Here is a 134,133-nt window from a genome sequence, read left to right as displayed (position 1 = left end):
GTGCCTTATATTTGGACCAATATAGTATGTAGTTATTATTCTTTAAAATGGCTGGGTCACACTTCAGGGAAAATCTTAAACAAAAACGTTTCCAATAGCCAACTCAATATCAGAACCCAAGGTAATTTTCTGATTTCAACATGTAACTATTATTATTATTACTTATATATATATCCTGCTGTTCCTCCCAAAAGAGCCCAGGACGGCGACTGCACCCTTAATTGCCTTGAGAGGGTGTGTGAAGCATCATAACACAATGGTGGAGCTCCACTCCAAAAACAGCTGTATACACTGTAGTGCAGGTTATTTTGCCACATGGAATCTCTTTGACAAAATCCCTAAGGTAAAAAAAAAGTCTGCTCTGACCCAGGACTCTAAGAGAGTCTCTCATTACCCTATAAACTTAAAGTGGTGCAACAGTCATTCCCACCTCCGCAGGAAACATTGGGAACTGCACTTCAGTCAAGTGAGTTAAGGGATCTTTTAACAGATAGTTCTCAGTATGCTCAACAAAATGTCCCTAGAGCTTTTGGGAACTAGCATGCATAGTCTTCAAAGAACTGCTTCAAAAAGTAAACAACACTAAGGGAGGGGGAGAGCAATAGCCTTATCAGTCCTTGAAAAACTACGATTCCCAATATTCTTTGCAGGAAGCCATGGTAGATGAAGCCTGATCATGAGACATATTCATCTATATGAATGCATAGAGGGAGAGAGCAGGATCATGAACACTAGTCTGCTTACTGACCTCTACACATGCATCCAAAGCTGTAAATCATGTCTATGGGTGTTAACCAACTAAGTACTACTCAGAGTAAACCCACTGAAATTAATGACCCTCAATTAGTCATGTCTCTTAACGTCAATGGGTCTACTCTGAGTAGGACTAGGAGTAGATACCATCCTATGTATATACAACCACAGCCAGGGCTCAGTTGCCACTTCCCTGCTTTCTGTTATCCAGTTCTGTCCTTTCAAGCTAGAAACTCTCCTGTGATACACAGATGTGTGTTTACAAAGGTGCTCCTGAAACTACAGTTCTTTGCCAATAAACAGTATAAAAAATAAGAGACTGTTCAAGAGCAGCCTTTCAGCAGTTGAAACTTGCTTCACTGAACTCCCCAAGCACCTCTTAGTAATTTCATAGTCCCAGTTCCTTCACAAGCCACAAGCAGGCTTTTAAAAAACCAATTACGTTACACTCTGCAAGCAGAATGAAAATTAAATAATAAATTAGAACTGCAGCCATCATGAAAATGTTCTTGGATTTCATGGAAAAATCAGTATTGCTTTATTATTTTACTTTTTAAAAACACACACACAAACCCTTTAGGTTACCGCTTTGGGTGCACTATGAAAAACAACTAAATATAGCTTTAGATCAGGGTGGGTGGGGATGGAAAACAGTGGAGGCAGAAGCTGAGCTCCTGCTGCTGTTACGTCATTCATTATAGTATTATTGTGTACATTGCCCTCTTCAACTATATCTGGACACCACTTGAAAATGACACAGATCTGATTAATAATATCAGCTCAGTTTCTTTGATGTCTGTATATGCAACCAACAATTCCTTCTAGGACAATGGGGGGGATGTTAGTACTGAATGTTAGAACAATTAGGCATTAACAGTTAGGACCCACAATCTCATGTTGCAGTGTGAAGGGGTTCTGTTCTGTGTTCTGGTCTGCCAACCAAGCCCTCTTCCAGGATATTCCATTCCACTTCCACTCAGTTTTGCCTCCCGCAACAGTCCACAAGCATACCTTGGTCACTGAGCATGCTCAGTTCTCATTAGGCTATTTGGGGGGGGGGATTTAGCAGCTTTTTTTCCTAATTTTTTTTTCTACATCTGCAAACCTTGGAGTTTCCTCAAGCATGCTGATATACCTCTGTCTTGGGTAAAGGTGGTGCCTGTCTGGGCTACATAAGGTTCCACATTAACAGACACATCTTAAAAACATTGTTTAAACATCTGCACTGGCTGCCCATCCAGCCAGGTTCAAGGTCCTTGTATTAATTTACAAAGCCCTGAACAACCTAGCCCCAGGGTACCTTAGGGACCAACTGAATCATTATATCCCAGCTCAATCACTGAGATAATTTGCCGGAACATCATTGGTCATCCCCTGAGTTGGCGAGGCTCATCAGACAACAAGAAATCAAGCCTTTAGTGTGATCAGCCCAGTCCTGTGGAATGCTCTGCCAAGAGAGATTCATCAGGTGCCTTCTGTTTTTACTTTTAAATGTCTGCTGAAAACTTTTCTATGCCGCCAGGCTTATACAGACAATTGAGACAAATATCTTTCTGCTGTAGCTAGTTCATTGCTTTCTGATCTAAAACTTTTAGATGGTTTTATTCTGTTTATATATGCTGTAAACCATTTTGATATTTTAAAATGAATATATCAATATATAATATATAAATATATCTAAGTATATAAATATTTTTATAAATAAATAAATGTAAACTGCTTTGTGAGATCTGCCTGAATAGCAGTATATAAATGCCTTAAATAAATACACAAATAAATAAAGGAATGAGTTTGCCATTACTATATTTATATTTAGATATTTATTTATTTAGGTATTTCTATACCGCCTTTCGTCATACAGCCATAGGGTGATGCACAATGAAGGATGGGAGAAAACTAACTCATTTCACATTAAGGTAAACCTCCCTAATTCACACTTTACAAAATAATATACATACCAAAACACAGTCATCTTTTGGAATTCAGTTTTCTGAATTTTGCAACAGTTTTCCAGTTAAGTAATGTGTACAAAAATTCATATATTAGGATAAAGTGTATATAGAAATGCATACATTAGTGAAAATAACATGTAAAATGGATTATATTAGGGAACATTACTTTGCAAAAATGTGCATCTTAGGCAAAATTGCATACAAAATTGCATCTTAGGAGAAACTTTCTCTAAAAGGCTAATGAATTTCCATGAAGACTTTTTTTAAAAAATTGCAAAAAACTGCAAATTGATGTGGAAATATCACATCAGAACTGGACTGAGGACTGGAAAAATGAGAAATCAAAATTAGCGGATGTGGCCATCCCTATGTACAACATGTTAAAAACACATCAGCACGTATTCCCAAAACCAATTAAAACATCACTACAAAACAGACTCAGCACAAAATAACAGAAGATAGCATAAAAACAGCAACAGGAATCATACGAAATGATCTCAAGAAATATCACTTTCCTCACTCCAAGGTCAGGTGGAGTTAGGTGGCTACTCCATTTCTTTGTTAATACTCTGTGCTAAATGAAATGGGACAAGATCATCAGTCACATGTTTTACTTCCACTCCCTCCTCCTGCTGTTGATCCCTCCACAAGGCAGGATGAAGCAACCTGTTTCAAGCATCACCATGATGTGGGATGGGGGGAGGGAATAGATGAAGGGAGGAATTGGTGTCTGAAGGATGCAACAAGAGTTTTTAAGGTGCTATCCCTACAAGTTGGAGGTACTGTTTGGGCTTTTTTTCAGGCAGCAGTATCTTGGATCAGCACTGCCCTTGCTTTATATGTGAGTATGGCAGAAATGGAAAAAGAAACACATCTCTTACTAGTTTGGGGTAGCTTTTACGGCACAAATGGAGATGAGCAATTGGAGAAAGGTCTGTAGCTCAGTGGTAGAGCATCGTTCCATACAGAAGAGCACAGGTTCAATCCCTGGTATCCTCAAGCAGAGTTGGGAGAGAGTTGCTGCTGTTAGTGATTGGATTTGAGAGAGCAGATGGGCCAGCTGAAGACATCAGACCAGTGATGAAGGTATGACTCTGGGGAGGAACAATTCACATGTGCTGGCCCAAAACATACCAGTACAAACCTTGGAATCACTGCCTCTCACCTGCTCTCTTAAAGACAGACACTTTCTGTTTGCCCATCTGAGACATGGGAAACATGGTGGCCTACCCCATTAGGGTTTTTTGAGAACAAACAAGTTAATAACTGAAGAGTACTTTGTAAATTAAAAGTGATTTACAAATGATTGATAACAGCAATAAAGGAAATAGAGTGACAGAAGTACTTGAGCCTTGATATACCATCGGATAACTTAAAGTGAAATATCACAACTATTATGCCACAACAGGACAGTTCAAGATTAAATTGAGGTTCTAAGGCATGTCATGAAGTTGACATGCAGAGACTGCAAGGCTTGGGTGGGCACTGCTCATACTAAAAACGGCTGCTGGCTAATCCTTGGAGTGTCACTTACATCAGCTCCAAAGTAATCTGCTAGCCTGCCCTTCAAGCAAGAGATAAGATGTCACGATCAGTTAATAGGAAGTGGCAACAGATGAGGGGGGGATTAAAGGTACTTTTTCTTCTCCCTTAACAGCCTCATTTCTCTCCAAAATTGTTTTTATATTAACTAGCTCAGATATGCTAAAATTAGGTACTGGTTCATGTTAGTCTTGAACAGAAGATAACTTACTGTCAGGACTGTTAACAGCTTTTCTAACAGATTCATATAGATAGATATAGATATAGATATATAGATATAGATATAGACAGTTTGAAAGCAACAAACAGAACTTGATTGATTGGTTGAGTTTATTTATACGCCACCTTTCCACAGTGAGCTGTGCCCAAAGCAGCTTACAACAAACATTCAAAATATCAAAATACAAAACAAAGAGGTAGAGGAAAGACGTCAGTTTACAAAACAACCAATGCATTCAAAAAGGACAAAAACAATTTAGCAAACATTCCGTATTACAAAAGAAATAATCCAGACTTTAAAACATAAGTACAAAGCAAACAGAAAGCTAACAGACAATAGAGCTTCAGGTGCTCATCTTGTGGCACTTGAAGGAGCCTCAGCAGCCTGTCTTGAATACAGTTCAGAGCGGAAGGGTCCTCCCACCAGCTAGATGACTTACAGTTGGCTGCCTTTTAGCTCCTCCAGAAGAGACCAACAGCAGCAACAGGGACATGCTGAGGAGGGCAGTGATGACAACTCCTCTTTCCCAGCCTCCTGGAAATTCCAACTGCTGGTGCAGATTTTATTGCGCCACAGTTTTTCATGTCCATCCTGCCACTGCCTCTGTGTCCTCCAGCTCCTTTCTCCCTCCATTCTTCTCCACCACCATCCCAAAGTTGGCTCCATGCTGTTGTCAGCCCAGGGTCATCTCTTCGCTCCGGGCTTGCCCCTTGGCGGCTGCAATGGCGGCTGCTGCGGCTTCCCCTCTACTCCTGCTCCTCCTCCACCTCCTCCTGCCCCGGCAGCGGCGGCGACTTGGGTGGGCCTGGCATGGGCCTCAAGGGCCTTGCAGAACTGCTCAAGGCTGACGGCGTGCTCCCCACAGCCCAGGCAGGCCTCCAGCCAGCGCACTAGGGCGGTGTGGTGCTGGGAGAGGAGCGGCTTGGCCGGGAGTGCCTCGTGCAGGCAGGCCACCTCCTCCCCCCGCAGCCTCACTCAAACTTGCTCTGGATCCCTATAAGGATTCCATTAATCACCTAAAATATATGCATTTAAAAGTGATTAACAAAACAGAGGTGTATATATATATATATATCTATCTCCACACATAACTGAAATACACAATAAAACAATTTCATCAAATCTAATTTTGTTCATATGTCAGTAGTTGACTTATGAGGGCTCCATCCAACATAATACTCAGAGTATTACTCATAATACTCATAATACCCATTGGAATAAATGGGCATGACTAACTTAGGTCCATTAATTTCAGTGTGTCTACTCTGATTAGAACTCGATACAATCTGATACTCTTGCTGCCACACCCACACTGAGCATCCTGTACCTTACCCCTCCCCCTCTCAGGAACCAGCAGCAATGCTCAACATTGAATGTCCCCTGTCCGCACTGCTCTGCTGCCCACTATTGAAAACAAAGATATTCAAACTTACTTCTACAACCATAAGAGATAGAAACTTAGGCTACAACCCCTGAACATTTGGAGGAGAACCCTGTAAGGATCTATGGAGACCTTCTCCATCTTCCCTTCCTTCCTACCCACCCTGCCGGTCAGGAGATCCAGCTATCTCACTCCTCTCCAGGGATGCATTTGGCAGGGAGAGAGGAAAGTAAAAGGGCTCCATCATGTCCCCTCACTAGCATACAGTTCTATATGCAGGAGGACCTGGAGAAGACACACACAGGGTGGCCAGATGCAAAAGAGGACAAGGTTCCTGCACGACCAATAGTTGTTATTGTTAGTAGTAGCTGTAGCATTATGATTACAACTACTATTTTTATTATTACCCGCCCTTTACCAGCAGGTTCCAGGCAGGTTAAAACAATTTAAAATTCAGTGTTAAAAACAGTTAAAACAAATTCTAGGTGCAAGAAAAGTGTGGGTCCTGAAAACACACGTCTTAGGTGTCAAAAGCCAGGGTAAAGAGGTGTGTCTTCACCATTTGCTGAAAACTGTATAGAGAAGGTGCCAACAACACTCTCCCCAGCAGCTGGTGTTCAGAGGCATAGTGACTTCAGTCCTGGAAGTTGAGCATAGTCATTGTGGCTAGTAGCCATTGATAGCTTTATGCTCCATATATTTATCTAATCCTCTAAAGCCATCCAAGTTGGTGACCATCATTACATCTTGTTCCATAAGAACATAAGAAGAGTCTGACTGCTGGATCAGGTCAAAGACCTATCTAGTCCAGCATCCCATTTTCATATGGTCAGCATGCAGAAACCCCTCCTGCCAACTCCTCTGCCATTGGCTTTTAGGGATGAGAAATCTGTCAATTTTGTTTTCTCTCCATTTTTTTGGATCTTATGTTCAGTTCTCCACATTTTAACATGAATTTGTGATTATTATTTTTAAAAAAGTCCTCATGAAAATTTATCAGTATTTTAGTGCAAATTTATGCTAATATACATATATTGCATTTTTGTATGTTATTTTCCCTAACATAAATTTTTATACACATTTTATCCTACTGCATTCATTTTTGTATGCATTACATGGCTGGAGAATTGCACTGCAAAATTCAGAGAAGTGCAACTTTCAAAGGATGGCTGTGTTTTGGTTTGCATATTGTTTTGTAAAGTACAAATTAGGTGAGTCTACCTTTAAAAGCAATATTGTATTTCTCCTCCATCTTTATTGGCTTACGTCACACATGCAGAAAGCTGTACTATCCCAATGGTGTGCACAGGGGCCATACTGGATTTGACTTAAAGTATTTAAATAGGTTGTCCATTCTACCTGTTCTGCTTCAGCTTCACAAAGATAATGGTGATTTTTTTTGAGAGAGAGAGGAAGAAGCAATGAAGTAGAAGTGGCCTATAGGTTTTAGACAAATTGTTTGAGAGCCCTTAAAAATAATTATTAGAAGCCACAACCAAAGTAATATATAATACAAGCATTCTTGACTGCTTATATTAAAAGACACCATAAACCAAGACTCTAAAAACAGAGAAATTAGCATCATGTCAAAGTACGAATGCCTAATTAAAAGTTCTTGGATGAAAGAGAATAAAGTTCAAATCAAGGTCACAAAGGGAACTGATTGGGGAAAGCTGTCATTTTTTTGCTCTTGATGCGGAGCCGTTTTAGTAACACAGTTTCCTCTGAATCAGAACCTTACAATGAAAAATTACACTGCCAGGGTTAATAATGAGGGTGCACATTTGCTAATGCAAACATCTCAATTAAAATAAAATGGCTAACGTCTTGCTCCAAGGTGAAATGAATGAATGGAAAATAAACAAATTCTCATATTGCTGATAAATTATGGGCCAAATTCAGACTCCCGATTCCAAATACTGGGTCTGTTTTAGATTCTCCCTAGGGAAATCTCACTTTCTTCCTGGGAAGTGCAGTTAAAAATTCCAGAAAGAGATTCACAGAAGCCTTGCCAAAAACATGGTGTCAAAAGAAAGAATAACAATATGGAAAGGAATCTCAATTCTAATTGTATGGGTATTACTAAAAATGCAGCTACCCTCTACGCTCTCCAGTCTTAGATTCTAGTGAGGCACAGAAATGGAAAGTCATTGCCAAAAGAAATGGCTTCCCAATTTACCTAAAATAAAGTGATTCTCAAATGACAAAATCACCAAGTATCTCCTACTGCATTACCTGTGGCTAGACTGCATTCCTAGAACACTAGCATTTCATTGATAGAGCAGGAATAGCCAGCGTCACAGAGCTACAATTCCAGAACTCCCTGGAAAGAGGAATTCATTGTTAAATCCAGAGCTTGGAAAAGTTACTTTTTTGAACTATAACTCCCATCAGCCCCAGCCAGCATGGCCACTGGATTGGGCTGATGGTAATTCAAAAAAGTAACTTTTCCAAGCTCTGGTTAAATCACTCAGAGAATTATCTCCTAACTATTCTCAACACCCTTAACAAACTACACTTCCCAGAATTATTTGCGGGAAGTCATGACTGTTGAAGTGGTATAATAATAATTTAAATGAAGACCACACACTCAGCATTCTGTGGTCATTCAGTGTGCTCAGTCTTCATTTGGCTACTTGAGAGGCAAATGTCCCTCATTTTCTCTTCCCCTAAAGGTTCTTTTTGATTCATAAAGGAAGCCACGGACCTGAACTTACAAGATCTGAACAGGGTGGTTTATAACAGATGCTATTGGAGGTGGCTGATTCATAGAGTTGCCATGACTCATAATCCACTTGAAGGCATAGGGTTGCCAGGTTCAGGGCCTGAGTCTGATCCTGTATCTTTAGGAGAAGAGAAAGTCAGCCAAGTGCAGGTGTTCTTGCAACATTGTAATGGGAAAAAACACAAGGTGGAATTCTCCCTTCCCCCTACACAACTTTTAAAGATACAGAAGACCTCTTGGAGGCCGGGCCTGGCAACCAAGAGGTCTTCTGTAGCTTTAAAAGTTATGCAGGGGGAAGGGAGAATTCCACTTTGTGTTTTTTCCCATTACAGAGTTGCAAGAACACCTGCACTTGGCTGACTTTCTCTTCTCCTAAAGATACAGGATCAGTCTCAGGCCCTGAACCTGGCAACCCTATAAAGGCATATAACAACAACAACAAAGGTTCTTTTGATATGTGTGCTTTTGTAAACCTTTGTTTTCCCCTGACCCTGGTGATATCTCGCTCTTCTATCTCAATGACCCCAGCTGAGTTTGCTAGGAGAGGGAATGATACACCTACAACTCACAAAGTTCAAAGGACACATGCAACTGGGGAGCATATTGAGAAGAAAAGCTGGCGATTAAATGGTTAAAAAAGGCCGCAGCCACCAGCAGCAGCAACAGCAGCAGCAGCTCCAAATCTTTCTCTTTCAAGGAAAGCTACTTTTCTTTAAAGAAAAAAAAATACCATTGTGGCTCCTTTAAATGCATTTTGGTCTAAATGTATACTTTTCCTCTTAGGCAGTGTATTTTGGCCTGGCTTAATTCTTTATTGGAAGCCAGAAACAAAATGGCTGCTGCAAAAAGCTCCCTTCCCTAACCTGGATTCCTCCTTTTCTCAGCCAGTGGAAGTGCTCCCCCTGCTGGTCTATGTAGCTGATCTTAAAGAGACAGGGCACATTATATTACATTAGGGATGTACTGGATTTTAGCACAGGAGTAAAATCTGAGGTGACCTACCAACCTGGGGGACTGGCCAGGTACTGCCAGTCCCTGTCCCCAGTAATAATTCCATGACATTGAATTAAAAAGCAGGGGGTGTCGAAGGCAGGATGTCTCTTGTATCCTCCCTAGGCAGAATTAGCAACTGATAAAAACCAGAATGGAAAGTAAAACTAATAAAAGCCACTGCTTTGCCGTTAAGGGGCCATATCAACATAACAATACAGTTCAGTAACAGAATGTCCCTCACTTCCCACTTGACCACAAGACATAAGCTTGAAAAGAAAAGAAACGGTTTATTGAGGCCTTGTGCGTTACCAGTCATAATGTGTAGGATGTGTTGGGCTACAAAGAATAAAAGGGAGTGTTGGAAGTGTTGTTTACTGCAACCACTTCAGTATCAGGCAGGCAGGAATTATAGGAGAGCATATTATAAAAGAGCCTGTTTCAAACTCATAAGAACCTAGGAAGCTGCCTTATACCAAGTCAGGCTATTGGTCCATTTAGCTCAATATTCCCTACACTGACTGACAGCAGCTCTCCAGGGTTTTAGGCACAGTCTCTCTCAGCCCTACCTGAAGATATCAGGGATTGAGCCTGAGGACTCCCCATGCAAAGCAAATGTTCTGCCGCTGACCTATGGCACTTTTACTCCTCTGTGTTTCTCCAGCTGTCTTGCTCTATATCTGCTGTTGGGCTTAGGGTTGCCAGGTTCAAGGCCTGAGACTGATCCTGTATCTTTAGGAGAAGAGAAAGTCTTACTTAAAGCACATGACTACTCCCCAAACAATGCCTACCCCCTGGTAATTGTTGTTTGTTAAGGGTGCTGGACCTTGTAGCTCTGTGAGGGGTAAACTACAGTTCCCAAGATTATTTGGGAGAAGTCCTGTGTTTTAAATGTGCGTTAAGTGCATGGTGTCTACACACCTTGGTTCTGAGGTCACTTCTTGGTAGCTATTCCCTCAATATGTGCCTTCCTTCTGTGTCACAGAGCTGTTCGTTGCATGGACGTAACTTTTTTGTTATAGGGGAAGTCTAAGCAATGCCAGACGTCTGTCCCACTACTACCGCCGCGACATGGTCTTGACAAGAATCCTCCCCCTGACCCAGCTGCTCTGCCATAGTCCTGACAAAAATCCCTACCTTCGATGGAGGCTTCTCCCCAGATACAAACAGCAACTGAGGGAGTTCATACAGAGTGTGGCAGGGTTAGACCTGTCTTTCCCACCCCCGTAGTCCGGTGCTGCTCAGCCATCCTCCTGCAGCTGCTTTCTACAGAATAACAAAAAAGTATATTCCTGCAATTATCATCCTATCTAGTTTGACACCAAATTAATCCTAACTATTAAAACCTATTTGGGTGTTTCCACCATACAGTTAACAGTTGTGTGAAAGGCTGGCCCACCTTAGCTCTCATGTCCCCATTGTCTCCTCCCCGATGTTATCTTCCTATTCAGGGAACCTTCTGTAAAGGGGAGCCTGCTCTATGTGCCTAAGGCTCCCCCAGTGTGTGGAACCAGGGAGTCAATGGGGATATGAAGGGGGACTAGTGGGCCATGCTAATGTGTGAAGACAACACCCAAATGTGGATACATTGATACATAGAGGTGGCCTCAGAAGTTTCACACTAGACAATCTGAGATGTTTTGGAAAATAGTTTTGGTTTCCCTTTGGGAAAAAACACACTCCTCACTCCCAGGGAAGAGTCGTAATATCCAAAATGTGCCAGGCTATAACATTTTGTGTGCCTTTGGGGCCACCTCCTCTTTCACTTCTGCACTGACTGCCCTCTTTCTTCCCTCCATCGGCCTGGTGGTCCACAGGTTCTGTAGGCCTGCTTTATAGGGTGGCCACTTAAGCACCACCCAGAAAGAGGAAATGCATCACCAAAGGAAAAGGACAAAAGACAGATTTGCATACGGTCTATTGATGCTAATTCATATTCATAGAAGCAAATTGAGCAATGACTGGAATCTGAAGAATAACACAGTGGGGAAGACTGTGAGCCATTGATTGTGCGCCTGCTCAGTCTGCTCTCCAGGTGCTAACTCTTGACTGGCAACTTCAAGGCCCCTCCTGCTTTTCCTTCTTATAGTTCTTTTTCTTAAAACCAGACTTGGACTGGGCAGTCCTTCAAATAAAGATCTCCTTCAAACACAGGACTATCCTTTCATATAGACTTCTATATGACTTCTGTAAAGTAGGACAGATGGTCACCCTACTATAGTCTCATTGCTTATATTTTTTTCATATATTTTTGCCACCCTGGGCTCCTACTGGGAGGAAGGGTGGGCTAAAAACCAAATAATAAATATTTTCAATCTCTGTAACCTGTTGTATTTCTATATTCTTTCAACGTACAAATACAAGATTTGTTTGATCTTTTTTAAAAAAATGCACACCTAATTTATCTCCCTGCACTCCCAGCTCCCCAGATTGAAAGAAAATGCTTCCATTGTGAGCACAGGGGTGTGAAATGAGACGTGTTGCTAAGCCATGCTCGGAGGGTAGGAGAACCTAATGGCTGGCCAACTTAGTCATTCTTTTCCCACGAAGCGTCTGAACTTTTAGGAAAGCGACTTGATGTGTTAAGGGACTATTAATTGTCTGACAGTTAATTATTGACAGATTTGGACAACTTTATCTCTCAATCAAAACCTGGCCTCAGACCAAAACAATAAGCAATTTACAGCCAGAAAAGTCAATCTATCCACGTGCCCTTTTTTAGTCTTTCCTAAGGCTTTGGTTCCTTTGCCCACCCTGCTACTGCAAACCCCCAGTGCACCCACCCCAGTCCAATATATTCCTCTCAGGCAGAACCAAGCACAGAGGACCCTTCTTTCCTCATATGGTGCATTGGCTGTCTGGCAACATGTTTGTGTGCAAAAGGCTCCGTTGCAGGCAATCCCTCGGACGAAAAGGGAAAAAATGAACAAGGGAATGGAAAGCAAACAGCAAATTCTTGCCAAAGGAGAGTCCCTGATCTCCTGGCAAACTCCAGCCCACGTCAAGGTGGCTACCCTGCTTAACCCCACTTGGCATGGAGCAAGAATTACCAAGGGGGGATCCATCTGGAGCTGCCTGAGATAAGAGGTGTCCAGTGTTAATAAACAGGCTTCCTCTACACCTCAGCAGGTCCTTCCTTTTCTAAACAGTCTTCCTTTAATGTTGTAAAAACTTTTTTTCCATTTATTCAACAATCACGCCTTTGGTGGTAGTAGAGGGAGAGTGGAGGAGAAAGGTGTGGGGGATGCATAAGGAAGGGGAGAATGCTTAAAAGAGCAGAACATGGTCACATCCACACTGTACATTTGAATCACCCCCATGGCTTCCCCAAAGAATCCTGGGAAATGAAATTTTTTAAGAGTGCTGGGAATTGTAGCTCTGGGTGGGTGTCCACTAACAACTCTTAACAAACAGCAGTTCTCAGGATTCTGAGGGGGGGGGGAGCCACAACTGTTAAAGTGATATAAGATGCTGTAAATGTATAGTGTGAATGTGAACCATGTTTCCAAATAAGTTGCTTGCCTGCTTTTTCCTTTCTAAATAAATTTTCATTCTCCTAGGCATGCTGATTTGCATACCCACCTCCCTCCACTGCCATCCTCAGTTCCCACTACCACCCAACCCACAGCAAGGCAAGAAAGGAATCCAATAAATATTGTCAACGCTTTGTGCAATTTGTGGAAGGACACACATTTCACATCCCACCAAAGAGAGACAGCATCCAGCTTCAGTTAATGAATGAGTGAGATGCCCTTGAAGGTTACATGTGCCCAACCGAAAGGTCAAGGGACATCTTCAAAACAAAATATTGATTAAAGCAAGTTAAATGTTTTGACTTGAAGGAGACATGAAGGATTTTTTTTTAAAAGCACCAAAATGAAGCTGCCTGGATAAGAAAGGGACAGGAAAGGGGTGGTGGTGGAAGGAATCTACCCCCAGACACAAAGGAAATGGTAGAAAACATATCTGAATCAGCTAGTCATCTGCTAACAAGCTGTAAAGATTTCCAATGACAAGTTGTCACATTAGTTTAGTGAAACTGAAGCAACACTTATCCCTTTTCCTGTGCTTAATCTCTCCCTGCGGTCCACAGAAACATGCTACTGCGTTTAATAGGATTAGGAGAGTTCACTTTCCCCACTCCTGAGCTCTTCCCTCTCTTCCTCAACACCTCTTTCCTTTGGTAATTCTATTTTCACTAGTGCAAGAGTCATGAATTAAACCTCCTAATGTCCCTCCTTTAACTTATCCATTTCAAGATGAATGTATCTACCTATAAGAAAACAAAGAAAATCTGGAGAGTTTTAAAACAAACAACCACAACACTTTGGACACTGGAGATTTACAATTTGGGACTAGATTGCTTGAAAGACCAGCTGCCCCTTGCAGATCTATAGTTCATCTGGGGAAACTTTACAAAATAACACAGGACAGGGACCTGAAAACTGGCATTTTCTGCTATTGCCCATGCACTGTGGAATGCCCTTTCCTCTGCCCTATGTGAGAGATGTCATATATTGGTTGCTTCAGGTGTCTTGCGAAGACATATCTTTTCACCCAGGCTTTCCCTGACCCATAAGATCAGACCGTTATTTCTTAATTTTTGTTTTTGCTTGTTTTTATCATTCTGTTTAACTGTTTATATTATATTGTTATTACATTATTTTAGTATGCTGGCAGGGGCAGATGGGAGTTGTAGTCCAAAACATCTGGAGGTCACCAGGATGGTAAAGGCTGGCTTATTTATTTATTTTATTTATTATTTGATTTATATCCCACCCTTCCTCCCAGTAGGAGCCCAGGGCAGCAAACAAAAGCACTAAAAACAGTTTAAAACATCATAAAAACAGACTTTAAAATATATTAAAACAAAACATCTTTTAAAACATTTTTTTTAAAAGCTTTAAAACATATTTTAAAAAAGGTTTAAAAACATATATTTTTTAAAAGGTGTAAAAACATTAAAAAAAGGTTTAAAAACATATCAAAAAGCAATCAGACTGGGATAAGGTCTCAACTTAAAAGGCTTGTTGAAAGAGGAAGGTCTTCAGTAGGTGCCAAAAAGATAACAGAGATGGCATCTGTGACGTGATCTTATAGCAGGCACGTTTGGGATGCAGTCAACTCCTAGATGTCACAACATAACTACTGGGTACCAGGTGTATGAAATACATAGCTTCTATTCACACACAGCTAAACCTAGCTTTATTATTATTGATCCTCTGCCACTCAAGAAATCCAGGGAATGATGACAATGCCAAATTTAACTGAGTGTTCTGAGGCTGCAGGTTACCCTCCTCAGTCTACTCACGGGTGGTAAGCGTTTAAGTGGCTACTGAATTCACCCTTTGTGTCTACCCCATAGCAGTCCACTTCCCGCTTCCTTGTTGTCTGACTCATCTCTCACAATGGCAAAAGAAAAAGCAGTTTCGCCACCCTCTTTTCTCTCCCTTCCTTTCGCCTTCTCTTTCCTCTAATGAAAAACAAGGCCACAGGCAGGAGACTATTCACTATAAGAGGCTTCCTTTCTAAAGTGGAAGGCAAGCCTTTAATTATACCTCACCGGCTCACTGCAATGGCCCTGTCCAGGTTTCCTCCTATGCTCAGAAGTTGCAATGGGGGCATTGCTGGAGAGAGGTCACTCCCAGTCAATTGCAAAAGCACAGCAATTTCGAAGCTTCCCCAGAGTGTCCTTGAAAGGCGGGGGGTGGGCAGGGGGAACAACCATGCAAGGAAGGAATTCAAGTGTCTCTCAGCCACCCTGTATGACCTACTTGCTTCAGCTTCCACGTACACTTCGACACCTTCATACCTCACCCACTGTTAACAAGAGGAGACAAAACATGTCATCTCTATGCAGACTGAGTAGGTGTTTTAAGATGGAACTTCCTTTGCTGGGTAATCTCTTTTGCTCAGTTGCCACAATTGGCCTTTATAGTGTTGAAACATTCCATTTTAGAGTATCCAAACCACAAAGTAGGGAGGGGCAAAATCTGTCAATTTCAGTTTCTCTCAGTTCCTAATTTTTCCAAATTTACATTCTGTTCGCCATGTTAGTTGGTGATTTGCGTTTAAAATCAATATCACAATTCACCAGCATTTTAGTGCACATTTCTCCTAATATACACATTTTGTACACAATTTTCCCTACTATACATATTTTTGCAAAGCAATTTTCCTTAAGAGAATCCATTTTTGCATGTCATTTTCACTAATATATGCATTTCTATGCACATTGAACCCTAGCAAATGCATTTTTGTACACATTACGTGGCTGGAAAACTGTATTGCAAAATTCAGAGAAGTGTGAATTTTGAAGGAGGCTGTATCCTGGTTTGCGTATTGTGCAAATTAGGTAGATTCGCCTTTAAATGCTAACTGAATCAAAGTTCTCCCCCATCCCTACCAAAGGGGAACATTTGTGTTAATGATAATAAATATTATCAGTCCATACTACATGATTATTCATTAGACTGAGTCCCACCTGTTTTCACACAAGCTTTAGGGAACAATGAATTTGGGATAGACAAGAGGCCATTGTGTTTCTGTCTCCTTGCAGAAATCACCTTTTCATTTTTAAAACAACCAGTTGTCCTGGATTTTGTTTTGGATTACCTACACCAGGGATGACTAATACCCAATCCAATCCAGTCCCAGTTTGCCCCCTCCCCAAGACAGTGGGGCAGCAATTTTGGCAGCAGTGGCAGAAAGAAAAACAAATCAAAGTAGATGGGGTGAGCAGAGCCTGGTGCCCTGATGGAGACACAATTTGCCCCCTTCCTGGTCACTAGATTGCTCATTTGATGAGCAAAGTGGGTGTGACAGCTCCCCTCCTCAGCTGATCTGCATGCACGCATTCATGAGTAGATGCAAAATAAGGCCTGCTTCATAAGTAATCATAGGCTAACATAGTGGCAAGCCAGAAGGGTACAGTCTATTGAGTGACACTATATTGTCCCATAGTGACAGTATGATATGGCACTTTCCAGATATACTGGCAGCTATATTTATTTTGGATTCAGCCTGTGAAGTCAAGAAGCTAGGCAAGTTTGAGCCTTCATATCACTTCACCATCAAGAAGAACACTGCAAATCTATCATCCTATGAAGATAAATGATCTCCATAAAAACAAACAAACCCTGTCCTTAGTCCAAACAGGGAAAGACATCAGCATGCATCATATTTTGTATATTTCTTTATGGTCATGCTGGATTTCATAAATTATTGTTAAATTAGACCTCTGTTGGAACTGCAGTAATGAAGGAACACTTGTTGCCTGGTTTTATGGATGATACCCACCAAATCCAAATTGGCTGCCGTTTTTTCCCTGGGCACAATTCGAAGCAGTGGTTTGGAACTTTAAAGCTTGATACATCTTAGGACCCCTATACCTAAAGACCACTTTTTCTTGCATGAACATGCCCAGAGCCAAAATTGTCATCTGAGGCCCTTCTCTGCTTGCCACTTCCAAGAGAGGCCCGGAGGATGTCAATGAGAGAAACGGCCTTTTCTATAGTAGCTCTCCATCTATGGAATGCTCTCCCCAAGGAAGCCCGTCTTTTTCATTTGGGAAGAGTATTTTTACTCCATGTTTTAATATATTTATGTGTTTTTATTTTTTATATTTTATTCTTATTGTAAATTGCTTCAGGACCTCCATCGTAGGAAGCAATCCATAAATTCAGTAAACCGAACCGAACCTAGCCAGATCAGCAAACCTGGGGTGGTGGGGCAGGGAGAGGGATCAGGCTTGCCAGTTGTCAGGTGCCAGTTCTGCCAGAGTGAGAGCAATTGTAAGGGAGGATAGAATTTTGACAAAATAAATTCAGCCAAGGTCAGGTGCAAGATGCCAGGCTAGTCATGTTTAGGGCAATGAAGGAAGCCAGGAAGCTGCCTTATATCAAGTCAGACCATGGGTCCACCTAACTCAGAACTGTCTATACTGACTAGCAGCTGCTGTCCAGAGTTTCAATCAGGGGTCATTTTCCAGGAGATGTCAGGGGTCGAACCCTGGACCTTCTACAAACAAAGCACTGGCCAAACAGGCTGTATGGCCACACATTAAAATGTACATAAAATAAAACTGATAAAATGGAATGGATTTTATTATCTGAGTCCCTCTGCTCTTTGCTTAATTTCTGGTGAGTACTCGCTCTGCCTGCCAGAAGCCTCTTCTCATTTCCTTTTACTAGGATTGGCGAGTGGCTGGGGCATAGCAAACCAAATATAGAGTGCCTTGCAAAAGTACTGAGCCCTGCTCTCATATTACTGAATTACAAATGGTACATTGTAATTTCATTCTGTATGATATTTTATTTTGAAAAACTGAAATGCAAAATCAGTTATTGTAAGGTGACATTGGTTTTATGATGGAAAATGTTTGTAAGGAATATAAAAAACTGAAACATGTTGCTTGCATAAGTACTCAACCCCCACACATTAATATTTGGTAGAGTCACCTTTCACTGCAATAACAGCTCAAAGTCATTTGAGGTAGGTATGTACCAGCTTTGCACACAGTGTCGGAGAGATTTTGGCCCATTCTTCTTGGCAGATTCGTTCCAAGTCATTCAAGTTGTGTGGACCACTATTTTCAAATAGTGCCACAGATTCTCAATGGGGGATTGAGATCAGGACTTTGACTGGGCTACTGTAGGACATTCACCTTTTTGTTCTTGAGACACTCCAATGTTGCTGTGGCCTTGTGCTTGGGATAATTGTCCTGCTGAAAAGGAAATTTCCTCCCAAGCTTCAATTTTTTAGTGTATTGAAACAAGTTCTCTTGCAGTATTTCCTTGTATTTTGCTCCATCCATTTTTCCTTCAATTTTAACAAGATACCCAGTTCCTGCTGATGAGAAGTATCCCCACCGCATGATGCTGCCACCACCATACTTCACTGTAGGGATGGTGTGTCTTGAGGCATGGGCAGGGTTAGGTTTGCACCACACATAGAGCTTAGAGTTTTGGCCAAAAAGCTTTAGCTTGGTCTCATCTGACCACAAAACCTTTTCCCAGGGGCACTCTCATGCTTTCTGGCAAATTCCAGACGTGCTTTCAGATGGTACTTTTTGAGTAATGGTTTCTTTCTTGCCACCCTCCCATACAGGCCAGTGTTATGCAGAGCTCTTGATACAGTTGACTGGTGCACCATTACTCCACTCCCAGCCACTGAACTCTATAGCTCCTTCAAAGTGACTATTGGCCTCTCTGTGGCTCTCTTACAAGACTCTTTCTTGTTCAAGCACTGAGTTTTGAGGGACGCCCTTTTCTTGGCAGTGGCTGGGTGGTGTGATGCAGCTTCCACTTCCTGATTATTGATCCAACTGTGCTCACTGGGATATCCAAACACTTGGATATTACTTTGTACCGTTTTCCTAATCTATGCATTTGTATTACATTATCTCTCACTTCTGTAGAATGGTCTTCATTTTCCTTCATATCCACAGCCTGAACAATGATCCTTCAACAGTGGGAGTTTTCTCCTGACATTGTGACAGCAACTTTAATGGTTCACAGGTGGAGGCCGCTGGTGAGGTAACTGTGTCCTTGATAGGGCAATTTCTTTCATCTGTGTAAACTGGGAGCTTCCACAGCACAGGGGTTGAATACTTATGCAAGCAACATGTTTCAGTTTTTTATGTTTCTTACAAACATTTCCCAACATAAAACCAATGTCACCTTACAATGATTGCTTTTGCATTGCAGTGTTTCAAAATAAAATATCATACAGAATGAAATTACAGTGTACCATTTGTAATTCAGTGATATGAGAGCATTGGTCAGGGGTCTGATTACTTTTGCAAGGCACTGTATATCCCCTTGGATGAAGCCATGATTGCCAACAAGCAGTTTTCATACTCTCCTCATCAATCACAGTGTGAATCAAATAATTTGTAAGAGAAGGATCTACATTGGGAGACAGTTTTATAAAAAATATTATTAGGGCTACCACCTGATTAAATGTATACAGTCTCCTGATTAAAGGTTTTAATTGTATGAGTTTTAGTCAGAGGTGTAGTCGTCTGAGGTCACAGGGGGGATCATGGACCCCTTACTTTTTTAGCAGCCTGGTCCCAGCAGGATCCCTATGTTTCCAGTGTCCTATGAGCCAATCAGCATGGAAGGGGAGTGTGTTAGCCACTGAGAAGAGACTTCTAACATGCTTCTTTGTCCTCTCCTACTGAATGGACCCAATATCTCTCACAGTGAGAAAGGACAGTCAAATGGTGACAGTGATAGAGAAGCAGAAAGTAGTATTCAAGTCTGGTCAGATTATTTTATAATCTTAGAAGAGGGTGTGGCTGTGAGGGGCCATGGCTATGACTATTATGAAGGGACCCTGAACTACTGAATTTGCCACTACACTAGTGGTTTTAGTTGATTAACAGAGCAATCCAAGCACCAGCCAGGCAGTAATAGAGTGTGATGGAGCAGCATGACTATCACCACATCTACAGCCCCATCACTCATGCTGGCTGAGGCAGAAGATGAGAGCAGGCAAAAGTATCTGCAGTCCCCATCACTTACAGCAGCTGGGGGAGAAGGTGGGGGCAGGTTAAAGCCTGCTCCGGCCCCACCAGCCAGGAGATGGTGTTGTGATTCAGCCCATGTTGGGCCCAATCATGTCAATTAACAGCAGTGTGAATGGCTTGGGATCAGGTGGATCCTGGGCTGTCTCAGCCCTTCCTTGTTGCCAGAATGCCCTATTTCAGGGCATTCGATGGACTGTCTTCAGCAGGATACCCACCAGCAATACTTCCTTCTCTGGGTCATGCCAGCCTGTGGGTGATGTGGCAATTGGGCCCATATTGGAACAGGAAGGTCTGTGCTGGCAGAATGATGCTAGCATTACTCCATGGATGGAAGCCATTGGAACCATTCTGGGCTGGGCAAAGAAAGATCTGCACCACATCCAAATTTCCCTACCCCACCCCAGCATGGTGGATTGGGGGTTTGGGTTCCACCCAATCACTTGATTAAATTTGCACAAATTTGCATGGGTAAAAACAACATCTCCGAAGCAAGAACCATCCTTTGTTTCAGGGTGATGCACACATGTACCATTGAAGGCATCATTCCCTCCTATGTGTGAGAAAAGTGGAGAGGTCTCCTTTAAAATGGTGTTTGGCATTTTCATAGGTGGAAAATGGAAATGGACTGCCTTTAAGTTGATCCCGACTTATGGCAACCCTATGAATAGGGTTTTCATGGTAAGCAGTATTCAGAGGAGGTTTACCATTGCATCCCTCTGAGGCTGAGAGGCAGTGACTGAACCAAAGTCACCCAGTGAGCTTCATGGCTATGTGGGGATTCGAACCCTGGTCTGCCAGGTCATAGTCCACCACCTTAACCACTATACCACTTGTGCTAAATAATATACCCACACTGCAAAACAAGTAAAACTCAACGAACAAACATCTCTGCCCAGATGGCTGATGTCCGACCTGCCCTAGATGGGGTTACACTCCCCCTAAAGGAGCAGGTCCGTAGTTTGGGGGTCTTATTAGATCCGCTCCTGTCTCTGGAGGCTCAGGTAGCCTCGGTGGCACGGAACGCGTTCTACCAGCTTCAGCTGGTAGCCCAACTACGACCCTATCTGGACAGGAAGAACCTTGCCACAGTTATCCATGCTCTGGTAACCTCTAGATTGGACTACTGTAATGCACTCTACGTAGGGTTACCTCTGAAGACGGTTCGGAAACTTCAGCTGGTGCAGAATGCTGCGGCCAGAGTTCTTACTGGGATTAAAAAATATGATCATATAACCCCTGTCCTGGCCCAGCTGCACTGGCTACCAATATGTTTCCGGGCCAGATTCAAAGTGTTGGTTCTTACCTATAAAGCCCTTAACGGCATTGGACCGCAATACCTGGTGGAACGCCTCTCCCGCTATATACCTGCCCGTTCACTACGTTTGACATCGAAGGCCCTTCTCCGGGTTCCAACGCATATGGAGGCCCAGAGAGTAATAACCAGAACTAGGGCCTTCTCAGTGGTGGCCCCCGAGTTATGGAACGCCCTCCCTGATGAGATACGCCTGGCGCCTTCTTTGTTATCCTTTCGGCGCCAGGTAAAAACCTACCTCTTTGCTCAGGCATTTTAATTTAATTTTATTTTAATTTGTCTTTGTCTTGATTTTGTTTCTATATTTTACAGTGTATTGTTATCATGTTTATTGTATTTTAATCTGTTTTTACCTTTTTGTACACCGCCCTGAGAGCTAGAAAGCTATAGGGCGGTTTAGAAATCTAATAAAATAAAATAAAATAAATAAATAAATCAGAGGTGGCCCTTTAAACATGTATTATTTTCTGAATCTAACTGATTAATTTTTCAAACTTTGAAACCATAATTATTGTAGTGTAAAAAAAAATGTTATTTGAATCAATTCCGGACAGAGGTGGGGAAAGTAATATTCTGGATCCATTTCAAGCTGGCACCAGGCCCAGTTTCAGAGCTGAGGCTCTCTTCATTGCCCTATGCCAGGAGGAGTGTGGTCTTGCTTGTTCTCCTGGGTATCACAGCTAGCGCTGTACTGAATCCTATCCTCTAACTGCTCGAAAATTTTCTTCTCCTACAAAAGAGAGTTCAATTTTTCTGGCTCTTTCTCAAGGCACTTTAGAATTTCTTTAGTATTTCAGTGAGTCTGGGATTGAGCTTTCCTTATCATTGCAAGGCTGCTTTGGTTGTGCTATGTCAGGAAAAGGAGTGTGATCCTACTTATTCCCCTGGATATTCAGAATAGCATTTGATAGTGACCAGCAGTCATGGAATATGTCTGAATAAAAGCCTAACATGGAGAAAATAATCCTTGACCAAAGACCAAATGTAAAAACAGCACATAAAGTCAAGGTCTAATCAGACATGGTATGATTCTGAAAACTATATGTAAAAATGAATGGTGGAAAATTATACAGCCACGAGAGTGGCTGTATACTATAGCCAGCATGGATTTTTCACATTCCTCAATGTTAAATTGAAAATACCCCCATGCCATTCTGATGCTTCCCATAAGCTCGTTTCAAAACAAACCCTTACAAAACTTATAGTCCTGAACTCAGAAACACGTGCTTAACAACCCTCTCAATTTTCATGGCGATACACAAAACAGTCAGAGAGAACAGAGAGTTCAAAGTGTAAAAAGAGAAGAAAAAAACCCAGAGCCATTTTGGACTTTTTTCTCTGAGAGTTCTCATAATCTATTGAAATTCATTAAAAATCAGCCATATTCACAGAGTACCTGTAATCCTAATATTTACCTTGCCCCATACTCTGACCTTCATCTTCTGCAGTTTAAAAGTTTAAAAAATGCCTGGCTGATTTTTAATTAATTTAAGAAAGTTTGGCTGGAACCCTGTGATAATATCAGGCATGCTCAGTAAGAACCAACTGTCAGAGTTCTAAAAGCCAGACTCACAGCTGCTGGGCTTGCCTAATCAGGGGGCCACACCCACACCAGACTTTGATTTCAGTTGAGACAGTCATGGCTTCCCTCAGAGAATCCTGGGAAGTGTAGTTTGTGAAGGGTGCTGAGAGGAGACTCATATTCCACTGACAGAGCTCCAGTGGCAAGACTGGTTTAACAGTCAGCCACTCTGATTGAAGGTCTGTAGTAACCTCTTTAATAGCAAGATTGAAAGAAGGCAAGGCCCCTGGTCCGGACAATATCCCGCCAGAAACAATCAAGCGACACACTGAATGGTGGGCCCCACGTTTAGCCGCTCTTTTCACGGCAATCGATCATATGACCAAGATTCCAGAAGATTGGGGGCTAGCTACTGTAATCCCAATCTATAAAAGAGGATCCCGATCTGACCCAGCTAACTACAGGCCAATCAGCCTGCTGAATACAATCAGCAAACTATATGCCTTACATCTTCTGGATAAATTACAGACTTGGTTGGCTCAGGAGAACATATTGGCAGATGAATAAGCAGGGTTCAGAGGAGAACGCTCCACAATTGACCACCTATTTGTTATACAACACCTGGTGCAGAAATATTCAACTAAAAAGGGGAGTGCCCTCTATGTGGCTTTTATAGATTTCAAACATGCTTTTGATCTTATAACCAGGAATAAACTATGGGGAAAGTTTGAGATAACCAACATAGACAGCCGACTTTTAATGTTGATACGTTTACTCCATGAAAATACCAGACTACAGGTCAGTTGCGATAACATAGGACAAACAGGGATGTGTTTTAGCCCCCTCTTTATTTAACTTTTATGTAAACTCCATGGTCGATTCCTTGGCGCAGACTGCATCACAACCACCGACTCTAGCTAATAGAATGATATCGACATTACTTTACTCTGATGATGCAATTCTGCTATCACTAACTTGCAGTGGATTACGACACCTGTTGCGTGCGTTGGCGGATCATTGTGCCAAAGACCACCTAATTATTAACCATACCAAAACAAAAGTACTGGTGTTTACTAAAAGTAAGGTGAGACACAACTGGCAATTGAACGGATTGAAAATCGAACAGGTTTCATCCTTCCGATACCTGGGGGTGACTTTCCACGCTTCAGGTTCATGGCATTTCCATATCAAGAATACCATCTTGATCGCGCGGAGGACCTCCAAAGCACTTCTCTCTTTCTTTCATACGAAGGGTAGACAACACATCTCTTCTACCATCCAAGTGTTTGTGGCGAAGGTTATTTCCCAATTGATGTATGGCACACAGATATTAACTTTTCCAAAATCAGTCCCTTTCGAACCTATACAGACAAAATTCCTGAGGGCTGTTTTTGGGATCCCATCATGTGTCTCAAATGCGATAGTAAGAATGGAAGCCGGTCTCCCTTCCATCAAAGCTCGAATTTGGAAACTTAAAATAAAATTGTGGCTAGAACTCCAATTCTCGCCCGTAGGCTTGGCTCCCTTAGTACTCTCTGACACCTTTCAATCGTCCTGGCACAAGTTGGTGATTAAGAAAGTGTCATCTCTCGGCTTTTCGCCTGCCAACATTTACAACTTAGGATATGTTAAAGCATGGTCAGCTATGTCTCAACGCATAATGGACATAGAACTACAAACCCAACTATCTGTGTCATCTAGCAAGCTCGATACCATCACCTTTTCCAGGGGCTTTGCCCCTGCTCAATACCTTAGTAACCTCCTTATTGCCAGATATAGAAGAGCTTTTATCATGGCGAGATTTAACATGATGCTGTCAGCTCTACTTGAGGGTAGGTTTCGTGGGGTCCCGCGCTCGGATAGGCTGTGCCCATCCGGGACTGGAGAAACTGAGACAATATCCCATGCCCTTTTATACTGTACTTTCTACCAAGATATCCGCACTTGCAGCATAACTCCTATCATTTAATCGATACCTGGCCGCGACTCATTATACTATGCAAGACATTTACTGCAAGATCGCCACCCTCACATTACATACATCATTGCTAAATTCTGCGCCACGGCAATTATAATTCATAGAACACTGCTAAATCAAAAGTCCATATAAAGAGTATCGACACTGGTTTTAATTTGTTTTAAAAAATGGTTTTAACTGTATGATGATTTTGTATTGGCCATCAGCTGCAATAAATGAAATTATTGAAGGTCTGTGAGGGGAACAGGGCATCTCCTAGCAACTCTCAGCACCCTTCACAAACTACACTTCCCAGGATTCTTTGGGGAAAGCCATGACTCTCTAAAGTGAAATAAAGATCTGGTGTGGATGTGTTTTCCTTTTGGAAAGGAAAGGAGCTTCCCTTCTGCCCAGTGCCCACCCACCCAATCTCCTCCCCTCCCCCTCCCCTCCCCCAGGTCAGTGTTGGACCACGACCTGGGTGACCTTGGGCCAGTCACTGCCTCTCAGCCTCAGAGGAAGGCAATGATAAACCCCCTCTGAATACTGCTTACCACGAAAACCCTATTCATAGGGTCAACATAAGTCGGGATGGACTTGAAGGCAGTCCATTTCCATTTTCAAACATGATTGCACAGAAATAAATCCCATTGAACTCAAAAAGTATGCAAATGATCAAACCCACCCTCCCTTCTCCTCCCTCCTATCCCCTCCCTCTTGCCCCTTCCCTCCCCCTTCCTTTGCCCCTCACTCCCCATCCCCATCCCCTTCCAATCCCCTCCTTCCCCTTCCCCCTCCTCCCCCTCCCCTTCCTCCTCTCCATGGTCAGTTTTACCTATCTTAAGAATGATTGCACGGAAGTAAATACCATTGAACTCTTTAAGCATGCAAATGATCAGACCTGCTCTCCCGTCCCCCTTCCTTTGCCCCCTCCAATATGCTCCTCCCCCTCCCCCTCCTCCCCCACTGTCAGTTTTTCTTTTCCTAACCATGACTGCATAGGAGTAAATCCCATTGAACTCAATAAGCATGCAAATGATCAGACCTGCTTTTCCCCTCCTCTCCCTCTCCTCTCCCTTCCTCCTCCCCTCCCCCTTCCTTCTTCCTCCTCCCCTGCACACTCCAGCCCTCCCTCCCTCCCTCCCCCTCTGGTCAGTTTTACCTATCCTAAGAATGGTTGCATGGGAGTAAATTGCACTGAATTCAATAAACATGCAAATGATCAAACCTGTCCCCCTTCCCCCTCCCCCTCCCCCTCCTGCCTGCTTTCATCCCAGTCCTCTCCTCTGTGTTTCCTCCCCTCCTCCCCTCCTCTCCCCATCCTCTGTGGTCAGTTTCACCTGTCCTAAGCATGACAGCGGGGGAGTAAATCCCACTGAACTCAATAAGCATGCAAATATTCAATCCATTCTCAGCAAACTTACACAGGATCCCATTTCTTACCTCCCGGATTAAAAAGCAGGGAAATTCACTAATAGGCAAAAAACCTTGCACTTTAAGAATGTACCTATAGCCCACATATATTTCTATGAAACTTTAAAAAGCAGGGAAATTGGGCAGCTATAGTGAATGCATCAGGTGAGCAGCAGACCTGACCTCCTCTCTGAGATATTGGACTGCCCTACAAATTGGTCAAAATGCAAACACAATTTGGATTGGTCTTTCACAGTCCAATCCACTTCCTTTGTAGCTTGGAAGAATTTGGTAACGTGCCTCTGAGCATATGGTGAGTGGTGGCAACACCTGCAATCAGCCCAAATAATAGAAAGAAGAGATGTGCTGTGCTGATCTTGTTTTAGCAGGGAGAAAGCAACATTATTAAGACAGTTGATATAGTTCAGATGGTCACTTTAAATATGTCTGATTTCCTTTGCAATTTTAGTGAAGTTTCCTATAGGAAATCATTTTCTTTTGTTTCTATTTCTGTGAATATGTGAAATACAACAACACTTTGCGAAATTTACACTAAAAAACACTCCAAACATAATTGTGGAATAATGGCACTGACTTCTGCAGAATAGTCTCCAGTGGACCTCAGGAGTGTCTCAATTTGCACAAGATAAAACAGTGGGAGGTGAAATATATTCTAGCAAAATTCTAGGTGTGCTCTATGTTTTTAATTGACCGTGCCCACCTTGCCTTAAATGAAGTGGTTTAAACATAGCAGGCTGAAAACATGCATCCTCTTTTTCCCAACAGCTAGAGTCATCGCTGAAGTAGCAACATATTGTAATCAGTCTGATTTTACATCAAACTGCAGTTTCAGATTCAACGGTTAATGCACCCAAAATAGAAATAGAACATAACCTCCAATTTGAAACACAAAAGGCTGTCTTCACCATCATATGACATTGACCAATAAAAAGGCTTTGAAATTAATAAAAATAAATTTGACACAGATTTCTAGGATGAATAATGAGGGAAATAAAATTTGCTAGTTTAGATTCTCTGTAGAAACATTAGTAACACAGGAAAGAAGCAAAGTAAGAAGAACACCAACAAACATACAAAAATATAATTCTCTATCTTTGGAGATGGCAGGTGTTGCCACCACTCACCATATGCTCAGAGGCACATGTTACCAAATTCTTCCAAGCTACACAGCAAGTGAATTGGACTGTGAAAGGTTTTTTGCCTATTAGTGAATATAGTCTATAGCTGATAGCCAACAGAATAAGCAATAATGCCCAATTTCTAATGCACATACACTTTACTACACAGAGTGTGATGTGAAATGTTAGCTCTGTAGACATGATATACATATACCCCCAATGACAACACGGCAATAAAATGCAGAGGTGTACTAATACAGAAATATAAAATGAGAAGATAAAATGCACAACAAATCTCAAATAATATGCCAAATGCGTTTTGACTTGAAACAAGTCTTCTTCAGCGGCATCTATTTGGAGAGCTTCTCTTTGTGCATGGATTTAGATTATACAATGCTTTAAAATATAAAAAATTATATATATATATATATATGAAAATGCTTTTTATTAACCTAAAAGAATGTACCAATTCATATTAAAAATATGTTAAAAATTAAAAATCGGGCTTACCATGTGAACTATGTTGCTGCTGCAATCATTTATGAAAATAACTTTACAATTCTTCTGTAAAGCAGCATAATATAAGCCTCTATATACATAACCACTCAGGATTATATTCCAATTCAAGCAAGGATTTAAAATAAAATTTGTCTCAATTATCCATGAAAAATTTACTCATCCAAATGTACTAACGTCTTACTCTTATAGTCACTCTTATACAGCATGCATATGCTACCTGTTCTAGGTCCACACTCAAAAGTAAGTTTGTTAATATATATATATATATATATATATATATATATATATATATATATATATATATATATATATATATAAATACAAAGACTCAGACCCAGTATGAGGATGATGCAAGGTTGAGTTGTCCAGCGCTGATGCAATACTAACACCTTCTGCCTGCAGGAAGAGGAACATTGCGCTGCCAAGGAGGGAGAGCCCCTTGTCATCTGCTGCTGCTGTGCTGCTTCCCCTGGCTGTCACCACCACCACCCTTCCTGCTGGACTGCTACTATTAACAGCTGCCATGCCCTGCAGGACCAGGTCCCAGGTACTCAGCCAGCTGTGGCTAACCTTTTCCACCTGTCCCTCCTTGGAGGGATATATAGGCTGGCTGGCTGGCTGAGAGGCCTGGGAGACCTTCTGCCTGCAGAAAGAGGAACATTGCGCTGCCAGGGAGGGAGAGCCCCTTGTCATCTGCTGCTGCTGCTGTGCTGCTTCCCCTGGCGGTCACCACCACCACCCTTCCTGCTGGACTGCTGCTATTGTATTTTATTGTATTTTAATGCTATTTAATTACTTGTTCTGTTGAGTTTGCTATTTATTTCTATGTTTTTGTATTTTATGCTGTTTTACTCTTATGTACACCGCCCAGAGAGCCTTTTGGCTTTGGGCGGTATAGAAATTAAATAAAATAAATAAATAAATAAAAATAACACCCCTGTATATGGGCTTCATTCTGTAAGTACTTAACATATTTAGTACAATGATCTGAATTTACAGAACTTGGCATGTAATACAATATATAGAGAGGTGAGTAAATTATACTAAAAAACCCTCAAATTACTTATCTTCAAGTAATTGTATTGGAGTTAATGATATTTCTCTCATCTAGAAGAAAGGCAGTGTACACACCATACATTTAAAGCACACCAAGAATCCTGGAAACTGCAGTTTACCCCTCACAGAGCTACAATTCCCAGCACCCTTAACAAACTACAGTTCCCAGGATTCTTGCGGGGGAAGCCATATGATTTAAATGTGATTTACCAGTATGGTGTGTACACAGCCACATAAATGTTGCAGGCTTCTCCCATTTGGGGCGACAGTATTAAACATGTTTACCTAGTTTAAACATTTTACTCAGAGCTTTTCTAAAAGGCTGGAAAAGCACAGAGGCTTCAGTACTCAAACAACTTATGCCAGAGTCCAGGGAGCCTAGCATGTCACTCTGTAGCTGTCCATTTCACAAAGTTATTTTGAGTCATTTATTCAATGAGTTGGCAGCTTGCCATTCCTAAATAGCATCTTTCTATAACATGTCATGAAAACCAATTGGCAGGGAAATTCAGTGCTTGACAGACAGCTGCATATATACTGCAACTGTTATCAAGAAGTAATGTGGGATTCAATATGTCACAGCCTTGCTTTAGATACTATGAGATTTTATATATATAACCTGCTTCCCCTTAAAATCAGACTATTTTCAATAAGGAAAGTGATGGGAATATACAACGCATTGGATAACAATGGTTTGATGCAACATCTCATAACCTCCCCACAAGCAAATTAGAATGAATGCTCAACAAACAATTGGTATCTAACATCCCCCCAAACTTTGTGCAAACAAATCAAACTGCATGCTCATTAAGCAGGTCATCTGAAAGTGACAGGAAAGAAGGAGGTAGGTAGGCAGAGCCCACCAGACCAAGTTTAAATCTGTTGTAAAGAGGCATTTCAATCATGGCTTCTGGGAAAGAACATCTGCCACAACAGAATATTCAGTAATACCATATTTGCCTCTATCTAACATGATGAAGAGGACAGAACTCTTAGCCAAATGGTACATAACCGAGTGCCAGTCAATACTCATAATCATTAAATTTCTCCAGAGATCTAACTTTCTATGAATGTTAGCATGCCGGTTGGCCTTCAGATTGTGTTGTACTGCCTTGCTACAGCAAACAAAGCAGATCCAGTCCAACTCGATTAGAAAATCAAGTGTCTCCTACACCCTTGGACAAATCGGGGTCAGTGGATAGAGGAAAGAGAAGTGTATGAGATTACATCCAATCAAGAAGCTGAGTCGTGCTACTTATGTTATTAATATGGCACAAAACACACTAGAAATATTTCTGCAGAGAGCTTTAGTAAGAAGGAGGCAGGAATACAAGTAAAAGACACTTGGGTCACAGGTCAATTGCACCTTTATTTATGCTCTTTGGGCTCATATTGATGATCACAGTAAAGGTCTATTCATGAAATCCTACATTTACTTTATAGAGGCATCAGCAAAAGATCTGACCTCTATAATTTCTTCTCAACTCCCCCTTCTTCTTTGATGTAATTCACACTTCTTTGATACATGAAACAACCAGAAAGTAGAATGCAGGACAGGAAGTCTCTTTTCCAAGGATTCCACGTACACATCACCCCCCAAAAGTGGAAATGCATCACCAAATCAGAGGACAAAAGAAGCACCAATTTGCATTCAGTTTGCATATGCTAATGCATACATACAGATGCATATATAGAAATAATATCATTTAAATGACACAGAAATGCAATACAATTCACCCTAATGGGAAGACTGTGGCCAGGTGACCTGTGTGCTTTTGCAATCTGCTGTCCAGGTAGGCAATTTGGAGTTTCAGGTAGGAAGCTGGATAATGGGGGGCAGGATCGAGGCATTACTGTTTATACTGGATTTTTATTGTCTCATTGTTGTTAACCATTTTGATTACTTTGATGGCTTGTATGCTGCTTTCTGAGGCGATTGTCCTAAAAAGCAGTATACAAGTCTTTTCAATAATAATAAATAATAATGTCAAGGTTGCTGCTTTCCCTACTTAGGCTTTTTTGTGTTCAAACTGGACTTGATCCAGACAAGTTACTGATTCTGCTTGGACCTGTCCTGCCATTTATTTATTTATAAGTATTTGAAGTAGTGGCAACCTACTTGGGTCTGCTTTCATCCCTCTGTGTCTTGTGGCTGTGTCAGATGCATAGAATTGTCATGCCTAATGTTCAAAAACTCCCTCTGGAAGGACTCTTAGCAGTAGGGATGGAAAGATGTGTCAATTTCAGTTCTCTCAGTTTTGCATTTTTCCAGTCCTCAGTTCCCCACATTTCTGCAGAAATTTGAGAAATTCTTTTTTTTAAAAAATCCACATGAAAATTCTTCAGTATTTTAGTATGAATTTCTCCTAACACTGACATTTTTGTGAGTAGTTTTGACCAGTGTGCTCATTTTTTTCAAGCAATTTATCCTAATATAATGCATCTTTGTATGTTATTTTCACTAATATATTCATTTTTATGCAAACTTTTATGCAGTTTTGTAAGTACTCTGTGGTTGGAGAACTGCATCATAAATTTTGGACATGTGCAAATTTTGAAGGATGGTAGTGTCTCAGTTCTCGCAGCATATCATTTCAGAAAGTGTGAATTTTGATTCGGCTTTAAATGCCAACTGAATAAAATTTCTTCCCCATCTTTAGTCAGCACACAATTGTATGGAAATAACTATCACACTTAGGAAAGCACAAGTCTTTTAAGATAGCCATCTGCCATTCATATAAATATTTGCATTAAAAATTATGAGGAACTGCAACAAAATGTTGCAATATAGAGTGGTCCTGTTCAGTACATTCCATTCCATTTCCCCTCCACCCCAGTTTTCTATCACCCCACCTACCTCACAACAGTCACTCAGCATTCCCTAGCCATTGAGCATGCTCCATCCTCTTTCAGCTGTTCTGGTTTTGTTTGATTTTCCTCACTTAGCATTTCCCCCACTAAAGATTCTTTGCATAAACTTTGGCGCTCCCCTGGGCCTGCTGATAACTCCCTTTTGTGTGTGGATGATGCCAGTTTGGCTACATGAAGACTGGGGCTTGAAGGATTGACTTCACTGTTAGTATATATTTAGAATATTTTTTAAAAAAAATCAGTCTGCTGCTGATTAACTGGTAACACCTTTTTAGTCAATCCAAAAGGTTTTATAATCAGTTCATTAAAACTAAAATGTTGTATCCCTACCTGTTTGAAAGTGCTGTCCATTTCAAGCTTGTTGGTCTAAGTGTATGATTCTCCCCTTGGGTGCAAGAGGTTCTGGCTTCAATTCCCAGACAAACCCTTTCACAGACAGAGGCCATGGGCGCAGCACTGACCTTTGAGGGGCGCAGTTTTATACAGATTCATTTTTTTAACTTTTGGAAAAAATGCAACTAAAATAAATTTAGCAGTTTCAAGTTTTGTGCTTTTCATTTTTTCTGCAAGTCATCTGTTTTTGAAAATTGAAGTTAGCAATTTTTGGGGGGGTTGCAAGTAGTTAGCCTTGCCTAGAGCGCAAAATAGCCTGGCACCGGCACTGGGGATGGGGAACATGTTTTGCCTACAGAAGATCCTGAGCTCAGTTCTCAGCATCTCTAGTTAAAACAATCAAGGTACCAGATGATGTGAAGGTCGTCTTTTTGGGATCCTGGAGAACCACTTCCAGGTCAGAATAGATAATACTGAACTAGATGGGCAGACCTGGAATAAGGTAGATTACAAGGGAATCACAATAGAGAAGGCATCTTATGCTGGTTTCACTGGGATATGAAGTATCCTGACACAAACAATAGGCCAGCCCTATCAATAGGCAGATGGAGGCAACGGCCTCACATAGCAGATGCTGGGGACAGCAGCATCCCACCTGTGTGCCGTACAGCCTATGCTGCACCTTCTGAGCTATCATGCTGTGCTCAGGTGCCATGGAGTTCACGATACTATCCCATTTCCAGTGACATTTGACTGCCAATCTGGTAGGCTTATGCATGGAATGAGGCCAGACCATCTCCTCTTGGGCCAGTCTGGGCTGATTCTACAGTAAATGATCCAAAGTGGCCAATTATTGGAGACAATACTTTAAAAGCAAAGAAAGAGACACAAACTAGAGAATATATCTATATCTACTTCTATATCTATTAGCAGGAATAGGGAACCTGAGGCACAGGGGCCAAATGAGGCCCCTAGGCCTCCCTATCTGGCCCTTGGGACTCTCCACAGGCCACATCCCTCATCAACCCTGCTTTGCACCTTTTTTGAGTGTGAAAATGGGCAGGCATGCGATTCCCAAATGGAAATGTAGTCCTCAGGCTGAAAAAGGTTTTCAGGATTTTCAGGTGGTACACATTTGGCTACAGAAAACTGTTCACTAGTCAGAAAATAAAAACTAAAGTAATTCGTTCACAGAACATTAGAAAGCAAAAGTTGGTTTCATGTACAAAAAGAGAAAGTATATCCCCAGCATAGCCTTCAACTCGTATAATAGTTATTCTTTCTATACCCCAAAAGGATCCTTACAAACTACCGTTCTGTAAGGGGGTTAGCAATCTCATGGAGAGATTTCTCTGCACCCTCACCACACTACAGTTCCCAGGATCCTTTGGGAAAAGCCATGACAGAAAAATTGGTTTACAGGGTATTTTTAAGTTTATAATAGAGATATGGCCATAGAATGCGTTAGCCGCCTGGACATTAAATATCTGTTCAGCTTATTGTCCTTCACGTTCAGTAAAGTTGTGGGTTTTTTAACAACTCTCAGGTAGTTTTCTCTATAGGTAGGTTTCCCTTTAGAAAGTCCTTGTGATCCTTCCTCATTACAGGTGGTAATGAAACATGGGAAATAATTCCAACAGTGAAGTCAAACAAGGGTTTATTATCCTAATCTCAACGCTTTCCAGATCTAAGGTTTGTGATCAGTTTCAGAGTTACAAAATAACTCTTTTCTCCAACAACCAGGTGGATCAGTGAACTAGACACAGATCAAGTTCACATAGCCCCAGCAAATTACATTGTACCGCGCAAATTCATGTACACTGGCAAACCATGGCTTTAAGGAGCATTGTTTTTATTTTCCTTGGGATGCAACAATTCTATCCCAGCTCCTGAGCAATATTATTAGCAATAGTTTGTATTCATTTCCTGGCCTTTTTGATGGAACATCACCTCCTTTTTTAACCCTTTCTTTCTCTTTTTAAAAATCTGTTGATTTGTTCATATTTAGATAGATCTTTTCAGCAGCACAAAGAGAGATCTTTGAGCATCCTTAATGCTACACAAACACTTGGTGGTCCACCATCCTTCTCAGGAAGCTTTTTTTTAATTAAAAAATTGAATTTCTCAAAAAAAAATAAAGCTAATGAAACAGGAGCAGAAGGGAGAGCGATAAGGATGGGCCAAGTGCAGAACTCTTCAGAATACATGGTGTCCTTCTGGGATTCACTCTTTATCGGCTTGAGTGAAATGACTAGATTCTCTCTAAGCAACATCATCTCTCCATGTGGTTGCCACCATCTGTTAATGTCTTGATTTTTGGAAAGTTTGGTTGCCTGAGGCAAAGCCAGTACTGGCTAGATCTCGAGTACCAATCAATTGTGAGTTGCTGTTGCATTGTAACATTCAAAAACATTCTTCTTTTTCCACATCCCCCCCCAAAAAGAGCAGTGTGGCATAGGAACACAGTGTGGCATAGGAATCCCTTTTCAGCTACAGATGCTTTTTATAATTTAGGATTAGCCCCCTCCTCCCTCTCCCCACCCAGGGTGCCTCCTGCACCTTTGAAAGCAGCACAGCAGGCAGAAATTCAACAAATTCAGTTCACAGCAAAGCATTTCCTAGCAGTGATAGAAAAGCAGCACCTGTTGAATGTTGACCCATCATGCCCTGCCACGAGATGGCAAGGCAGAGGTGATCACTCTGCCATGAGCTTGGGCAACTCAGTCTTTTTCAGCCTTAGTTTCCCCCATCTGCAAAATGGGCAATACTGATAAACTTTGTGGAGAGGATCATAAGATAATACCGGGACCAGTTAACTCCCAGAATAATGAAGGGAAAATATATATTTCCATCTGTTGTTTATAAAGGAAAAATTGCTATAAAAGTAGAAATGCTGCATTCTTTTGCACCATATAGAGCCGGATAAAAAGAGAACCACGTGGTCAGTTGCACCGGAGGTGGGTCGCGGGGTTATTCGTCTAGAATACGCGCAAAGAACTTGCACGGTTTTTGTCTTTTTTAAATTATCTACCGACCATTGCAAGTTATTGTGGTTATATTCAGTGGGCAATGACGGGAGTTTGGGGAGGGGGAAACGAGGAGGGCGAGAAGAGACGGCGAGAAACTTTTGGTGCGCAGTATTAAACGCGGAGCCCAACTTGGCTTCGATGTAAGTTAGCTCTTTTTTTCTGTTTAGACTGCAGCCGTCGGTTAAACAAACAGCGCACTTCAGAGAGGTCAGAGCAAAGCAGTTGGGTTCCCGTTAGGGAATTCCTTCTCGCAGCTGCCACTGACATTGCCGATCGTGTGGTCTAAATAATTTCGCTTAGGGGACGAGGATGCCCCGAGCTGCTCCGCTGTGGGGCAACCATTGGGTTTGAAGAAACAAATGGGGAGTAACCCCTGACAGGCTGCACGTTAAATGGGGGCTGCCCGCTTCTCAGTTTGACACAAAGGCCACCAAGCAGCCAGGGGAGCCGGGCCTGACTTTTATGTTGTTGTTTTACAAACAGGAGATTTACCCCCAAAAAAATCATCGAGGGAGTGGTGGAGAAAAACCAACACCCCGAAGCCGTCGAGCCTTTCGCAAGTTATAAAATCGGCCAGGCGCGCGCATGGGGGCTAAATTATCTGGAGCCAGAAGTCCGAGAAGAACTCTGGAATCAAAGGTAAGGGCGATATATTTTTTTAAAGGGGGGGGGGGAACGGAAAAAGCAGAAGTTACTTCCTCAAGAACAACTTGCCGAGTTCAAAGACCAAGGGCCTGTTTTTTAAATGGTTATTTTATTTTTTTATGACAGTCTCTCCAAGAGGTACTAAAAACGTTGATTTCCTCTTTTCTAAGAAGATAAGGAGTAGGAAGTGGGATGGGGGATACGCCCCAGTGGAAAGTGAGGATCGATTCTACTTCCACCACTGTGGGGGTTTTTTCTCGCCTCCTGACTCTTCTGCCTCACCTCACAGATTAGGAAACAGATGGGGAAGTCGCATCAGATATTCAGGAGTTTTTCTCCAGGGAGGAGACGGGAAGAGAGAGAGGGGGGGGGGGGAGAGATTTGAACCAAGTGTATTGGGGGGGGGGAGAGACTCCTGACGGGTCGCACTCCAGCTGGAATCCATGCGCCCCGTGGATCGAGGTGGCTGCTCTCCTTCGCGTAGCAAATCTCGGAAAAACGACCGGGGGGGGGATAAGTGACCACCAAAATAATACCTCCCCAAATGAAGTACAGCAGCCTAGAAGTTAGCAGTAGGCAGGAAGGGGGCGTGGACCATTTCAATGGGAGAGTTTCTCTTTCTCCCTCTAACCCCCCCCCCATTTCGGTGCCCCTCCGAAGTAACCGGACAATGGAAGGGCTGGGTGTAAAGAGAGAAGGGAGCCGGCTTGATGGAGCCGGAAGGGGCTATTGCCTTCAAGAAGTGTTCAGTACGATGGACCCCAGCAACACGTCGATACTCTCTCCTCTGTCATGCAGTGGGCTGTCACATTTGCTTCGGTAGTCTTTCTCTCCTTGCTTTTTTTTTTTTCCCTTTCAAAAAGGTGCTCTCAGATTCGAGTTTCTGGTCAGTTGTGGGTTTTTTTTAATTGTCCTCTGCTTTTCCCTTAGGGTGCCAGTCTATTATAATAGCAGTTTGCAAGCTTTTCTGAAGCTGGGTAGGGAATCGGGATGGGAGAGAAAGGGATGGAGAGGGGGAGCCCTCCCGGGGAGCTCTCCCCCCATTCCAGAATAAAAGTTACAGAACGACCAGAAGGGGAACGCCAAGATTCTAGAACCCTGCTATCCATTCAAGCTAACGCGGGTCGCTGGAGTCATCAGAATCCTGCGCGTTCTCTGTAATAATTAAACTAAAATGATAATAATGACATACCTGTGCATCGGCATCTTTCTTACAGATGCCATAACTAGTACAGAAAAGGTTAGGATTTTTTTTAATCTGTATTTTAAATATTTTACACAGTTACCTGTTCGAAATAAAGGTATGCCTGGTATTTTATTTTATTTGCGCACATCTGACAAGCGCCGCGCCTCAAAGCGGTTTAACTTGCCTGCTCTGGTTTTTTTTTAAATTTCCTAGAAAGCTGATCTGCCCGATCTAACCCTAAATATAATAATAATAATAATAATAATAATAATAATAATAATAATAATAATAATAAAGTTACCATCAGTATTCTGCTTTTCGAAGAGGGAAAAGAAAAGAACAAGTCTGAGGAGAGTGGTGTGAGTTTATTTGGGGACGCACGCATCGTAAATCTCAACCACCTATCAGAGTTTTTTTTAAAAAACTCCCTGATCATCTGATTACTTCCAGAGACATTGAAAAGTGATCATGATACCTCTACCCCCCCTCGATTGAAAGCAGGGTTTAACGTAAGGCTCTTGGTTTGATGACTAGTATAGACTATTGATACAGTTAGGCTGATCTGAACTTTGGGTGAACGCTTCCTGTTGTGTCTGCGTCCTTATAACAAACAGGAGATTGTAAAGATACGAGGCAGGTTCGGAGCAATCGCCCTGCTTTTACTTCAAGACTCCGACTGGATCCTCCCCCGCTTGTCTTGTTGTGTCTCCCCTGAGGGCGGGAAAAACAACAACCGATGGCTGAACTTCTTTAATTCAGTACCGAGTGAATTTGAATTTTAAGGGTTTGAGGGGGTCTGCAAAAGAAAAAAATTAACTTATTTTAAGACAGCCACTTGTGCCTTCTGAGCTTTTAAGCGGTCCCGACATTGGAGTTATTGGGTCTAATCTAAAGGTGTGCGTGCGTGCGTGCGTGCGTGCGTGGGAGAGAGAGAGAGAGAGAGAGAGAGAGAGAGAGAGAGTATGTACCGTGATTAAAATTGACCTTTTTGATGCCCCTAATTCTATAGTTTAAGGGTCTGTGAAAGACTGAGAACCAGTTCCTAGCCCATTCCCAATCATGACTGCCTGGAATGGATGGAATGAGAGCACCTTGGTTTTCACCAGGGCAGCTTATTCAGTGCCACCTCTCCCTCTGTCCTCACAACCCATGCCATTGCCTGCAGTCCAATCCACCACCAAGCTAAACTGAAGCAATGGCAGTCAAAGGAAAGGGAGCGAGTTTAAATCCGAATATTTCGGCTTCACTGGCTCGTGGATCGGGCTGTCCCTCTGCCACAGTGTTAGTGAAAAGGAAATGAAGGCCCCGTCAACCTAACGATGCGGTAAACTGAGTTTGGGGATATCTTTGCCACTACAGTGTGCACATCGACAAGCAGCGTTACAGGCGCGCGCCTTTGCGCCCATTGCTGCATTCTATGTGCGGATGGTTTACTTATAATTAGCCTGCGATCCTGAGCACTCTCGCTTCGGAATGTCCTATAATGCTCAATGGGACTCCGATCATCTCCGAGGACTAGCATACAGTCGGGACTACAACAATTTTCTCCCCCCCCCCCAATTATCTCTGATGACCAGATAAATGTGCGTGGATGCTTCCCACTTGCTTTTGATCAGGCGCACCGTTGTGCCTTTCTTCTCTTGCCGCTGCTGGCAACATCGTAGCCAGACCAAAAACCCCCAGACTTTTAAGTACAGTAACTGATCCCACCGGACAAGGCTGAACTCCGAACCGGGCACAGATGGCTTGCCCAATGCGCCCTCCCCCAAATTTGGTGATAAAGTCTCCTTCCCATCAGCAGTGATATGGGTGAGGGGTGGAGAAAGGGGATGGCGAGGTGGGGGGAGTAAGCGGGGGAGACATCCACTTTCTCCTCCTCTTCTCCTCCCTCATCCATTCCCCCCCCCCGCGTCTCTCTTTCCTCCCAAGTTCTCCGCTCACTAACCCCCCTGAATCCGAAGGAGCCTCCCGATTGGGCGCTGGGCCTGGCGCACGTCACTCAGACCGTGACGTGTAGTCTTCCTGTTTCCTTCAGCTGTGTCTTAAAGTAAATCTTGTTGTGGTGCGGAGCCCTCAGCTGAGCGAGGCTGCTCTGCTGCCTGCAGAAATAATAGACAATTACAGCCTGGGAGAGAAGAGCGGCGCAGAAGAGCTGGGTCCTCCTCCTCCTCCCCCCTCTCGCTCTCTCTGTTCTCCCTCTCGCTTTCTCTCCGGCACCTTCGCTCGTTCTCGCTCTCTCTCGCACCCACACAGACATACACACGCGCGCATATACACACTGGCACGCTCGCTTTCACCCTCCCTTGGCCAATTACAATATTCAGCAGCAGCAAAACATCGAGACTGTCTGTGTATTTGTGCGAGCGTGCGTGCGTTCCCCTCTCTCGTCTCCTGTCTCTCTCTCTCTCTCCTTCTATCCAGCCAGCAGGGGAAAAGAGAGAGGGAGGGGGGAGAGAGAGAGGGGGGCTCAATTTCATCGTCTTTGCAACTGAGTAAGTATCCGTCTCCCTTCTCTCTCTTTTTTTTAATGGGGGGGCGGGAGTCATCCTCTTCTGAACACTGACACGGGCTTGTTTGAAATACTGGATCTAGTTGGGCCGGGATGTATGTGAGTGTGTGTGCTGTTATTTTTTAATTTTATTTTCCCCTCCGAGGGGAACCTTTTCCAGAACTCTCATTCTTGCTGATTTCCTGTACCACTCTCTTCTTCCCGCCCCTCCCCCCCCAAAAATATGAGGTTTCGACATGAGAGTAATGCCGCTAGACTAATAAAATACACCGGTAACATTTTTGATTTTTTGAAGAAGAAAAAATCCCCTCCAAACTCTCAAGCTTCCGTGGAGTCATCACAATAGTTTGTCCAGTTGGAAAGGACAATGTCTGATGTTGGGAATGTTTTTTTTCTTTTCCATGATTGCCTCTCTTCTGCTCTCTCCTCTTCCCGTCTTTTTTTTTAATTGATTTTTTAATTAAGAATCTTAAAAAATGGGGAAATGGTTTGCCTTTGTATGAGTGCCTTTCCTGAGGCTTCCTTCCTCCTCTTCCATCCCCTCGCCGCCCCCCTCCCTGCAACCCTTTCCCTCTCTAAACTCCTGGTCTGGTCTTTCTCCTTTGTCTTGTGTATTAATCGCTGCCTTTCTTTTTATCGATTTGCTTATCATTTGCATGTCCCTGACCTTCTCCTGTCCCCCCTCCCCAGTTATAAATACGCGGAAGGAGAAGATTTATAAGGGAGGGGGAGGGGGAAAATGCAAGAGTGTTTGAATACTTCTGGGATTTGGGGGGGGGGGTGGACCGAGCCCTACGAATGAGTGGTGGACGGCAAGGATGAGCTAGAAGGGTTTTTTTTAAGGGGTCAGGTTATTAGGGCTAGGTTGCCACTTGACTCACTTTTCGTTGGAAGCGAGCTCTCCTGTGGGCGTTGGAAGTTCCAAGAAAATGTATGGAAGGGATTTAGGGGTCGTGGGAACATGGGTTAGTAGCGGGGTTGGAACTGCGCTCTCCGAAGCAGAGCTCCGCGCGTGCTTAGGAGATCCTCTTCGGGAGTTTTTTGTGTGCTTGGTTTTTCTGGAGAGGCGCTGGAAGTTGATGACCAGCCTGCCTCTCTGGCTCTGCCACGCGTCTGTGTGTGCGTGGTATGAGTGCTTCTTTCTGAATGAGGAGTCGCCTCTGTAGCACGTTCTCCCTCAACCCGCAGCCCGGTTTGCTCTAGTGTCGCCCCATTGAACTTGAGCTGAAGCGCTTCAGAGCGAGCGGATCGCGGAAGAGTGCAGGCTGGGCCGGCGGGTGTGTTTGAACGTTAGCTTTGAAGAGGGGGAGCAAGGAGGAGAAATCTTTGCCACACGGAGAAGCCTCGTAGCGGGACATCTCCCCGCTACCACCCCCGTCGCCGCCGTCTTTCTTAAGGGCTTTTCGGGCGAGTTGGTGGGATTAGATGCACTTCGAGCGCAAACTCAGTCTGGCAAAGCTCTTCTCGCCTTACCTCCCGACCACCCTCGACGATCTCGCTTTCCTGTTGCAGACAGTGCCTGGGTCGGACGATTGCGCGCGCCTGTGTGCGTGCGTGCTTAAGTTCGGAGCACAAAAAGAGAGCGAGAGTTGCAAAAAGTGCTCTCTAGAATGGAAGGCTGTGTCTTAAAAGAAATAATGCCCGGCAGGTGTAGACGCTGGCGGGAGCGGGGGGGGGAGAGAAGCGAGGGGTGTCTGGCGATCTTCATACGAGGGAAAGAGAGTAACCAGTTGTAAAGCAGCGATCGAACAGCAGTTTTGGCTATAAAGCGGTTGTAAAAGCCCCCGGTGGCCTCTTCTAACAAGGGCGGGCTGGCGGCGGCGGGAGGGCGGGGGAGAAGAGGCTGTCCGTGCGCTTCTCTTTCTTCGCCTCTGCTTTGGCAAAGCTCTTGAAATTGTGCGAGGGGCGCTTCGCTCGAAGTGCGCATGGGCAGTGCCAGACAGGTGTGTTGTGTCAAGAAAGACAGGTGCAAGTTTCTCTCTCTCTCTCTCTCTCTCTCTGTTGATGCTCAGCACAACGACTGTTTATGAATTTATGGCGCTTTGTCAGGAGATGGGTCTTGCTGAGTAAGGGACTGGGTGTGGGTGTGTGGAACTGGGAGCTCTTCTGAGACGTTTGGAGGAGCGTATGGGGAGGGCGGCGTGGGGGGAAAGTTGGCATCTGTTTTTATGAACTGGCAGGCGCATGCCATGCCTCTCATCTGCCTGATTACTTGGAGATTTTGTGAAATGGGGCTCGATGGGGCTCACCATGAAAACAGAAAGGTCGTCTCAGAGAGAGCGTTTTAACAGTTCGATCCTGCACATGTCTACTGAGGAATAAGTCCCATTGTCTTCAATGGGGCTTGGTTCCAAGGAAGCGGGTGCAGGGTTGCAACCTAAAGTAGCATCCTTTGTTGAGGAAGAACCTTTCTAAAACGTAAGGAACCCGTATGATCCTAAGACTAACTTCAGTCCATTCTTACCCGTGTTTACTCAGAAATGAGCCCCTCGAAATTCGGCGAGGCTTACTTTAAAGCGAGTGCATACAGAACTGTGACCGAAGGCTGCAAGCTTACCTGGGAACAACTCCCATTGAACTATGTGGGGCTTATTTCTATGGGTTTAGGATTTGGTCATAGGTCTCGAACCTTGGTGATGCCTTTTCCATCTCCATTAGAGAACAGAATAGATGTAGTTTGAGCCATGATCATGGGGAAGGCAAGACTGAACAGCCTCAAAATAGAAAGAAAATATATGGTTGGTATTTTGAGTATTGGAAGAAAAATTGTGAACAGGCTGTTGGATATTATTACATTCTAGTGTATGAAAGATGAAATGCCCATATTTGATTTTTATCATTCTCTCCCTACCTTGCCTTCCCACAAGTGCATGTCTCCAAAGTTGTGGGTTTGCAGTTTGCATTTGTATATGCATGCATAGAGGATGACAGTCTGCATGCATACATATGAGAGTCTGTAATTTGTTCCAAGTTAGTGTTGTCTATTAGATTAGTGGAGGGGGATGTGAAACATAGCCGTTGAACTATTAGATTAAAAATGGAGCACTGTTGTTTGGTGCTTGCTACTATCGCCTTGGTAGGTTTGACAAGTTTTAAAATTCATCTCGTTGTTTGCAAATGAATTTGCATGTGTACACATGCTTTTTGTGTCTTAGATGATCATTTCATTTGCTAAATCTGAACCCAGTATTTCATAGGTTACATCCTGCGAGGCCTCTACCATTTTATTTTGCCTGCTTTTTCTTCTAAAGCTCACCTCTAGCTGATCAAAAGTGCTTGTTAGAACTCCACAAAGTGAAAATGTGAGTCCAAATATTTGAAAGAGTTGAACTTTTGTTGTTGTTGCTGTTAAAGCCATATAGTTCATATTTTGCTGACAATTAGGGTTATGTATCACCTCACACATTCAATGAAATGATCTAATATGTAACTTTGCTATAGTTCAACACTGAAAGGAGGCTCGTCTGTTACCATTGGAGGTTTATTTTAATGATTAGCTCAAAATTAAATCGGTATCTTTCAGATTATCGGACATTACTATTGATGGTTTCTGCAGCACTTTTCAGTGTACAAAAGTGTCAGATGATGGATACCTTAATTGTGCTCCTTTACAAAATGCTTGAGTGATTCCTTAAAGTGTGCTTTGTGGGTGATTTCACTCAATATTCTGGTTGGAGTTTCTATACTTTGTGTGTGTGTGTGTGTGTGTGTGTGTGTGTGTGTGTGTGTGTGTGTGTGTGTGTGTGTGTGTGTGTGTGTGTGTGTGTGTGAAGAAAGTCTATGATGAGCCTATAGTGGGAATAATGTGATTGTTCAAGCATTGATTTTCCTGGTGTGCTCTTTTTTCTAATGATACCTTGAAACACTGGTTTGTATGGAGAATATGCTGGCACATTTGTGCCTTTTGTGTATTGCTTATACAAATGGCTGATCTATCTAGTGTAACCTGCAGATGCATTTATATAGGATAGCTTCCCCCCAATTTTTTAAAAAGCCAACAAAGCAATAAGATACCCAACTCCTTATAGTCATCAAGACACTTTGTACTTTCTATGTTATGGAGGAGTGAGAATGCTAACTACCTCACAGCAGCTTGCCAGATTGGTCCCCATGTGCCCATGATGCTAAAGAGTAGTCTAATTTCTTTCTTTAACTAAAGATGGGCATGTATACTGCTCCTTGTTTTATTTTAGATAATGCCTTAATTTAAACGAAGCTAAAAAGGAGGAATCAGTGCTAGAAATATCCACTACGTATGCTCTTAAATTCCTTCACAACATTTTTAAAAAAGATGGAGTGCTTGATAAGAGTGTATATCATCTATCTTGCATGTACTGAAAACTTCGCCATTGCAGGAATATTGATGTTACATATTCCCACTCCTCTCCATTTCTCAGGAGTGCAGTAAAGTGACTTTAATTTCCAAGTGGGTCTGTACAATGTAATGATCTCTGCATTTAACAACTTGTGTGTACCACTGTCAGTTCTCATGTTCCTTAATCTATTCTACCTAAGCCCTGTACAGTTAGAACACTTTAATTATGATGGATTTCCACAAATAGACAGTTTCATTACAATTTTTTAGTTGCACATGGGATATGAATACAAGCCTGTGGACAATGGAATGAGGAGAATAATTGGGTTCTGTAAAAAAAGAATGAACAGTTTTGAACATTGCAGATTGATTCTTCATTCCGATTTTTCATTGGCTAGTTTTCATGGCAGCTTTGATTGAGAAATCACATCAGATAATAAATGCTGCTCTCAAAGTGATCAATTTCTTCTACCAAAGTAAAAATGTTGCCCAACTTTAGTTGCACCTACTAATTTGATCATTCGCTTTTCCTGAATCAATCCACTTTAGCCATATGGGAAAGCATTTTAGTCTACACTGTCCAAGGCAATTACTTTGCCACAAGCCCAGCAACTTTTTTTTGAGCCTTTCTAAACATTTCTATGTTATACATCTAAGCTAACTAACATGAACAGCTAAGGATTTGAATGCCTTCATATTAGATACACGGTTTCCAAGCATTTGTACTTGTGGGCACCTCATCCTCTCTGCAGATTTTTGTAAACTAACTCATATATTTGCTATACTGCCCATATGTTCTCAGTATAGCATTTTTGAATGTTAGAGATGGTGGTGAAGTGGAGGAGAATACCAATTATTGGTCGGCAAGGTGTGAGCTACTGCATGGGACATTGCTAGAGGAGAACAGAGTTCAGGACATGCTGCAGGTCACGGAATCGGAGAAGAGGTGTTCTTTGGCTCAAGACGTTCAGTGCCTTTGAAAAACAGAGCCTTGACCAAGCCCTGCATATGTTGAAGGCTCAAACAATGGAAGCCACACCAAGTGCAGAGTAATTTGTAAGGTGTATTGCATTCAAACTATTACACCAATCAACCACATTTATGTAAATCATTAACAAATTTAGAATTCTAATGATTTCTAGATCTTCATTGATGGTGTATTCCAAAACAGAAATCTGTTGAAATCAAAGCAATTTCCTTCCCCATTTCAATTCGAAAGGAGCACAGTCTATAAGCCTATCCCCGGTTCATCCTTCCTCATATCCCCCCCCCCGCATATCTAATAGGAAAGATTTCATCATATCGAATGTGTGTACTCTTGCTGACTCAGACTCTCACATTCTGCTGGATGCAGGATTCTGTTTCTCTCAGGATGTCGATTCATGTTGGCATTTTTGAAACCAAGAGGTTGAACCAGTGGCATTCTTTGGCTGCAATAAAACATTTCTCGTTATTTAGGCTTAAAATGGAAAGCCAGAAACTCTGCAGTCTAAGGAGGAGTATAGTAAAGATGGGCATTAGCTCAGAGGGTCAATGGGAGCAAGGGGTAGAGTCCCAGGGAGAGAGTGGTGAGTCAAGGACTAATTGTGCCATTCATGAGCAGTCACTCCTGAGGCTTGCTGTCTCCGTTGAGACAGTGTGGCCTTCCCTCCTGCTGGCAGAACCATAGTAGAAGTATTAGTTAGAAGGGATATGAGAGGTGAAAATGGATTTCCTGATAGCGGATCTATGATTCACATGCTTCACATGTGCACTAGGCCTCTCTCTTTCATAGTAACCTAGGATGCTGCCTTGAACCAATGCAGACCATTGGTTCAGTATTGTCAACACTGACTGTCAGAGGCGCTCCAGTGTTTTAGGCAGGGGTCATTCCCAGCCCTACCTGGAAGACACCAGGGACTGAATCTGGGACCTTCAGCATGCACAACATGTGCTCTACCACTGAGCTACAGCTCTTCCCCAGTGTCTGGCAGGAAAGAAGCAAAGAAAAAGTTTTCTTTTTGTGGAACCCTGTGATTGGGTTTGGGGGCTAGTTGAATGTACATTAATTGAAACATACAAAGTCAAATCACAACTGAAATTGCTACCAAATGGTTTGATTTCCAAGCGAAACACTATTATCTGATTTATAGAGAAAGGTAACAACTCAACCCCCTGGCATTTTGCTGCAACCTTAAGTGAAAACACTTGCATTAATGTTGCAAATGCTCAACCCCATTCTACTTCTCACAGTCTCCCGTCTCCCCCAGGAAAACCTCTCTTTCACTACAGTGAGGCTTATATTGATGAAGCACTAGGAGGATAGGTAGAGCTAGCCACGGTGAGACATTTTGATCTGTTGATGCGGTGGATCTTGTCCATTCAAAGGACTTTCAGCACTGCACATTTTTGCCCTTCATGTTTCTGAAAGTGGTCATTCAATTACACTTAACCTAAGGAGGAAACGAGGCCCTGAGCTGCTAAGCTGAATTTTTGCTCCTGTTGGAATACATGGAATAGTGAATAACCAAGAAAGGAACGACATCTGCCTACTCCACAAAGGATCTGAATTGGCTCCACAATCACATGGAGTAAGCAGAACAATAAGACCATTGCTGCCTATTATCAGAACTTCGGTTATCTGAATCTCCTGGCTTAACCAAATTCATGGTGAACTTCTTCCATAGAAATTGCAACTCAGTATTTAAAAAGCCTCCTGTTTTTACCTAAACTTTTGATTATCCAAAGCTAAACTTTGTCTCCTAGGCCTTTAGATAAACTGAATTCTATCGTGTGATAGGAGATTAATTTATTTCATCTCAGGAAGAGATATTTGTTTTTTGGTTTTTTGTGCATGTGGATAAGATGGCTGTGGCAAACCTGGTTTATTTGATCAGATATGCCAGACCAACAGTTTAATCCGTTTTTTGTTTGGTTGTTTTTTCACATCTTCTGTGTGTGTGGAATTTTTAGTGGAATTTTTGCCTAAAAGTACAAACAATACTTTTACCTTGTGATTCTAGCTTCACAATTTCCTTGAAAGGAAACCTATACTTTAGCCTCTCTTGCATTCAAACTGCAAGAAATGTAGATGAGCATCCTGTAACTTGCACAGAAATAAAATTCTCTTAAGAGTTTTTTTAGTATGTCCAAACTAGTTGAGGGATGGGTGCCCAGCCTTCGGATGACAAAAACAAGAACCGTGATTTTTGTTCTTTAAAAATATTTATTTCCTGCTGCTACTGAACTTACAAGCACAGGCTGCACACTGGATTGTACAGATTATTTCATGCTGAAATTATGCTTATTTGCATGGGTAGTCATTCTTTAAAAACTAGCCACAGATGCAGTCTTAGGGAGCACGTAGATGTTTTTACAGGTGAACCGAAACAGATGGGAGCAGCTCCAAAAAGTCTGCATGCTGCCTTTGGCAGGAGACCCTGTTATTGTGAAAACTGTGCTCTGTTAAGCAAACGTGAAGTTTAATATTAGATAAACACAGTATGGGGAAAACAATAATTTTAACTTGGTATAGCTTTCAACATGAAGGCACCGGAAGAAGTCTGTAATGCCTCATGTGCAATGTGAGTTTAGCATCACTAGTTAATAAGTCACAAATGATGTCAAGCGCCCTTTTTATAAAATGCAAGGAAATGTGTTATCTGCCTTCTTTTTTTATACTGTATTCCTAGGAAACAATGGTTGGTTCCTATAAAAGAGAAGATATCTTCCTTTCTCACGCTGTTGATTGATGTTGCTTTCTTTCATCTCTTCATATTTTTCTTTCAGTCTTGCTCTGTGTGTTTGTGTGTGTGTTTTACAGGAAATAAGGTTCTGTGTAGGCAAAATGTTATATGTAAGAATGGTTTCACTAGTCACCTGAGATATTATCTTTGGAAGGTGTTCTAAAGGAAAGTGTCACAGTGCTGAAAATGCCTTGTTTCTGCTTACCCAAACAACTGGATGCCATATATCATAGCTTATGAAATGTGAAATGCTCCAGTCATCAAAGGTGACAGTCCTCCCCTTTCCCCCACCCTTTAGGACAACATATGGGGTTGTTATAAAATGACACATTTTCAGTAACTGTATAGGCTGGGGAATATAGAAACTATTTTCTTTAAATTGATTAGCTGTATTTTTGAATATTTAACATTAAAAGCAAAATGCAATTTCTCCCCTAAACAAGTAGTTTCTATAAACCATTTCTGAGATTTTGGGCAATCCAAGGATTCAGCGTGTCATTTTTATATGTACCAAAATCCTTGTAAAAAAAATAAATTCTGATTTTGACTTTAGCCTTAAAACTGCTGTCACTCTTCTTGCAATGAAATTGATTTTTTTAGTTCAAATTTGATATTGCTGTCTTGTTTAGCAATAAGACCTATTTTCATCTTCTTTTGTAACATGTATCTCAATACCCTAAATGTAATCAATTGGTTTTCAGTTCTGTGTTCTTCTAATCTACTGTTTCTTCTGAAGATAAACAGTATCATTTTAGGCATTTGTGAAAGAGAATCATATATTACTGGTGCTTAAGCAGTTTTCTCTCTCCTTTCTCTCTCTTTTTAAATCTTAATCCATCTTAAACCAGTGGAGCAGAAATATTTAAAATGTTTCATTTCAAGCAGAGTGCATAATAAAATACAATAATTGTAATGTGCCATAAATCCCAGAGCCTATGCATTTTGTATTTGATTCAGGATTGAGGTCAGGAAATTTGGAGAAATTTAAAGAAAATGATTCATCAGTCCTTTTGTTCTGTTGGCCAGGGTCCCAGGATTCTTGAGCTGTGCCCAGCTGACAAGCTTTTGAAGATGGCACAATAACAGTTCAGTGATGCCTGACCATGACAGCACAGCCCTCTTAAGCAGGCAAACCAAGAGAAGAAGAGTTGACATTGGAGTGAAAAGGACGGTAGGGACAGCATCTGCATTTTTTGCAAAGGCAAGAGCATCATTTTTTAGTGCCATGAATCCCCAAGGTTCAGAGCAGGATGTTGAGTATTCAGTGGTGCAGCATGCAGATGGGGAGAAGTCAAACGTGCTCCGCAAGCTGCTGAAGAGGGCGAACTCATATGAAGATGCCATGATGCCTTTTCCAGGAGCAACCATAATTTCCCAGCTGTTGAAAAATAACATGAACAAAAATGGTGGCACCGAGCCCAGTTTTCAAGCCAGTGGTCTTTCCAGCACAGGCTCAGAAGTACATCAGGAGGATGTGTGCAGCAACTCTTCAAGAGACAGCCCCCAAGAGTGTCTTTCGCCTTTTGGCAGGCCTACAATGAGCCAGTTTGATATGGATCGGTTATGCGATGAACACCTGAGAGCTAAGCGTGCCCGGGTTGAGAATATCATTCGGGGGATGAGCCATTCCCCAAGTGTGGCATTACGGGGCAATGAAAATGAAAGAGAGATGGCTCCACAGTCTGTGAGTCCCCGAGAAAGTTACCGAGAAAATAAACGCAAGCAAAAGCTGCCGCAGCAGCAGCAGCAAAGCTTCCAGCAGCTGGTTTCAGCTAGGAAAGAGCAGAAGCGAGAGGAGCGCAGACAGCTGAAACAGCAGCTGGAGGACATGCAGAAACAGCTGCGCCAGCTGCAGGAAAAGTTCTACCAAATCTATGACAGCACAGATTCTGAAAACGATGAAGATGCTGGCAACTTGTCTGAAGATAGCCTGCGCTCAGAAATGCTGGATGCCAGAGTGAGGGATTCTATGGGCAGATCAGATCATGAAATGTGTGAGTTGGATCCAGGGCAATTCATAGATCGTGCACGAGCCCTGATCAGGGAACAGGAGATAGCTGAAAACAAGCCCAGGAAAGAAGGCCCCAAAGAAAAAGATCACGGGCCACACTCTTTTCACCCAGAAGGCAAACACCTAGCTGAGACTTTGAAGCAGGAACTGAACACTGCCATGTCTCAGGTTGTGGACACTGTGGTCAAGGTTTTCTCTTCTAAACCCGCCCGCCAACTTCCTCAGGTCTTCCCACCTCTCCAGATGCCCCAGGCAAGATTTGCTGTGAATGGGGAGAACCACAACTTCCACACAGCCAACCAGCGCCTCCAGTGCTTTGGTGATGTCATCATTCCAAACCCGCTGGACACCTTTGGCAACGTGCCGCTGCCTAATTCCACAGACCAAACAGAAGCACTGCCTTTAGTTGTCCGCAAAAACTCATCCGACCAGTCTGCCTCTGCCCCTCCACCTGGCAGCCATCATCCTGCTCTCCATCAGTCTCCGCTGTCTGCTACCACAGGCTTCACTTCATCTTCTTTCCGTCATCCCTTTCCACTACCCCTTATGGCATACCCATTTCAGAATCCCTTAGGTGCTCCTTCTGCCTCCTTTCCAGGGAAAGACAGAGCTTCCCCAGAATCCTTAGATTTAACAAGGGAGACCACAAGTCTGAGGACCAAGATGTCATCGCACCACATGAACCATCACCCCTGTTCACCAGCACACCCTCCCAGCACTGCTGAAAGCCTCTCTATATCCCTCATCAAGTCCGAGTGCGGTGACCTACAAGATATTTCGGAAATTTCACCTTACTCGGGGAGTGCAATATCCTTTACAATACAAAGCCCATATTTTGCATGATTGGTTTTCTTTTGTTTGGTAATGGGTAACTGAGGAGCAGGGAGGAGGGAATTGTCATATACATGCTGTCCCATGCTTCTAAACCTGGAATTTGTCAATAAGCAGGGAAATCCTGTACTGATAGTAAACTGTACTTGTGCAAATCTGGTCCTCCTGTGAACAAGTAACACATTTTTCAGTGATATTTTAAATGGATTATCTTCTAAAGTTTATCTTACGTAAAAATATTTGCTTTTAATCTGAATAGAGAAGGATAAAGTTCCAATTCCTAGATGCAATAATAATAATAATAATAATAATAATAATAATATTTCTGGGGGACAGGGTCATCTCATAACTGTAACCAAAGCCATTAAAGCAGACCCAAATTTGGGAAAGAGGGGAAATAGTCCCGCTTTCCAAGATTCTACCCCAATCCATCAAACTTTATACATGATCTCTGAGGCAGAACATAGGCTGTTTTTTTAAAATTAATTTTGAAGGTGTTTCTGTCCACAGGCATCATAAGGGGGCAAATGGGGGGGTGCATTGAGTGGCCCATGATGAAGCAGAGAGTCCACTTGACTCTGATGACAGCCATATCCCAACCTTCTCCTAACCCAATTAGGCTCTGATTGCAGCTGTTGGCTTCACAGATCAGTCTCATGGATAGAAGTTTCCTATCATGTGAATCCAACTTTTGACAAAGGGAGGCAATCTTTCATGTTGAATAAGCTCAAACACATGATAAACCTCAGTTGCCTGTGTGAATTGTCCAACAGTGTGGAACTTTTATTTGTAAGTGGCTCTATGGATATCTAAGTTGCTCCTGTACTAGTTAATGTAGTCACCAACAGCAGAGATGTAGGAAATTTTCCATACAGCCTGCTGCTGTATTGTCTTTTTATTGTAAACAGTATCCACCACTGTACAATTCAGTTCTTGAGAATTTTCCAGTTCCCTTCCTTTTCTCTGCCAGCATCAAAATATCTTAGCCATACTGATAGGGATGTTCCTTCTCAAACTATTTCCCAAGTTCCAGTGGTCACTAGCAGACAGAGATTGCAGCTGTGTTTGTGATTGGTGGTGTTTTGCAGCCTTAGATATGTAATGCTGTCCTATACACACTTAGCTAGGAGTAAGTCCCATTGAACTCAACAAACCTTTCTTCTGAGCGGACATATACAAGACTGCACTGTAAATGAGGGGTTTTTCTTTTTAAAGCAAAACTTTCAAATTAAAGCTGAAACAATATTTCCTAATCTTAAAACTAGGTACATTTCAAATTGATGCATTTTTAAAACTGATTTCCGATATTCAGAACCTTATAAAGAAGACCTCTGAAAATTTGAGGTGGAGAAAAAAATATTTTCAGATCTATCGAAAATATATTATTTTCTAAAACAATCCTAGCGAATCTTGCATTTTAACAGTACCTTTGCTGCATCTCTCCCAAAGAACATCTCCCAACTTGTTTTCTCAAGTGGGTAAGCAAAATGAACACAAAAGAAGATAAAGATACAGGTAGTGCTGTATTTAAGCTACATCAAGTCCTCTTCCTTCCCCCCCTCCCGTTCTGATTGGAGTCCTGTTCTCTGTTCTTGTGCAGCTGCTGGGTATGCATGGTTAACCTCTGCTCAGCCATACACAGAAATCTTTTGTCCTGACATACAAAAAGCAAATCATTTGGCAAAGCTTGAGAGTATAATTAGATATAAGACTTCAGCTGGATTAATCTTATAGGGCATGTCTTCTTCTTTTCCTCCACCCTTTAAAAAAAAGCACCCATAATTTTAAAGCATTAAGAATCTTTGTCTTTGTGGGGGAGGACGCTGCTTTCTTCTTTAATATAAGAAAGATGCATGCATTTTCATAATGGCTTTCAGTTACTGACTTACCAATCTTATGAATGCTTACTTAAAAGAAATATCTTTAGAGTTCAATGGGACCTGCTTCCCAGGAAGTGTTTTAGGATTATGACTTTAGTCCTATTGGTTTGTTTGTTTGTTTTAAAAAGTGCAGCCTACCCCTACCGTCAGCTGTCTCCTGCAGAGTGTATGCCTTATTTTATAGGAAGCCGCATAAAAGCTGTCCAACCCTCAACAGAGGAACTGAAAGAAAGGATGAACTGATGTTTTTTTCATAGTGAGTCCACTGCAGAATACAGTTGCACAAAAGAGAACCATAAACCATGGCTGGCTTTACCAACTTGGAAAGGAATCTATCATGAATGGATAACTATCTCCATCCCTGCGAAAAATAGCAGTACTGGCATAGCTATTGTCATCTACCCAAGATTGGTGGTGGAATCTGCAGAACACAGTCTATAGATGTGTTATATACACTTTTTGGCAGAATCATTTGGTAGAGTCAGAATAGTTATAAATGTAGTTTGCTTCCAAATTGATTTTTTCCCAAAGTTTTAATAATCATGATTTTTTAAAAAAGTTTTGTACTAGACAATTGATAGCAGGGACTGAGATCCTGACTCTACAAGTCCTTTTACCTTGCTTTCACAGCTCAAGTTACTTGTGTGTCCCAAGAATTGCAGGATTTGGTCCATGAAACCTTTCAACATTAGTGCACTGGTTTAACAGAACTTTGGATGGCAAGAAATGTCACCTTTGCTGCCTTCTTTGAATGTCATCTTGTATTTGGGGTATGAATACTGAGCTAGGGTCATTCTGTATTGAAACTGCCTCAAATGGCAATTAGCATGGAAACCTCAAGGGTAATGTAGAGAACTGGACAGAGAGACTGAACCAGTTTCTTATCTAGAACATGTAGATCAGCCTTTCCCAACCTTTGGGTCCCCAGATGTTGCTGGACTACAGTTCCCATAATTCCTGTCCATTGACCATGCTGGCTGGGGCTGATGGGAGTTGTAGTCCAACAACATCTGGGGACCCAATGGTTGGGGAAAACTGATGTAGATTCTGAAAGGCAGTCCTGAGATCTGTGATTAGCTTAAAGGTGAAATAGGAGTGTTTAGAATAGCATCTCCCAATATGGTGCCCTCTGAATGTTCTGGACTACAGCTCCCATATCTGGAAGATACCAGCATCCACCAGCCTCATCCAGCACGACTACTGGGGAAGAATGGTTTAGAATGTCTTATCCAACATCTTGGTTTTAAACTACCCACATAACTCATTTCTACATATCATAGGAGTTATTGATAGGCATTACCCAGTGTGAACTACCCCTGTCATTCCAAAGCTGGTCCTGACTTAATGATTAGGGAAGTGTAGGAAAGATGATGGGCAAGACTTTCTAAACCAGCCTTCCCCAACCTGGTGCTTGATGATCCCTGTACCTGCCTGGTGCCTGCTCCTTGATGGCGCAGTGGACTGTGAATTGCCCATATACTGTTCACACAGCATGTTTCCCTATATTGCTTACAATAGGAATCCATTCACAGGAGCCATCCTGTTCTGGGAATCAGCCATACCAAGGGGAAACACCCATTGTAGGGATGGAAGTGAGCATATCAAAATTCATCTATAAGAGGTGGGAAACTCAGGCCGGTGGGGCCTTGTGCAGCCCTCCACGCCTCTCTGTTTGGCCCTTGAAACACCTTCCCCCCAGGCTACATGCCCAAGCAGGCCACAGCCCTCACCAGACTGCTCAAGCACTTTTCCTGGCTGGAATCTGTCAAACGACGATGTTGCCTCTGGCCTGCCTGGATGGAGGTTGGAGAGGTGGAAGTGTAGAAACTTCTGTCTTTTCCATGGCTGGAATGTAGCCTACTGTACAAGGTAAGAGTTGCATCTTTTGCCACATCTACTTTTCCTTCTGGCATGTGGCCCCCAGAAAGTTTCCCAATCATTCTGTTATCCCTTTAGTTTTCCAAGCTGTGAGACTGAAAAGATTCCCTGCCCCAGTCTGAAATATATAAACTGTTAATATAGCCTTCTGTGATCATACCTTGATGTAGTTCTTAGCCACTATGCCACATCAGCAGTGGACAGTCTTAAGTACGTACTTTGTCTTTCTCACATTTTCATAACATGAAACTTTTGGGGGACTTGAGATGTTCAGTATTTTCCCTTTCCTCATGTCACTGTTACAGCTCTGAAATTAATTTGTGAAATCATATTTTAATATGGGTTATATTTCCCCATCTGTTGCATCTCTTCTTGACATCACAAAAGCCCCATTCATGTGATATATCTGGGAATATATTGGATCTGAATCGGAACAGAGTCTGTGTGCAGAGAAGCTGCCCATGCAGAAGCTCTGTTGATATTTTAAGAGCACCCTGTTAAGTGCAACACATTGGTAGAGGCAAAGTTAAGGGCACAATGCCCCCCTTAACCATCCATGTGTTCATATTCTCAAATATGGCACATGGACAGGACTGCCCTGCTGATATAGCCAACATGTTTAGGGTAGGAATGATGCAGAAGACTTTGTGAGCTTGGTTATGGAAATGAAAAGTTTTGTGACAGTCCTTCATAATGAGTCTTACCTGCAGTAGTGTAGTGGTAAATTCAGAAGTGCAGGGTCCCTTCTTGATAGTCATGCCACACCCCCATCACAGCCACGTCCCCTTTTCCATTTTCTTTTGTCTCCCTTGTTCTTCCTGTCGTCTCGTGAATCCACACTCCACTGCAGCAGGTATCCCTAGGAGCCAATCAGCATGAAAGAGAAGGCTGTGTTAGCTGCTGAGAAGAGTCTTCTCAGTGGCTGACTCACTTCCTTTTGCTCTGATTGACTCCAATCAGCCCAAAAGGACAAGGACTCTTCCCAGTGGTTAATACACTCCCTTTTCATGCTCATTGGCATAGGAAACTGGCTGAGATCCTACTCTCAAGAAAAGGTAATAGGTCTACAATCCCTCACAACCCCAGACAACACCCCTGCTTACCTGGTGTCATGCCAGGGTCTTGATAGCTTCCCCATTTTGCTGCCTGCCTGGGATTGCCCAAACAGGGTGTTTGACAGCTAGCTGACCCAAACACATAGCTGATGCACTCTATTCAGCCTGATAGGTCACACATCGTGCAGGGCTGCTTTATAGCAGCCTTTGCCAACCTAATGTCCTCTGTATGTGTTGGACTGCAACTCTCATCAGTCCCAGCTAAACACAGCTGATGGGAAGTTGGCAAATGGTAACACAGAAAGTTCTCTTTTTTTTACTTTCTGTAGTCACCAAAAGGACTCAGTTGGAGCAGCTTACATGGGATTCCCAGTTGCCACGCATCCAAGTGCTAATCTCCTGCACTTCACCATGATCACAGGAACTGGCGCTTCCCAGACCATTCACTGGGCCTGTAGGTACAATATAAGTTAAACAAACAGACATGATGTCTGTAGCAGCCCACAGACTTTATTCAGCAGAGCATGCTGTAGACCCCCAGTTGGTGCTGATTGCAAATATATTTAAAAAGCTATTGCATTTCCACCGGGGGCCACCATTACGTCTAGACTATGCAACCATACTTATTTTCTAGCAGCTGTCTATGTTATCTGGAATTCATCGTACGCAAAACTAAAGGAGAGAGAGGCATGCGAAGGTCTGTTTGTTCTCGACCAGGTTTTTGTTTTTGTTCCTCTTTATTTCACATGGCTGAATATTCATATATAAAGAATCTTTCTTAAACGCAGCCGTCCTTCTTCCCTTTGGAACAGAAAGCAACATCTGTTTCCTTGGAGAATCCATCCAGGATAAGAGCATAAGCCTTGCAGATAACAGCCAAGTTCAGGTTTTGGTAGCAAGAGCCCTTCCTGGTTTTTATTTTGTTTTGCTTTGGTTCCCAAATACTTCTTGCTGTTGCTGTAAAAAGGCATCTAACCATTATCCTCCTTGTGTGAGGGCGAAGGGAGAGAGTTAATGTTTCTATGCTGCATTAAACAAGATGAGAAGATGCACCTGCATCATGAGTCCCTGCCTTGTTCATGAATGCATTGTATATCTTTGCAAAGTAAATAAGTTTAATCAAATATTTTAAGTTTTTATTCAAATTGCAAAAGAAACAGACAGCCAATTGTTTTTTTCCATGATCTTCCTTGTCAGGCAACCCTCTTTGCATCTCAAGAAAAATAGCCTTGTTCAGCTTCAGGGCATTTGCATAGAGAATATTGAAACAAAACATTAGATTGTGGGCTTTTTCTTTTTTCTCCTTTTTTGGTTTCTTGTTGTAATTGATGAAGATTATCTTCCCAGGTGAAGGCAATCATCTTTTTCTCTTCAGAAAGGTAGTTTTATAAAACTCACACACAAAAAAACTTTTTTGAAGTCCGAGAGATCATTCTTGTCCAAGCTGACACTGCTTCAGAGGTAACAGTATGGACAAACAACACTCCATGAATGACAGGATTTTGATCAGAGTTATTCTCTCTGGCCAAAATGAAACCACTTGCAACAAATACAAGCCTGCTATCTCTCTCTCACACATGCACATGCACACACCCTGTTGTTTTATTAAACTGGGTAGCTTCAGTTCAGCATGGTGTCGCATTATTAATCCCAATAAATATATGCAACACGATTTCTATAAATCTGGGGATATATGAATGAAAGCCAGTAATGTGTACTGGAAGCACCAGTCTGCTCATAAGATTCTCTCTCACACACATGCGCATGTGCACACCCACATCCACACATACCTCTTCATTTGGTAGGTACTCTGGGCTATGGTACAAACAAACAAACAAACACAAGAGGCCATAATAGGATTTCAAAGGGAAAGGATCAAAATAAGACATCTTCATATGATCTGACAAGGATATTTCCAGGCCAGATAAAATCCAGCTGTCAGACCCCTATGCTCCACCCCCCAAATATCTCAAATCAGAAGGGATCAACTATATTGTATTCCTATATATGGAAAATGTGAGCTGAAAAACTCCATATAATAATGCTTCTTTTCCTTTGTCATCACTCCACTTCCTGTTCCTTACATCTCGTTTTCTGCTGTTGTATTAAGCAGGGCTGCATTATGCTTTGTAAACAGATAACACTCGGATTCTCATGTTGTTTGAACACTGTTTTAGGTTCAGCTGCAGTACACAGTTTCTCTGATCTTTTATGTTCCTGAGCAGATGTCTTTCATTAATTTATGGATTTATCATCTTTTCTTTTCTTTTTGCCCTCTCTCTCTCTCTCTTTTTTTACACCTGGCAGCTGGCTCAAGTTTCAGCAGTTATTGTCTATTTTGCATTACACATAGAATTGAATGTCATCTGTCTTCACAAAGCTATGGCGAAGAGTACTGAGGCAAGCCACATCAGCTGCTGGGGCAGAGCCTGTTTGTGTTTTTATCTGCCTCCCCCCCCCACCACCTTCTACCTCCCTCCCTCTCCTTTTTACCTCCTTAATATTTATTTGTGCTCGTTTTCTTTCCTGGCCTTGAATGGGGCTTAGCTCGTGTTCAGTACAGCTGTATGTTTACTGAATCTATTCCATCATGAGTCATTGTGCGTGTGTAAGTATCCTGGAAACAGCCAGTGCTTTCTTGGAAGAACAGTTGCTTTTCAACACAAGCACTTAAAAAGAAAATTAACCAATTGGTCAGCTCAGATTTAGCAAGGGGGTCATCTCACCACTGGCCCTTAAGTGTTTTGTTAGCTATTTTTAATAACTACTGTTAGGAAAGCTTTTTAGCAATAACCTCATCTTTGTGAAACAAAATATTTGAAACAAAACAGAAATAGTGTATTAAGATTGTATTAAGAATGACAGGCAAGGTTTCAGGGAGCAAAAAAAAAAGGCTTCTGGAAATTTGTAAGTTTTAATTAATCATGCCATGCATACAATCAAATATTGCTGCCTTGTAAAGTACTGAGAGGTAGCGGTAGTCTTGTGAACAGTGTGTTGTATATCTGAGTTCAGATACTCCAACACAGCCATGAAGTGTACTAGCTGAGGTTAGGTCAGTCATCTTCCCTCTGTCTACCCTATCTTACAGGGTTGTTGTGAGGATAAAATTGAGAGAGGACCGACACAACACTGTGAACTCATTGGAAGAAGTTCAGCACTCAAACATAAAAAATAAATGTAGTAGGCATGATTATAATCGGTGACATTTCTTGGCCGTGCAAGAGAACAACCATTTTCTTGTGTGACTCTCATTAGCTTCAGTGGGACTTGCATTGGAGAAGTTCCCAAGAAATTGTGTCTTGGGTTGACTGCTTCATAATTATCCATTGTGAATGCTTAGGATTTATATACAGAACATTTTTAAAAGGCTGTCTGTCTGTGTGTGTGTGTGTGTCCCAGGACAATTGCATAACAAAACAGACTTCTGTCGGAGAAGTTTTGACTTGTCTGAAACTCTTATTGCTAAGCAATAGGTGACAGCTTGCTGCTATTATTTCACTTATGCATTTTGACAGATGGCAGTGCCGAGTGTAACGCTCTTTTAGAATTCTCTATCAGTCTAATGGATGTAGCTGTAGGTTCTTTCAACTCTTCTCTTGGCACAAGAAGTATGTCAGTCATAAATTATCATCTTTGTAACCATTAAGCATCTAAAACAAAAATTCAAGTTCAGATGAGCAGTTTCAGTACATTTAACAGAAAATTAAGAGCTTTTAACTGCAACATCTTCATCCTTTTAGAATTAAAGTGAAACCATTTTTCAATATCTTGTATTTTAAAATAACAATAATGATAATAATAAAAAATATTCCTTCTCCTGTGCATCCAAGAGCAAATTTTAAAAGCTGATGTTAGATGCATGAGTTCTATTTAAAAAGAGGGTTATCCAAACAAAACAAAAAAGAGCAATAAAAATAATTTGCTTTGTATCTCTGAACTTGATGTGTCTTGTCTGTTTTTCCGCCATGCTGTTAGGTGAAGGTGCTTCAGTTTCTAGATCACTTTGAACTTGTTTGACCTTTTTCTGACATAATGCATGTTATATTTAATAAGTGACATTTGTGTGTGTGTGTGTGCGTTGATTGTCTTTAAAGGAAACAGCCCTCCAAGAAGGTACTGGGAGCATTCCTAATTGACCTTGTGGGGGCCACATTGATTTTGTCACGTGCATCTTCATTTCTGATAAATTATAAAGCCATTAATTTGCAGAGGAAATGGCAGGGCCAGCCTGCTGCACAGATGTGACCAAAACTGCCCTAGCAAACAGAACACAAAAGAGTGCCAAGAAGCCAGGCAAAGGGTGTGTGTGTGTGTGTAAAAAAAACCCCATTTTGAAAACCAAGATTGTTATGGTTAGTTTCACATTCCCTTGGGAACACTTTTGGTTATTTCTGTTTACAGGCCCGAAAGATAATGATGTTTGCAGGATAAATAGGTATCCTTCCAGGGTAAGTGACCATGGATCGATTAGCATTATCTCCACTTCTTGATATTTGTTAGCTCCAAATACATGTCTGTGCTTAAAGAGAGTATATACACCTTTCAGCACAGCTGTTTGTTTTTAACTGGGAGAGGGGTTCTCTAAACTCTTTTCCCATTCTTGAGGAACTGGAATACTGGGGCCCCAAGATGTTGAAGGACATGGTACAGTGAAAACATTTCTATTTTTACTCTTTTACTCTTTGATACATGAATGATGTGATGCTCCGGGAACAAGTACTTAAAACTGAAACTGCAAAAGGGAAGAGGGGAATCTTATTCTTAAATACATGTGCATTGTGTATTTGTTTCCTTAGCAACAAGTGAGTGCATGCTTAGTGAGCAACCTTGCACCTCAAAATATCTGCCACCAACGTTTAAGAAACAAGTGAGGCCCAAGCCAAGAGTTACATGGAAGTAAGTCCTGCTGTGTTTTATGGGAATATTTCCTAAGAAAGCACACATAGGATTATAGCTTGAGTTCTCCAAGTGATTTATTTATTTATAAAAATATTTGTATACCACTATTTTGTTAAAAACATCAAAGCAGTTTACAACATGTTAAAAACAAACACCATAGACTAAACAACATTAAAAATACAGTAAAAGCAAAGGTCAACTGATGACACCTCACATCTCCATCTTCAATCTTTCTCAAACCACTGCAGCTCTAAGGAGTTGCAATTGAATGTTAATGTTGATCAACTCTTGGAACAACTCTTCTCCAAAAATAGTATTATTTCTTATTATTTATCGAATTTATATCCCACCCTCCCCTTTGCTTGTCCTGAACATCAGATTTCAAGTGAAGCATTTTTCCTTAACCCATTTCATCCTACATGCAGGAAGGTTTGTCGCCCAACCACTTGAAAAAGGCCAAGCTCATGTTCTTTTATACCCGGTACCCAAGTTCCAATATGCTGAAAACGTACTTCTCAGATGTAAAGGTAGGAAAAACCCATTTATTTCATTTTTTATTTTCTCTTGCCTTGATTGCATGTTTTAACCCCCTGAATGCTCATTAATTTAAATCTGATTTCAGTAATAATATATTTTGGCAATCTTATTATGCTTTTCTTTTTTGTTTTTAAGTTATTCTGAGGTCTGTGTTTGATTTTATCTGTTGCTATTTCTCTCTCATGCTCTCCCTCTTCTGTTTATCTCCCCTACCCATGAATATTTTTTTAAATCTCAGCAAATTTGTAATTTTTAAAAAAACAATTGGATAGCACGGCTTTGCATCTGTGAAATATCTACTGGTGGCATTAGCCTACTAGTCAACAGCATTCTGGAGAGCATTTTTAAGTGCTCCTTTAATTGTTCCATTGCAGCCGCATCCCTCCTATTCCACTTAGATTAGTGCCCACTGTAGAGACCCCTTTTTCTTTCTGTCCAAAAAAAGGAAGAAAAGAAAAAGAAATGCTACATTGAAATTCGCCATGCAGTAGCTGCTTAAAAACAAAAGTGATGATTGTCTCTTATTTACAACTTAATTTGTTGTTGATGCAGAGTACACTGAGCATAAGGAGGATGAATAAACTGACAGATTCAGGCCACATTATTCAAATGAGATGAAAGCTGTCGACGTACAGCTGCATCCTCCCTTCATTCTACAGAATATTAGGACCTCCTGTTTTTAAAAAAGTAATTGTTCTTTCACATCAACTTGATTTTTTTGTGTTATAAACATCTACTTTTTTGAGGGGGACAAAACAAGTTTGGGTTCCAATTATTATAATGATACACATGGTATCATTTTGTAAGCCTTTTAAAATAAACATCACATTAGTTTAAATTTGCTTAATGTTAATGTTAAAATTCTTCTCATCTTGCCTTTTCTTCACCACACGCAAATTCTATACAAACTTTAACAATGTCTGCCTCCCCACACACACACCCCAACTCCAATGTTAGCAAATTTAGCTTCTCTGCTATGGGTTTGCTTTTAGGGTGACCTCTTACGAAAGAGCACATGGGTCACTTAAAAGAAAAAAAATAACAAGACTTTGATATTTTGCATTTTATTAACTACCTTTGACTTTTTACTTTTTTAAAAGTTGGACTTTCTTGTTTTTAGTAAATGGCTTTTATTTAATGATGCATCAACTTAAGAATGTTGGTGTGTTGATTTGCATGCCCTCACAACCATCTCCATCCTATTGATTGTAACATTGTGGTTAGAAATATTTTTCATCTTGTTCTTTGTGCTATGTGGGATGTTGTTGGGCTTCCTCCCCCCCCCCCACACACATCTGTTTTTTTTTTTTTTGCATGGTATACATACATTCAACATCTTCTGCCCCACTAAAGTTTCTGGAGAAACTGGTTTTGTAGGCTTTTTTTTTTTAATGCTTTGAAAACCTCTTTGACCAGAAAGCCAAGCAGGGCGGTGGGGGAGAAAAATGAATGTGTGTACTGCTGCTATTGACTGCTCTATCATAGGCTCTATTAGTCTCTAAAAAATGCATCATCTATACACAGCCTATGCCTGGTTAATGACCTGCTGTGACTCATCCAATGGGCCAAGGAAAACCAAGGGCTTCTGTGGCAGTATTACCTGCAATGCAACAATGTAATGGATTACTGGGGAGACTTTGGAGCCATTGGTACAGCTTGACCACAGTATGGCTTGAGAGAATCTCATAAAGGCTCTCTGATGTTTTCTTTAGTGGATGCTAATGTAGGCAGCTGTACAGAAAAGTCTTGCTAGGATGTAGTGCCTGTTGTCTTTTTTTCAGCATGTAACAACCAAAGTCGGTCTTCTTATGATGTTGCCAAGTTATATGAAATATTTTGATGTTATGCCACCTTATATTTATATAGCATCATTCATCCAGAAGAAGCCCAAAGTGCTTTACAAACAGCCAATATAGGGATCATTCACCCACCACCTCTGAAAGGCAGCCACTTCCGTGGTGGAAGGCAACAGCCATTCGGGGTCAGCAACATCACACACCAGTAGATGTAAATATTAGATACATTCCTCTTTTCTTGGGGAGCGGGGTTGGAGGGTGGGTTTCCACGTTGATAGTTCTGGAATGTTTTATTTCATGTAAACGTTCATGGGTAAAGTCAGCTGCTCCTTTGACCTGCTCTGTAAATTTGATCGGACTGAACATGTGATTAGGGTTGGGTTAATGTTTATATTAGGCAAGCTACAGAGTAGAACCTTGTGGGTATTGTGCACATAATTTTATCTATATTTTTGCATTGAGCTCCTTTGTAAATGTCAGGAGATGGGAGATGGTTCCTTATCTCAAGAAAGGAGATAAATGCCCACATTCTTTGCTGGAGGAAAACCTACAATAATGGTAGCCTGATGGAATGAGGATTACTACAGATAGAGTATAAGACAGCCTTCCCCAACGTGGTGTCTTCCAGACGTTTTGAATTACAATCCTGCCATCCCTGACTATTGGCCATGCTGCCTGGGTCTGATGAGAGTTGTAGTCCAAAACATCTGGAGGGCACCAGGTTGGGGAAGACGAGAGTAAGATATAAGAAGCTGGTCTTTCTCAATCAAGGTTCTTAATTCTGACTAGCAACAACACTATAAGCTCTCAGACATTGTGATTTCCCAACTCTTCTGAGATTCTTGAAATGAATGTTACAGGAATTGAACCGGGTAGGTCTTCTGTGGGCTAGCCATGCAAAGGTGCCATGCATTGGTCAGAAGTGATGGGATGGGGGCAAGAAAAAGGAATGTGTATGAAGGCAGAGGAGAGAAATGTATTTATAAGAGAAGGGGGACCATGATAATTGTATAGGGGGCATGCTTCCTTTCATCGGGATTTGTATGGGAGCAAAGGGGCATGGTGTCACCCAATATATCTGTATCTGGACAGTTGACCCAACTTATTTTAAAGCAGCAGTGTCCATTCATGGTAGAAAAATTAAAAATAAATAAATCTTTGTTATCCTCCATCTCAAGACACCTTTTTATAGGACTTCATTAGCCAAACCATGCTAGGCAACAATAATTTAAGATCAGTTTAACTAAAGATTAGTGTAAAACTATCGTTTTTAAAAAGCATTAAAAGAATTGCAGGCAATCTTTTTTTTTAAAGCCCTCACAATTTTCACAAGCGTTTAGGTTTTTATTGGTTGTGTTTGTTTTAATTGGTTTTAATGGAAGTCACTTGGGGTCACTTCTGTGAGGAAAAGAGACAGAGGCTAACAAATATAATAGATAAAGTTAATGGGGTGGTATGCCTGTGAATAAGGGCTTGTGAAAACAACATATACTAATCACTGCATCAGCAAACCATTATAGACCACAATATTCTGGTCTTCCCCAGGTGAAGGCCTGGGGAAAAAACCCAGAAAAATTAAGAAAAACCATTTTTCTGATTTTTCAGAAAAACAAAACAAAAAAAGGCTTTGGAAAAAATGGGGGGGCGGGGACAGTTCTGCCCAAGTTTTTCCAGGTTTTTTACCAGGCCTTCACATCTCTAGTCTTCTAGGATATGCCTGCTGGAACAAGTGATTGGGGTTTTAGTTCCACTGAATTCCTTGGTGTAAATTATCAATAAATTAGCCTCCTAAATTTTTGTCACTTAGACAGGCGGTTAGTTAAGATTGGTGAAAGAGAGACCCAGTGTAGCTTAATCCATGAATTTAAATAAACCATTGTAGCAAAAACTAGACACAATTAAACTAACATGGACAAGTCCTTGTCCAACATAGCAACAAAAGAATTTTGCCTGTACAATCAAACACCAAAACCAATGTTTTATCAGTGGGGAGGGAAGGCAGGAAGCTTTGGTTTTCTAGATAAGAAAGGGATCTTGAAGTAATTTGGGGGTCAGATTCTGTTAGCTAATGTAAAGGAAGAGGTAGCTGAAGGACTGTAGAATATACCGTGGCAGAATACGAGCTTTTTCTGCTATATTAACAATGACTTTAAAAAAGTAAAGGAATATTCTGTTAATGCAGCCAATAGAGAAGGCATGGATGGAGTCCATCTGCCAAGGTTTTTGAGGGTCCTTCTTTTCACCACAACCCTATGTGTCCCATTAAAAATCCATTCAAAAAAATCAAGGGATCTTTCAGAGAGGCCACCAATGCAGCATGAGGATGTGTAGTTGGAAGAGAATCCCTGGAAAACACACAAGGGCTCTTTGGATCCTAGCCCATGCATTGCAATTTATCCTACTACGTTGTACAATAAATATACAAAGTCCAATTCAGTACTCTGTGCTGATCTTATATTGAAAGCAGCTTACTTTTTATAGAAAGCCAATTTAACCAATTTTAAAAAATAAAATATTTTTCATACACAAATGACCCTAAAAAATATGTTATTTGTAAATAAACCCAAACTGACTTCAATGGGTCAAGTGTGCTTACTTAGTTTATCTAAAATTGTCCTATGGATTTTTCAATAGCTTATGCATGAATTAATATACCCAGAATTGCACCTTTGTATTTTCTTCTTGTTACAATCTTCCTTTAGTTAAGGAGCTGTTATTAGTAAGGCTGAATAAGATGCAACTATAATTCTGTCTCTAAATTGGGAAGGGGGATCTCTCGAATTGGTATTGTGGGAACAGAAAAAGATTTTCCTTGCATCATCTCGCTCCACTTGATGTTGATTTTAATGTATAAGCTAATAATTCTTAGACTACTAAATACAACAGATTCAGTGTCATTTTAGCTTTGAAGAACAGGCGCTTCCAGGCTTTTCAACCGAGCAGTGTTAAATGATGTATCTCATTCCTTCCACCCCTTGAGTCAACTGCTGCCTAGCCAGATTAAGGTGTCAGATTGATTTGTTTTATACATCTTTTGACCATGCTCATTGAATATTTAGGAAGTTTCTTCGGCCCATATTGAGGCTGAGGTATCCCGTGGGAAGCATTAATCAAAGTCACAGAGACTCTTACACTGTGAAAACACAGACTCTTTATTGTAGCGATTAGTTTTTGCAGTAACACATTAACACACTACAGAGCTTTTATTTTATAGAACAATTGATCCTTTTCTTGTACTCCACTACAGAAGGGGGGGGGATAATTAACTCTTTAAAGTTTAGCAATTTTAAAAAGACTGATTTATCTGCACTAGAATGTTGAAGCGAAACTGGGCATTTCTGCCTCTGTGTTTGTGTTCCACATGCATTTGTTTGTATGCAAAATTAACCTACTCAAATGTTTCTATACTAGTCAGGCTGAACAGTTTTGTTCCTTAAGTGTTTATGTCTGTAATTTGTGCATGTCTTACATTTTTTTGTTCTTTTTGTCCACATTAGAACTTTCTCTCTCTGGTATTTCCATGCTGCAACAATAAGCATTAAATCTCTTTATGTCCTGTTGCTAAATAATGACATGTGCACCTACTTTTGTTGTTGTTGTCCACATTGGGTCATTCATGACCACTCTGGAAAAAAAAAGCCTTTCTATTTTTCCCCTCTGCAGTACTCTTGTCCATATGAGACAATGTCTTGTAACAATGCAAGAGCCTAATCTCCATGTCAAAGCAATTTTCATTCCCCAGTGCACACCCTGCTATCATTTTGTAATGTTTTGTTTCTTATTCTAAAAGAATTAAAAAGGAACAGTAAGCCGTCACGGGGGCCTGTAGTCCTTATCTCAGTGTCTGGAAATTTGGACAGTGTATTTTACTGCTGAGATAAAATGGAAAGAACTCCAAGTTCAGCAAATCGTAATGGGTTTAAGTTCTATTGAAATCGGTAACCAGAAGATCAGATAACGGGGGTCCTTCAGTTGTCTTTTTAATCAGGTTCCCCGCAAGGGCTGAATAGAGACAGAACAGACACACAGAGTGAAAATATAATTCTTGGATAGGTTAAGTACATGTTTGAACTCTTGCAAGCAGAAGCGATTTGATGATGACTTAATCATTTTCTGGTCAATTATCTGTAAGGACCCTTGCAACTGCATGGCAATTATGATGCAAGTTGGCCTTTTGGGAGAAACACCAGTCTCTCTGCTTCTGTTTCCTTGTTACTTAGATTCCCTGCCATAAATTTTCATTCGTTTATTATCTTTGCTAGCATGGAAACAACTTTCTGTGTAGTAATTACAGCCCCAATGCACACTTTAGCTGTCATCTTGTTGGAGGCCTGGATGTTCTCATGGCCAGCATTTGATAAGTGTTCTTTGTTGATTTTTGATTAATGCACATCTCTTTCTGGGGGGCTGGGGGAAGTGAATGCCTGTGATGACAAAAGGCAGGGGGTAGTATATCAGCTTGCCTGATATATAGCTATGGATTTATTGGCTTTAACTTGGCAAGTTGAGTTGCATCTGTCCTTTACACATAGAAGGGGCTGTCAATAAGAGGGGACCAGCTGCAACATAGCCTAGGTGACATCTTCAGTTCAGTAATCACAGAACAGTAAGAAAACGTGTCCTGAAAGATGTGGACAGTTTTCACTTTGGCCTTCTTAGTTCATATAAAGTGATTTGGTGCTTATCACATCATCTTATAGATGAGCTTGCAAAACTTTAAAATTTGTCAAAAGGGATGGCAGGTATTGATGAAGGCTTTCTGGATTATGATACTCAGAATATGATAAGCCTCTGCAAGTCTGAATAGAGCACAACATACAACTCTTTTTTTCACATACCGAATGGGGGCAACCCCTTAGGAAGGCCAACTGTTATAACAGAGAAAGAGAGGGATTCTTTTTAGCTTGACTTAGCATAACAAAGAAATTTAGGATCTGATCTATGTGACACGCTGAAACATAACAGGCCTGAAGTTACTTGAATAAGTTATAACATAAATATGCCCATAAATATTTCCTAAATGGATTTCACACTTTTATTTGTGGGGAATATGTACTACATAATAGGGAACACGATGCATGCCCCTTATCTTATATGCAGTTCAATAAATACCTACAATTCACTACTGTGGCAATGATTTGGGCTACTCATCTCTTATATTAGACAAAATTAATTAGCACAAAGCTGGAAGACCCTGTGCACCTCCTACTTTAAATGCCTAGAAGCTTGACAAGTGGTGCCTAGAAATTTGGAAATGTTTTCCATGCCTGATGCTGCATCTGGTAGAATAGCAGTGCTCAGAAGCAATTTAGGAATGAGATCCAAAGCTTTGTTTAGAAATTTGGTGTAATATTTTTATATCACCTGACTCAACCTCTTGAGCCTCCTTATCCCTTGGGTTTTAAAAGCTTTTGAAGATGAGCTTGGTGAAGGATGGGAGAGAGGAGGGGTGGATATAAGAAAGAATGTTATGAAATGGGGAGGAAAGGGAGGAAGTGTCAGTACTCTAATCCTTTTTACTCTTTAAATTTTAACAGTTCAACAGATGTATTACCTCTCAGCTCATCAAGTGGTTTAGCAATTTCCGTGAGTTCTACTACATTCAGATGGAGAAGTATGCACGTCAAGCCATCAATGATGGGGTAACAAGCACTGAAGAGCTGTCTATAACCAGAGATTGTGAACTGTACAGGGCCCTCAACATGCACTACAATAAAGCAAATGATTTTGAGGTATGCACTGATCTTTCTGAGATTTTTCCTCCTCTACACATGTGTATAATTGAAATCTTTCCTCGTTTTTTTTAAAAATGTGTTTTCCTTTGTCTCAGACTACTTCTTTGTTAGCATCAACTTGTGAATGATATTAATGGATATTGCTATATGACTTGTATATAAAATAATTGTAGTTAACATGCCTCTCCTGATGGTGGGAAACTGTGTTGTCTTATCGTAGGTGCTGTATTTGGGTTGTTTGTATTTTCAGTTTTCAAGAGTTATTTTCTGAAAGGCCACTCTACTTGAGATTTTACCTGTAGATAATTATTTTGTTATGTGAGTAGACAAGGAAAAATGCAGCTCATTTGCGCAAAAAAAACCCCAATCACATAATCTGTAGAAATTTAGTTGTGACTCAGTTCCGTTGAAATCAACAGGGACTAGATTTACCCAAATGTCTCTGGATTATACCCCATCGATTGTCAGATTGGACTGAAACTCTTCCTTGCAGACCAACAATGAGGATAATATGAGCCAATCACTGAGGCATAAGCTCAGCAAGCTTTTGTTGCTAACCTGTTGACCTTCCATAAGCCCACAATAGCAAATTCCTCAATGCTGATGATAGCATTTTGTGCTGTTCAGCAAGTCAAATGCAGAGATGATGTGAGAGGGACTTCTGGGAGTTGTCACTCTGTGGCATTGAAGTCTTGTGGCAGTATGTTGGTATTATCTACTCAAAGGATGAACATTGTTCAGTATAAACTGCACAATGGTGTGGTTAGAAGGGCAGCAAGGGTTTTAGTTTGTTTCCTGATATAAGTAGCATTATGTTAGGTATGAAGATCTACTGTGAAGCATTTCTAAAGTGATTGTCCTCATCATGATATCTAACTGATTCAGTTGGAAAGGGACACAGAACGTTATGATGCAAATTACACTTCCATTCTTTCTCATTTCCAGTGGCTTTTATTTTAGGGTGTGTTGCCAAAACAAAACAGGTATGGTCCATCAGGCTTGTACCATTATTATTTATGAAATGTGTGGCCTATCTTGTTTTCCTGGCTGCAGAACAAGGGTAGCTAACCTCTGCCCCTCTAAATGTTACTGGATTACAACTCTAATCATCCCTAACCATCCATTGGCCATCTTAGCTGGGCCTGATGAGAGTTGAAATCCAACAACATCTGGAAGGACAATGAGTGGACTACTCTCTGATGGTGCCGCTCCTGGAGAAACCAAGAACAAAAAAGGCAAAGTGCATTTGACACTCTCCTAATAACAATTTAGCAGCAGATGAATAAGAACTGTATCTACAATTTGGCAATAAGAGTATGCTTCCACAAATCAGGTCTGAGTCTGAAAATGTAAAAATATTAATATAAACCTAAATATTGCATTGTACTCTTTCTGTCTTTGAGCTGCCAAATTGAGGCTTTCCATGTTACAGTTTTAGGCATGGAAGAGACTTTTGTAGTTTTTAGTTTGAGCAGCCCCAAACTATACATAGTTCACAGTTTGGAATCATCTGATTTGGGGATCACAACCTATCTTTTTTTCAGATGCTAATTTCTTGTAACACACAGGAGAACCCCTTTCACATGTGCTAAGATGCTCAAATGCATGACTAAGATTTGAAATTCCTAATTCACACAATCAGGTTTTCTTTTGGATGGCAACTTAAAAACTTCCACCTATAACTTCATATTCTAGGTTGAAAGCCTAGACCTGAACAGACCATTAATGCATATCATTTAATCTGTAGATATGCATTCTTGCCTGATCAGCGTCCATCCCAGGTGACTTGACTAAAGCAAGAATGACATGTACTGTGGTGTTGAAATTGGATCTGAAGTCCTTGAGCAAATGGAGCATTTTCCATATTTAGCATCCTCAGAGTTCCTTCCCTTCATACTTTATTGCTGATCCTTTAATATAATTGAAGCCTGATATGCTTTTCATTTTAAATAATTTAAATGGATTTTCTTAAACCCTGCTTCCTCTTATAGAATTAACATTCACAATGCATTTTTAAAACTAAATATTGAGAAAATAGGGATAAAACCTCATTAAAAAAATCTAGATGCATTCTGGAACCCATTTTCCTTAGTTCTATTACTTGAAATACAACTGTCAGAGCCATATCACATGTTGAGCAAGCAGAATCCCAACGGATCCTGTGTTTGCTTTTAGACACATGAATGTCCTTCAGCAATTCATACAGAAGATGTACTAAGCCCACAGTGGAACTGTTGGGGCTTGTCTTTGGTCTAACATATGAAGCTGGCTTTTCTGTGTTTCTTTCACAGTGCCTTGGAACCACTCACAGCTGTTAACAAAACTCAGATAAGATATTTAACAAGCCTCATGCTCCCTCACTTAGCCTCAGGCTCATAGCCAGTGGTAGATGAAACATCTCACTGAAGGATACAGTAGAGTAATAGGTGATCTGTGCGTGTGTGAAGTATGCCAATCTGTTTCTATGTTGCTGTGCTCTCCTTGTAGGTCAGTTGAAATGGTACATACACGAGACACATTTGTGACACAAAACCAAACCATCTTCAAATGTAAATAAAATGTATATCCTGATTAATGAAAAGTCTGTGTTGAGGAGGAGGATTTCCATGTGTCTTTCCTTGGACATTATTGTTTTTCATAAATAGTAAAGTATATAGCCTTCTCCACCTCAATTCATATGGGTTTTCAGCACACATGAAATAGGAACAGTCCTCCCCCTATCTGTCTAATCCATCCTTATCTGTCTGTCCTAATCAATTCCAATCCATCTAATCCAGCATAATCTAATTAATCTATCCATCCTGATTCACCCTAATATATCTATATATCCACCTAATTCATCATAATCCATCCCAATCTGATATGTCTATCCATTCTAATCCACCCTAATCTAGTATATCTGCCTAATCCATCCTAGCCTAGTCTATCTACCTAATCCATCCTAATCTATCCCGATCTAATCTATCCATCTATCTATCTAATCCATCCTAATCCAATTCATTCATCTAATCCATCCTAATATATCTATCTATCCAATTCATCCTGATCCATCCTAATCTATCTGTCTAATCCATCCTAATTCATCTTAATCTATATATACAGCAGCTATGTGGTGCTGTTTGTGTAATCTATGGTATATCTTAAAGCCACATATCAAAAGATTGCAGTTCTATACAGTCTTACTTGGGAGTAAACCCCTTTGAACTTGCAAGTAGACATGTTTAGGAATGCATTTCAAAGATAATAGACATTGTGTGGTATTCAATGCTGGTCATATACAGAATAGACCCATTTAAGTTAATAGATAAGATTAATTTAGGTTCATTAATTTCAATAGGTCTACCCTATGACATAGTTGATTGCAACCCAATATTTTTAAAGGAAATCAGAACCTAAAAGGAGACACTCATTTCTATTTTCTGTGGATTTCTTACAAAGATAAGTGACACACACAGGCATATTGTGCAGTACTAATATTTAAATTGCTGGGGTGGATTCCTTCAGCCTTTTATTCTCTGATTGGCATTTCCAGTCATCCAATGGTATTACTGAAATAGGACCAGTTCCAGTATATGTTCAGTTTCCTTGCCCATCTAGGGATTAGGAAGCTTTGTGTATCAGATTTGTAAATGGCCACAGAAGTTGAACACATTGGGATTTTTCACAAATCTAGCTGCCTCAACCTGGATGAATAATGCTTGTTCAAATTACACTTGAATTCTTCCGTTACATGTCATACTTAAACATAGATAACTGAGGATAAAACAAAGGCATTGTGAATTATATATCTGTGTAAATTGCTGTTTGCTCCCTTTACAAAACACAGAATTGGTGTTTGGGAGGCGAAGCAGCCACACACACCCTATTGGATTTGCTTTTGTGATTCACCCAGCCCTTTTCCTTGGTGTGGATCACTCCTGTGGAGCTGAATTGCATAGGCACTCATGTATGTATACCTAAATTCTCATTGAAGGCTATACATGCGGTATGGAGTATAAACTTGAGATTGACTCGTACACCATGCAGAGTGTAGAACCTCTGCACCTAGACCTGGTCCACATGGTGCTGGGTTGTTTTAAATGGTGTAGGAAATCAGGGTTGAATCCAATGTAGTGCTAAATCACGGTCCCATCAGTGCAAGGATTTTTGCTTGCACAGTGGGACTTGCCCCTCTTATCCCCCTGTGCAACCCCTTAATCTGTTCTAGGAGTTCCCCTAACTCTCTGGGGCAGATCTGGAGAGGGTGCAGGGTGCTCACCGGGGAAGGAGTGGGGAAATCCCATTTTGCAAGTGGAAATCCTTTCATTGATGGAATGTGTTAGTGGAATATCACCCTAAACTGCTAAAAACCATAGTTTTCTTCAGGTGCTATACTTACAGTTAAAGAAAATACATGACTGGGGAGAGGGGCTTTGCTGATTAGCCCTTCTACCTGATGTCCATGCATACTGTGCAGACATCTGAGGGGAGGGAATCTCTGCATTCACAGACTTCCATGCAATCTCGAACCCGATTGCTGAAGGTTCCACATCACGTGGAAGCCCATGTATGAGAAAGCACTCTCTCTTTGTTTATGCAGCATGTACAGTCTTTGCGTGCCCACTTGTGTGTTCTCCTTAACTTTATGTATAACACCTGAAGAGGGCTTGCATGTGTTAATTTTGAGATATGCTGGAAGAGCCTTGGAGAGAAAAGGTATGGGATGAAGGGTGCTAGCTGTTCTACCATTTTTACCATTTACCTTCTTTCAGTGATTGCCAGTGTATGAAGGAATTCCCCTACCTGCAAGGACTGTCCCTCCCCTTTTCAGTTGAAGTGTTGGATTCATGAGCCCAAAGAAGCTGCCGCCTGGGTTAAAGTGAAGTGGAGGCAATTACTGGAAGAGTTTCCTGGGTACACTGAAGTGCACATGTATTCTAGATTAGGATTAGGGATAGGATCCGTTGGCTGGTGCCAGTTCGAAAGCATTCCGTCAACCTAGCAGACTAGCATTGATTCAAGTTTATTCTTTATCTGTTAGCAGATATTCCTTTATCAATATTTTAAAGGAAATAATAAATTATCATTCTTAAAATTGATACTTAAAGGTGTTTTTTTTATATAAAAAGTCAGTTTCAACATTAGCTACAGAAAATCACTACATTAAAATCCAATCCTCAACAAGTGAGTAAGCAAATTAATAGTTTTTATTTTGAAGTTCGCAGTAATAAGATTTGGGATTTTTGGAAAAGAGGAGTTGTGAGGAGGAGGGAAGAAGTGATCTGTAAAACTAGGAAGACATGGAATGGGGGCATGGACATGACTAATCCCTGTATTCTAGAATTCTTATTGAATGGTCTGGTTTGCCCATAACCCAATGCCATAGTTCGTTTAACAAATCATGGGTTAATAACAAGTTTTCCCACAGACAATCAAACAAACCTATGGCTTATTTCTCCAAAGTTTGTTTTATTTTTCAGCGGTTTTCCCCTTGTGCCTTTGCAACCTAGTGAGTGCCTGGATAAGGAAGAGTGTTGGGCTTGCATGTAACACCAATCCATAGTTAAAATAAATCAAGGTTTGTAAGCCAGGAACAGATCATGCTTTCAGACTGTGGTTTGTTGGCTGTAAACAAACTATAGTTAAGTCTCTTGGCAGGATTCAAACGGTCAAATAAACCATAACAGTGATATGTGTGAATTAAGCCTCTATCTATAGCCATGGTTTTTAACCTTTCTTGGGACACAGACTCCTTTGATTATCTGATGAAAATATATAAATACAATTAATTTTATTGCATTGGAAATTGGGGTTTTTTGTGCCCAGTTCAGGACCCCCTGAAGTCCATCCCCCTATGGGTCCATGGACCACAGATTAAGAACCCCTGATCTGTAGTTTCATTGCCATAAATAGTTATATGTCTTAAGCACTGATGAGCTCAGCAGAGCACAAGGGGTTGTAAATTAGGATTGGAGCCTAGCAAAAACTGCTGACATATTTTTGGGTGTATTTATTTTTAGATGCTGTGGACCAGAAACTTACACTTGTATGTGCACTCATGCTCTTTCAAATAAAAGCCTTAAAGTTGCTGGCGCATGGCCCAGTATAACTGTGGTTGCAACATAGATTTCTAGAGCCCTGCAGTCGTCTGTTAGCATTTAAAGCTCAGGTCACCAAAATGGTGTCTGTGGGTGCAATGCCACTATTGAGGACTACTTTCCTCGGTATTCACAAATTCTCTGAGCCCTTCCCCTTTACTCGCTTCATCATGTGGTGGTGGTGAGGTTACCTTCCCACAACTAAAAAGTACATGGAGCTTAAGGAGGATGTTGGAAGAGGGACACTCTTTCCCACTTCTTTCAGCTGTGCATGCATTCTAAGGCTCAAACCAGTAGCTGAGCAGAAAGTTGAGTGACTGAGAGGATAGGAGAAAAAGGGGAGCAACCTGGGACACTAAGGGAGGAAAATGGAATTACCAGAGGAAAAGAAAGTGGAGTGCCAGAAGTCAGGAGAGAGAGAATGGCGTGCCAAAGATAGAAAAAATGCACCCATGTGAACACACACAGTTTGGCTCCAGTAAAACATATTCTTTTGAAATCGCATATTTTTCATCCCCTACCCCATCCCACCATAAATAGTTAGCATAAGTAGAAATAGCATAAGTAGAAATAAATTCAAGGCCTAAGACACAACCCTGTTGTATGTAAGCAACTTTCATCCTAATGAAACAATGGGACAAAATTAGCTGTAGTCGCTTAATTGGCCATGGCTCTGCGTTCCAACATCCCCAGTGTGTCTGCCAGCAAAACTGTTGGAATCATGCTACAAAACCTATGTACTACTGCATGTGTAACTGTTGGTACAACCCAGCCTATGCAAAGGATGTCTTAAAATTGGGCTCCACATTTTGAGTGAGAATGTCCTAAAAGTGTGCAGTCTCCCACACCTGCTACTAATGGCTTAAAATGATTATTTTAAAGTATGCAAGGAAAAAAACTGAGAGACAATTTTTTGTTGGGCTGTTTCCTTCCTGTCTTTTGCATACCCATCAGTTTTAAATAAGTTTGAATGGAGCTGCATTAGAGTAAAAATAGGACTTTAGTTTGCACTTTGTCATATGTTGAAAATGCCTGGCTACATGTATTCTTAATGACAGGAGTTTTTTTTTCCAAAGCACATTTTATTTTTTTTATTATAAGGTTTAATTCCTGTGATCTACAACAGAGGAATTAAAAACTGACACATTGCAGTCTGAGAATAATAAAGTATTCCTGTTGGACAGATTAACTATTTCCAACAACAATGTATAGAAAGATTGCAGAATGGGATTCTTGGTAGATTTTTTTGTTCCACCATTTCTATTAAAATACATATCTGTCGAGAGATGTTGTAGCTGTCTCATGGCATCTTAAGCAATGCTGATTTTTATATTTCTTTAAAAAATTATGAAAACACCCTTCAGGAAAATAATTTCCTTCATCTCAGCCATTGTATCTCAATTTATTAAATTTAGCTATAAAAGTCATACAGTCATACAGTGGTGCTAAAATAGTGTTGTAAATGCCACTTTTAATTGTACTAAATCTTGTGTGCACCCCTAATAATAATTATATCTTCAGTTGTTGCTCCTGGTTCAACTGACTTTTTTTTAATGAAATAGTATTTAATCAAGAACCTCCTCAGATGAACCAGGCATGCCAATTGAAGGTATATATAGGTTTTGAGTTAGGAAACTCTCATTTTGATATTTATCCCCCTTGGATTCAAGGTGTTCGCCCCTGCAATGAAATAGGCCCGCAATGATGTGTAGTCTATTTGATTTAATGTCATTAGATTGTATAGCTCCCTCTGACTTTTTTTTTGTCATTGGGTTACATTTAAGCACAGCAAGATCAAGTTTTTTTAAACCTCCTTACTCAACAGCTCTATTAGTTATAATGTACCATGACCTCTCTCAACATTCTTAAAGAAAAAGATACAGTGTAATGTCACTTTACTTTGCTTATTGTTCTTTGTTGAGGTGAACAAAGCATTTTCTACAGTGGTTATAGCACATAATTATACAGCTTTCAATAGTGGTGTCTTGGCACATATCAAAGTTCAGAAGAGCCTTTAGGAGGGGAAAAAAGATGTTTTGTGGCAGCCTAGTGAGGGTCTCATCTTTCCTTCAGAAAATAGTTCAAGGCTCTTCTGTCAGGCTTCCCTACTTAGAGCTTTTTCCCCTCCTGCTTCATAAAGTTTAAAGGGGATTCAGTGAAGTTCTGTGATCTGTTTCCTTTGAAAGATTGTTCCTTTGCACAGAGAGGTCCTTTGACTTCAAGAGTTCACAGATTCATGTCTTTAGGTATCATATGTCTGACCTTATCAGTTACTCTATTTAATGTAGGAGAAAAAGTCTCAAACTCTTTTGTGTTTGTCTGTTTTTCTGCCTCTGTGAAGTGATTTGGTGGAAAGGGGGTGGATGGGAAGGACCATCCTTTTTAACACACCGCTGTGAGGCTGTTTTTTTCTGACTGTAACCTACCCTGTGGCTTTTTGGTAGTGTGTGTGTGTGGGGGTAAAGGGACGGGACAAAATTGTCCTTGTGTTTTTGTTCATGAGCATGATTTCGCAGTGATCATAGAATTATACAAGGCCAGGCACACACACACACACACACACACACACACACCACTTTTCTCCCTGCCCACCCACCGTTCACAAGCTTATTTTGGTGTCTCTGGTTCTCCTTCCAACAGGCAAGACCATTTAACAAACATGGAGAGCAAAAACGGCTGTGAGACTTGGGCCAGCAGTAGGCTTTCCCTTACTCTGACCTGCCCCAAAGGCTTTGATAATTAATTGTCCTCAGAGATGAGGAAAGTTCAGAGACAGTGTGCTTAGCAACGTCTACTGTCTGACCTTCAGTTCTCACTTCCTTCGGCTCTTCCCCCCCCCCCGCACACCACAAAGGGTTATCAATAGGAGCAGAGAGCAAGCGCTCCTTCTGACGACCGCAGGTGGCGGCTATGGCATTCTGTTGGAGCCCATCATTGTGTTTCCGCCGTCCGCGGATGAAATGGGCTCAGAAAAAAAAGTTCTGACAACCCTTTTCAGAACTCTCTCTTCTTTAATTCCATATACACTCTAGCAGAGCTATTCTGCTAATTCTTCAGGAACTTGAATAGGGTAGTGGGTTTCTTTGTCCTCCTCCCCACCTGACTGCCTGTGAAGATAACATGAAAAAAATATCATGTAAAACTTCACCAACCTGGTGCCCTCCAGATGTTGTTGGACTACAGCTCTCATCAGCCCCAGCAGCATGGAGTCAGAGTTCAAAACAATTTGGAGGGCACCAGGTTGGTGAATAAGGCTGCTGTAGGCTCTTAACTTGGGAGCAACCCCCACTGAACGCAGTGGAATTAGCTTCTGCGTAAACATGCATAGTATTGCTCTGTGACTCTCATTTTTGGCCACCACTTGGTAACAACTGTGAAAAGGCAGACAGGTCTGGGTCAATATGCAGAAAACAATGATTTATTAGTTGAACAGGGGGCGAGGGGTTGCTAGGTACTTGAAAGACTTGGTGCATATGCATGAAATTTGCATATGGTAATTTATATGCAGATTTAGGTCTCTGAGCAAATTAAGATGGTGACACTTTGGTGGCACTTTGTTTTGCTGACAGGTCTGCGGGGTGTGCTGTAAATTTTTTTTAAAAAAATTATGTTAGGGGAAAAAAGTGGGGCAAAAGGCCTAGGGCTTAGGGGGCCCTGCCCCACCCAACAACTCCCCGTCATTAACTTGATGTAAGAGCTGCAGTAACCTGGAGGAGAAATTATTTTAATGATTTATCATTTTAGCAATAATAAATAAAATACTGTAACAGCTCCAGTTTAAATTCATTTTTATCTCCACCATAGCTGCCAGCAACATGAGGAAGAAATGTTTTCAAAAAATGATGATGGAATATTACTGAATGATATATTATTGAAAATGATTAGTTTTTTTATAATAAAACATTTGTTTCTACCTGAGGTAAACTGCTGTCCTGAGTATATTAAGGATATGTACATCCACACAGCATCTTTTATTAATCTTTTAGAGCTTTGGTTTCCTCAACATTCTTCAGATACTTCACCTGAGGAAGAACTGAGGAAGTGGCAGACCATCTGCTTTACATGCAGAAGTTCCCAGGTTCAATCCCTGGCATTTCCAAGTAGGGCTGGGAATGTCGCCACCCTAAAACCCTGAATAATCGCTGCCAATCAATGTAGACAATACTGAACTAGATAGACCAATGGTCTGACTTGGTATACGACAGCTTCCTTGGTTCCTAACTCAACATTAACTATAAATACGCTTTAATGAACCAGTGGTAGCTCTAAACTGTATGTTCCTCCATTGAGTTGACTAGTTTGAGGTGTTAAGTGCTCCAACCTGAACCTAGTGACCAGAGTCACTTGCTTGAAGATGGTTCACTGAGTTGAAGATGGAAAACCATTTACTCAATCCATGGTTATTGTAAGTAGGTTGACAATTATGGCATAATGACCAAAATGGTATTGGCAAAGTAATTAAAGCTATGTAAACCATTTCATTAAGGCATGGAAGCCAATGTGGTTTCCTCTAGACGTTGTTGGACTACAACTCCCATCAGTCCAAGTCAACATTACCAATAGTCAGGAATGATGGGAGTTGTAGTTCAACCACATCTAGAGGAAATCACATTTGCTACCTATGCAATGGATGTCTTGAAATGAAGGAACATTATTTCCCTTCATGCTGTTGGCTGATAATAATAAAAAAAAACTATGGTAAATGGTGTGCCACTTCAGGCTCCATGAGAAATGTGTGCCTAATTAAAATTGTAATAGCCTAATAATATCTACCAAAGAGCAAAGAAGCTGGAGTTTGCTGAGCAGATTATTAATATTGTTTTACTGTCTGTGATTAATTTAGAATCCTCTGTGGCATAATTATTAGACTCTGTAAAACAAAGTGATATACATGTTCCATTGTTTTCCCTGATGATACAGTAAGCAAAGATTCAATTAGAAGATGTAGGGAAAGTACCCCAACCGAACATTGCCTATTTTAATCAAAAAATCAATATAAGGGTGATAAATAAAATGAAATTGGGGAGGGAATATACCACTAAATTGTATCCTATACATTCTCTCCATTAAATTAATTTATTTTGTGTGTATAGTTCAAAATATTTTAGCTGAAGCTCACAAAATCATAATATAAGTGAAGTAGCTATGAAAAGATTGGTCCCCATAGATGCAATCCTCTATTCACTTCCCTGGGAGCAAGCCCCATTGAACTCAATGAGGATTTTCTTCAGAGTAGCCATCTATAGGACTACATTGTAAGTAAACCAACTGGACCACCCAGATAACTGTTATTGTGATTGACTTTATTATGCAAGACCTTTTGCAGCAGGTTTACTGTATTATTATTATTACTATTATTATTTTTAAAAACAACCTGTAGGTTGAAGCAATCACAGGTTATGCAATGAGGCAAGAGGGATCATAAAAATTTAAAGTTATTCTGATGAATTTTTCATTGGACCCAGTTGAAAAGGGCCACTGGTGAAGCAAAGAATTTTGCTTGGAGTCTCTTCTGGAAGATGCTGTCTTGCAGTAGTTATAAACATGAGTAGATTTTTTTGGATTCCCAATTGTAGCAAACTGTTTGGGGGATAGAGACCATAAGTTGTGCCTCAAGCTAGCATCGGAAAAACTGTTTGCATGTTAATAAAGCTGTTGGGATTTCCTTTCTTTGTATAAAACACTATCCTGGGAGGAGCCATTGACAACTTGTATAATTATAATAATGCTTAGGAAGTGTTCTGCTCTATATAAATATTAAGTGCTTCAAAAATATTATCCCAGTAGTCCTTGAATAAACGCAGCCGATGGATTGAGATAGTGGTTTGCCTAAGGCTTCCCAATGAGTTTATGGAGCAACAATCCTATGAACTCTTAACCTAGGGACTAAGCACCAGAGGGACTTAAGTAAATTGTGAATAACTCGAGATTTTGATTGGAAACTTTTAAACTTTCATGCTACTACGTTGCACAAGTTGCTTCCACTCTTTTTAAATTTTACTTTTTATCCATTTGAATTTGTGCACTGTGCAATCCTACACTCATAGAGTAGGGAGGAATAATGAAAAAAGAACATTCTACAAAATCCAGTCAATGTTACGCACTTTAATTAATCGATTGATTAATTGTACTTTTAGCCTGCCCTTCAGTGAATGGTCTTAGGGAAGGTTACAAAAAATGTCACAATTAAAACAAGTACAATTTACATTAAAATCATAAACTGAAACCACCAAGCACGTAATGACAAAATAACAATATAGAAACACAGAGGAGGAGAGAACAGTGGCGGCTGGTGGCTCCGTATTGGACTAAAACCAGAGCAGATTCCACTGCCCCACTGACATGGAGGCACCAGCTGCCATTAGGAGGGAATACATCCTTCCCATTACCTTCATTGTGACATGGTCAAATCTTTCTCACTGAAATCAGTGGCCTTGGACATGGCTGACTTTGGATGACTCATGCCCATGTTCAATATATTTAAGTCACAATTTTGCAAAGCATACTGTATTGTTGCCGTATTTAATATGCAATCTGGCTTGCATTTCCCCCCTCCCCTGACAAATTAAACTGAGTTTATAACTTTGATTTAAATCAGTCATTTGGGGTTCATTTGAACAGCCGCAGTATATAGCAGGTCTTTGTTATGTGTGATAATGATCTAGCAATACTTCACCCTTCTCTCCCCTTCACCCCTTCTCTTAAAGAGGAACTTGGCAACCCCTCTGGAGCTTTTGCTGACATTTCACTTTGCATTCAAGGAGGGGCAAGGGGAATTAAGAAATCAGCAAGAGGCAGAGAGAAAACTACACTTCTAGTTGTGCCGGCTTTGCCCTGCTGAAGATTTCTTTTGCCAGCCTTCCACATTATGCTTCTCTCAAACTGCCTGGTGGTGGCGGCAGTAGTGAGGAATGGGTATTTCCCCCCATGTGTGTAGTAGATGCCTCTAAAGATTCTTATTTATTCCCTCCCATGTCACCTTGTGTACAGTCTGGCCTATGACACTGATGGTGATTATGTCATTATTTTGCTCTGGGGGCTTTGGCACATCTGCAGAGCTGATGCACATCTTCTTTGTTACGCTGGCACACATCCCATATTGCAAATGCTTCATTAGCCTTACTGCCTGCCTGCCTTGCCAGACAAGAATGCCCAAACCCAGGCTTCTTTTCGTTGTGTTCTTTTGTGTACTGTGATGAGCCTTTATTCATCTTCTCAGTTCTTCTCTGTGTTTTTCCTGAACTCCAGATGTCCTGAGCTCAAGTCTCCCTTAAAATTATTGTAAGGCAAAGTGAAAGAGGCGGAGTGGATTGTTAACCTCTTCTAACTTACCCTGAGCTCTCTGGATCTCTCCCCCATTTTTTTAAAATGTTAGAAAGGAGACCGATCTTCATTTTACACTGCAATCACTTCAATATGTGAAATAGGGCCTTTATTCACTGCATTTTGTAGCTCCCACATGTCCTAACGAGTCTTTCATTTTTAAAACAGGAGTTTCTAGCTCTCATGAATGTGTCATGGTGGAGACTCAGTATGAACACTTTTTGCTCAGTGCTGTGAAACTGAATAGTATCTGATTAGGGCTCATTATAGGGCAGTGTGGGAGACTTTTATCATGGCAAGCTACAATGCTATTGTGTCCCCATATATTTGGCACTGTAGAAATAAGATATGAAGAGTGGCAGATGTTAATGATGTGTGTGAATACAGAAAGTGTGACTTACTTGTGTTTCCAGTGTTCACGCATGCTGTTGCTGTCCAAAGATGGTCTGAGCCTTGATGCTAATAACCTAAAAGACTGGAGAATTCAGACAAGCCTACCGCTCAGCAACTCCAGTCCCTTCTCTCAGTGCTCCTGTCTTTTGAGTACAGTCTGAACCAGCCTACTACTAATGGGTCTAATCATGGAATGAACACATCCATAAATATTACACTTCCCTCCATGGAGCATTGCCCCCACTTTTTGTCCCTCTAGTTCCGGCTGACAATGATAAAGGAAAAAAGTGGATTCTGGGGAAAAAATCAGTCAAATTATGTACAAATAAACACGGAAATACATGTATGTATGTTTTAAATGCTAACTATTATTAACAATTTTCTTAGCACAGAATGCATTATTTTGGCCCTAACCTTCTGTTCTCTTTACCTTTTAATTTGGTGCTTAACAACTTCCTGTGTGTGTGTGTGTTTAAGTACTGGCATCTTTTTCAGTATCTGTTTCTTTCTATTATATATACTGCGCTCTGTGTACATGTGCACACATACGCACGTGGGAGACATTTTGCTGAGAATATTTTATAAAGTGTTGCTTACTGCAAGTAAGAAAATGCTATTCATGCATTTGTCGATTTGTAAAACTACAACATGCTTCTACTTCATTTAAGATTTTAGATATTTGCACCGCTTTACACATATGCAAATTCAACCGTTGTCCTATTTGTATGATGTTCTGGGAAATATGCTCTCCCCCATACTCAGTCATTTACTTTTTGAGTGATACACTTTTCTACCCTAATTTCTACCCATTAGAGTGGCTGGGCGCCACCAGGCTTGTACCACCCATGCTTGAGTCCTTGCACATTTAGCTACAAAACTATTCTGGTAGCTGAATGATTTGCAAAAAAAGTTGTGATCTTGCCTCTGCTTCTTGATTCACAAAAATCAAATACACATTAACTGTAAAATGAAATGCTTTCCCAATTTGTATAATGTGGAATGGCTATAATCTGATTAAAGAAATCATACACCACATTCACACCATACATTTATTCTACTTTAAATACTCATGGCTTCCCCCAAAGAATCCTGGGTGCTGAGAGTTGTTAGGAGATCCCTATTCCCCTCACAGAGCTACAATTCTCAGAGTTCTCTGGGAAGAGGGACTGACCATTAAACCACTTGGGAAATTGTAGCTCTGTGAGAACAGGGGTCTCCTAACAACTCTCAGCACCCTTCACAAATTATACACCCAAGCATTCTCTGGGGGAAGCCATGGCTGTTTAAAGTGGAATGAATGTATGCTGTACGTGTGGCCACAGTTAATGAGTTTTAAGGATATGACCTACACCTTGAAAAAAAACATAGTTTCTTTGCTTGTCATTAGTATTTTAGAAGAGGAATTCTCTCCTGTTTGAGAGTGAAGGGGGAATTGGTCTTCCAAAAATGCAGCCTGCTGTCTGCAGTATGCATACATTGTTTTTTTTTTTTTAAAAAAAACTTTTGATAATGTATCACTTGGTTAATTGGGAACACCTTGTCAGTTGATTTTTTAAAAAGGATTTTAAACAATTATTCTAATTAATGAATCTAAGTTTGTAGCCCTGGTGTCTTAATGCAGTTTGGCCTTTGATTAGCCAGTGTGTATTTGAACAGGGATTTTTGATGCTTTTTTTTTTTAAAAAAAACCAGGCTTTTAAATTTTTGAGAATTTTTCAGAATAAGACATAACCCAGAAAAGGTTAAGCATTTGAATTAAAACTATTTAATTCCTTATACTGCAAGGTCCCAGTATAGCTAATTATTCTCATCAAAACTGTGAGGAGTAAATGACGGACTTACATTCTAATTTTGCAGCTACTGGATAATTTCAGTGGCAACTGGGTTATCAAAACCTGGAAGTGCTGAGCTGTTCCTATCAATGGGATCAAATCATTTTACAATGAAGTAGCTTTTTCTAAATAGGTTATGGACTGGGCTGGTAGAAAAATAAATATTACACTTAATCCTCGTCTTCCCCCCCCCCATTTCTGGTGTTTTTGCAAACCGATTTAATCTACAGGAAATCCATGAAAACCCAATATCAGAGTAATGTTGATAAGATCTGGCATATGGATTGTGAGATCTATTAGGATTAGGAAATGAGAGTTTTGTGACAGATATTACTTCATGATGGTTCTCATTTCTTTTCTGTGACTCATGCTAGACAGAACTTGAAAGAGAAGTTTGATGCTGTGGATGATTTTAGACTTTGCCCCGGCCACAGAGTCACTGGGTGCTGTTGTGGAAATCATGCTTTCCTTCTGATTAAACCCCCCCCCACTAAATAAATAAAACCCTGTATGCTTTTGCCATCCATTGCAAGCATCTCAGTGGGTACAATATCAAGATGTCACATGTCTGAAAACATATCAGAACATGTATTCCTGAATAACTCATTCTAGCTAAAAAAAAAAGAGCTACTAGAACATATAAGAAGCTTGAACATTGCACCTTGTGAAGAGAATTCTTCGTACAGAAGAGCATTTAATTGTGCAAGTCCCACTGTCAATGCAGTCTGAAGTGATACAAATCAGAAATGTTAGTGAGAAATAAGACTTAAATGTACAGGGCCTCTTCAGAGTTTCAGGAAAAGCCTGCAAGTTGTGCATTGTCCTTCTACTCAGGTCCATTCCTCTATTACTCTTGTATCAGGACATCGGTAGATAATGGCTTGGTTCACATATGGTTCATTAAATTATAGTTTAGTGTTACATGTGATCCCATCCTGGCAGTTTAACTATAGTTTATTAACTATGGTTTAAGATAGCTTGTTAGCCAAGTTTTGTTGGTTTATAAACCTTAGTTAACATTAGCCATAGCTTAGCCTTACGTGAAAACTCAGACCTCGTCCTTAACTATGGTTAAGGAGCTGTCGGCACCCCAAAACTACAGAGCCATGAGTGAAAAGTAGCTCTTCCTGGATTGTCTCCTTTAACGGGGGAAGGGTGGGTATAATAAACCAAAGTTTATGCTATTGTTTGCCAGCTTTAATTATGGTTTATTAACTATCACAAACATTAACCATGCTTAGCCTTATATACAAACCAGGCCAATATCTGCTGGTGGTGTGTATGGCTTGTTTGCAATAACCCTTAAAACAACAACAGAAAGTAAGAAACTTGTTATTGTTTTTTTTAAAACCCAATGATTTTAATTTGGAGTGCAGAGGATTGAATATTCTTTATTATATGTTAACAAGCAAAATCTTGTTAGCCCAAGCAACATTTGTTTGCACCTGGAATACTATTCCAACTGCCACTAAAGCACACCTGCTTCAATAATTTTAAGATGGACACTGACCAGCTGGAGCTTGTCCAGAGGAGGGCAAACAGAATGGTGTGAGGTCTGGAAACCTATGAGGAATGGTTGAAAGAGATGGGTATTGTTTAGCCTTAAGAAAAGAAGACTGGAGGCATGGTAGTAATATTTCAGCATGAGGAGAAACCTTCTAACAGTAAGAGCTGTTCCACAGGGGAAGACTGTCTTGGGCGGTGGTGGGCTCCTTCTCTGGGGGCATCTGTCTGTCAAGGTATGGGGAACCTTTGGCCCTCCAGATGTTGCTAAACTACAATTCCCATCATCCCTGGTCATTGGCCATGCTTGCTAGGGCTAATGGGAGTTGTAGTTCAGCAACCTCTGGAGGACCAAAGATTCCATACTCCTGGTGTAGCTGCACTGTGCATTGCAGATTGTGCAACGAGCTATAAGATGGATCACCTATAAGGTTCCTTCCAACTCTACAATTCTCTGATAATAGCCTAGCCATAGTTTAGCTTTTAACTTGTGGAACTTCGGTTTTGGAGTGAGTCAATGGAAAATTGGGGGAAAGTGTGAGCTGATTACCTGTGGATTTTATCTGTTTCCCCAGCCCATGTAATGTAGAAATGTAGGATTCAGCCACTGGAACAAGGGTTGCCACTATGGCAAAGGGTCCATCCAGGGCCAGATTAAGTTGAGGAGGGCCCCTAGGCTAATTCTGAGCTGCCCACTGTCCCGTCCCGTCCCATCCCCCCGCTTCACCTACCTTTCCGCTTTTTTTGTGGCTGCACACACTGCGCACAGGTTTGCCATCAATCAAGATGGTGGCCGAGGTTTCCCTAAGGGGCTGAAGCCTCTGCTGCCATCTTGGTTGATGGCAGCAATGCGCGCGTGTAGCATGCATGCGTGCCATCAACCAAGATGGCGGCAGAGGTTTCAGACCCTTAGGGAAACCTTGGCCGCCATCTTGATTGATGGCAAACCGCAAAAAACAGCAGAGAAAAAGGTAAGTGAAGCAGGGGGGTGGTGGGCAGTTCAGAAGCTCTTGTCCTATGAACAGCGGCTCCTGTCCTGCTTCCGCAGATCGCGGGCCCCCAAGAGCTCTGGGCCCCTAGGCTTCAGCCTACTAAGCCTAATGGATAATCTGGCCCTGGGTCCATCTATTGTACTTTTGATTTAATTACTAACTATAAGGTGCCATATTATCATATGGGGCACGTAAAGAATCCTTCTGCAGAGAAATGCTTTATTGAAGTTCATAAATATGATCCACTGTAATGCACCATATCCCCTTTCACTGTGCTGTTGATTTATCTTTGCTGATCGTATCAGGCATCTAAGTGTTTCACTTGCAGAACATGCCTTTCTCTGAGGGCCAAGTTGCTTTTCTGCTGTGATAGAAAAGACAAGCCTTGCAAAAGCAGAATAATCAAGGAACATAAGAAGCTGCCATAGACCAAATCAAACCATTGGTCCATCTAGATCAGTATTGTCTCCAGTGACTGACAGCAGCTCAAGGATGTAACAGCTTTGTCTAGGAACCTCCTCATGCTGCATCCCTCTCCTAATTTGACCTTGGCCCATCACTGGATACCTGAGGACCAAGCTGCACATCCAGTCTGACTGTGGATCTGAAACAGCCTCCATGCCTCGCACAGTGTGAAGAGGGACCCAGGTCCACCAGCCAGGAACACATCCTTATCATACACATTGCGATGTCAGGCAAAGCTGACAATTGGCCAGCACAGATATTAGCACAGTCAACCAGAGCTGGTTACATGGTAGAACAATTCTAATGAGGCAGGTATGGGGGGTGATAAGGGATGGGTTAAAATACATCACAGAAGGGAATAGCATGGCTAATCCTTTTGATCAAACCAATGAAGAGGAGTTAGGAAATGACTGAGAGTTACTACAGTTCTCAGCCTGCCGCTACTGTAAATTTTCATCAACGTAGACCCCTCCCCACCCCACCCCACCCCCTCATGAATACTTCCTTGGGAGTGCTGAGCTGGTGGCTAATATTCTCATCCCCATATTCCAAATGGCTGAGAAATAATGGCAAGCCTGAGCCCACCCAGTGAGTTAGTAGCTAAGCTGAGATTTTAACTAGAGACTTCCAACTCATGTTGTTGTGTGCTCTTAGCAACAAGGTTCCTCTGTCTCAGATGGGAGTGGTGGTTGTTTTTGTAAACTCACAGTAGTCTTCCATTACTGTGACTCCCTGTTGCTTTCTTCATCAGCTTCAAGATCACAGTCCTTACATTTTAAGGCCCTTTGTCCCTGATAGGAATATCCCTTGGGATGGCTCCTCCAATAGGCTTGAAGGCTAATTTCCTCTCTTCCACACAGAAGCCATTCATTCTGTAACATTTTCCTGTACTGCTGTAGGTTCACATTCTATACCAGGGAAAGAGAATGTCAGGTCTGGAGGCCAAATGCAAGCCTGTCTGGCCTTTCCCCAGGTCACCCTCTTCCTAAGCCACATCCCTCCTGGGATGTTTTTTTCTGGCAGAAATATGTTCTTGATCATGCTGCTTCCTTGCCTGGATAGAAGATAGAGAGGGAAGTGCAAATGTGTATAGAAACAAGCCTACTGTACCAAGGTACAATTCACATTTGTTGTGCTGCTGGCTTTTGCCTATTTCCCCATTCCACCACTGGCATTTGGCCCCTGGGAGGTTGCCCAGAAAAGAATGTGGCCTTTGGGCTGAAAACAGTTCCCCATCCCCGTTCTGTACCAAACCAAACCTTAACTCACTCTCTCTCTCTCTCTCTCTCTCTCTCTCTTATCGAGTTTCTTGCCCTCTTTACTTACCTTGCCCTTTTCCATCTCATTTAGACTGCAGAGTCCCTAGATAAGAATGTGTTTCTTTTCCCATGGCGTATATACAACATTTGGCACACTTTTAAAGGTTTAGTTGTATTTGGTCTTCTTCTTTTTTATTCTAATGAGACAAAACTGGCCCCAAGCCAATTTGATGTCATCTATATCTCCTAAACATAAGTATGATGGAGATTGCATGGCATGTAGGTGACAACATTTTTCATGCCCTTTTTAGAACAATTGTGATAAGCTAATAAATAATTGGTTCCAGGTGAGGCCCTCTTTTGTCTGTAGGGAAGGGAACTGCAGGGAGATCAGCCAAACCTGCAAGAGCTTTGTGACCATCAGTGAACCAGAGCAGAGATGTGTGAAAAAGCCTGACCCTTAAAGCCTTCTAGATAGGATTACTAGATCTTAATCCTGCCTAGATCACACCTGTAGTCTTTTTTTCAATGCTGGTAAGATTGTACAGGAGTCATATAACCATGCATGCTCTACTGTGGTAGGGGATAAATAGGCCAGAAGAAGGGTGTCTGCATGTCTGTATGCTTTTGTGAAAGCAAAAGAGATACGTTGCAAAGAAATTGGAAAGGTTTGGGACTTCAGTATGGGAAGTCAATGTTCTTTTAAGAATAGGACTTCTTGTTCAGAAATCTTCATCTGGAAAGGTAGCAGTTTTATGAGTAATTTCCCCTCTAAGCTCTCGCTCTCTCGCTCTGTGTGTGTGTATGTGTGTGAGAGAGAGAAAGAGAGAGAGAGAGAGAAGTGGCTTTTCCTCATTTTCTCAGGAGAGGGGGAGAAAATGCAAAAAAAAATAGCATTCAGAGAAAACATTGAAATCTTGCTACCATACTTTCCTTTTGGGTTATTTCTAGTACTGTGCTGAAATTTCCCTCCAATTTCTTAAAATCATTTCTTCCTCTGTGAAAGAAGCTTCCAATTTTTGGCCTCATTTTCCAGATACCTGAGAATTCCTTTTTAGAATTTCACTGTATGTCTGCTTTTAAGCTCACCTTCTCATTGTGAGGGAAACAAAAGAGGCCTGCATTTTTTCTTTCCAGTAAACACTTCTCCAGCATGTTGCAGCCTCTCTGGCTGCTTGCACTTCCTGATCTGAAAAAGGCCCATGGGAGGAGTTATTTCAAAATGTCTTGCCCTGGACTTTTAATCGAAGTGTGAGCACTCAGGAAGGCTGCAGATCACGAGCGAGAGAGATCATTTGCAGAATGAAAGGATGTGCACAAACACCTCTAGCCACCTCAACAATAAAGTAAACACAACAAAAGCCCTGCACTCCACCTATGAGAATTTCACAAATTTTTCTTATTTATTCATTTAGGATGTGTACAAACTGCTTCATTAAATATACCTCTCCAAGTGGTGCACAAATAAAATATAAATAATCTTCCCTCTGATGATTTTTCAATTGCAGTTTTTTTCTCATTAATTGAGAAAATAGAGAATTGTTGGAAAAAACTGACATTTTTGGTACAGCACTAGTAATTTCATATTTTTGGTACAGCACTAGTAATTTTTCCATATGAATGATGGGAAGGGATTGATGTATGTCAGCTACCTCAAGGCCAAGCCTCCAAGACAGCAAGTTTCATCAAAGGAGTAGCGGAGGGGGTTAGACAGAGAGTACGCTATGGCAGCCTTTCTAAACTTTTGGGTCCCCAGATGTTGTTGGACTACAACTCCCATCAGTCCAGCCAGCATGGCCAATGGTCAGGACTGGGAACTGTAGATCTAGCAACATCCAGGGACCCAAAGGTTGGGAAAGGCTGCCCCATGGGATGAAAAGCAGCTTGTGGGTCAGTTTTGAATGGGAGGACCACCAGAAGGGAAAGGAGTGAGCAGCCTCTTTCCCTTGCTATCCCACTACACAGGCTGTTTTTCACTTAAAAATAAAAAGTTGAAGAAAAGATGCATGCAGTTGTGTATCTTGCATATTCTGGCCCTCAGAACCTTCATACTGGATTGTGGAATGTGATACTCTCACAGAATCCTCCTCTTGGTTGTTGTTTTTTTAAATTCATGTTTCTAGTATCCCTCATTTATCCATCCTCTTTTATACAAATTGGGCTCCTAAATCAACTCACAGTAACAGTCCATATTCTCTCGGAGCAGTTTTACCTTGGAATGCCACATAGCCGGAGCACTCTTTATGCCTTGGGCTCACCTTTTTTTATGCTGCAGAAGTTCTAAGTCAGCTGCCCCTAATGCACCGTTCTCTGTGTTAAGAGAAATCCCTATTGCAGCATCCAAGGAGAAGACTGCCAGCCTCCCCTCCCCGCAACCTGTTTACCTCCCATTGACATGACCTTGCGCGGTTCAGCTCTGCAACGTGAGCAGCTTTCACCAACCAGAGACCTCTGATCTCAAATCCACAAGGGATCTGAGCTTTTCTGTTTGGCAAGACAACATGTTGCCCACCAGGTCGGCATGAATAAAGATGGTTTGGATCTGTAAACACTTTGCTGTTAAAAACAAAACGAGGTTTCTTATTAAAATTATAAAGTCCCAAGGCATGGAGACACCCTGAGCTCTTGAAATTGTGTTATTGAGAGTTACCATTTGAGAGGACTTGTGAGTAGTCTCCCAGCCTAACAATTCTACTTTTATATAAAACTGCTAAGCAAACTAATCCTAGGCTAGTCTTATCATATTTAAAGTATGTTTGTCCAGCTTTGTAGTAGGAACAAGCAGACTGTTTGAAGGCCACATAGCTTTCAAACCTTGGTTGCGACACGTTAGCTCCATTTTGAAACCATCTTTATCTAGCCGAGAAAACTAAAATCTGTTTGACCAACTAGCTCTCTGGCCAGTTTATCTTGTAATATGCCTTTAGCTCACAGAGCTTATTGATTTCCTTAAATTAATGTTTACAGAATGCTACTGAATTTTACTCAATGGGACATTGTTCTTTTGAAGCTTGGTAAAATATGAGACAGAGTGTTATTTCTCTTAGTTCTTGTACTAAGACTGATGAAACATTCAGGGTGGTGGGTTTTTTTGAAAGGCTAGCCTTGAACTATAGCTGTTTCCTACAAGTGTGTTTACTCTGGGTACATTAGTAATGCAGCACAGTATTAGGCTACAGCAGTATATGTTGCTTAGTTCTACTGTGTCTAGAGGTTTTCTAACACAGCTCTAGAAATGGTGAAAATGAAACATAGGTTTATAGTTAGGGTTGCCAGGTCCATGGCCTGAGACTGATCCTGTATCTTTAGGAGAAGAGGAAGTCAGCCAAGTGCAGGTGTTCTTGCAACACTGTAATGGGAAAAACCACAAGGTAGAATTCTCCCTTCCCCCTGCACAACTTTTAAAGATACAGAAAACCTCTTGGAGGCCTGGCCTGGCAACCAAGACATCTTCTGCAGAGCTTGGAAAAGTTACTTTTTTGAACTACAACTCCCATCAGCCCCAGCCAGCATGGCCACTGGATTGGGCTGATGGGTGTTGTAGTTCAAAAAAGTAACTTTTCCAAGCTCTGATCTTCTGTATCTTTAAAAGTTGTGTAGGGGGAAGGGAGAATTCCACCTTGTGGTTTTTCCCGTTACAGGGTTGCACGTACACCTGCACTTGGCTGACTTTCTCTTCTCCTAAAGATACAGGATCAGTCTCAGGCGAAGAACCAGGCAAACCTATTTATAGTATACAGGAAGAGGCATGGCTCACATATAATGCTAAACGAGATGCAGGGAACCTTCGGCCTTCTGGATGTTGCTGAACTACAGCTCTCATTATTCCTTACCAGCAACATCTGGAGGCCCAAAGGTCCCCCATGGTTTAAACCATGCATGCAAGGGAAGGAGATTGAAGGCTTCCACTTTTGAATAGTCTTCAGTTTCCCAGTAGTTTTGAACTTGAGAAACTATGGTTTCTTCTACCTGTTAACAAACCAGAATCTGAAACTTCAGTTTGAACTTCATTTTTTTGGACTAACCATAGTTAGCATAAACCAATTAAAGACATAACTGGAAACTGCAGAATCTTCAAAATAAACCTTTCAATATACTTTTCCTCACATGAGGAGCAAGATATGAGGGGGGGAGTGCATAATGCTAAACTATAGTTGGGATGGGGAACCTTCAGGTTTGTTTGATGTGTGCACACCAGTTGTCTAATGTCATTTCTAATACAAGAAATTCTGACTTGTTTCTTGCATCCCAATCTGGCCTCTGTATTTAAAGCTATAACCAACCATGGTTTGTCAACATGAACCAGGGTCAACATCGGTTACATACTTCCATCTTCCCTTTGTAAGGTGAGAGGATGAGAATTAAAGGTTCTGATTGATGTCCAGTGCTAGCTATACTCAGAGTAGACCCATTAAAATCAACGGGCTTCAGCCCATTTATTACTTTGAGTACGACTGGATATCACCCTCTGAATCCTCATTGCAGTTCCCCATTTCATCCCTACTTGGGAAACTATGGCTTCCACAAACCATAGGAGTTTAAGAATGGCCCTGAAAGGTCCATCTAGTCCAGCATCTTTCGTGCAGTGAGTAACCAGATAGCCTTGGGAAGCCCCCAAACTGGGAAGCCGCAGTTAGTTAATAAGTCAGGATATGAAGCCAGCAGTTTACAACAAACCAGGGACCGAAACTTTAAGTCTCCCCTTGCATATGGGGGGGGAAACATACAAGTTTAAGGCTTGCCCTCAAAACAACAAACTGTTTTAACGCTTCTGATTTTATCTTGCAAGGCTCTGATCCATTAATCTCATGATGAAGTACTCTGGTGTTCAGTTCTAGGCACCAAAGATGGCAACAAGTCCTATTTAAATCAGTTGGACTTAACTTTTAGGTAAACATAGCTAGGTTTGCGGTTGTATGAGGAAGAAACTGACAGGATGGAAAGATTTCAAGGAGAGCTCTGAATCTTAACAAATATCTAAAAGACCATCTTGTTCAGTCTTCCTCAACTTGTACTGCTCCAGATGATGTTGGAGTCCAACTCCCATCAGTCCCAGACAGCATGGTCAATTGTCAGGGACAGTGTGAATTGTTGTCCAACAACAACTGGAACACACCAGGTTGGGGAAGGCCAGGGAACCTTCAACCAGGGCTCAGGAACTACAGTAACATGGAGGTTCAATTTAGGCAGGAATTTGTCAGATTCACTTTTAAAGTCATCTGCTTTAAACCAGGGGATGTCCTCTCATCCTTGTAGCAATGAATTCCAGAAGTTGTTACAGTTTTGATTTGCTTGTCCTGAATCCTGCATTCTAGTATGATGCCCTTTCCCCACACCATGCATAATTTCGTAAAATTATTCTGTATTCCTTCCCCACAGGGATTTTTTTTTCTAAACTAGAAAATGCTTTAGCCTCTCCCTACAGGAAAAGTGGTCCAACTCCTTGACAATTTTCTTTGCCTTTTTCTGCACCTGTTACAACACAGCTGTTACCTTTTGAGATGGGGGCAGCCAGAAGTGTACACAGGAACTGAATCCAAGGATAGTTTACATTCTCAGCACAATCAACTGGTAAATCCTTTTCTAGACTATGCCGCTGCAGGTCGGAGGTGTACATATCTGAATATTTCCCATGAAAGAAATCTTACTGCATGCAAAAAAAAAAAAAGTAGCATGTCCTGAACATTGTAAGGCTGATCTCTTCTCCTTGACATGTATTGGTTTTTAAGGGATTTTCCTTTTAATATTAGCAGTATGAAGTGATATGATACTGTATACCAATAAAGGGGAGCTGTGGTCCTTCTGAAGTTGTTGCACTCCAACTTGCATCAGCCTCAGTCAGCATGGCCAATGGTTAGGGATGACAGGAGCTGTAGTCTAACATCCAGAGGGCCATAGGTTCTGCATTCTTGCTGTATAGGCATGGCATGTCCACTTGATTTTGCTATTTACATCAACTGATCTTTTGATTCAGATCTTGTGTACATTCCTGGACACCTCATTTCAACAAGAAGTATGTATTGCTGGTTGAAAGTACAGAAGGACACAGCCAAATTGATCAAGGCTGGTTATTTAGGAACCTTAATTTAAAATGTTGATCATTTATATTCTTTTTTTAAGTACTTCTTCACACAGCACATAGTTAACTATGGAATTTGGTCCCACAAGAGGCAGTGATTGCCACCAACCTGGATGGCTTTAAAAGAGGATTAGACAAATTCATGGAGGATAAAGCTATCAATGACTACTAGTTATGATGGCTATGCTCTGCCTCCATAGCTGGAGGCACTATATTTCTGAATACCAGTTGCTGAAAACTTGCAGGAAAGCAGAGTGCTCTTGCATTTAGATCCTGTTTGCGGACTTCCCATGAGCATCGGGTTGGCCACTGTAAGAATGGGATGCTGGACTAGATAGGCTACTGGCCTGATCCAGCAGGCTGTTCTTGTGTTCCTAAGATATATTTGAGCAGATCAGCTCGTCCCCTCTCCCCAATCACTATGCATGGTACACTAAGCCATTGATTTCAAATATAGGAAATTAAATGTAGGCTAAGTATTAGGAAGAGCATGTGTTTACTGTCTCGCTGAAACTAATAGGACTTAGACGTTCTTAACAGTCAAGATTGGTTTAGCAAAGGAACAAATTGCCTAGGGAGGAGGTAGAATTTCCTTCCTAGGAGGTTGTCAAAATAAGGCTTGACTTGTATCAGTGCAGGCTGCTTTAAGTAAAAAATCTTCTGCCTCAGGGCAGAGGGTTAGATAAGATAATCCACTGGTTCCTTTCCAGCTCTGTGATTGTATAGGAAAAACAGATAAATACGTTGAAAGATTTCTCAGATTGCCATCAATCATAATTTATAAAGAAGTGGGGAGGGAGGGGGAAGGTCAAGATCCACATTCATTTGGGGGTAATCTTTTGGGGGCCACTTGTCAGGAGCTGGAGCCAAATGTAGAGGTGGGTGTGGCTAGAGCCAAATCTGGATGGACCACCCCTTCTCTCTCTCTCTCTCTGCCACCCCATTTAGCTTCCTTGCCACCTTCATGAAATTAGACCGAGAGCCGCATCCTTGAGGTGCAGGATGCCTGTCCCTGTTCTATTTGCTGCTGAAATAGAGGAGTGGGTTTTATTTTAAGAATGAAAAACAAGTTTGAAATTTAAGTTTTGAACTTCCGCTCAGTTTCAACAACTGAGTCGATGGAGTTTGGAGTAAGAGAGCAGTTGAATTATTCTTAATTTGTATCCCACTCTGTCTCTAAGGGTTTGGGGCTTATTCTATTTTATCTTCACAACATCGTTGTGAAGCATGCTTGGCTAAGAGATCGTCATGGATCCTCATGTGTAGGGATTTATTTATTTATTTATTAAATTTATTTATTTATGTAATTTGTTGGCCGCTTTTCTACACATGTATGCACACTCAAAGTGACTTACCGTGAATACAAAATTAAAACACAAAAGTAAAAGATTAGAAGAATATATAAAAAGTTAAAACAGTACATAAGACGGTGGAGCAACCCTTTTTAGGAAGGCTACACAACAGAAGCCCTCCAAAAGCTTTTAAAAGTTAAGAACGAAATGCCTGGGAGAAATGTTTTTTGCCTGGGGCCTAAAGATGGATGATGGCACCAGGCGGACCTCCCTGGGGAGAGTGTTCCACAAACGGAGGGCCACCACTGAGAAGACCTGTTCTTGTATTGCCGCTCTCCATGCCTCCTTTGAAGAGACATGAAGAAGGGCCTCTGATGCCAAGCACAGGGTCCAGGTTAGTACATATAGGGAGAGGCGGTCTTTGAACCTAGGTCTCCTTAGTCCAAGTCCACTACACTATGCTAGATCTCTAAAATCATCAAAACCCCTCCTATGGGCTGCTACTTGACCCTTTTAACTAGAAGTACCCAGGATTGAACCTAGGGGCCTTCATGTGCCCTACCATTGAGCTACAGACCCTCAATTGAGACCACTGCTCCTTTCCTTCCATCTTTGCCAGTGGCAAATCTTGTGAACTGCACAGCAAGTGGGATGCTTATAGCAAGGAATGAAATTAGTAGAAGGTTTCATGTGTGTCCACTATGCTTTGGAGAATCAAAGCAGTGGGTCAGTTCAGCTAATGAGACATCATGCAGCAAGGAATGATGTTGGGCCATGATAAGGGATCATGCACTGAGCACAACTGATGAAAAGTAAATGGATATTTCTAAAGGGCAACTGTACTGCATGTGAATTGACCAAAATTAGGGCTTAAGCAAAACTGAATGAGGTTTAAGCTCAGTCCTAATACCTTGAGAGATTCCGAGATCCCACCTCTCTACTGCACTATGGATTTTTTCACATGGTGGAATTTCCGTCTCCTTGTGTTGTCTGAAGGGGCCTACCATGCGTTATTCTGTTGGCAAACTTTTTTAAAAAAACTTGCTGGTAGTGTGGTGGCCGCAGAACCCAATGATGGCTCCTTTAAGATTTTGGTTCTTCCAAGGGGATTGCTTTGGATCATGAATGCAAAGAACTAGGCTGTTTCCATTCATTTTATGAAGCTCCAATATGAAGTTTGTCTTGTGTAGGGCTGTGTGGGTCATGCAGCTTCTTAAAAGTGACACAGTTCAATTGGACAATGAAGAGATGGTCTGATAACTGAAGTTCAAGGATTTTCATTTCTTTCTTTCTGCTGGGCAGATTTTATAGCAGCTACATGTCCACATGTCCACAGTTATGATTCTTCCTTAGAATCTGTAATAACTTCAGGGACAAGAAGGAAAAGCAAGACAAGCCACTTTCAGGCTGAACCACATACTTATTAAATTGGCAAACTTGATTTTAAGCTGACTTAATCCCATGGCCTAAATCAGCTTAAATCGGAACACTTTGATTTAGCAGGTTTGTGATTTGGGCTGTTGGGATACCAGTGCACCCGTGTGCTGTTCCTCAGGATGTTTATGAGCAGATAAAATCTTAAAACCCCTCCTTTTTTAACAAAGATCTTCCTGAAAAAAGGTCAGAGCATTTCTGATACACCTGGAAGGAGAAAAGAGGTCTCTGATCCTGTGTCTTTACCTAACACTCAGGGTTGCTAAAGCTTCCAAGTTTATCTGTTTTTAAGTCCACTCTGTCTGTAGTACAAGCCCCCAGCTTGTGTCACTGCTGTCGGGAGATAGATCTCTCTCCTTGATCAATATTTGCTCAACAAACAGCAGGGATAGGAGAGTTTGTTTAGAAGAATCATGTGCACACAAGGGTGAATGAATGCTCGGTAAAGTACTTCAACTGTTTGCCTTTTTTCCCTCATGCCTTTTTCTACAAATAGGATTCTCTTTTTGTTTCTTACCACCCCTGTGTGACCATGCTAAGGTAGTCAGTTCTATAATAGTTTAATAGCCCTTGCCAAAGAAGAGTCTGTGCACAACGGCTTGAGTTAAGCCAAGTGGCCGAGAGACTGAGCTGTAAATGGGGAAGTCCCCGTTTGAATCTTGCCTCAGCTGTGAAGACCTTAAGCAAGCCTCTCTAGGTGCAAATGCACCATACATCTAAAGCACGTGACTTCCCCCAGAGAACCCTGGGAACTGTAGTTAGCCCCTCACTGAGCTACAGTTCCCAGCAGCCTTAACAAACTACTTCCCAGGATTCTTTGAGGAATGGCTTGTGCTTTCAGTGTGATTTAAATGTATGGTATGTACGTATGTATGTATTGTTATTAGATTTGTTAGTCGCTTGTTACCCAAAGGCTTACAACACTGTTGACAATACAAATAAATATATTAGCCATAAAAACAAAACAACAATGCCACAGGAAGCTTTGGCAGCACACTAATAACAAGCAATATCGTCTTAGTATGTCAAAAGTCTGGAAAAAGATTATTATTATTATTATTTGATTTATATCTCGCCTTTCCTCACAGCAGGAACCCAGGGTGGCAAATTATAAGTCTTTGCCTGACACCGAAAAGATGTCAACGAAGGCAACAGTCAGACCTCACTGGGCAGCACATTCTGCAGATGGGGAGCCACAGCATATCTGTCTCAGCCTGTGTTCCCCAGCCCCACCCTATCTGCAATGAGGGATAGTAATACTGACTTGCCTTACAGGGTGGTTGTGTCAAGATTACAACCAGATAATGTCTCTGAAGCACTTGGGACACTTGAAAGTGCTGAACAAATACTCAATATTTGTTTATTATTCATTTATTTTGAGACCCAATGAATCAGCCCAAAATAATATAATTTATCTCTACTATGAATTAATGAGGTAGCCTTAGGCCATCCCTTAATCTGCAGAGTTGGTTTTAATAATATTGACCTATCTTCCAGATTACTGAGGCATGGGAGCTGAAGTGCTTCAAAAAGTTCAAAAGTGCTTTATGCATGTTAAATTGGTTAAATTATTTTAAGTATATATATTTTTAGGGACTGTGTTTTTTCTTAGGAAGATTACGCAGCTATCACAGACCCAACTAGAGGACCTCAACAAGGGTTTATATTTGGGGGAATCTCTGGTTCCAAGTATTCATATTGTATTTTCTGGAAACCAACAACTCATAGTGCCTGGCAAAAATGGCTTATGTTTTGTGTATGGTGTGGGGGTTGTGCTGGTAACATCCCTGCAGGGTGCTTTGAATGACTTTGCAAATATATATATTCTGGGGGTTTTATCCTTTAAAAAAAGGTTCTTGGAGGGCTCCCCTTGATAACTCACCCAACTCTCGTTGAAAAGGTACTCAGGACCGAGTGCATTACTAAAGAAAATGACTTTTGTAGTTGTAGGGCAGGCTTACTTCTCAATAAACCCTTTCAGGCCTAACATGGCACCTGGCAGTACATGTTTAAAATGATAGTGTATCCCTCCTAAATTCAGATAAATCTAATTGTTCTCTCTATATTTTTTCATTTTTAAAAAAGAAACAAGCATCTGTTGTAAAAATGACCTCTTATCATATTTGAACGTAATACTGGGAAACTTAGTCCCCCTTTTTAAGGAAATGTTGAACACAATGGGACTTGACTTCTGAAGAGACATGCATTGGACTGCACCATTAGGTTGCAATCTTATGCATTTTACCAGGGAGGTAAGCCCCACTGAACTCCATGGGAGTTGCTTTTGAGTAGATTTGTATAGGCCTTGCATTGTAAAATGCCATATATTTAGAAAAATGTATAAACCGCTTAATACAAAACCTAAACCTATTTCTAAGTAGCATACATAAAAACCACATTATTGTGATCAGCCTTCATTGTACCACACCCCATCCCCTTCTCGTTTTAAATCTAAAGAGCTACACTCAAAAGTTAAGAACGGAAGAGAGCAGCTCTTTATTATCTACTCCAGAACAATTGAAGTGGCCACATGCAATTAGCTTTAAGGCATCCGAGCCTAGTTTTGTGTTTGTGTGTGTGCTTTTTTATTTTGTGAATCAGAGTTGTAAAAGCCATCTGAAATATTCATGCAGAATTGTCTGAGAAGCAGTTTCTGTTTTATTTACTGCACACTAGAACAGCCACAGTGGATTAGTTTGACAATACCCGTAACAAAAGCACAACAGCTGATGCGTGTGATGTTAGGAGGTGACAAAACAGTTAAAGTATGCTGCTGGCTACAGGCAAGCAGTCAGCAGATGCAGACAAAAGGGTTTGTGACAAGAATAACTCTCTCTCCAAGGCGAGCAGTCAAGAGTATCCAAAATACCAATACCCTTTTCTCCTTGACATTGTCTTCTTACAGTCAGCATTTTATTGCCCTTTTATAGTCAAAAAAACAAAATGCAATTCCCCAGGAGGACCAGTTTTGACATGAGGACAATCTTCATATCACCCTGACTTTTTCCTTTCTTCTTGGTTTAAACAACTATTAAATCTAGAGGGCAGTGCTGGTTGCAGTGGCCGTGGGGAAGTTCTAAGGTACAGCCTCCTGCGCAAGTGCCCCTGAAAACCAGTAGGAGTTGTACAAGGGCAGAGTTCCTCTTCACACACTTCTCATTCATTTCAGCAGAGCTTGCACAGCAGGACTTGTCCATAAAAGATTAACATGTGGCTTTATCTTATTTTAGTTTTTTTAAAAGCCTGTTTGTAATAATAATGAGGTAAGATCCACGTTTTTAAATAATGAAGCATGCTACTTAACAAAATAAGGACTTTCTCCTTAAAATTATAAAATTAAAAGCATCTTCTACTGCCAATGAAAAGATGATAAAGGCATGAGTGCCTAAAAATAGTATCAACATTAATGTGTGCCCCTCCAACCCCGCCTTTCACACACACAAAAGCTTTGTTTGACAATGAAAAAGTTTTAAGGGGCTGATGCATGATTCTCTATACAAGCTGATGTTTCTTTCAGAAGTGTGTGAAAAATCAGTTTCCAGAGGGGAGAAGGAGAAGGGGGGGGAGGAGAAAGAAAGAAAGAAGGAAGGAAAGAAAGTGGGGGCGAGGCTGTCTTCCCTCTAACCTTTGTAATTCCCCTTCTATTCTCTATGACATTCATTCAGCTGCCAAGCGTGTTTGGCAAAAGCTCGAGCCAGCCAGCACACTTCCAGTGACCGCTAACCTTGGTATGTCCTGACACTTATGATGAGTATCTGCAGGACACAGAAGGCAGGCAGGCTGCTATGTCAGGCTTTTATTATGTACTGCAGAGGCTGGGGACAGTCAGTTTAATAAAACAAATCATCCTTGAAGGTAAAGCAACTGGGAAGAGGAGGAGGGGGCCAGACGGAGAAGAGAAGGGGAGAAAGTCTTTGCTGCACAGGCAAAATAAAAAAAAAATAATCACAAGAAAGCAATCTGTTAGGAGTAAAGGCTGAATACCAGCCTGTGGAACATCACAGACATACATACACCCCAAACTCTATCCCGTGCATCCTTATTTCAAGTAGGCATCCTGTTCACTTTTGCAAATGAGGTTTTTGTAAACTAGGGAAACATAGCTCGCGGCATTGTGGGTTCCCTAGCTGAATAGAATGTTGGCGGATTTCTGTGTCAATCTATACTCTTTGTTCCAAACCTGATGACTTAAAGCAGAAATTATACTTTAGTTCTATAAATTTAGTAGGACAGCCAACTGGGCACATTGAATTGTCTAAATTAAACCTTTTTCCCTCCTGGAAAAAACAAGCAATTCAGCAAATATTTTAAAACTTTTCTCTATGGCAGTGCCAAGATACTCTAGAGGCAGATTGGATTGAAAAGTTACATTGTGATGAGAAAAAGAAGAATGAAGTAGCTCATGGCTGATTCATACAACCAATTTTATAAGAAGTCAAGCTGATGCCTTTTTTTCATGAATTTTGATGTTCGTTTATATTTTTATTTGTTTAGTAGCTTATATTCTGCTTTTCTTCATGAAGTGAAGTCAAAGCAACTCAGATGATACAATATATGAAAACAAATCTAATATAAAATTACAAAAATCATATAACTGCCATGCTGCCTTGCTTTTGGCAATAGCACTTAAAATAACACGATGTGATGAACTGGTCCTGTGAAGTTTCTGATAAAGTGTTCAGGGTGCAACTCAACACAACCTGGAATAGTTTCAAAAAGAGGAATTGATTTGATAGAGGATGTCGCAAGTTGTAGTTTGGAGAGACCCTCGTGTCTTCTAGGCAAGTTGTAAGATAGTGGGGAAAGTTTTTCTCCAGTTTATTTGCTTCTATGCAAGATTGGCAGGAGAGGGGGGGTGTAGCTCAGTGGCTGAGAGTCTGTTTTGCATGCAGAAGGTCCCAGGTTCAAGTCCTGGCAACTCCAGATAGGACTGGCAGAGACCTTCCTCTGAAATTCTGGAGAGCTACAGCCAGTCCCTATAGACAATACTGAGTTAGATGGACCAATCATCTTACTTAGCAGAAGGCAGCTTCCTATATTCCGACTCTACCCCCATTAATGGCATGTGGCCTGGCTCATATGTGTGTCGCTTCAATTTGTTTGCTCTGTAATGGCCTGTATGCACTTGGCTGGCTGTGCTTCGTTGTAGATGGTGGAGACGATAAGCACAAGTTTCTCTACCTTGTGGTAGAGTGTGACAGTGTAACATGCAGTGTGAGACCTCTATAATTCTATTCAAAAATGGTAGTGTCGCATGGGTCTATCCAGCTGCAAATCCAGGCAAGTGGCCATAACTGGTAGCCTCATATGGGAATGCAGATCCCCATGAGAACAAAGGATATATATCTTGAATGTAAAATAGAATGATTATCACAGTACATATATTACCGCTACTGTGACTATTATTTATACAGAATGCTTGTGTGTCAAAATGCTTCACACATGTTATCTTGTAAGCTTGCCAGTAACCCTGTAATGTAGGTGAGTAGCATTATTTCCATATTGCAGATTAGAGAGGGGGGCATAGTGGTCTGAGGAGGTGAGAATGTGGTTTCTCTAAGGCAGGGGTGGGGCACCTCAGGCTCTGGGGCTGAATGTGGCCCTCCAGGCCTCTCTACCTAGCCCCTGAGATCTCCCCAGGCCACACCTCTCACTGGCCCTTCTTCCCATCCTAAGTGTTTTTGCCTGATTGTTGTGAACCGCCCAGGGAGCTTCAGCTATGGGCGGTATATAAATTTAATAAAATGAAAAAAATGAAATGCCTGCCTGGACTATGTATTTCAACTCCTGATTGTGCCTCTTGCTTGTCAGGATGGGAGAACGGAGAGGGGTATGTGACTGCAAGTAGAAACTAGATTACTATGCAAAGGTAAAGTTTACATTTGTTCTTTGGCTCTGGCCCTGCCTGCTCACTTTTGCTTCTGGTCCTGACCACAACTGGCATGTTGCCCTCAGAAGACTGCCCAAAAGGCAACATGGCTCTCTGGCCGAAAAAGGTTCCCTGCCCCTGGCCTGAGGCCAGCAAGTGCATTCATGGCAGAGATGAGATTCAAACCAGGGAGTTCATGATTTGTAGTTATTTACTTATGTATTTATACATTTGTTTTATTTATAAAAGTATGTATTTACCACCATCTCGCAGAGCATCAAGGCAGTGTACAGCAACGTAAAAACTGTAAAACTCAACAAAACAATAAAGTGACTGGTTACTCAAATGTTTTCATCCATCATGTTTGTACCCCACTTTTCCTCCAATAGGAACACGCGGCCGCCTAACAATATAAAAATAAAACAGCGATACAAATATTCATATTATTATTTATTATTTATTGCATTTATATACCACCCCATAGCTAAAGCTCTCTGGGCGGTTTACAATTAAAAACATTAAAAACAAATATATAAATTTAAAAACACATTTTTAAAAAGAAATTTTAAAAAATGCTAAAATGCCTGGGAGAAGAGGAAAGTCTTGACCTGGTGCTGGAAAGATAACAGTGTTGGCGCCAGGGGCACCTCGTCAAAAAATCATTCCATAATTTGGGGGCCACCACTGAGAAGGCCCTCTCCCTTGTTGCCATCATAGTCAGAAACATATAAAATCCCCAACTCTTTTACTATATTTTACAGCACCAGCAGAGTACTGTACCAGAACTTACAATACCCAATGTAATCCAAAAGTCTGGGTAAATAAAAATGTCTTCAAATGTTAGTTATGTACCCACAATGCTGTGCCAGCTCCCGATGTGCATCTACATCGATTCTGCACATGGGAAGGCTGTTTATGCATGTGGATCTGCTTTATTGGATTATGTTTCCATTGCTGGTTGACATTTCTATCAAAACCACTCATGAGGTTTTTTTTGGGGGGGGGGAACATTACTCAGCATTTAAATAAACCTTAAGTGCAGGCATGTCAAACCTGTGGCCCTCAAGATTTTGTAGAACTACAACTCCCATCAGCCCCACTAGAAGGCTAATAGTTAGAGGTGGTTAAGAGGTTGGACGTCGTCCAACAATAACTGAAGGTCCACGGATTCCCCTTTAGAGTATTCAAAGCATTACATCTTATAAGATGCAGCTCAGGTAATAACCAAGTTAGCAGGGCCTTTACCACCCAACTTTCCCTCTTGGTGAGAAAATAGTGTAGGAGCATAGGATCACACATCCCTGTTACCAGTGGACACTGGACTAATTGATCCTCATTTTGCTTTTCAACAATCCTCAAACAATCAGTAGTTTTCACCAATAGTCTCACAGACATGTCTGTTTTCTCTGCCGTTTTATGCAGATGCATAGATATAGATATATAGCCATTTACCCCCAGGGTATGCTGATTACGTGGAGCAATGTATTGCTTCTTTTCTGAGACAATCATGTATGTCTGAAGTCCACCACCTACTTCTCCCTCTCTGCATTGTATTTCCTTCTGGCGAATGTCAAGTATTATTACTTGATTGACTGCAGCCACCTGATGCTAGGAAAATGTTCTGGGTTCATAGTAGGGATTGTTGTTGAGTCTATAAAAAGAAATCTGGATGAGGGTCTTATTTGTCACTGAAGCATTGTTTCTGCAGATGTTTCTACCGGAGAGATGTTCAATCAGTTAGGTGTAAAAAGATGTACTTAGTAGGTCATCATCACTTAGGGTCAGGGAAAAACTACCCCCAGACACACACGATTAGCACAGCTGACTGCTTAATTGGCCACTTGGAAAAAAAAATCTATCTAGCCACCCATCCATTTAAACAATTAGATGCTTTGCCTCAGAATGTGCATTCTCTTAAGAAAATATTATGCTCTTTGTGATGGGGAAAGTAGGGGGGGAGTCAGCTAGGACTAAGCTGGGAGGAGTGCTTAATTTTGAAATGAGAGTCTCTCAAGCCTGCGAGCTGCATCTTCGGGCCTGGAAACGTTGATATACAAGGTTGCCGGGTGTGGTTACTAAAGGTTGAGAGAAAGCCATTTTGCACAGGCTCAGAGGCTCTTTTAATTTTTTTTTAAATCCATCTAATTCAAATGGTATGAAAACAGGTTCCAGAGCTGAACTCTGCTGAGCCCTGGCTCAGACTAAACCCGGCTATTGGGATAATGTGCAGCACAAAGGAATAAGCTAAGGCTCCCTGGCATGAGGAGGCAAGCTGGGTAGACAATAAAAATAGACCAGAACCTGAATGGCTGAAGTCTGTTGTAAACCCTTGGAATATGCAGCTGCTTGTTTTGCATATGTTTCCTCAAAACCTAGAGGGGGTCTAATAGACAGGTTGTAAGTGGGGATGGAAGGATCTGTCAATTTCGGTTCTCTCCTTTTCTCATGTTTCCAGTCTTCAATTCTCCACATTCCTGTAGCAATTTGCAATTTTTTAAAAAAAGAATCCTTATGAAAATTCTTCAGCATTTTAGTGCAAATGTCTCCCAGTAAACACATTTTTGTATGCAGTTTTGACTAATATACACATTTTTGCAAGCAATTTCTCCTAATATTGCTAATTAATTTCTCCTAAATCAAATAATATAAATAAATAAATAATATTATGCATTTTTGTATATTATTGTCACAAATATATTCATATTCATATATTCATAGATAATGAAATATATTCATTTTTATGCACACGTTCCTCTGATATGTTAATTTTTGTAAACATTGGTTGGAGGACTGTATAGCAAAATTTGATTAAGTGACAGTTTCAAACGATGACTTCAATTTTCAATTTTCATATTGTTTTGGAAAGTGCACATTTTATAGATAAAAGCTGATACTATCCGATATCAATCAAAATAAGTGCTCATACCCTTTGTCTTTCAGTTTTCAGTCCCAGGATACGTCCCTCTCTCACACACAAACAGTGCAGTCTATCTGTGTGGCGTGCATATCTGCCTTGTATGTTGTAATTAATTCTTAGTTGTCCTTTTTCGTATGTTTTACAGCAGGAGTGGGACATCTATTTCAGCCCAAAGGCTGCTTCCCTTCCCGGGGGGGGGGGGAGAGAGTGTCACATATCAAAGGCAAAAATGGGTGAAGTAACAAATATACATTTTCTCTTTGTACAGTAAACTAGTTTCTTACACATGCTCACACACCCCTTTCTGTGCTCCAGCCAGGAAAGCTAAAAGACATTATCAGAGCTTGAGACAAAAACCTTCAAGGAGGGTGTGATGCAGGGACAGTGAGGGGCATTGCCTGGGAGGAGGGGGGGTCATGGGGAGAGGCCTGAGGGTCACCAGAGAGGCCTAGAGAGCCACATTTGCCCCCAAACCTGTGTTTTACAGTTCTGTGATGTTCTTTTAGAGATCGACTGACTAGAGCTGTGTACATCGTTCTAAAATGGGTAGCACCATAGTTTTATATACTTGCTTCCTGACACTATCACATGGTCATGGAATTAGGCAAATGCCTCATATATATCATATAGGTTACTTGAAGAGCTTCATTGAGTTTGAAGATCTCAAAGTTAGGAGCTCTTCATCATCTTCTATATTTGAATAATCTGGTGTTTTCTCTAAACTTGGCTACCTTCCTGCTCACTTCTCATCAGATGAACAGTTAGAATCAGTAGATCTTGGGGGATCCTACTGTTTACATATCACATAGTATGCATGTATTCTTGCCCTCTGTTTCTTATTGTTTAACCAGTTACTGTAAGCAGTAGCTGATGGTGTGATAGGGCGGCAACACTTACCTGACCTCCCAACACCTGCTTTGCTGCTGCTTACCAAAAGGGGAGAGGGCGAGGCAGTGGGGAATTTGATGCAGTGTAAACACACCAGAAGAGCCAATCCAGCACTCCTGCCAGTGCATTTGGATCATGCCAACCTCCCCGCTACTTAGTCCCTACCCTTCTCCCTCCTAGCAGGCAGTAGCAACTCAAGCATTGGGAGGTTAGGAAAGCACTGCCACCCACCACACCATCCACTTTTGACTATAAGTGGCCCCATCCCCATCTCTCATTGCTATTACATTTATCTAGGAGCCTTTGCTGAGACAAGAAACTCCATTAAAAGCTCCTGATAATGCTTTGCATAATATTCTCAGCCAAACTATTCCTGACTACTGGAGCTGAAACTCAGTTGGTTAAATAAATAAAATCACCTAATCTAAATTTGCTTGCAAAAGAAAATTAAATATATATTTTCTTAATTCACATTTGTGCAGTATTTCCAATAATTTAGATTTTAGGATTCGGGAAGGGCGGTGGAATTGTAGAAGCATTGCATTCAACACATTCCTACTTTATTGCCTTCAGAATTTGTTAATCTAATTTCAAAAGCAAAATCTGAAAATGTTCAAAATTCAGAATCAGATTTAGAAATTTGGCAGGCTTGCTGATATCCTTAAAGAATTATAAAAGGCCAGTGAGGCAAGCAATGCCTTTAGGTATGGGGCTTGACTCAGAACAGGCTTGTGTGAGAAAGGGAAGCACATAGTTATGGTGGTGGCAAAACTGAAGCTGGATCCCAAAATTTTGATTTGGTTGGGGCTTGATTTATTATGGATTTCATATGGTGATCTCTTCAGTTTGCCTTTCCAACTTCACCATCTCTGAATAAATGCCATTCTCACCATTACTACTTCTCTTGCGTGCTGATTCTTCTTCAGGATGTTCTATATGTTCAGTGCCTCTGATATCAGTAATCCTGTTCACCACATAGATAATCCTGTCAACCACCTAACCTAAGACTTGCTCTGTAGTATCCTGGACCACTCTTGGTGGATTACTCCTGTATCTTTAAAATATAACACATAGGGTTGAATTAAACTAAGTCATTGTATGACTGGAACTATTTCCGATTGCACGATGGGACTTCCTCTACACATGCCCCACGCTGCCCAGATCTGTTCTGGAGATACCCCCAACCCTCTGGAGCAGATGTGGGGGTGGCGCAGGAGGAGGACAGGGAGGGGAAGTTTCATTGCATGAGCAGGAGTCATACAGCTCACACTATGACGTAGTCGGGTAGATCCCATTATATTTCTTACCTTCTGGTTTGCTGGTATAGATGGCAACTCTGGTGATAAATTATGTGGGTGTCCCTCCAACATATTCAGCAAAAGTTGTTGCAAAGAATCCATTGAGTTTTTTATTCTTTCAGAGGTCCTTTTTCACATTTGTTTGCTAGGAGTTCCACATATTCTCTGGAACGATGTCCTGCTTCTGTGGGAGTGATTTGTTTATTTATGTAGCACAGCCTTCTCCAACCTGGCGCCCTCCAGATGTTTTTGGACTGACTTCCATCAGCCCCAGCTAGCATGGCCAGTAGTCAGGGCTGATGGGAGGTGTAGTCCAACAACGTATGGAGGACCACAGGTTGGGGGAGGCTGTACTGCTTCTCTGTTGCCAAAGTGGTGCTGAAAGAAGTGCTCAACAGGCTGTAAAAATTATTACCACAGCACCATCTCTGCCAGTCAAGACAGTACTGGACTAGATGGTCTGGCTTAGTGTAAGGCAGTTCCATACTCCATAGGACAGGGATGGGGAACCTGAGACCTCCGGATATTGATCTCTGACTCCCATTAGCTCCAGCCAGAATGCCCAATAGTTAGGGATGGTGGAAGTTGTAGTTCATCAACATCTGAAGGACCACAGGTTCTTCATCCCTGCCATAGTGTTCTCTTGCTTTTTTATACCACCCTCGACTCTAGGTAGTGTTTTTTTATTATTATTATGGCACCTAAGTGCTCTTTCCTAATCTGTGGCACAGCTCTAAAGGGGAAAATGTTTTTGAATACTTAACCAAACCTACAGAAAAATATTTGATTTAATTTCTCAAATATTTGTTATCTTTCCATAACATTTAGCAAATGCCTCCCACCATCCCCCAAACTCCCAGCCCTAAATAATCTTGTTTGGGCGATAAGTACTGTCATTTTTACTGTACCCCCTACAAACACCCAACATCAAATAGCTAGAGCTTTCACTGTTTATATGACCAAAAAGTCAAACACAGTGTGTTGTTCAACTGTTTTTCTCTGTGAAAGGCTAATAATTCTTTTAATCCTTAATACTGAATGCCCCCTCTCTTTTTGCATATTACTCCTTCAGCATGAGTCAATATGCCATTTGCAAAGGACACTCAGTGTTTGGGTCCAAATTCCACCCTCTAGTGCATGCAAGCAACTCCCACTAACTTCAGCAGCAGCTGATCACATGCCTGCCTCATGGCAGAATCTGGCTTGTAGATTGCTACTGTGTCATCTGCTACAATGGGTGAGAAGGCTTCCAGCGCTTTGTTATGGGAGAAGTATTAGGCATTCTCTGCAGTCAAGGTTGGTTCATTCAGGCAGATGGGCACTACTCCATGAACCTTAGTCTTGATTTTTCCAAGCCCACTTATCTTATTACGTACAACCAGACCAGTGATCCTGTCTACTTTCTCCTCTTTAGTCTTGGTTTTGCCCTTCTAGAACTAACTCAGCAGGGAGGAGGATGGAGACAAAAGTAGAATTAGTTGGCTCCACCTGCCATTGGCTCTGACTCACCTAGTGTTGGGCTTCCCACCTTCCACCCGACCTGTTCAAATGGGCATCAGCCACCGCTGTTTATACGTGAAGTGTGAAGAAGGTGGGCAGACTCCTCTAACAGCAGCTAGGGGTAAAGCTTATATTAGCCTGATCTAAAATTACAATTAGTGGGCAAAGTCAGTGGCCCAAGTCTTCATGAAAGCTTACTTGAGTGAGCTGTGCTCATATTGCATATATCTGTGGTTGAGCTGAATATATAAAGCTGCCGTACATCAGGTCAGGGTATTGTCCATCTAGCCCAGGGATAGTTAGCCCCTGGCTTGGGGACCTGATTAGCATCTCCCCAGCACATTTTTATGGCCCCAAAACCCCCACCAATTTTCTAAAGGAGACACAGCACTGGGGTGGATGGAGAAGTTTAAACCTCTCTGTCCATCCCAGTGCCCTGATGGGGATGCAAATTGCCCCCTCCGCAGTCATCAGATTGATCATTTGATGAGCAGGGAGGAGTTACCACCTCGGCTCTTTTGCACACATCATTGAAGGAGGAGAGGTATGTGTAGCTGTGTGTGCATGTGAGAGTATGGAGTGGCCACACACCCATTGCTGGCATGAGGTCCCTGGAAAATTGGCCAAGGGAAGACCTGTAGCTGAGTGGTAGAGCATCTGCCTTGGATGCAGAAGGTCCCAGGTTTAATCCCCAACATATCTAGGGCCACATTTACATCAAACATTTATTCCATTATTGTTCCACTTTGAACAGTTATGGCTTCTGCCAAAGAATCCTGGGAAGGGTAGTTTTTGAAGGGTGCTGAGAGTTGCTAGGAGACCCTTATTTCCCTGAGAGAGAGAGGCACTTTTCAAAGTGCTTTAACAGCCAGTCCCTCTTCCCAGAGAACTCTGGAAATTGCAACTCTGTGAGGGGAATAGGGGTCTCCTGACAACTCTCAGCACCCTTCACAAACTACCCTTCCCAGGATTCTTTGGGGGAAGCCATGACTGTTTAAAGTGGGATAATAGTGGATTAAATATCTGGTGTGAATGTGGCCCAGGTAGACCTGGAAGAAACTCCTGCCTGAAATTCTGCAGAGAAGCTGCCAGTCAGTGTGGACAATACTGAGCTAGGTGGGCCAATGGTCTGACTTGGTATATGTTAGTCAGTCCAAAAATGGTCCTGCCTGCTCCCCCAATCTAGCCCAACACTGTCCACTCTAACTGACAGCTTTTCAGGCAAAAGTCTTTCCCAGCACTTCCTAACTTTTTATTTGCCCTGGCAGCTTGGAATTTAAGAGCTAAATTTGTGTCTCAGCTTTGAATGATCTGTTTGTAATGGCATATTGCTAAACAAATAAAACAATTATTGGGGAACTTCCTAACTGTGATCCTATAACTGAAGATGCCAGGGATTAATTCTAGGACTTTCTTCATGCAAAATATGTGCTCCAGCAGTGAATCATGGCTACTCCTCCTCCACTTGTCCTTCATAAACACTTTGTACCAAGCAATTCCAGGAAAGAAATGGCTATTGGGGAATGGAAATGGAAGCCACTCAGTCAAACAGCTGATCTTTTGAAGCTCTGCTGGCAGAGTTGCATTGTGAGCGGCCACTCACATGGATGGGTTTTATTTATTTATTATTTATTTTATTATACTTGTATACTGCCCCATAGCCAAAGCTAACTGGGCGGTTTACAGTAACTAAAAACATTAAAACAAATACAATTTAAAACAGATCTTATAAAAACAATTTAAAACACAATTTAAAAATTTAAACAGTATAAAACACATGCTAAAATGCCTGGGAGAAGAGGAAAGTCTTGACCTGGCGCCAAAAAGATAACAGTGTTGGCGCCAGGCACACCTCATCAGGGAGATCATTCCATAATTTGGGGGCCACCACTGAGAAGGCCCTCTCCCTTGTTGTCATCCTCCGAGCTTCCCTTGGAGTAGGCACCCAGAGGAGGGTCTTTGATCTTGAATGTAGTGTATGGGTGGGTTCGTATTGGGAGAGGCGTTCCATCAGGTATTGTGGTCCCAAGCCATGTAAGGCTTTATAGATTAAAACCAGCACCTTGAATCGAGCTCGGAAACATACAGGCAGCCAGTGCAAGTGGGCCAGAATCAGTTTTATATGTTCGGACCGTCTGGTCCCTGTTACCAATCTGGCCGCTGCATTTTGCACAAGCTGCAGTTTCCGAACCGTCTTCAAAGGCAGCCCCACGTAGAGTGCATTGCAGTAATCTAATTTGGAGGTTACCAGAGCATGGACAACTGAAGCCAGGTTATCCCTGTCCAGATAGGGATGTAGTTGGGCCACCAACAGGAGTTGGTAGAAGGCACTCCGTGCCGCCAAGGCTACCTGAGCCTCAAGTGACAGAGATGATTCTAGGAGAACCCCCAAGCTACGAACCTGCTCTTTCAGGGGGAGTGCAACCCCATCCAGGACAGGTTGGACATTCACCATCTGGTGAGAAGAACCACCCACTAGGAGCATCTCAGTCTTGTCTGGATTGACCCTCAGTTTATTAGCCCTCATCCAGTCCATTGTCGCAGCCAGGCACCGGTTCATCACATTGACAGCCTCACCTGAAGATGAAAAGAAGAAATAGAGCTGTGTGTCATCAGCATACTGATGGCAACGCACTCCAAAGCTCTGGATGACCGCACCCAACGGTTTCATGTAGATGTTGAACAGCATGGGGGACAGAACTGACCCCTGCGGAACCCCATACTGGAGAGTCCAGGGTGCCGAGCAATGTTCCCCAAGCACCACCTTCTGGAGGCGACCTGCCAAGTAGGAGCGGAACCACTGCCATGCAGTACCTCCCACTCCCAACTCAGCCAGTCTCCCCAAAAGGATACCATGGTCGATGGTATCGAAAGCTGCTGAGAGATCAAGGAGAATCAGCAGAGTCACACTCCCCCTGTCTCTCTCCCGACAAAGGTCACCATACAGGGTGACCAAGGCTGTTTCTGTGCCAAAACCAGGCCTGAAACCCGACTGAAATGGATCCAGATAATCGGTCTCATCCAAGAGTGTCTGGAGCTGGCCCGCAACCACTCATTCAAGGACCTTGCCCAGGAATGGAACATTTGCTGCCGGCCTATAGTTATTAAGATTTTCTGGGTCCAGGGAGGGTATCTTCAGGAGTAGTCTCACTACTGCCTCTTTCAGGCAGCTAGGGACCACCTCCTCTCACAGAGAGGCATTAATCACCTCCCTGGCCCAGCCAGCTGTTCCATCCCTGCTAGCTTTTATTAGCCAAGAAGGGAAGGATCCAGCACAGAAGTGGTTGCATGAACCTGTCCAAGCACCTTGTCAACGTCCTCAAGCTGCACCAACTGAAACTCATCCAAGAAATAGGGACAAGGCTGTGCTCTGGATACCTCACTTGATTCATCTGCTATAACACTGGAGTCTAAGTCCTGGCAGATGCTAAAGATTTTATCCTGGAAGTGCCTAGCAAATTCATTACAGTGGGCCTCAGATGGTTCTACCTTTAAGAAGTGGGTGTGTATCTGCATGTCCTGCATCCTTTTTAAAGAGTTTCCTGGGGGTAAGCTCCATTGAACTTGGTGGCACTTACCTCTGACTGCATAGATTCAGCTTGTAAAATGAATGAAGGCAATGAAAAGGAGAAGATTTAGAGTGAATTGCCTTCATTGAAAGAACACTTTTCTCCAAACACATAGTTGTGGAAGATGCTGAAAACCACACACCCATGTGCATTGATTTTCAATATGCCAGATGAAGTGGATTGTCATTTAGAAACCTAATGGGTCAGATAGCATTTGAGTCTATGGTCACAGCATGTGCAGAGCCCCCTGATGCATAAGTGTGGTTTTTATTGGAACACTTGCAATGATGGGGGACTATAATGGCTGAGTTCAAGAAAATGTTATGGGAGCACCACAAACAAAGCAACTGCTGAACCAGGCCATTAGGGGAGCCTTTATCATTTATTTATTTCTTGCATTTGTATACCACCCCATAGCTGAAGCTCTCTGGGCGGATTACAACAGTTAAAAACATTAAGAACAAATATACAAATTTAAAAACACATTTTTAAAAAGCAATTTAAAAACAAATGCTAAAATGCTTGGGAGAAGAGGAAAGTCTTGACCTGGCACCGAAAAGATTACAGTGTTGGCACCAGGCGCACATTATAAAGCTGCGAACAGTCATTCATAGATGCCCTATTTCTTTTTGGGCTTTCAGCACATGTAACTGGGACTGAAGCTGAACATGCTGAAATTAAGAAGTGATGTTCTTTTCAGCGCATGCTAAATTCTCACGTGAACTCTCATAGAGAAAGGGTGAACAAGTACATCAATACATGGGCAAAATCCCCCGCAGACCTTCAAGGCAATAGCTGTGTACTGTTGTTCTTTCTTTCTTCTTTCCATTCCCTTCCTCTGCTAATTATATCTTATAAATCCAGCACCCTCTAAACCCAGATGTTCATAATTTAATACCTACATTCTGTGATTCAGCTTCGTAAAGCCAGCTAACACATGTTTTAAAAGTTATTACTATTGTGCTATATATAACAGCCTTGCCTAAGAGAATCGAGGTCTGCCACATTTAGAAAATGCAGGTGCTATGTAAGCTCTCTTTTGAAAGCAAGAACTTAGCTCAGTTTCCTTTGAAGACCCAGAGACTTGAAACTGAAAACTTTTATTAATGCCATTGTCTCCTTGTATCAGCAGGTTCCAGAGAGATTCCTGGAAGTGGCACAGATCACATTACGAGAGTTTTTCAATGCCATTATCGCAGGCAAAGATGTTGATCCTTCCTGGAAGAAGGCCATATACAAGGTCATCTGTAAGCTGGACAGTGAAGTTCCTGAGATTTTCAAATCCCCAAACTGCCTCCAAGAGCTTCTCCATGAGTAGAGATTTCAACCACTATTTATGAATGTATAAAAAAGTAGCAGACCCCATTTTTTATGTCCATGTTGTGTGCGAGTGTGTGCGTGTGTCTATATTAATTTTTCATATATATATATATATGAAATTAATATATATGGAATCAGATAAGAATCCCTCATGATTTTTTTTATTTGAGTAAAAACTGGATAATTATTTTAACTCCAGCCTTTGTTTTACCTTTGCCCATAACTTTTAATATTTTGAAGGAAAAAAACATTGGGTTCCTTTTTTTTTCAGGGAGAAGAATGTTTTGAAGTGTGTGCAAGCCTGTTTTAGTAAGTTTAGGGTATTACATATACACACACATATATATATTGCCATTTATTACTTGCTACAAAGTGGCATTTTGTTTCAGAAAGACAAATGTCGCAGAGCAATTCTGCAGACAATTATATATCTTTGTTTATATTAAGCTCTCAACTCTATAGAGGCATTTCACAACTTAGAGCTTTCTAAAGTTTAGCTCAACCTTTTAATGATGGCGGTAGATTTTTGTGTGTGTTATAGTTTTGAAGACATATAAACAACCCTTTCTGTTATTTAAACAAATCTACACCAGTTGTCAGGCTTTCCCTATATGAGAACAATATATGCCCCCAAATAATTTTACCCCATTTTCCAATGTCCTGGATGCTGCTACAAGCATGTGCATCAATATTTTCAGCCATATCCCCTACTGCAATTTTCTTCAGCCTTGAGTCTACAAATGTCATTGCAGCTCCTGTCAGCCACAGCCAACTTAGCCAATGGTTATAGTTGGTGGGAGTTGTAGTCCAACAGCACCTGAGGACTCAAGATATCTGCCCTCCTACAGCAGTTCCCAGGAGTGTTCCCCACCTCGCTTTTCCATTCAGTAAATTTGAAAAACAGAAGGTAATGGGAAGAATTTCTATGAACCTATTGCAGGCCTGAAAAGGTTATATTTTGAAAAGGGTTGGATGCAAACCAAAACAGGTTAGGGAGAAGGTATAGAACCCCAAACTCCAGTATTGGAATTCCCCTTATTTTCTTGAGTTTGTCCCATCACTGTTTACCAAGATCTTATCCCACCCCCAACCCCACTTTAAGCAAAGCAGTATTGCACAAAACAAAACAAGCTCACTCTAGGCAAGGGGTTTGGAGTGTTGACCAAGAGAGTACACAACATTATGTAAGTATTTTTTTTTAAAAAAAATCATAATATGGTCAGCTTATTAAAACAATAGCACTTCACTCTCCATAGAGTAAACAACACCTTGCATGACTCCCAGTCATAGCTGAGCGTTTTTAAGTCCCATTATTTCACTGGTAAATCTCTCCTATGGAAATCAATGTGCCTTGAAGGCTGCAATCCTGTGCACACATACTGGGGGGGGGGATAGCCCAGTGAATTTAGTAGGACTTACTTCTGATATGATAGGATTAATCTGCTTTATGCTTACCTTTTGTGGCAAGGTGTCCTTTCCCTTTACCACACTGAATGGTCAGGTCTTGGCCACATCCTAAATGGCATTTTTATCAAAATATATTCCTCTTTCCCCACCCCCAAGCCCTTAAGTGGTGTATATAGATAATATTTCATATTTTTACCTGAAAAAAATTAAATTACCCTTTCATCTGAGAAGCATTGTATTATACTTCTGCTTTATTTTAAAACTGCTGGGGGGAGAGACAACTTGTACCTTGCTTGCTGGGGCTGATGGAATTTGTAATCCAAAACTTATGAAGGGTACCAGGTTGGGGAGAGCTGGCAGAGACTTTTAAAACATTTGGTATCACTGAAAGGAGTAAGCAAGGCACAATATATATACACAGAGACAGCACAACTCTACAGAACATTAGTCATTCCAAGTTTCATTTAACCCATTGGAACTTCAGTTGTTAAACTATGGTTTCTTACTTACTGGGACTTAAGCATGCTTCAGTGGCTCTTGGATTGTACCTATAAATCATGCAGAAACTTTATCCCTGTCATCTTAGCTAGGAAAGCTAGCCATTTCTATTATTTCCTCAATATAAGTGATTAATTAATGCTGAATAGAACTGATCAGACCTCTTCCCTTCTACAGAAAAGTGAGTGGCAAACAAAACGTGAGCATAATGCATAATATAGGAAAGAATGGGATTTATTAGAGTTTTCCTGTTATTTCACATCAAGAGAACTTTTTTGCCATCGCCTTGCATTGAAGAGTGAGAGCGATCACATGGATCAATTTGAGGCCTGGTTGCAGACACACATGATTTCAACAGGGCCAAAGTAGACATGACCCTAAACCAGCCTTTCCCAACTAGTGGACCACCAGTTATTGTTGTTGGACCACAACTCCCATCAGCCTCAGCCATCATTGCCAATGGTCAGGAAAGATGAGAATTGCGGTCCAACAACATCTGGTGGCCCACTAGTTGGGAAAGGCTGCCCTAAACTGATAGCTACTAATGAAAATGGCAGCCATGTGTATAATTCCTACCATTCCATAATATCTACTGTATATTCACATACTGAGGACATAACGTTCTGTGTTTCTTCATCAGCACACAATGGGATGGGCAGGGAAGCAAAAGACCTCACAATATCCAGTCATGGTCAAATTCTCCTTCATGGTCGTGCTGGGAGGAGTTCAATGCCTGGATGTCATTTTCTGCACTGGCTAGGCATGTTTAGCATATCTAGTTCGGCCCTGTTTTTTTTACATTTACTGAAACAGGATTCATATTTTAAAGAAGCACCAGATGAAGTTTCTCCTCAAGGTGACCAAAAGCAGTTTACTGTACAGTGGAAAATTAATAGATGGAGTGGAATGAATACAGCTGAAATGAATTGCTACAATAATCAGCCTTGTGGTTAGTTTTTATGCTTTCTTCAATGGTCTCCTTTTTATTTGGCATTTTAGCAAAGGTGTAGTGTCTAGTAATGTTTCCTTATATTCCATGGCATTATGTGTTTGTCATTTTCTCTGTTATCTTTTGTACGGATGCAGTAAGAATTTATTGTTATCTGGGCTAGCATTTTTCCTTACCCACCATGTCTCCTGGAAATTTGATACAGATTTGATACCAATTAGCCAAGGCATCTATTTTACAGCTTAGCAAGTTAATTTTTTTTAGTACCCTACCTTTTTTTCCTCCCTTTCTTGAACTTTTATTATTATTATTAAACAAAAATTGTATTTTGATTTTGGAGAGTGAAAGTTTACCCCACGTGACATTATATATTTTTAAAAATGCTGACCTAGTCATTGCAAAGATGCTTCATTTACAAATACTGCTTGAGAGACAGAAATGGATGAAAATAGTTGTCAGTGAAAAGCCTTAAAAAACCTGAAACGACCAAACTAGGACACCCAGGCCACAATCCAGAGACCCTCTTCCACATGCAGCAAAAGAAGTTCCCATGCAGGGTAGCAATTTTCTCAGTGCAAGTCTTTTGCACAAGAATGCAAGCAAGAAGCATTCCAACGACATAGACTGCATACAAAGCCCAGAGGGCTTTTTCGGATATTATGATTCAGTAAATCATGTTTTTTTCAAAGCTAGGAATAAGTGTCAATCCCATACCTTTGCCTCTTCCTGTGCATGTCACCTGTGGTACTTCTAAACTCTGGTTCCCAGTTGCATCCATAATGCAGAGGTGTGACATTGGCTTACTAACCAGGATCCACATTTAGAACCTGGCTATAACCTGACATTAAAACAGTTCTCTGTTTCAGGCATCAGACATAGTTTAAACAGACCAAGATCAAAGTGCCAAAGCAGGTAAACAAGGAAAGAGAACATGGGGAGAGCATTCAGGTTTAATGCTTGTTCCTAGCTTAATAAAGTATGGTTTATTGAATGTCTGAACTGCACCTAATTGTGCATAAGCTTAATTTTTTTTTCACCCACAGCTCTCTGGATTGCAGCCCCTGTTGTTATCTTCAAACACTAATTGTGTCTATGCAGTGTAAGTGATGCAGCCAATAGCATGGGGAAAAGGGCCACCAATTTGTTGCAGTGTGCATTGCACTCAAAGCAAGTCAAGCTGTTTCTAAACTTCCTCTGAAGTATTTAAGTACAATTTCTTTTTGCATCCATACAGTCGACAGCATAATTGCCACTCATTTAATTTGTGCATGATGCGCAGACTATTAGAACATTTCCATATGTAGGGTTTTGCTGACAATCACCTGCAACCCCAGGTTCAGAATGCTTGTTCCTGTTCCAAGCACTGCTTGTCTAGATGCACTTATTGGCAGGCGAGGCAGAGCTACTGTCATGCCAAAATAATGACAGTAGCTCTAAACCTCTGCACTAGCAAGTACCTCTTCACATAAGTACTTACTATTGTGCTTCCTGTTCTGCACTGCCATTGCTGCTTGGAACATCTCAAAATGCCATTTCATTGTGTAGTAGTTGTATCTGAAATAATATGGTTAGATATCTCCTTCCCAAAGCTCAAACATTTCTTCCTGTTGACGGGGAATATTCCATTTGTGATTTAGGGTGTGTTTTCCCCATGTGTTATCACAGAAGCTTGCACATGACAATTTCCCATTAGTTTTTGCACATAGTTAACTATTAAAACCGAAATACACTTTTGTGGCAATCCCTTACACGTGCAGAGTCTACTGTTTTGTTGACCTGCTTCTCACATAACGCTAAGCTAAACCAGGCTTAACGTCAAAGAGTGAGTGTGCACGTACAAAGAGGAAAAATCGCAGCAGCTTTACTCCTCTCCTGGTCCTGCTGTTTCCACGCCACCCAGAGCTAAGTCATGGTTTAGCTTAGTGTTAGGCCCAAATCCAGGTTCATAATTTGTCTTGCTTCAAACAAACCACAAGCTTTAGCCAGGGTGATTTTTGGGAGAGGCAGACATAACCAAACCATGTCTTAGTTCTGGAAAGTGCAGCAGGACTGGGAGAAGAGCAAAGCGACTGCAGTTTCCCCCCTGAGTACCTGCATGCTTGTTTATTGTCCCTAAGCAGCGGTTTGGCTTAGCATTATGTGCAAACTGGGCCACCTTGGACATTAAAAAAACCCTAACATACTAAAGCCATACTTCACTTATAATGTGTAGGCACACTTCTAGAAATACTTTCCTTATAGATTTTTTTGTTAGTATTATCAGTTTAAGTATAATTAGTACTACTATAATTATTATTGACTGAAAATGTGATTGATTCAATTAAGTGAACACTAGACTTTATGGCATTTATTTATTTATTTCTACATAGTATATATAAAATCACTGGTGAATAACACACAGGGATACTAAGTGTAAGAAAGAAGGAAAAACAAGCCTTGATCTGATATATTGACATTTATGATTTAACTAGGTTTATGAGGATTTCATTGCATTATATGGCCATATTGCCTTTGTGCCTCCTAAGGCACATAAAACAAAATGGAAAGCATCAATCTTTGCTACATTTTAAGTAGATGTCATCATCCACCCTCTTTAGTATTACATTTTAAAACAAAACTCTGATCCTGATCCTATAGATGTCCATTTCCATAAAATGATTTGCACAGAAGGAGCTATAGCAGCATACATTGCTTGCTAGTAGGGATAAGGGAGAAATTAGATTCAGTTCACATTTAAAGCTGAATCTATCAGATTTGTACTTTCCGAAACAATATGAGAACCGACACATAGCAATCCGCTGAGATTCGCACTTATCTGAATTTGTGATGCAGTTTGCCAACCAAACAATGTTTACAAAAATGCATATATTAGTGCAAAGTGTGCATAAAAATGAATACATTCGTGAAAATGACACACAAAAATGCACTGGATTAGGAAACTGCTTGCAACAATGCATACGTTAGTCCAAAACTGCATACAAAAATTGTGTAATTAGGAGAAATTCTCGCTAAAATGCAGAAGAATTTTTATGTGGATTGGTTTGGTTTGGTTTTTTAAAAGCACACTCCTGTAGAAATGCGGAGAGCTGAATTTAAGACTGGAGAAATGAGAAACTGAGACAACCAAAACGGGCATCCCTGCTTGCCAGGTTTGTCCTACTGTGCTGCTTCTCCATTGTGGTTCCATTATAAAGAAAGAAAGAATGGTAACTATCAAGAACATAGGGTTGCAGTTGACACAGTTGGCTCTGTCATGCCCAAAATAACGATAGGATGATATTTAGGTTAGCTGTTTGTTCCCCAGACACTCAGGGGATATCTACACTACAGATGTAAGCTAGTTTAATGGTGTTTCCTTTTCCCTCAGGAACACTGGAGCATGTAGCTCTGTGAAGGAATATCTCTTATGGAGAATTCTCTTCAACTACAGCTCCCAGGAATTCTTTGCAAGAGACTCATGCCAGTCCAAACTGATACAAGCTCGTAGTGCAGATAGACATTGTGCATTGCAGTCGCTTTGCTAGTGCTGCATCTGACGATGGTGGCTGTTGCTGGTGTCACATCGCTGATCCCACACTGCTGAGCCAGCTAGATGTCCTGGGTCAGCTTGTAATGTCAGCTTGCCACAGCAGGTGTGACTTTGAGCACAGCCAGCAATAACCCCCACCACACCACACCTTTTCTCAGCAAAACTGTACATAGGATTGGGTCATAAGGCTACTTTTGCTGTAGTACAGAAGAGTTTATATAAGGAAAGAAGTTCAAAAAAGGTTGAAATCCCATGCTGACATTCATTTCCTTCCAATACATTTTTTCCTGCATAGAAATTTGAGATTATAGTGTGTGCCTAGACCTTACATTCACCAGCGGAAGGATTAGGGAAAAATCCTTCAAATTACCAGTTTTTTTCTCCCCTTCACAAGTACAATTGTACTTGTCCCTTCTGTGACCCACAATTGTAATTTTTTGAACCTTTTTCGCCCCTCCCTCCAGGTACTACAGCTGCAATAAACGCTAGGTTATTTCCCCCCCTTTTTTCCAGCTGTTTGACATAATGTTGATAGCTATGCATATTTTGTGTCTTTTTAATGAAAATTTAAAAAGCAGGAGAATGTTTTTGAAGAAGAGAATTTTTAGAACTGTTTGATAATGCAAATTATTTTTTTCTTAGTCCTTTGAGCAGCATTCAATTTTGAAAAGAAAAAAAAATTCTTGTAGAATGCCAACTTTTTTGTAACAGTGGTGCAGATTTTGTGTTTTCTTAGCCTAATAAAAAGTAGTATAGAAGCAATATTTCATACGTATTATATATATGTGTACAAATATACATACATATATACCCACATATACATATGATAATATATAGATATATATATATGTATATATGCTTATACACACACAATATGCGTGTGAAGTGAAAGGCTTACCTTTTTCCAGTGTAGATTAAGAACCTATTTTAGACATTTGTTATGTTTTGTGAGAAGAATGTTCTATCTGAAACTATGAAACATTTAATTCTTACTGTATCTCTGGTTGTGTAATGGGAACGCTTCACATTAAAATGGTTTTTAAAAAGTGAAAGATATTAGAATGTAGTAATTATTTAAGGAAGCGTTTGCCCATATATTCCTGAGGTTTGCTTTTGTGCCTCTGAGTATTATTTAATTTACAGTGTTTTAAGTCTGCAGAATCATTGTTACTGTACCAGGTATGTGGGTGAACATCTATAGCTGAGGGGAACTTTTATAAAGCAATGTATATATTCACCTTGATGGCTCTTCTTGAATAAAAGGCACATGATTTTAATAACTACACTCTGAACATCTGTTAAATTTATAAGAAACGCTGCAGTAACTATAGATAGTTGAAAGCATTCTTTAAAACCCAGCTCAATACTTTTAAAAGAGAGTTCTCTCTCACTCTCTGTCTCTCTCTCTCTCATCATGTGTCTAAGACATGGGTGATTCAGTTTCTGTAAAATTACAGATTTTTTTTCTATGTGCACAAAGTAATTTATTGGCAAAGGGTTTTTTTCCCCTCTACAGGTTAATATTAACTAAGAAATAAAAGTGAAGATTTTGTGGCTTTAAATATAGGACTTTCACCAGCAGAACAGAAGATATAAATATATATATAAATATATATATAGATAGATAAATATAAATATATATAAGAAGTGGCTTGCAAACCCCCTCAAATGAGCATTGTACATGAAAATTAATCAAAAAATTTAAAAAAATCATCTATCTGTCATGTGTATTATATAGTAATTATTGATGTTCTAGTGCAAAGACTTCTTTTGGGTATCTATTCTGTGTTTGGAAATTTTTAAAAGGCATTGTTTTCAAAAAGCTCCCCTTCAAGAATGTAACTGATTTATATGAGTAACCAGTTACTGTATTGCACTTAAATGTTCTGTTGAAGGAAATGCAATTTTTATTTTCTGTAGAACTGTTGGTTGTAAACCATTGAAAATGCTCATATTTTCAGCTGGGATAAAAACTGTTGTTTAACTTTTGTGTCTTCTTAGGAATAACTGTTTCAAAGTAAGAAAGGTGGTGACTTCAGGCATTGTTTGTTTGTCATCTATGACCCTCAGTTATGTTCTCTATCTAGCCAGCTGTCATCAGAAATACTAAAATTGCACCTGAAATACACAGTCAAATCCGGATGAGATTCACACTTAAATTCCAGCCCAAGTACATCTGGCCTGGGCTTTTATAAGGCATTTGTTTTAGTGTAACACTGTAGGTCAGACTTCCACAACATGGTGCCCTCTAGAAGTGTTGAACTCCAACTACCATCAGCTCCAGCCAGCATGGGCAATGGTGGGGAGGGTGGGAGTTGTAGTCCAACAACATCTGGCGAGCACCATGTTGAGGAATGGTGCTTTAGGTTTCTTTCTCTCTCACACACACACACATATACTTGTTCTTTTATTGAGAAGATATTTGGCCATATAAATTTCAACTAAAGAGTCAGAGAAATGTATTAGGAAGAATCAAAGGTTAAGGCATAAACTACTATTGTCCCAGCAACTTCTCATATGTATATAGTTAGAAAAGTGACAAAACACTGCCTTTATATTATTTAGCAATATGTTGTAAATAGCATTATTAAACTCTTTTTTTTGTAATAAAGACCCATTAATTTGAACTTAGTACAATAACTGAATTATAAACTCAATTTTTGATTTTTTTTTTTAATCTTTGATTTTTTTAGCTAGAGGCAATTTCAGCTGTGGAATTTTTTTGTTGACGTTGTCTATTGTTCTGAAGACTTTGCATAATTTATTGGTTTAATTTATCCTAATTTATTTGATGGTGTACAATTTTGTATTGCCAAGGATGTACTGTAATATTAATTGATGATGTGATAAAACATGAAGACTCCCCTGTCTGTATGGAGGGAAAAAGGTGCAGTAGACAATTGACTGGGAAAAAAGTTACAATTCTAGCTTGGCAGCTACTAAATTGAAAAAAAAATCAGGAAAAATTGTTTTTGGGGGTGGGTGGGTGGGGTGGGAAGGAAGGGAATCTTATTTTGTGTGTTTTAAGCTTTTGTATACTCTCCAGACCTTTACCTTTTTGCTTTGTACCACTTAAAGGATACAGTAGTTCAATTGCCTTGTGTGCCTTCCATCTTCTCTAAACTGAATGTATGTGCAGTATATATGCAAGCTTGTGCAAAATAAAATATAAATTACAAGCTCATTGCCATGGTTTATATTTCTTTCTAAGGGCCTCTCCTTTTCCACAGCAAAAGATGAACCACTGAAGGCAAGCTACTCTAAAGAACACAAGTACTTTTTTTTCTGCTGGGGGATTAAAAGAATCCCACAACATGTGGCTTGTTCAGTTTAAGACCTTCACTTGGTACAGACCAAGCATATACAATTTAGGCAAATGCCAGGTTGCCAACCTGGTACTCAGTACATTTCCTGGGTTTGCTGCCTGCCTGGGATGGCAACAATTATTATCTGTCAGACCACAAAAATATAGTGGATTAGCTTGGCAGATTGCTAATTCTGCTGACCCGGTAATTGTACATGGTAAAACTAATCCATCTTCTCCAAGGGGTGACTCATTGAATGAACTATGCCTTTTGCATCTGCTGTTGATTATTGTGTCTATTCTGTCTTCCTATTAGCTCCTGGGCAATATTTAAAGTACTAATTTTGATCTATAAAGCTCAAAATGCTGTAGAATTAATGTCTCAGAGACTACCAGCCAATTTATATCCCACTGTGATTTTTTAGACTTCTAGGCGGAAGAGTGGGATATAAATTTAATAAATAAATATACAAAATAACATCCATACAGCGAAGGGGCAGAGGAAAGATGTTTGCAGAGTTGGCTTTACTATTATAGAGTGCTCTTCCATGGGAAATTTATCAAAATATAAGCGCTGTAATTGGGTTTTTTGGTTCAGGAGTATGTAATGCCTGGGGAATGAGTGCTTAATCTAGTATTTCATTCTGGGTTGCAGAGTTTCATGTAATACTTTCATTTAAATAGCACATTTCATGTTCAAACACATTTGTTCATGTTTATAACTGTTCACCTTTGGATCCCATTTTTCCTCCAAGGAACTGAGAACGCGGGAGCGGGGTTATTGCATAATATACTCTCAGCGAACCTGTGATGTAGGTTATGCTAGGAGATGGTAGTGAATAAGGCCATCCAATGACTCAAAAGAGGTTTGAGCTCCAGCTTTCTCTATTCCAAATCTATCAGTAGCCATTATCACTGACTTCATATTCATTATCTCAGTAATCCATACGACAGTCCTGTGAAATGGGCCACTATTACTATTCCCCGTATTGCAGATTCTGTTTTTTTGAGGGGGGAGATCACAGCCTGAGAGAATAGTGACTTGCTTAAGGTCACCCGGTGAATGCATGGCTTAGGTGAGATTTGCACCAACAACTTTCCAGCCCACAGCTCCAACTCATAGACTCTAAAATGCATCCTTGCTGACTTGTAGTTCACCCAGGCTGCCGGATGAAATTTTGTTTGGCTTTAGATCCAACACTGATCTGTACTGAGACTAACACGTTTAACACTTTTTCATAAATGATCTGCATTTAAGGATGTGCAGTGAGGTAGCCGAGTTTGCTCCATTTTACGGAGCGCTTCACAATGACAACAAATTACTCGGCCCGTACACTACGGTCTACTACGAAGGCCCTCCTCCGGGTTCCGACCCATAGGGAAGCTCGGAGGGTGGTGACAAGATCTAGGGCCTTCTCAGTGGTGGCCCCCGAACTATGGAATAGTCTCCCCGAGGAGGTGCGCTTGGCGCCGACACTATCATCTTTTCGGCGCCAAGTTAAAACCTTTCTCTTCTCTGAGGCATTTTAATTCATTTTAATTTTAAATTATTATAACCTGATTTTAGACTGTACAGTTTTTGTACAGTTTTGTATTGTGCTATATTATATTGTGTTATCTGTTATTGTATTTTTAATGTTCACCGCCCAGAGAGCTGTTGCTAGTCGGGCGGTATATAAGCTTAATTAAATAAAATAAATAAATAAATAAACTCAGGGTGGTTTTAAAAAAAGGGATAGTAATGAGCTCCAAAAGGTTCTCTTCTTGGGAAATGGGCATTAAAATGGCAAATTTTGCATATTGGAGCAAAAAAAAAAATCACACTGTTTACAATATTACACAAAAAAACATATACACCGTTTGGGTTCTAAGCTGGCAGTTATTGACCAGAAAAGAGATCTTGGTGCTGTGATGGACAGCTAGAAAAACTCAAGCTAGTATCAACAGCTGTGGGGAAAAAGGCAAATTCCAAGTTAGGGTCTGTTTGGAAAGGATTTTAAGATAAAATTGCTAATATAATAATGTATTTATACAAATCTATGGCGTGGCCACATTTGGAACATTGTGTACAGTTCGGGCATCCTCACCTCAAAAAGGTATTATAGAGCTGGAAAAGGTTTGGGAAAGAGCAACCAAAATGATTATGGAGCTGAAGCAACTCATCTATGAGGAAAGGTTACAATGTTTGAGCCTTTAGAAAAAAGGAGATTAAGGAGTTAGGTTTTTCTCCTTCCCTCATCCAATAAAACTAGATGTTGGACAATCCAGGACAGACAAAAGTAAGCTCTTCACACAGTGCATATTTAAAGTATGGAATTCATTACCACAAGATGATACAGCCATCAGTTTGGATAAATGTGTAAGTGGGATGGATAAATTCATGAAGGATAAAGCTATCAATGGCTACTAATCAATGTGGCTGCGTACAAACTCCAGTATTGGAAGCAATATGTCTCTGAATGCCAGTTGCTGGGGAGCACAAGTGGGGAGAGTGCTGTTGCTCTCAGGTTGGTCACTGTGAGAACAGGATGTTGGCCTAGATGGGCCTTTGGTCTGATCCAGCAGGGCTCTTGTTTTCTTATTTCACATATCAATACATTGCACCACAATTCTAGGGAATGATTGCTATGCAAATATTAAGGGTTAAGAGTCATAGGGAATATCTCCCTGAAATCTCCCCATACTCCTGATTCATGTGGTAAACAACCAAAAGAGAGAGACAGAGAGAGTTGGGCAGGGATAGCTCTTGGGGTAAGGAATAGAGATATCATCATACACAAAATGTTATGCATATTTCATCAATTTTATTTAGTTTTAAGAAATATATATTTTATACTGTCATAAATCACAACAGGGTGCAAATTTAACATGCAACTATATACATGCATACACACATACACATTTTACTAAAAAAAAGAGAAACAGAACACTCCAAAATAGCAATAACACAAAAGAAATGAAAATCAACTTCAGTTTTCAAAATCCGACTATAATAAACAGGGTCTGCTTTTTGCCTGTTTGTGGGAAACCATGGAGGAGGTAGTATGAACCTCTCTTGGAACTGAGTTATGTAGTATTGGAGCTGAAACACAGAAGGCCCTGCTCATGGTGGAGACACACTTGGCCTTCTGGAATGGGGGGGAGAGACCTCATCAGAAGATCTTAAATGCTAGGAGTCTTTGGACTGCTCAAAGCATTTCCCACCTCCATCTGCTATGTGGATTACCATTTGGAAAGTATGGCTGCTCTACAGCTTGTGTGTGTTGCAATCAATGTGCTGAATGAGTGCATGAAAAGGATGTGGGGAGGAAACCAAGTGAACATGTTCCTAGTCAAATGGCATACTTTAGATCAGAATTTAGTCCAGATAGATGTCAATAGTTTGCTATAAACCATTAAATGCTACTCAAGGATAACTCCATTTGCATCACCTGTTCATTTTTAGAAAAGCAAGCTTGTTCTCGGAAAACATTTACATTGAAAAAAGAGCCCTTAATAAAGAGCTGCTGCTCGATCCAATGCAAATACCATGTTTTCCTTTGTAATAGGCACACCAGGCAGGCAGCTGGGGGAGGCGACAAGGGAGAACACTTGATGGGGAAAATCTTGTGGCAACAGTGGCCAGTTTCATTATGTCCACTGCCAGACTATGAAACAACTCTCGGGGCCCGAAATCCTATTGCCTATTAAAACTGGGCATGACAGCTCTTTTTTATGCTTCACCAAACAGAGATGGAGCCAGATCCTGGGGGAAATAAGGAAAAATATTTATTACAAGTGTTTAACACCTTTTAGTACAAAACAGCCTTAGTCGTCAGCGATTCGTGCCAGCACGATATAAATCCAAAGGGAATCTTTCATAAATCTAATAACGGACTGGAAGAAGAGAGTTCTGTCCCCAAAATCTGAGAGATCTGAGCTCTTTAATTCTTTTCTTCTTTTCACCACCACCCCAAATTTATTTAGAATTGCAAACAATCCCATTAAAGAAGGAATGCTTGGGTAAGGCAAATCCCTATTTCTGAAGGGATCAAACAGTGATAACTCCAGTATTTGAAGGGGTCTCAGGCAGTTCCAGACCATTTCTAAGCCTGATTTAAAGTGCTGGTTTATATTTTTGAAGCCTTAATTGGCTTGGGGCCAGGTTACGTGAAATACCACCTTGTCTCAAATCTATCTATGCAGATCTTAATCGGAGATCCTGAGTACCGTGGCTGAATGAAGTGAAGCAGGTAACCACAAGGGAAAGTGACTTTTTGGTACTGGCACCCACTAGTTATGAAACATCCTAAAGCTTGGTGCTTTGGGTGCCTGGTGAAGACCTTTCTGTTCACCCAGGCCTCATGGAGCCTGGTCCTCTCCGTTTTAAAATCTGTGATTTCACTTCAGGGTTGTAGCAAGTTTTATTTTCTCCTCGCATTTGTGCCGTTTTTGTACAGTTTGATGTACAGTTGTACATTTACGCTATGTATGATTTTTATACTTATTTATTGTAAGGCGCCCACACCCAGAGAACTTTATGTTATGGGGTGGCATACAAATATTGTGTCTGTAAGTGAGGAAGTGAATACATAAATGAGATGCCCTCCATGGGGCCATCTCCCCGAGAAGGGAATGGCCGTAGCTCAGTGGCAGAGCATCTGCTTTGCGTACAAAAAGTTCCCAGCTTAATCCCCAGCATCTCCACCTAGGACTGGGAAAGACTCCTGCCTGAAACCCTGGAGAGTTGCTGAAGTCACTAAAGACAATAATGAGCTAACTGGACCAAGACTCTGACTCAGTATAAAGCAGTTTTCTATTTTCCTAGTCAGTGGAGGCTGGCGACCCTGGGGAGGCAGCAAAGGGGGGGTCACTGGAGATGGGGCTAATTTGTTCTGCTTTTGTCCCTATCCTCCTCCCTTGTGAAGATATTGTGGACACGTAAGCAGTGCAGGAGTAAAAACACTGCTAGAGCTCTGCCCACCTTGCCTTAGTGACCAGCCTCCCATGGTCCTAGTGGACCCACTCCCTACTCACCACTGCTGCTGCTGCCCACTAGCTTGCTCTCTTCCTCTGAGCGCAAACCACATCACATCTCAAATGGGGGAGGGCAAGACAAGTGGAGACTGCTGTTCCTTCTCATTACTCTTTCAGTGCTTCTATACTTGGAGAAGACGACTGGTACACAGGTAGTAACAGCAAGGAAGAAAAGCAACATGACCAGGAGGTTGGCTCTGGGGGTTGCCTGAGGCTCCCAGCTGAGGCATGAGCACCAGCAAGTGCCCAACAATGCTGACTCCTGATATAGGCCATGAGATCAAAACCCCAAGTCATTAATGTGTGTAGTACAAGTTGCCTCTTATAAATTGATTTGATAGGCAGCCTGTCTCTACGCCCAATGTCCAAACTGTCCTAGGATGAGTTCTGTTTTCCTTGGGGCACTTTGGTCATCAGCAGTCTGGTTCACATGTAACACTAGGCCAAAGTACTGCTTAACAATAATGAGCAAGCATGAAAATCATGGTCATTTCATTTTCCTCCCAACCCTGTTACTGCCATGCTACCCAGAGCTGAGAGATGGTTTGGCTTAGCACATCATTCAAATTCTGGCTCATGGTTTGTCTCACTCCCAACAAACCATAAGCTATAACCAAGGTTTGTTTTTGGTCTACCACTTGCGGTTTATTTTGGTGATAGAAAGCACAAGCCTGGGTTCACAAATAACTTTCAGCCAAACTATGGCTTAACTGTGAGTAGCACTGTGAGAGCAAGATCAGAAAAGGTATAAAGCAGCCATAATTTTCACTCTGGGTATCCCACACACTTGCTTATTCTCACCGAGCCAATGTTTGACTTAGCGTTACATGTGAATGAAGTCAAAATCATCCTGTCAAACACTTAAGAAAAATCATTACTATACATCATATAATGTAAATGTATTTTTATTGATTTGGTACTCATCATGGGCGGAACGTGTGTTACATCCCATAAAGCGTGTTATTTACCATAGTGGAGACTACCCTCCTGTTGAAGCAAGGAGGAAATTAGCAACAAAGCAAGGGCGAGAACGAAAAAAGAGTCTTCAATCACAGAGAATTATGGCCATGACCCACCAAAGAGTTTAAGGATTCCTTCTCTCTCTCTCTCTCTCTCTCTCTCTCTCTCTCCCAACTTCTTCTGTGTTGGTTCAACTACAAAAAGGTATCTTGGTGGAGATGTGATTTGCACTATTAAAGCTTTTCCCTGCTATATTATTATTGTTATTATTATTATTGTTATTATTATTATTATTATTGTTGTTGTTGTTGTTATTATTAACCTGCCCTTCACCCAGTGGTCGCAGGGCTGGTTACAATGATTTTAAAACACATAATTTGTGTGTTATACATTTGTGGATGAGTTTTGTTTTAACCTCAAGTTCTAAGGGCCAAAGTAAATATAAAACTTTAAATGCATCTTTACAAGTAACATGCAGAGGGTTTTGTGTTGTTTTTTTAAAGGCAAATAGCATTAGCTATAATTACTAGGATTGCTGCCAGTGTGGTGGGGGAATTTCTACCCTTTTCTGTGTAAGTGAGAAAAACTCTCCTCTGCTTTGGGGGTTGGGGTTGGAAGGGGTTATAATCCCCCAAATGGGAAACTATTACACAAAATAAGAGGGAGGTTGACTACCTGGCTAATGGCCAATTTTTCATGGCAAAAAAAGTTGTGACAACTATTAGCTATAAGGTTTGCAAGGACATGCAAAAGGACGATTTCTGTTTATAATGAATTATTCAGAAAGCCCACTGTCCACGAGCTTTGTTTTCCAAAAGTGGGAAGGAAAATAATAATTTCACTCTTACACAAAATATCCCAGTTGTTAAAAAAAAACTAAATTTTTACTTCAGAAGCTGCTCCCAAACAAACTGATAACAGATACAACCAATAAAATTGTGCCTCACATCACATTCTTTTGTCCTTGCTGCCCAAAGGGAAAGCATTTTTTAAAAGAAACTTGTGTTAGCAGCATTGCTGTCTGAATCCCTGGAGAGCTGCTTGCTGTCAGACTAGACCGGGGCAGGCCCAAGACATTTTGCTAACACAAAGGACAAGATGGCACTCCCACACTCAATTTCATACACAGAAGGTGACTGGACTGAAAGTTGAATCTAACTTCAACAGTGGTAATAGGATAGCATCCTCTAGTGTACCTGAGGGTAGCAGGCTAGTTGGGGGTAGTGGTGATGAGCCTGTGATGCACATAACTTTGATCTCAACCAGAGCAGATTGGCTAGGGAGCTCAGGAGAAATGGCTTAGGGGCTGCCACTGCTGCATCTATCATCTAAAGCAATTGCCTCACTCTGCCTAATGGGGTAGCCAACACAATGCCCTCCAGATGTTGCTGGACTACAACTCCCATCATACCTTCCCATTGGTCGCGCTGGCTGAGACTGAGAAGGGTTGTGATCCAACAACTTCTGGAGTGCACCCCATTGGCTATCCTAGGCTAGACAATACTGGTTTAGATGGTCTAATTGCCCGACACAGTATAAACCTGCTTCCAATGCCATATGGGGGAGAGGTGATTCATGTCCAGATCATGAACCTGTGCAACCAGAGCTGAGGGGGGGCATGAGGGCAAAATCCCTGGAGCCTGGACCTTTGGAGGACCTGTGTCTCTGGGGGCCTGGACTGTGAAAAAAGAAAAAAAATGCAAAATGATTTTTGGTACCTTAACAGACCAGAGAGTAGCTATACTGTCTGTTGCTAAATCTCAGCATATCCAAGTCTTCTATAAGCACCACAGCTTATTAATATGATTCAAACATGGCAAAGTGCAACATAGACCTTGAGAGTCTCAAGCTGAGACCAGAACTACTATGCCCCAGTTCACAAAACTACTAGGCCCCAGTTCACATATGCTCAATAAGCATTTCCTATAGTTCTCTTAAAGGAACTGCACACCACAGTGGCACATAAAGAGAAAGCATTGGAGTGTGTGACGCCCCTTATTGTTTGGTCTGTGACTAGAATACATTGGAACAAGTTTACATGTGTTTTGGCATTGTTTTAAAGTGAAATTAACATTACAGAGTACAAATACAAGTCTAGAACACAGAAAAGTGAGAAAAATATGAAAAAGCAAAAAAAAAGGTCAGGCATGATAACTCAGCCTGCTTGTTTCAAAATTCGTCATGAGGTGATAAGGAAGATAGTGAAAGCCAGTTAAGCATTGTGAGAAAAAGCTAATCAGCATTCTGCTGAAGTCGAACAGAGATGCACTAGCACTACTCAGGGTAAGGATAGACTGGTCTCATATCTCATTTTTAATACTTCATTGTGAATTAATTTGCCTGTACACTTAGCACTCCAGAAGAAATTTGCATATTTTAACTTTTATTTCATTTTTGTGAGTAAAACTAAATATGAAACACTTGTTCTTCAAACATCAAGTTAATATTAGGGTACAGCACTTACAGGAAATTTAGGACTACCATGAATTTTCTGGACCTCCTTTTAAGTCCTGTCTAAGTAAAAAAAATAAAACTACTTACACCATTGGAAACAGCACAAAACTTAACTTGAACTGATATAAAGCACATGTCTCAAAATAATGCTGAATATTTTAAAAAAAATTGCAGTGCAAAAACTTATGCATTTTTCAAGGGTTATTTTGAACAGTGTGATTTTTTTAAAAGAAACATATTAACTATCCCATTCTGATAAATGTTTTTCATTTGTTTTTAACGTTTCTTTTCCTAAGTTAAACCTAAGTCACTGCAAAACTTGTTTTAAGAAAGTAGTAACATTTGGTTTATAGGAAAATTTAGGGAGGGGGCCCTGAGCATGCACCTTGTCCCTAGCCTAGTGCCAGCTGACAGTGGCTGCATGTACAACCTTTCACCATCTTTCCTTTAATGAACATGGCTCTATAACTGGACAAGAGCAAGCCCTGCCCATTCCTTCATCATGTTTACAATTAAGGTAACCAATTTTGACTTTGGAAGCCTCATTAAGTCAACAAAGTTCAGGAAACTCCTGCACTAGAAAGACCTGGGAATCTATTCACAAGATGTAGAGAAAGAGGACACCTTCCAGTGCTGACTGGACACCTTTTCCCCCCATATGGAGCTACAAATCAGCAGCTTCCACATTATATTCAGCATATATAGCACGGGGACTGATTTTGCAACACGGCACAGTAGAACTACATAAACATAGGCTGTTCAAGCTGGAACTCCTGGTGCTTCGCCTATACTGTTGCCTGCCACTTCACATTCTTGGACTTGGGGCAATGGGAACATGGTACAGAATTTCCAGGAATTCTGTTAGTACCAGAGTGAGCGAGGCAGGCAAACAAGCCGTTTTTCCTGACTCAGTGCTTCATACTAACATGGCTAGAAATGGTGTGAAGTGGAAGGGTGAGTGGGTGGGCGGGAAGCAGGCAATATAACCATTTTGTCACAGTAATGCGGTAAATTGGGACATGGGTATGTGAAAGATTTATTTTTCTCCAGTGTAGAATAAGCTCCAGGCTTTGCTGACCATTAACCATTTTGATTGCCTTGGCAGCCCTATCCTAAGCCCATTGAGTTGGATGTATATCCCACTTAGGGTTGCCAGGTCTCCGGTTTTCTGCCAGAGTCTCCAGCAAAAGTGGGCCGTCTCCGGCCTCCAGCCATATTTGGTGTGAAGAGGCTGATCTCCGGCTTTTGGACGTCCTCCTCAGGCACGCATGCGTGATTGACACGCATGGCTGCTGGGTGGGAGGAGCAGCCGCGATGGGCGTTTCTGGCTGCGGTTTGCATCGCGGCCGATAGAGCAGTTTGGAATCTCGTTTGGAAGCAGAAGGCTGCGGGTGGCAGGAGCTGGAGCAGGTTGGACTGTGGCTGATTGCAGAGAGAGAGAGAGAGAGAGAGAGAGGCCTGAGAGAGAGAGGGGGGGCTGAGAGAGAGAGAGAGAGAGAGGCCTGAGAGAAGAGAGGCCTGAGAGAGAGAGAGGCCTGAGAGGCCAGAGAGAGAGGCCAGAGAGAGAGAGAGAGGCCTGAGAGGCCAGAGAGAGAGAGAGAGAGAGAGAGAGAGAGAGGCCTGAGAGGCCAGAGAGAGAGAGAGGCCTGAGAGAGAGAGAGAGAGAGAGAGGCCTGAGAGAGAGAGAGAGAGGCCTGAGAGATGGGGCTCAGCAGTCTCTGGCCATCACCACACCTTGGGGGAGGAAATTCCA

General features: G+C 41.2%; 1 protein-coding gene across 10 annotated transcripts; it reads left to right on the top strand.

Annotated features, from left to right (window-relative positions):
- Nucleotides 1–35,449: 35,449 nt before the first annotated feature.
- PROX1 (prospero homeobox 1) lies at nt 35,450–123,619 on the top strand. Of its 10 annotated transcripts, none has more exons than XM_061625226.1 (6): nt 35,450–35,887; nt 48,655–50,448; nt 60,607–60,712; nt 62,589–62,729; nt 68,056–68,250; nt 114,076–123,619. In XM_061625226.1, the coding sequence occupies exons 2-6, from the start codon at nt 48,722–48,724 to the stop codon at nt 114,259–114,261; spliced, it is 2,355 nt and encodes a 784-aa protein (XP_061481210.1). In that variant the 5' UTR covers nt 35,450–35,887; nt 48,655–48,721; the 3' UTR covers nt 114,262–123,619. The 10 variants fall into 10 exon arrangements, with proteins under 10 accessions (XP_061481210.1, XP_061481202.1, XP_061481212.1 ...); XM_061625218.1 differs by having other exon boundaries at nt 114,073–123,619; XM_061625219.1 differs by lacking the exon at nt 35,450–35,887 and adding an exon at nt 39,149–39,571 and having other exon boundaries at nt 114,073–123,619.
- The last annotated feature ends 10,514 nt before the right edge of the window (nt 123,620–134,133 follow it).

The sequence above is a fragment of the Rhineura floridana genome, chromosome 4 (genome assembly GCF_030035675.1).
Source record: "Rhineura floridana isolate rRhiFlo1 chromosome 4, rRhiFlo1.hap2, whole genome shotgun sequence".
In the NCBI taxonomy this organism is placed as follows: Eukaryota; Metazoa; Chordata; class Lepidosauria; order Squamata; family Rhineuridae; genus Rhineura; species Rhineura floridana.
This window is presented reverse-complemented; position numbering and strand designations above follow the sequence as displayed.

Coding starts and splice junctions, on each gene's coding strand:
- PROX1 (XM_061625218.1), top strand. CDS start 48,722: ATGCCTGACCATGACAGCACAGCCCTCTTAAGCAGGCAAACCAAGAGA. Junction 50,449..60,606: donor CCTTACTCGGGGAGTGCAAT/ATCCTTTACAAT, acceptor TTCATCCTACAT/GCAGGAAGGTTTGTCGCCCA. Junction 62,730..68,055: donor AACATCACACACCAGTAGAT/GTAAATATTAGA, acceptor AAATTTTAACAG/TTCAACAGATGTATTACCTC.